The sequence below is a fragment of the Pteropus medius genome, unplaced genomic scaffold (genome assembly GCF_902729225.1).
Source record: "Pteropus medius unplaced genomic scaffold, Ma_sr-lr_union100, whole genome shotgun sequence".
Taxonomy (NCBI): domain Eukaryota; kingdom Metazoa; phylum Chordata; class Mammalia; order Chiroptera; family Pteropodidae; genus Pteropus; species Pteropus medius.
In genome coordinates, this window is record NW_024346667.1 from 13,570,504 (window position 1) to 13,714,682 (window position 144,179).

The window sequence follows — 144,179 nt, forward strand, 5'->3', positions numbered from 1 at the left end:
CGTGGAGTAAAGTAACCAACTCCAGGCTTCTTCTCAGTGAACACTTGCTGCTAAGCCTCCCTCATGGGGAGACTGTGGTTTTTAAGTTCCTTCAAAGGGAAAACTGTACTTTATTATTCTGCCAGCCACCTAACAACAACTTGGCCATTCAGAGGCACCATTGCATTTCTTCCAAACAAGATCACATGGAGCTCTCTGGAGAAAAGTTGCCTTTTTTTTTTTAATGTCCATCTTAATGAATTAAATACGAGGAATGGGGGAGAGCTATATTTTAGTAAAAGAGGTCATCAAACATCAGAGTGCAAACCCTGAGAGGTAGCGACAATAAAAAGAGTTGCCTTCGCTCAATTCCTTCTCTTCACCCACACAGTGTTCCTTTACCTGACAAAGGAAATCAGATAAATAAATAAATAAATAAATAGATGAATGAATGAATGAATGAATGAATGAATCAGAGAGGGAATTGAAATAGCTGTACCTAAAACAATAGAATTTTTGAACATTAGAAATCGCCTGGGAAATATTATATCTTTATGTCAGAATCTTGGAGTCACATAGGAAGTTGTATGAAGTGGCCCACTGGGACACGTAGATAAATAGAAATAACATATGGTAAAAGCATGAGAGAAACTGGTCTACCTCTCAAGTAATTACTGTCATTTTATGTACATAGGTGAACAAAAGAGCAATAGGAATTGATTATGCCAATATGTAATAAAGACCTTTATTAAGTTGTAATGATTGCCAAGCTTCTTGATTACTATTATGGTGCTGAGTAGAAATACTTCATTTCAAAAATTCTTTCAAACTGTCTTAATCCTATGTGTTAAGAAGGAGCCAAAAAAGAAAGGAAAAATGGAAAACAGCAAGAGCTCAGCCATTAGGCAGACATAGATGAATATAGTCTATGTACTTAGGGAATTTGCAGTCTCTGGAGGAAAACATTATATAGAGAGGTGAATTAAAATGTAACATGGTAAATGATATTACAGAAATGTGAACAAAATGCTGATGGAGGAGAGGGCAAGTATGTTTCCTGAGGGAAATCACAGTTCTCACAGTACTTGAGATGGATATTGAAGAAAAAAACAGCAATTTGCTTAAAAAAAAAAAAAAAAAAAAAAAAAGAAAAGAAAAATGCAAGTGTGGTATCCACACCAGGGGGAAGAATAGCCCTAAGGTCTGGCATTTGCAGGAGAAGAAGGTCCGTGAGGAAGGAGCCTAAAATGCGTGAGGAAGGCAAACACAGGAGAGGCTACAAAATCCAGTAGAAGCCAGAACAGAAAGGTTCTTCTAACCAGTGAGGAAGCGGTTCTCCAGCTTTAATATAAATCAGAATCACCTGGAGGAGGGTTTGTTAAAATCAAGATCACTGGACCAAAGAGTTATGCTTTCAGTGGGTCTAGGGTGGAGCCCAAGACTTCACTTTGCCAGCAGGTTTCCAGGAATGCTACCTCTGCTGATCCAGGAACCGCCCAGTGAGATACCCTGACATGAGGTGTGCTGATTTCATCTTGAGGGCAATAAGTGACAATAGTGAGAGACAACAGAGAACTTTATGGGAGAGATATGAATATTTGGCTTTGGTTTATAGTGTGAGCTATCACTGGAGTATGGAAATCTGGTAACAGGAAAATCAATTAGAGATTATTAAATATTCTAATTGTGATAGAAATGAGAGCTTCCAATCCTAGTAGAACCTGGGAGGAAGAGAGTTAAACTAAAAAATATTTCTTAAGTAGAAGCAAAAGGTTTTGGCATCCTCTTGGATTTGAGAATTGAGAAAAAGAAAGAAATGAAGAATGACAGAGTAAGTCTTAGCCCGGGAGAATAGAATAATAAGGGAATTAACTGAATAGTAGAAGATAAAATATTGAAGTGAGTTTCAAGAAAGAGGGGTAGTGTGAGTTCTTTTTCCAGCAATATTGCTTTATAGTTTTAAAAACACCCTTGTACAATATTGGATTGGAAAATAAATATTTTTTAGAGCAGTGAAAATACTTTGTATGATATTATAATGATAGATATATGTCACTATACATTTGTCCAACACATAGAATGTACACCACCAAGAGTGGACCCTAAGGTAAACTATGGACTTTAGGTGATTACGATGAGTCAATGTAAGTTCACCCTTGGTTAAAAAAAAAAAAAAGGCACTATTCTGGTGGAGGATGTTAGCCGTGGGGGAGGCTATGCTTGTGTAGGGGCAAAGGATATATGGGAAATCTCTGTATTTCTCTCTCAATTTTGTCATAAGTCTCAAGAAAAATCAAGTCTTAAAACAAATCTTTTTGACTCATAGGAGTGGCGGGCATACAGCATCAAATGCTACTTGGAGGTTGTACAGGTTGCAGAACAACAACGAAAGGTGTTTGGATTTGGCCTACCAGAGGCCATCATCTTCCTAGCACAAATAGTGTCCCTCGATGGAGAGAAAAGAAGCCGAACTATAATCAGTTGGAGAGTGCGGGGAGCTAAGGAAGTGGGCACATCAGATGTGACCACACTCTTAAGAAATGTGATCGTCAATAAGAGAATACAGGAACCTGATAGATGGTTGGATCAAGAGACATTGGTGGTTGTTGTGTGAGGATAAGAGGGATTTTTAGCATATTTGAAGGCAAACACCAATGAAAAGAAAAAAACCCAAATTCTTGAAATTAAATATAACTGATCTAATGGGAAGGCCCATAAAATGGCAGGAAGTAGTAAGAGATGCCAGACAGAGAATGCTCCTTTTTTCTACTATCTTCCATTGCAATAATAGCTAAATCATTGTCATTAAGGACACTTTTTGAGTGAATGTGGGATGTGAATCTTGGTTTAGAAGTTAAGTTGCACCTCACCTCTACTTAAAAAAAAAAATCGTCCTAATTTCAGTTTCCAACCCCTTTGCCATTGGGCTGCTGTGACTTATCAGTCCTATGAGAGTCTGTCCCTGCCTCAGAGTTATGCTTTGGTTCTGGGATCACATGCAATGCCACCAGAGTCTTCTGGCCATCTGCAACCTTCTTTGCAATTATCAGAGTTATCCCTTGACCCTATCAGTACGATTCCTTCGGCTTTGGCAGATCTTTGCTGCTCTTACACCTCCTCAGGAATCTCCTGTAACACTACCTAAGGCCCCCTGTCGGAAGCTCTGCGGTGGCCCTCCTTTGGGAGTCCTTCCAGCTTTACAAACACTGCCACTAAGCAGGCAGATCTTTCTGCTTCGGGGTCCGCGAGCTCCCTCCTCCTCTCCCTCAGCTTTGGGGACCCCCTGTGTACTCCAGAGGAGCATTCGTTCCTTTGTTTTTCCAAGACATTCACTCTATCTCTGTCTTCGAATTACACCCCACCCTTCCCCCAAACTTAAGTCCTCTGAAGGTTTGAGGCTTTGAAGAAATAAAAGAATGATTTTCAAGTCAGTTTCACTTTCTGTCTTGCCTCTAAATTGAAATGTTGGGGCTGGGGAACAGAAAGGAAGTGGAAAGTACGGAAGGAGGGATGGGAACACTCATACACATGCGCACACGTACAAATACATCATGTACCACATGTATACCACACATTTCACGTGTCTTGACTCATTTAATCCTCATGTAACCACACGAAAGATATATTTCTCATTTATAAGTGAGAAAAAGGAGGCTTAAGGATATTTATTTGTCCGGGTTTTAAAAAATAGTACATAGTTGAAAATCACATGATATCACTTATATGTGGGATACAAACCTAAAAGCAACAAAAGAACAGGACAAACAAACAGAGACTCATGAACATGGACTATAGACTAGTGGTTACTAGAGGGTATGGGGTTGGGGAGGAGGGAGGTAGACAGGGTAAAGGGGGTTGAATATAGGAGGGTAGAGGGAAGGTAAAGTGGGTAAAGGGGATCAAATATATGGTAGCTGAAGGAAACTGGACTTTGGGTGGTAAACACACAATAGAATATACAGATGTCAAATTATAATGTACGCCTGAAAATTATAATTGCATTAACCAATGTTACCCCAATAAACTTAATTTCTAAAAAGTTTAAAAAAATAGTAATAGTACTAAGAATTCAACTAAAAAAAAAATCTTATCTCTAAATTTATCCAATTGGTCACTCTATTAACATTTGCCTAATGATAAGTTTTCTAAAGATAAAATAATATGGACCTCTGCATACATCTACTGAAACAAGAAACTTCCCAAAGATCTGACATTTATATATAGCTGGTAGATTTTAAAGACTTGATTTAGCTCTTTTTCCTAGAGAAAGATATAAAAATGAGATTTACCTGATAGATATAACATCAGGTATTTATTTAAAAATTACTGTATTGACTTCAAGCTTTTTGAGGACAAGGTTAATACTTCTATCTTCCCCCCAAATACCTATTTTTTTTATAAAAAAAATTCCTATAAAGAGTAAATAATAAATAGAAATTTATATCCACACCTCTAAATAGATGGTGGCAGTTACTCAGTGAGGCTCATACAGTGCTTAGGGGTGGTGGGGCGGGGCATGAGAAGGCAGACTAGAGTGTCCTGAGAAAACAGGGTCCTTAAAAACTTACTGCCAGGAAATATGCTTATTTTGAGACATTAGTACTTTTTTTTTTTTTTTAATTTTAGGGTCACTCTCAACTGTGTTAGTGATCCATAACATAGTAGGGTAGGCAGTCGGGTACCTACCCCAAGGAAAGCAGAGACAATTGTGATGACCCTCTAGAAAAGGAATTTGAATACATGTTTCAGATGTTTTTCAATTCATTCTCTTTGACTCAGTAATTCTACTTCTGAAAACCCCAATGATCTTTTGGTGTGCCCACTTGGCTAAACTAGAGTTTCCAGCTATTCACCATAGGTAAAGGAGATTATCCTATTGAATTATCTTATTCAATCAACAAAGGGCTGAAATGCAGCTTAGCCTTTCCAGGAAAAGAAATTCTGTTTGTGAACAGCTGTTTCAGCTCATTCTGAAGAGTTCCAGCCTGCCCTCTGTCAGTCTTCCCAACAGATTCCACACTTGCCTAGCTGGCCTCCAGAATTAGATGAGCCAGTTCCTTGCAATGAATCTCTTAATGCATATCTCCTATGAGTTCTGCTTCGCTGATTGAACACTGACTGATACTCTAAATAAAAGAAATAATATGAAATTCGTGAAAGTTTCCTGTAGTAAGGTGATCCTGAGAGCATTTTTATACAAGCAAACTTAAATGTTTGGGCCATTTTATGGGATTAACTAGAGTAATAAATGATGTAGTCACTTGGAGTTTTAAATTAACAAGCATGAAATTTTGGTAATATTGTAGGAAAAAACTATGATTTTAAGTTTAAAATGCAGGATATAAACTATGGAGTATGGTTACAGTTGTATAAAGATGCATCAAAAAAAAGCCTAGAAGGGAACTTGTATTTAAAAAGGTTGTCATTGAGAGGTAGAACTATTTATTATATTTTTAACTAGGAAAAAAAATTAAGTAAATTTTAATCTTAAAAAAAACCTAGCCATTTATGTTAATTCCATCAGAACTAAGAAAATCTCCAAATATATGTTATTTTTAAATTACTGCTTTTAAATTAATTGTTGACTTTTCAAAGAGATCTTGTGCTTTAAGATTTTATGTGATGAAAATATATTTCTTCCTTATACATAACTATATTGCAAACCTAGTGAGTTCCTTGATTCTAGAACGAATAACATAAATGAGATGAAGCCAGAAATCATTGCAAAGGAAGAAATGAGCACTTAGAATTTCAAATACTTTTAGTACTGAACCCTAACAACTTGCCTTTGTTTTAGTCACACGTTGTGATACATTATATAGAGTGCTGGCAAATGCTTCATGTAACCAGCACAATCAGTCAAAAAAATAAATACATAAAAAGCACAGATAAGATAATTATTATGATCGTTTGGTGAACAGTTGCCCGAAAACAGATTTTGAGCTGGATGTTTTTCTAGCAAAATTTAGCCATAATTTTAGCAGTTGTTATAACAGGAATATATTTTAACACTTATATATCTGATTCTACGCAAAAAATTAATAATAATTAGTGGTGCTTCTCATAACCCCACCCCTCCTTCAACATCACCACTCCCCTCACACCCTGCCATATGTGCGTGTTCTGGCAGTTCTATGCATATGTATCTGAGTATATCTTCCCTCTCTTAAGCTGTCTCTGAAAATCAACAGTTTTTGTCAGAAAAAGGTCAGAAAAAAAGAAATTGATGGAATCAGAGCTGTAGACCCATGAGATTATTTAAATAGTTAAAACAATCTGATGTGTGTACAGAAATAAGGTATGAAATAAATTTTGTATCTTCAAGAATTTGTTCAGTGAAGATAAAAACTCAGTACTATAATTTAGTCCCAGCTGCCACATTCAGTTATTTACCATCTAACCTATTATCATTTCTCAAACATTTTATACATTTTTTAACAACATTAAATTGAAAGCAAATACCTCTAGAGTAGAAACCATTGTTTTATGTTATTTTATGTTTTATGTTGTATAAGAACCTCCCTTTCCTTCTATATCATGAATATTTTTATTGTGCAAGTACGAGTGTATATTCACAGAAATACTGATATTGCAATAGGTCAAAAATTTAAAAATGTATCTTAAAGGCACAAGAATGTAGATACCAAACACAGGGTCAGCGGGTATCCTTTTCTGCTTGCCTTGTGTCTCTGGATCATGGAGAGACTCTAGGTTCTCAGATTTGAAAGGAGTCAAACTTTGGAAGATTCTGAGATCACAAAGCAGGGGTTAGGCTAATAATGTCCTCAAATGTATGTGTGCCTCCCTTCCCCAGCACTCCTAGGGTTACCAGCTCCTTTCAAAAAAACATCTTGGTGATTCGTGCTCCTTAGTCAGTAATCCTGAACTCTATGAGATCATAATCATAATTTCATACAGAAATTTTGGAAGGAGTCAATAAACTTTGGCAATGTGCTGTGGGCATATGTGCTTGTTAGAGAAAACATGTAGTGATTGTGAAGAGTTGATGACAATTCTGGATCCTCTTCTCTGAAGCATCTGTTTTCATTTATCTTCAGTCGTTCATCTGCTATTCATTCAGGAAGGTTTATTAGTAGCTTGGACATATTTAAGCAGTTGAATAGTTGAATCTACATAGAAAGTTAATAATATAGTCGACAGTCAAAAAAGATTAAGGCAGACTTTATTTTATATATATATATTTTCTATATATTATATATAGAAATAACTACAATAGAAATTCCTCCTTTAATTGTAACCTTATTGCTTTTATTTGTGCTGGACTCATGTGAATAATAATGATGTTAGTTTCTAAGGCAAGTGCCCTATGATTCTCAACCTAGAGTTTTTATGTTCTGAAGGTGTACAGTCCTGTGCCATGATATAAATGTGGGCTTTTATCCTGGAGCATCAGAAGAACTCACTCATATGTAAAGCATTATTTTTCATATAAAGGCAAGTAAGGTTTATTTTATTAAATAGAATGCAAAATTTGTTTTTAAACAAAACACTTGGACCACTTCAGGCTATACCATTAGACCACTAGAGCTACCCTTTGACTTTTCTCAACTACTTCTCATTCACTCATTCAATCTTAAACAGAACACCAAAGGCAAGAGACATGAAAGAAAATAATTGGTAAATTGGACTTCATTAAAATGAAAAACGTTTATTCTTTTTTAAAAAAAAAGCCATTAAGAAAATGAAAATGCAAGCCAAGAACTGAGAGAAATATGCACAACACATATGTCAGACAAAAAACTTGCATCCAGAATATATGAAGAACTCTTAAAATTTAATAATAAAAAGACAAACAACTCAAAAAATCCCAAACTCTTTCCCAAGGTGGCTGTACAATTTCTACTAGCTGTGTATGAGAGTCTAGTGACTTATTAACCGCATGATCTTTGGCAAGTCAGGATACCTCTCTCCAACTCAGAAACAATGGTAGAATGCAAAAATAGTCACAATAAAAGTCTTTCCAAGAAGCTATTTCCCTACCCTTTGAAACCTGGCAGGCCCTGTGACTTGCTTGACCCATAGAATGCACTAGGAATGAGATTGCTGTGGTAGTTCCAAGCCTGGGCCTCAAGAGGTCTTGCAGGTTCCACTCTGGAGCTTTTGGAACCCAAGACGACCACATGAACAAGCCTGGGCTGGTAGGCTGGAGAACGAGAAACTTTGTAGAGAGGCCCTATTGTCTCAGCTAAAGCCTTTATAGACCAATAAGGCCCAGCTGACTCACCAGCTGATCGTGAGTTCACAGAGCTCAGCCACATCACCTAGCCCTCGTCAAGCCTAAGAACCAGCCAGTGAAGCCCTGTTCAAATCACTCTCCACAGAATCGTGAGTTCAATTTAGGTTTGATATTTTAAGCTAGTAATTTTGGAGATAGTTTGTTCACTATAATAGGTAATTGATTTAGAAATCTCATCAGTAACATGGGATAACACAAATATCTACCTAATGGGATTGTCGGGAGATTTAAATGAGATAACATATGTAATCCACTCTGCCCAGTCAGAGTAAGGACTCAAATATGTTAACAATGATTGATTGGTGTTATTGTTGTTATTGATAAAAATTATCCTGTCTCCACAAAAAGGGACTTTTTCAAAAGTCTGGCACTTCGTGTGGCTAATGCATTATCTCATAGCCTATAAAACTTCTCACTTTGAATAAATATTTACATCACCAGCTACAGTGCTGCACTCCTACTATACTGCCAAAATTACTCTTCTTGACAAGAAAGATTGAGGCACTTCTCTAGATGATGGGTATCAAATGTAAATATGTTGCTGGTAAAGAAAAGAAGAAACTTTATTGTTCTTCCCCCTAGTCATCTATCAGCTCATATTTTTCTATTAAATGAAGTAAGCCTTTTGTCTGTGTGGCATCAAATTGGACCAAATAGATGTAAGGGAGGAGAGTGTGGAAATAATATTCAGGAAATAGAGGTTCCAAGAAGACCACACAGAGCAAGCTTGAATGCAATATCTTATAGCTTATTGTTTTCACATTAGCTGGGACCCTTTATAACATTCTATTAAATCTTACTACAAATAGTGATGTCCATTTTAATATAATACTTAAAATTTTATTCCAATACATCTTCTCTTCATGCTCCTGAGCTCCAAAGTATAAGATATATTTCTAAAAATATATTCTAAAAAATATATTCCTAAACCTATAAAGGCTGATCAAACATGAACCCTTTTTAAATTTCCCTATATTTTTTGCATAATTTAAAAATGTTTTACAAAGTCTTTCTCAGCAGTACATTAACTGCTATACTAACAAGTGTTAATGTAGTTCCTGTCTTTCCCGAAAGGACTATAAAACTGCAAGGCTTTTAGGATTTAATGCATGGATATAAATATTCAGCCCAGGTGTTTCTAAATCACCTTGCACAGTCTCAAACGATGCTACACTTGAATAGCTCTGGCAAAAAGTCTTAGAGTGTCGTCTGTGTTTGTATCAAGTTATGTTACATCCAGAATAAATGCGTAAAATAAAGCAAAGCCTGCTGACATATTTATTTTCAGGATAGTTCTGTCATATGAACTTTATAATCATATTTGAAAATCCAGCTGTGGAAAGGTATGCATACTAGATTAATGGCTATTGGGCTTTTGCCAGACCACAAAATTGAACTATAGATAGTAAAGAAAAATTCTAAACCAATGTTAGAGCAATTCATCCTTTTAAGTTAAAATCATCAATTAACCATCTAATTTCTGTCAATATCAATATAACAATCCTTTTTATGCCTATTAAAAATAAAAAAAGATTACAACATTTTTCTGAAATCTCCCTAAAAGTTATTCCTGGCTTTTAAAAATCTTGTCTTATCTAAAGTGTTTCTATAAATATCAATGTCCTCTGTACTCAATGTAATCAATTTTCCATTTTCAGTAAATTCCGAAGAACTCTGCCCTTCAGAAGAAGTGTTGGCTCAATATCCTGGTGGATCGTTTCTATTAGCAAATGCGTTTGTTAGAGAGGCACATTTCCATGTGTTCTAGACTTCAATTCCAGTAAGACAACAGGTTCCATTCGGAGCATCATTTTCCTGCAATTAGGACAAAATCGTGTTTATGACTCCAAAAATACATTGCTTGGGCCACAATGTAAGGATATACTCAACTTGAATAATTTTCTCTTTAGGCTAAGGGCCTATATATTGAGCAAACATCTGAACCCGAACAATAAATGGTTGTGATTAGTGCATACATTGCCTGAGATCTTTGGCAGTTCACACGTGAACCATTTAAAACCTCTGCCACTTGGAGACCCAGACCATTTGGAGAGATACGTTTTATTTTAAATATAGTCATAAAAATTAAAGTGAAGTTTATCTGATGAAAATGATATGAAAAATATTATATGTTACCAATTTGAGGAGTCGATAAATGCAGTGAATAGAGCCAAGGCCTGTCACATACAGCCTATGGAAATGTGTTCATAAGATGTGGTTGATGCAATTAATAGAATGGATCTAGAGTGTTGCCAATGTTGCATGTTCAAAGAATAAGCAAATGCTATCCCATTGTTTGCCTTTTTTTCCATTGCCATTGCTTTCTCCTACTCCACTGAAATGAAGGACATGGTTCAGCTTAGAATGTAGGGATCTATTTCCTCTTTATTATCCCAGCTTACTCCTGACACACAGTGCCAACAGGCTTCTCAAACCTACACACACACACACACACACACACACACACACACACACACACACACACACACACAATAACTATCTTATTTGCCCTGCCCACCTCTTTCTCTGCTGCTTTTACTGTTGAGCTGTGTCTTCATTCCTACCTTCCTCTGTCAATGTGTGTCCCCTTCACTACGCTAGATATACAGTACTTAACCTATATGTGGACTTAATAGACAGTGAGAAGAAAGCAAGAATGGGTTACTTTGATACTTCAGCAATGTTTGAATTTCTCTCTAGTGATTTTAACTGACTATTTTTTTTTCTAAAGTCAATTAAAATATTTAAAGAAGCAAGTTTTCTATTTCAAGAAAGCATGTATTTTCCTATCCTCCCTAGGCCCCATTTATCATGGCAATAAAGGAATACAAAAGCTATAAACCCACATGAAGAGTCTAAGTGAGTAGCAGAAGTTTGAACAAATTTCTCAAAAATGGAAATCAGATAGACAAGTGTTGCCTAAGCAGCAGGAAAGAAAAAACCATAGGTTGGGATGTATCACAGAAAGAGCTAGAGCTGAGGAGGGCGCCAGCTTTCCAGGCAGAAAGCTAGAGCCCCTCTGGACCGCGCAAATGAGCTCCACTGAAATATCAGGGCACAGCAAGAAAAGAAAGACATGGGATCCAAGAAAGAAAAGACTAAACACAGGATAGAGGCCCAGGAAAGTTCCATGATGAATGGTATGAAGTAGGCCTAGATTGGAACAAGAGGATGGGCAGATTCTAGGAAGAAAATATAAAATGATAGACTAAAATATGGTATAAACATATTGGTAGGATGGGTAGATAGGAATTTGTGTGCTATTTCTGCCATTTCCATAATAGGTAGTCCAAAGATAATGCCTAAAGTAGACCAAACAAACAAAAACTCTAACCACATTCTTAAGAAATACAGACGCCAGATGAAACAGTTAAAAAGGTCAAAGTTTTTTCCTCTGGAGAGTAGGGCTCAGGTGAAGAACTATGGCGATTAAAAAACAAAAACAAAAAAAAAACAAACCAAACCTCTGCAATTGTCTTTCTTTAATGAAAAAAATAGTAAAAATATGATAATGCTATAATTTATAAACTAATCTGTAAATTGTAAAAACGAAAATATTTAATTGTGGTGAGTGTGTATTTAAACAAAACCTCCTTTTATGGACATAAAGTCACATATACCCACTGCATACCCTTAAAACACATCCTCAGGAAATGATAATAGCATCATCGAAACTTTATATGTAGAAATGTTTTCTATCATGGCATTGTTTATATTTATGAACTTTATAAACCAGCAAAAAATCACAGTAAAGAAATTATTTAAAAGATTATGGTGTTGATACCTGGCACCTGGAAGGTCAAATGTCGGTTAAACTTCTAGGAAAGAGTATTTTATAGATATTTAAACCTAGATTTTGCATTTGAAAATATTTAATGACATGAAAAATGCTCATGAGTTCTGTGAAAAAAATATAAATTATATCTAAAATAGAAACACCGTTTTTAAATGACACACACAAGCCACGTAAATACACACATAGAAAAAAGTTAAAAAGTAGATACATCAAAATATTAACAAAGGTTATTTCTGTCTGCAATTTGCTCTTTGTATTTTTTAAAAATTTTGAAGAAAATAAAATGAACATGTGTTACTTTGAATATGTTCAAAAATGAATGTATTATATATTCAGAATAAAAACAGGAAGATTGTATATACTTGCATAGTTATTTTATTAGGAAATATGAAAACTGAAACTATAATAGGTTTTCTTATCTAAAAAATTTGAGTTTACATATTCTTTTTGACCTAAGGGTAGAGGATGTTATTTGTAACTCATCCAAACTCATGTTTAAAAATTTAACAAGACAGTTCAGTAGTCTATTTTTACCACAAATCTATCTTGAGCAAGAATGTTGATAACCTGAGGTTAACTTATATTCATTAGCATTTTTTTTACTAAATCAGAGAACAACATAATCTAAACAGTCTCATCCGTTTGCTAAACCCCATCCCAAAAGCCATGGACTACCTTTTGAATTTTTTTCCTTCAGTTTCTCATAGCATAAAATTTTTAATTCCCATGAGTAAAGTACATTCTTAAAGCTATAAAGTGTGAGAACATTATCCTGGAAGCAAAATGTTACTGTTAAACTACCAAATATATTTTAACATTGACTACTTTATAACTTTTATAACCGAAGATATATCAAAACAATTTAAAAACACATGTCTCTTTTAACTTTAGCTTTTACAACTTAAAATCACTAAAACTGTGCTAAGGGGAAGAGCTAACAACATTTCAAAAATTCTTATGACTTGTTAAAATGTGGAATTTTTTTGTTTGAGGAAAGTGCCTTTTTGTGTATATTCTTACTCATCTTGATTCACCTTCCTAATAAAATGGGAGAATATAATTGTCATTACTTTTTATACTGTAACCTTAAATGCTAATGGTTTGTAGTAAATATTTCTATGTAACTTTATGTACTAGATTTTAAAAGCCATTTTAATTTATATTGTTAAATGATAGTTTAGGCCTGGAAAGTTAAGAGCAGTTGATAACTACTATGTGGAATTTAATTAATTTGAGTTGTAGAATAATATCTTTTACATGTATGAAAGTATTATGGTTTAAAAATCATATTTATTGAATAGTTCTTTGCCATGAGAAAAGATTAAAGAAATCTTTGATTTTTTTCTAAAAAGTACACACAATTTTTTGGATACATCATTATATCCATAAGTCCTCTAACAATAACAGCTATACATTGGTTCATGCAAACGGAAAGCCCATAGGTAATCCTGGCTTTGGAAGAAGCTTTCTCCAGCATTTCAAATGTCTCACCATTATACCTTTAGAGATATTGGCTCCTTCTCTGGGTTCTGTGTGGCAGCTTTTCACTCAGGCACAAAGAACTGTTGTCAACTCCAGGCTCACCTCCTCATGCTACACTGTACAGAGAAAGAGTCTCTTCTGATAAGCTACTGTGGAAAATAAAGGAAATTTCTCTTTCCTGGAAGCCCAAACTCTTAGCTTAAAGTAGCCTACTCATCTGTCGATCAGTGTCTGGGAATAGTAGAATGATTTATAAGGTGAGTGGGCCCACACCTGATCACTTCATTTAAAACTACGTGGCTCAGAAAGGGAAGGCATTGTTGCCCGTTAGGAAATGCAGGTAAATTCCCCAAAGGAAGGGAAGTGCAAGAGCAGACGGCAAATAAGTGTCTACTATATAAATCACAATTGTAGAGATTATTCCATATTAATAATTACTATGCTTCCTCACTTTTCAGAAAAACAATCAAGACAAAAAATCAATTCTAGTCATTAATTCAATGAGCAAAATGAACAATGTAACGTGCTTTCATCTTGAAGACAGGTCCCAGGTTGATGAATTCACAAAGTCTACCTTGTAATATCTTCAAGGGAACAGAGAAGACAGGGGTGGTCCCATGACCCATCAGAGACCATCTTTGGTAGTATTAAGAAACAAGGTTATGTTTGAGCCCCTTAAGGAGAACTTTGTGAAACTACTGCCCCCAAATTATCATTTAAACTAGGCAGAAACTAAATTATTGTTTGGGGGTAGCCATTGTACTAAATTTATATTATAAACATATAAGCTGCCTATCCAACAAGTCAATGTATTTATTTAATTATTTGAAATTATAGGTTAGAGATTATTGTGTTGAACTCATTTGAAGATAGGGTTCCTCAAAAGTGACTTTTCATAGGACCAGTGTCAGAATTCTTTGCTATCATCCATTCAAGACAGGAACATCCTCTCTTTCCTTCCCTGATCCAGTCAGCCAACAGTTCTTTGATTCTATCTCTGTAGTATTTCATTTTAGTGTCAAATTAATTTTTTTCTTTTTATGGCTAGTGCATTTTGTGTTTTAAGTACTATTTTCCCATCTCAATGTTATAAACATAATCTACGCCAGTGCTTCTCCAACTTTAATATGCATATTCTTAAAATGCAGATTTAACTCACAAATGATGTTGATACTACTGTTTACAGACCTCATTTTCATTTCTATTTTCATATTTATGTCTTTAATCTATCTAAAAATGATTGTGAATGATGTCAAATAAGGCTGTAAACTCATTTCCCTCCATATTGATTGTCAGGTATTCTAGAACTAGTTACTGAATAACGCTTCCTTTCCCCACTCATAGATAATGCAGCGTTTGTCATACATCTTACATGCAGAGCCTGTTTGGGGACTCTGCTCTGCTCAGAGAGCCTATTTGCCTGCCCTGCACTACTACAATTGTTTAACAATTCTAATTACTGTTATAATTACTACAGTTTTATACTAACTTTAAATATCTTACAGGATAAATCCTCCTCATGTTTTTCTTCCTTAAAATTGCCTTAGTTATTTTTGGAGATTTTCTCTTGTTTAATCTTTACAGTGTTAGATTCTAAGAGAAAAAACTGTCAAGATTTTGGTTGAAATTAATTGCAATAAAATTAGAAACCAAGTGAAAATGAACAGTCTTTATTGAGTCTTCCTAACATGAAGACAGCATAGCTCTCCATTAATTTGTTTTCTTTAATGTCTTTACATAAGTTTTATAATTTTTTACATGAAATTCACACACATCTGTTATTGTACTTGGTCCTATATGCCATTTATTGTCTGTTCCTTTTGTGTACATCTTTTTTTTAAAAAAAAAAAACAACAAATATCTATTCATGGCTCCTCTGTAGATATAAAATTGATTTTTATTTATTGATGTGACATCAAAAAATCTACCAAATTTGTTATTGTACTTGGTCCTATATGCCATTTATTGTCTGTTCCTTTTGTGTACATCTTTTTTTTAAAAAAAAAAAACAACAAATATCTATTCATGGCTCCTCTGTAGATATAAAATTGATTTTTATTTATTGATGTGACATCAAAAAATCTACCAAATTCTATTAATTCTATGTAGTAATTATATGTAGTTTATTATGTTTTTTTCTCCATAGTACTTCTCCTGGTCACTATGAACATTAAAATACAAGCATTTGAACATACATTTTCACTTCTCTTGGGTAAATCTAGGAGTGGGATGGCTAGGTCACCTGATGAGGTTTGTTTAACTTCATGAGAAACTGCTAAACTCATTGAATTATGCACTTCAGATGGTGAAATTTTATTGTATGTAAATTATTTTGCAATAAGTCTGTTGAAAAAGATAAGGGAAAAAATCTTCAAGGCCTTAGGTTTCTGCTATCAGCACATTACTTCAGGGCAGATGTCTCAAGCAACCTTAATGCTCTGAATTTCTCTTTTTCCTTTTGTCCCTTAGGAATTTCTTCTAATTTTTTATGATAAATATTTATTGTATTGCCTCTAGAATATTTGATGATATGTTGCAGAATTTTCTTTTAATTTTTAATATCTTGTCTGCTGTATCGGTATAAGCAGAAATCTCTTTTTCTCTAAAAATCCACTACCTTTTAGTGCTTTAAATGAGACCTAGGTACTTTTTTGTGTAAACGTTTAAAAACATGGTAGTTCACAAAATTTCCTCATCTTTTTCATTGGGAGAAACTCATTGTATTAAGGTTCAAAAGTATTAATGCTTAAAGTATGACGAATAATTTTTAAAGTTACCAACTTAGAAATTAATGCTACATACTATAGTCCACATTTAAATATATCATCGGATATAGAAATGGAATAGAACATCCAAATAAATTGCTGAAAAAGACTTTGAATTTAGAAATCAATAAAAGTTGCTTTACAAATTTTGAATTATTTAGCATTATGAGGGATTGGAAGGGTCTTAAGTGTTTATCTGTCAAACCAGAAAATGAATTAGAATGTCCTGTGTACCAGACATTGTGCTAAGAATGGAGGAAACAAAACTCAGGATCTCTTCTCATCTGAGGCTTGCAGTAGCAGGGAGGACAGACCTCATACAATTGAAATGAAGAAAAATTACAGAGTCCTTTATTGTATATAACAGGAAGGCTAAACTGTACTAGGGAATTAGGGGGTATTACCTGGAGGAGGTTTCGTTTAATCAGAAACCTATAGGATGAGTAGAAGTTAGCTAGATGTGCAGAGCACAGGAAATGAAGAGTGGAGAGTAAGAATCATTTCAGATAAATGACCCAATGTTTATAAAATCATAGAAAGTCTGTATAGCACATTCAAAAACTGAAAAAGCACAGAATATGAAGAAGGAAAGTGAAAGAGAACAGTGATTCAAAAAAATGTTGCAAACTTGAGAAAAGGATAAATGAAATGTTGACGTCCTTTTAAATTTTAAACATTTTGATTCTTTTAAATGTACATTAAAAAGTCTTCAGCTGTGGTGTTGTTTTTTAGTTTTCCAGTTTGAATGGCAACAGACTAACAATTCCCAGAATTTGAAAACACAAATCAGATTCTAGACTAATACGTGGAGGCTTGGGGGGACACAGCGACCAGGTGGGTAAAGCTGATGAACTCTAGTGCTTTCTGCCTTCCTTTCATCCTTCAGACCCAATCCATCTACTGACACTGTTTCCTAAATATATTTCCTTAATTTTAAGATGCATTTTCTTATTCTGCATTTTCATACTTCTCAAAGTGGTTTGTATTTAAGAAATGTTTTTTTTTTAAGTTAGTAAGACCAATTATTACTGAATTTTAATCTAAATGTAAAATGTGGATCCCTAATAATCACTTTTTATGTATTCAAAAGGTGACTCCGTGACATAATATTGAAAAATTCATATGTATGCAGAAGATTGCACATTACATTTTGGCAGCATAATTAAGGTAAAAAGAAAAACTAGAAAATTTCTCAGCATACACACAGATATTTCAAAGACAGAAGATTCTGGTATGACCTGTGCATGATTAGCGAAAGGTCATTATGGATGAGACGCCAAACATTAATCGTGCAAAGTTCACATCTGATTTTGGAGAAAGGATCTTTTAACTCCTAGTTATGTACAATTTGACGGAATAAAAAAATATAACTTAACTAAATGCATTTAAAACCCTAAAGCTATCCATTTAAAGGGAAAAAAGTCCCAAGATACTGAACATGGATTATAAAAAGTCATATTTAAATGAAAGCAATTCAAAAGAATATGGATTTGAAGGCATAGACTCAAACGTTGATTGCGATAATAAAAAAGTTTGTAAATATAAACTAGTACTCCTCGAATTTAAATTACCTACAAATTACTTTGGACTTTTGGTGCAATGCAGAATCTGACTCAGTAGGTCAGGAGAGGGGCTCAAGATTTTGTATTTTTAATAAGATTTCAGTCCAGGACCAGTTAGGCAAGGTATTAGACTAAACATTAGTATAGTATCTTTCCCATCACCCAATGCAGATACCAAATCAAAGACTGTCCTGAAATTGATCTTATTTAAGAAGATAGTCTTAAATTGAAAGAAATACAGTCTCTTTCAAATCCCATAATTTCCCTCCATCTCTACTGTCATCTTGATGGCAGTGACCTTTGCTATCGCTCCTTAGATTGCTGTGATAGCTTCTTAAATGGTTTTTCTGCATCTAGTCTTGCCACTTCTTATTCTCCATACTAAAGCCCTAAAATAAATCCTTCAAAAATTCAATCTGATTACTCTGTCAGATTGAATTTGTCTAACCAGTGTACTGTTTAGTCTAAACTAATAATAAAATAAAATATAATGCTAAATAATTCAATCTGTTTATGACACTGTGCTGCTTAAATTTTTCAGTGAATAAGATACAAATTGCTTCTGGGGACTATATAAACTGATCTCTAGCCTTTGTGCCCTACACACATATATACACACATATATACACACATATACAGAGTTAAGTTCTTTCAAATGACCTTCCTCTCAAGCCTTTGTTCATGGTAGTCCTTTTGCTTAAAACTTCTTCCCTGTCTATTAATCTTTTAGGATTTAGATTAGCACCACTTCCTCTTAGAAGTCTTCCCTTCATCCCTGATTAATAAGATGTATCATATTCCTTTAGTATTTACTAGACATTGTTATTGCTTGTTTAACTGTCTTTCCTGCTCAGCTATTAGTTCAGTGACAACAGAAACCATGTTTATCTTGTTCCTTGCCTATGGCCAATACCTGGCACACTGACTGGCACCTATAGACACTTCAATCAACTTTCATTCTAAATACATTCATTCACATATTGCCAAAGTATGACTCTTTTCTAGAATGCATGGTTGATTATATCTTTTTTTTTTGTCAATACATTCCTTCCATAGAAAACATATAGTGTGATTGGCCAGATCGCAGCTTTCAGCTTGATAATATCTTATCTGGAAACCTTGATATAATTTATAATTTGATTATAATTTGATATTCTTTCAGCCAACAAGTAATTAGGTACCACTTAGTTTGTAATGAATGAATAAATAAACAAATGCTAGGCACTAGGGGAAATAAACATTGGAAGAAAGATTAAAGACCGAAAGACAGAATTAATGGCGATTAAAGTCATATAAACAAATAATAGCTATGAAATCGGTGTAAAAATCAACAAAATATAAACAAGGCACTAAAGCGGCAGAGACGAAAGCATATAATTTGGCTTCTGTAGTTGAGAAAAGCCTTTCTAAGGAAAGTACATTGTCTTAAAGGATAAGCAAATATTTGCCAGATGGAAGGGAAAGTCATTTTCAGCACAAGAAATAGTGAGCAAAACCATGATTTAAGAGAGTACTATGATACGGACTTTATAGAATATTGTAGATGATGAGACTGAGAAGGTAGATGAGACTTCAGAGAAGGCCTTTGTTGTCCAAGGTAAGAAGTCTGCACTTTGCTCAGCAGGAACAAGAGAAACTAAAGATACACTCTAAGCAGCAGCGTAGCGTAATCAAAGGAACATTTCAAAAAACACGCTTTCTTAGTAGTGTGGATACTTTGAAGGAGGCAAGACTATAAGGCAGGGAGATTGGTGAATGGAGCAAGCAGTGAGAGGAGGTAATGCAGTACAACAGGAAAGGAGGGAAATAGATGAAATAGTATCAAGGAAAGGACTTGGGGTCAGGGGATATTAGTAGTCATTATCTTTAGCTGAGTGACATTGATAGCAAAGGTCACTAAAACAAACAAAAAAACCCGCCCAATTTAAGACTTAGAGAAAGTAATGCATCATCATCAAGGTCGGTATGAGGAAAATGGAAAGTCAATCAGTAATGGGTCTAAAAATGACCCCGGCTCCATTCTAATTCAAATAGTTTTATATTTATAACTACCAGTAACTAGTCCATGGCAATTGAAACAAATTTTTTTCCATAAATATTCTAACAGTGATACATTCTCAGAGAATCGGAAGTTTCAGAGACAGCAAAATAATAAAAGTAGAAACACAGTTTACTGAGGACCGAGAAAGAAGGAATCTACTCGGTAAATTTGACTGGTAAATTACAAAAAAAAAATGAGAAGTAAGAAGTGGGAGTAGATAAGAGAATTTATGGTCTGATCCATAGAGACAATCAAAAGGCATTTAAGAAACGAGTATAGAATAATTCTGGTGTATAACAAGAAGTGTCTTTCAGGATTTCAACACCGAAAGAATTGAAGAGCTATACCCAATGATTTAATAAGTTCATATCAACTTAAGTGAACTGAAAGATTGGCTCTACAAATTAGGATTTATTCCAAAATAGTCATTGCCCTAATTCCTACTGTTGAACATCCCTGGATATTTAATACTGATTCCTTCTTAACACCCATTCATAATGTAAAATTCAAATAATTTATACATTTGGGATACTTACTAAACAAGTCTTCTAGATTTTAAAATGTAGAGTTGACTATTTTGCATTAAAATTTTCTAAATCAAATTAAAATTTTCTATTAATTTAGTAAACTTCGGAGAGAAAAATAAGACATATACACTATATAGTCTCCATTCCTATAAGTATTAGATATAAATAAAATTCATGATAAAATGAACATGGACTTAAAAAAATTCCACCCCCTTCCCAAAATAAAGTTGCATGTTCTCAGTGCTATTACTGCTATTAGCACTGGTTTCCCAGCTTTTTTTACTCTTTGAGTAATATAAGAAACCTGCCATTTTCATGAGAAACATTAAAGCCCAAGTTAACACAATAATTAAAGTTTTGATTTTATAGTTTAACTTTAAAGTTTCACACTACCCCCACCTCTTCACCCTCTCTACATCCTTCAGCTTGAAAGAGGACAAACTTGGGGATTGTTAAAAAATAAAAATTAAGTCTAAAATGTTATTTGAGCTCAAAAAGTGTTGTAGTTTGTAAAATTGACAAGGTTCTTTTACTTTTTAATACTTCCCCAAGTGCCCGTCAATTATATAATGTTGTCAGTAATGAACAGCATAAAACAGTTTCCAAAGTTTTTAAGTCTTTATTTTTTAGGGGATATATTACATGTTAAAACATTACATGCTAGAGTAAAACAAGCAAGAAAATATGGAACTACTTTTTCCCACTTACTAGTCCTTAGTGGGAACATTGGAGATCTTGCTCCCTGGCATATGTCGTTAGTTTGGCTCAAATAAACTTATAAAAATTCCAAAAAAAAAAAAAAAAGGTCCTTAGATTTGCCTAGAATTTCCATACAGTTGCTGTCCTCTTTTTAATCTGTTCTGACCAGTTTCTTACCTTATGCATTCTTTATGGAGTTCCTGTACGACCTCTATCCTGACCTACTCAAGAGAATAGGACAGATAGCAGAGCACAGCTGCCGCCGCCTTTGTTGTAGGTATAAATACCTTTCATCAGCTTATGAGAGGGGATAGTTAGTGAAAATGCTAGTTAACTAAGGGCTTAATTATCTAGCTCCAAATAATCTCTCTAGGACTCTCCTCCCACTTTCTCAAATCCTTCAAGTTAATCAAAAGGGCCGGTTTACGGTTATAAGCTACTTATCAAATGCTTAAGAGAGAAAACTTAATGTTTTCTATAATTCCTTTAAAAACTTAGAATAATCTGACTACCTCTTCAATAACCTCAACCAAGTCAAATTTGCTTTCTTTATGTTGTCAAAGATTATGTTGTCAAAGTAGTAGTGAGATTCTTTGTAAGTGTAAATGTATTGTTACCATGAACTGATTTCATTGGTTCTGGTTTAAGTTGTTAGATAAGAGTATAACAAAACTTGGATTCCAAATTTCCACTTGATAATCTAAGACATCTTTTACTATATTTTCAAATGATATTTATAATTTAATATAATAAATTAGGAAATTAAAAATTTCCTAATTAGATGTTTCAAATCATCTAATTGGGTGTATACGAACACTATATAAAGAAAAAAGATAACAGTGAATGGCAACTATTATTGAAAAAATAACAATTTTTAAAAAGATAAAAGGAGAGGGAAGAGACAAAAAGTAGACTTTTTCTTTGGTCTTGCACAAGAAAACTTCAAAAATGTTTCTTTTTAAAAGAAAATGAGTTCAATTTGGAATTGAATTTTTTAAAAGGGAAAATATGATCCTATGTTTTATGGAAAAGCACTTGTTTTAATGAGAGAAAAGTTTTTGTGGCATATGAACCACAAGGTGGTGCTACAATTCCATGCTGGTACTAATATTTTTAGAAGTTAATTGATAGTTGTTTTTTCTTTTATAATTCTAAGCTCTTGATTTTTATAAATTTAGTGTAATTGAAAATACAAAGCTAACTGAATTTGTTCTAGAGATATTTACTGAAACTCTACTAAATGCAAGATTGTATTTCATAATTTCATAATTTTCAAGTCTAAGGACTAAGCATAATTAGAATACTAAAAATGCTTTGTTATTTCTGCTTAGAATTTTAACTTAATGTTAATGTTTCATGTGATAAATTTCAAATTATACATATATAATATAAACAGATTAATAAATTATATCAGAATAACTAAATAATAAAAAAAATACTTTCTTTTCTTTCCTCCCAAAAAACAGAATCAACTTTCTTAATGACTACCCAGGATGATTCTACATTTTTTTTTTTTATTATAAAGTTTAAAAAGATAACTTACTTAGTAATTTAAAATGATTTCATTTTTCTCTTGATTTAACTTTATCTAAGACTTTTTCTGTCTCCAGAAAAATATATTACTTCCCATCACTTAAAAAAAAAAACACCAAACCTCACTGTGTATCTTGTAATAGTTGACGGCCACCATTTGTGTCTGTGCTGCCGGTCTTAAAATGTGTTACAGAATAGAGCACTAAAATACTCAACACATTTTTCTCAGTGAACTTTCTGACCTGCTTCTAAATACCAAAGGAGAATCATACACTTACTTTCTCAATGTTAACTGAAAATGTGTTGCTGCTTTTTGACTAAGCATGAAATCATTGTGTTTTTGTTTTATTTTATTTTCAATGAGCATTCTTAACTTTTCATTACAACGTATTCATCAGTACAGACGGCATGATGGTATGTACGACGGCCTCCGGGGTACAATATGCAAGTCCCAGTTGGAGTATTTCCAACAGGATGTAAACTATGGTCCTGAAGCCTGTACTTTAGAAAACATATTACTTAGCACACTGCCAACAAATGTCAACACAAAAAATACAGCGCTGGAATGACTTCACTCTGTAAAAGAAATGTACTGGCACATAAGTTTTCCTAAGAAAAGTAAAACAGAGTAAAGCAGTATAATTGTAGTGTAAAAATATTTAAGTATTTATTCAATATTGAATGAAAGAGCTCAGATACCAAATGGAACTAAAATTTTTAATAAAAGATTGCGGTATATTAAAATTTATAGAGAATTCCTAAAATATACAACATGTACAGTAGCCAAAGTCCTAGAGAAGTTCATGTAGAAAATTCTGTAATTAGTGATTTGGACCTTTCAGTAACTCTGCAGTTTCTTCAAACCTGAAAAATAATAAATAAATAATAAATTAAGTATATAAATATCATAATGAGGCATAGGATTTAAGTTGTTGAAATTATGCTTTTGAGTCTAAAATATCAATATTTTTATTATTTACAGGTATAGTTACTGTTAATAAATTAAGTATACTATGGCCAGAGAGAAAGAATAAAAACTAGAGTCAATTAGGAGTCTTTAATTTCTTGGAGCGTATGTTATTTCAGCGCTTCTCAAATTTCAAAAAATATTATAGTTTTTTAAAGTAGTAGGCTGCATAATAATTTAAATGCAATTCCATAGTTCCTTTCAACTGCTCTCTAGATATAACTATCATTTTTCGTATAATCTGACCAATAACTTTCTGAAAAAGATTAGCAATACTTTCGCCATGCTTAAAATGTCTCCAAAACCATCCACCTACATATATTATTTGATAATATATGTAAATCAGTTATCAAAAAGAGATAACACTCTTTCTTAACTATCAACCAAAAATATCTCTGCACTCTTTAATCTGTAATTAATTCCATTAACAATGTTTTACATCGCTTGCTGGAAACCAAAACAGTGACTCATCTCACAAACACATAACTGTAGGTAGATTTATTATCCACTTGAGTCCTGAAGGAAATTCCACACCTGACTGAGAGACCTTTAAGGTTTGAAATAACATATGCACATTCTATATATACTGTAACCCAATACAGTTCCCTATAGAGAAATGAATTTCTGTTGCCCCTTTCTGTTACTTACATTTTTTTCATCCTTTCCATTTTCTGGATTGTCGTTTCCTTTAATTTAAAAAGCAACAAATTTAGGCATTTTCTCATATTAAACCATCATCAAAGATGGACTTCGAACATATAAAACATGGTCTAAAACATTGTGGTAGGTACTGTTTACTTATCAAAAGAATTTTTATGAGAGATTAAGATTTGCAGTTTCACTATTCTTGCCAATGACCTCTACAACTAAATCTAATGCATGCTTGTTCTCCTGACCTTAGAAAGGATATCGCCTAGGCAGTTGTCAGTTTTTCTTACCTCTGAAATATCTTTCAAACCACAGTAATGAATAGTTGAGGTTCTGGGGGTTGAATCCGCTAACAATGTACTATAACCAGGGGACAGAGGAATACTTGCTTCTTTCTCTTTGCTTTTTCTGTCTGTGGAGAAGTTAATTTTTAGGTTATCTTTTTTCACAGTAGAGTTATATATCTAAAAATTTTATGCATATATTAAAGAAAACAAACAATATTCTAATACAAAGTGATTACTAGTATAGATAGATGCAGGTGAGTTTTTAATATTCTTCTAAGATAACCTACATATAAAGATCTACGTTAAAATTGGCCAATAATAATTATAAAAGGCAAAACTATCTTTATCATGATAGCAATTAATTGAATAGTCAAGTTATTAATTTATTTTAAAATATTTAAACTATTTTAAATATAAGCTGACTCATGTATACACTTTTCTTAAAATGCTGGCAACTAATACTAAAACTATATAAACTTTTTAAAAATCAGGAAACATTCTATCCTGGGTTGATGTGTGCAGAAAAAATAATGGTTAACATTCAAGGTTCCTAGATTTCCTAAAGAATTTAACAACTTTCCACTTCCAGTATCATTTATTCAACAAAATGATGGCAAACTTTCCTACGACTAAATGAATTACAGAATTTCACAGATAAGACATGTTCCTGTCAAATCAATCAACAGGCTTGGGGACCATCTGGCTGCAAAAATAAGGCCCAGAAAAAAAAAATCAGACAATCATTTCAACTGGTTTACATAAAGACAGTTTTATTATAATCCTACACAGACAACCTCAATTAGGGAACAAAGTATTACCACATGAGGACTGAAACAACTAGAAACTTTTACTTTCATCTCTCATAGAGCCAGCCTCTTTTGTCTACTTCTCTTGCCTATTTGCTCCATTCCTCTGCTTTCTCATACCACAAACTTGGACAAAATGGCCAGCCCAGCCCAAGCTCAACATCCTTTGATTGACTTATGCTTGGTGTCCTAATTCCGAGTTCCTAAGTAAGACAAAATGATTCGACTTGATACCTTTCGTATTGCTATTCTCTGGATTAGGTGTCTACTCTTGATCTAATTGTCTGAGCTCATGGATCAAGATCACATGGAACAACTTTGAAGACTAGCTCTTTGAGCAGGCCATCGGCTGTTTACAGGTTACTGACAAATACACTTTCTTCTCTTACATACGTGAAAGCTACTCTTTAAGTTTAAATTAGAAACTTTGGAGGTCTATTTTTATTATTCTACAGCACTTAGCAATTCCAAGGGTAAAACATCTCTAAAAGTTTGCAATTTTGTACACTAGAATTCACTCAGCCACTATGTCCTGTTAGATATGTAAGCTGGCTTCTTTAGCAATCCGTGGCTTCAGCAGTCTGTAAATTCAATATTTTCTTTGTTCCCAGGAGCTTTGCAGTTTCTAAACTATAGGCTTGGGATTACGAAATACCCATAAAAATCATTTTTCTAAACTCGTAACGACACTACCAATACTAATACTACAAGAACTTACCAGGTTTTAGAATATCGATGTCACTACTAGAAGCATAGTCTTCATTCATTTCATTCAACTCTATAAATTCATCATTCTAGAATAATATAGTTTAGTATTTAGAATGAAAAGAAAAATGTTCTCATTTTATATTCTTACTGCTAAGCATGAAATATAAAGACAACATGATGTTTGAATATTTTTAAGTATTTTATATGGAAAGCAATAAATATCCCTGCATATTAGAAATTATCTTTTAAATGTAGAATCAGATAGTAACCTTCTTGAATCTACTAACTTTACTTTTTAGGAAGAAAAGATACAGTAGGACCAGAAATTGAAATCCTGAGTAAATAAAGAGACGAACTTCTCATTAACTGTCTCTATAAAATGTACAATTGAAGTAAATGAGAACAGGTAATTCTAATTTTAATTTTTCCTCTCCTGCCAACTTTTTCTTCAGTCTGTAAAAAAACACGCCATTTTTACTATTAGAGGATATAAAATAATTTCAAGCTTTTCATAAACAAAATCAAATGTTATTTTACCTCATTTTAAATACCTGAAGTATTAACAGCTCTAAAAGCTCAATTTATTCAATACTGAACAGTCAGATTATCTTATTTGATGAGGAGAGAAACAATAGCTACAAGAGCAGCAAAACAGACTGCGTCTAAACAGGACTTCATTCCCACTAAACATTTTCCCATTACCTAAATATTCTCTTTCTTAGCATTTCCAAAAAAAATATACACACAACAATGAATAGAAACTTCATTGTATCTGAGGTATCCTATAAATGTTAAGGGAAGAAAATACCTTTTTGGACAAAAGTAATTCTGTTTCAAGAAGAGTGACACGACTTAGAAGATTAGTCCAGGATTTTTCATTTACCATCACTTTTCCTTTCATTTTTTCTTCCAAAGAGTCTAATCTACTCTCTATCTGAGTCAGTTTCTTAAGCTTTTCTTGGCATTCGGCAAGCATAGTCTGTAGTGTGGTAATCTCAGGATTAACTTTTATATCCTAAAATGATTAGAAAGATAAAAAAATAATATTACGCGAACTGAAATTCCTTTCAAAGTCAAGTAATCCCATTTCCATTGTGTTATTTCAAGTTACAAGAGGCAGTACAGCATGACCAAGAGGCAGACCGCTTAGATGAACACATATATAAGCTCGTCTCAGATGCGTGACCTTGATGCCTCAATTTCCTCATTTAAAAAAGAACAACAGTACCTACTTCATATGGTTCTTGTGAAGATTAAATAAATTAATCTGCATATGGCTCTTAGAACAACACTAGGTAGGGTAGTATAATAAAACTGTCACTAACTTGCTTCTTGTAACAACACCTAGCCCAAAGCTAAGAGGAAATGACCAAGAAATGACAGTGCATTGAAACTGTTCAGTTTGCTAAAACAGGAAATAAGCCTAATGGCCATCTGGTAGTTTTTATACATGCCAACTGTATACTAAGACATACAGCAGTCACAAGACACAGAGGAAAGAAAAAGGAGTTTTAGTAGAAGCAGTAAAGGTTAGACAGTATAACAGGATCTGTGGCAATAAAGTAACAGAAAAGGTACTCTAAGAGAGGAGGGAAAAAAACAGCAAGAGCCCAAAAAGGAACAGGGAAAAGCAGTAGTGTACCAATTTTTCCATTCATCAATACAGAGAACAGGTGATAGAGAACCTTCTCTGTACAAAGTAGTATCTCACTGTCTCACTAAACCATAAATTCCCGTAACATCTAGCATTACCCCTAGCATCTACTCCAGTATCCAAAACGTAAGCAGCAAATAATATCTGCTGAACTATATTCAGCAAGACTTACTGATCCTTAAGTAATGGTAATAATGGTAATGTGTCATGATTCATAATTCCGAATCTAGAGATATTCTAAAGTTTATGTGCTTTAAATATGTGCTATAATATGCTTTAGATATATACATTAAAGTAAGAAATATGGGCATCTGTCAAAGAAGTATAACATTCTTACTTGTTGCTCAGACTTGATTTCAGGGACCTTTTCTTCATGAATCTTTATTTCAGTATCCTTTAAGTCACACGCATCGAATGCTTCATTAACATCTGTTACTGTACTTAACGTATCCTCAGGAATGTTAGCACCATCTTCATTATACAGGTGACGGATCACTACAGCTTTCTTCTGCATAGAGAAAAATATGTCGGAGTTGCTTCACATAATTATTTCCTCACATAACTATTTGAAACACACACATAGTATTTTTGCAAAAGAATATCCTATGTTCCCTTTAAGATTTACGAAAGTTTAAATTACCACATATAATGTACATACTAAACATTATTCATTAAGCTATTAATATTATTTTATGTGTGATAATATAATTGTGGTCTTGATTTTTTCTCATTCTTCTTGTCAGACACGTAATGTGCTGATGTCATAACAAGGTTTGAGGGAGGCACATCTCAACAAGAGCGTGAACCTAATCATCGCACTTAAGAATTACAAAAGGATTGGATTAAGATTTTTTAAAGCATTCTTATATATTAGAAAAATATTGAAATATCTCTTCAATGATGTCTGGGATTTGTTTCAAATTGTTTCTGATTTGGGAGGAAAGATGTTGGGAAAAGTGGTTATAATAAAGATGAAACAAGATTAGCAAAAAGTTGACCAATTGCTGAAATGGAACGAGTACATTTATAAATATTTGAAACGTTCCATAATACAAAGTTATTTAAACAGGTTACCATATAAGTAATCAAGAAATTGCTCTGTAAAAAGGACTCATTACAATTTTTGTTTCTATTAAATGAACCACAACATATCAGACCTTTAGCTAACAATTCAAACTGGATAATGGCAAAAGGCAAGTCCTGAAAATAAGGCATTGGGCCCAACTGTGCATTCACACCGGACTCATTTAGCCGCGGGTACTTGAAGCAGTTGAGGGCAGAGAAGTTATCTATTGACGAAGAGAAAATATTCAAAACACTAACCGAAAATGAGATTATAGGTTTAGGAACTATATCAAGCATTGGTCACTTCATACTCCTGGTAGAGAAATATGAACACAGGTAAGTGACTCATCATAACCTATAACTAATGGTATGCTCTTCACATTTTCCCATGTTTTAGGAAGACCAGATACATAATTAAGAGTAAATGTTCTTGACCACATAATATAACCTTCCTAAATCATAGCTCTTCTATCTAGGAAACAAGGCAGAAACAGGAATTAGAAATATAAAGAGAAATCTTATTCAATTCTACATTTCTACCTTCTTATAATTTTAGGAACGTTCCCCAGATAATATGATATGCATTGTTAAAAACCTTATAGTGTAATACCCGACTAGACTGTTTCACCAGTTGCTAGTTAGAAAATTGAACCTTGTACATTGGATTAATTAGGTAGGTGACTCTTAATACTATGACACACTTTCTTTGTTATTTTCCTACCTTTCCTGAAGTCATAAACCTGCCAGTGATGTCAATGCCAACAGGTTCTATCGATGTCTTCTCAATGCTTGAAGAAGCTTCTGACTTAACAGAACTGATTTTCTTTCTTTGTTGTGATGGAATCTAAAAGAAAAAGTATTAAGATGTAAAAAATTCTGTGCAAAAGCATGACGCATATTTAAATTCTGTTATCATTTAAATCTTCATATGAAATATGACTACCAAATAATGAGAGTTAAGGAAACTATATGTCTTTTGAAAACTAAGAAGTGATGAAAATGTACTATTTGAACTGTTAGTTTAGGACTTGTAGCTCCAAGTCATAAATGTGTGAAAACAAGTGACTAGTATTTAAAGCAAACATCAGGTATTATAAAGTTACCCAAACCTGAGAATAATGCAGTAATTGTATCATGTATTAATTTACTGTCTAGGGTATTAATTTTATACATTAAAATACTGGTCACTTAGCGTAAGTTAAAATCTATTAAGAAAATTACCTTCTCAAGACTACTCAACTCCTTATGCTTTTTCATCACACAATTTAAAATATCACAAACAATTTGGATTTTCCACTCTGCAAATCCACATTGGAGAAACTGCTTTTTTGTCAAGATTGGTTTATAATTAAATTGATCACGAAGAAGCTGTAAAGAGGGAATAGACCAACATAAAATTGGGAGCAATTTCTTTAGAAAATCCAACATAATAAATGGCCACCTGGTCAGGGATGTAATGCCATTTTTGAGAGGAGAAGGAGGACCAAGCCACAAAATAAAGAGTACTAAAGAGATTTATAGGGACGGTAGGAGAGACACCCACATAGAAAACAGGTGGCTAGGGATGCACCAGAGAATAGATGGCTGTCCGGAGAGGTGACAAAACAGCCAACGATCAAAAAGTTCAAATATCCTCATAGGTACTAGACATACTCTTTAGCTCACATAGAATAAAAAATACCATACAGATGTCAGAAAACCATAGTTTTATCTGTTCATAATTCTTCTACTACACAATTTTTTAGACAAGTCAGTAGGCCTCTGAGTTTCATTTCTCATTTGTAAAATGAGAGAAATAGACTAGACCAGTAATTTTTAAAACCTACTCTGGAACCCTAGGAGTTCTTAGAAATATGTCTTAGGCTTCTGCAGGCAGAGAAAAGGAAGATTAAACAGAGAATCTGCACATAAAAGCTCCCATTTCATCAAATGCAACTTTCTCCTCAAAAAACAAAAATATTTGATTTGATAAATGGGTTTTATCATTTTTTAAAAAGTTTAAGAAAACTATAAGATTTGAACAAAAAATAATAAGAAATCAAATGTGAAATTAAGTTTAAAAATCAAATCAAATATGAAGTTAAGTTCAGTATACATGTTAAATACTCAGGTAGATATAAGACAAGGCCCCAGACCACAGGGAACATAAAATCTCAGTCAAGGCTGTAGTTCCTTCTTACAAACAACTAAATTATAATTCTATGAACCACAAACTTTACTCAATAAAACCATATTTCTCTCTAACTTCCACCAGCATACCAAATTTTACTAAAATTTGATATGAAAAGAGCAAATGAAAACCAAAGACAAATGTTTACCAGTTGTCATATTTAGTGGAGTATAAAACATAAGGCAAACTTGAATTACATCTTGATTGTAATGGGAACTGCATTTAAGTGAGATAAACGCATATGAAAATACTGTCATCTATACATGCTGCATATATTTAAGGAGTTATAAAAACAATCTTAAAAAACCATCAATGACTTCTAAAACAATTATTGGTTTCATAAACTCAACAATACCTTATAGACAGTATCTATAAAGCGCAAATCATTCTTTGCTATGAGCTCTATATTGGATTCCACCAGAAGTTCTGCTACATAAGGTGAATATGAAGTTAGGGAATAGCTGATGATGGGCAAAGATGCTGCTGTATCTCCCTTTATCAAACTGTTGGGAAAAAAAGAAAAAGATTTTTAATGAGCATAATTCCCTAAACTTGGATAATCAGGTAAATATAAGAATTGTTGTCAATAATTTGTAACAACACTAGAACCATAATAATCAAGTGATGCACAAGACCCTTTAGATTCCATCCCCTACTCTAAACCGGTCTAGCAAAATTACTATGAAATTCTACTGTTCATTTGTTCAAACACTTACAAAAGTTCTACCAAGTCTATTTATAATAGTATGCGCTAATTTTTCCAAAGTTTAGCCTTACTCAATCTAATCCATTTTCTAATAAAACAACTGTATCCTCTTACTGTGCTCAAGCACACTTTATGCTTTCGCAAACAGTTGTTACCTCATTTGCCTTTTACCACAAACCTGCAAAGGCAAAAAATTACAAATTCTAAGTTGCAGATGAGGAAAACAGGGCTGGGAAAGGCATGATATCAGTTGTCATGAGAAATCTCTTAACTATTACTATTTATTATCTTTCAAATCAAAAAGAAATATCACCCAACTGAATGTGAGAGGGTGGTATATTATATAACTAATCCAATTCATTATATTTCTACGAGTTTAAAAGTCGTACAGAGATCATACTTTATAATGATGTATATTGTGCTTCTACTTCTAAAAGGTGTTTACAATCTCTTAAGTTGGACTTTTTTCATTAATTCATACTTAGAAACAAACTCCTGTAATTCTAATACCCTGCTTTCTAAAATATTTTAATCATTTCAAGAAAAATTTTAAAAGAACCCACATAAAATCTATCTCTAAATACTTCCCCCATGTCAACTATTATCTCAAATCATTACCAAAAAGAATACAAATAAGTATGATATTACAGCATACCCTACACAATCCACCTCTTGAGGATAATTTAGTGAGCGAAGAACTTGTTCTAGGTTCCGTAAGCTTCTCTTTAAGTCACCTGTTGCCATTATTTAACATTACATTCAGTTCCAGCTTTTGAAATAATCTAATTTTCACCTAAAAGTAAAAATCCATAAAAATCTGGTTAAGTCTGTGAATATTTGAAGCTTCTCTATTCTATTTTGTTCCTATTTCCTACAGGCATTTACAATATTTATGTTATCTTCTTATTTTCCCTACTGGTCTAGTACTATCTAGTAACATTTGGGAAGATCCATTAACCTGAAAATAATCTCATCCATGACTATTTTAGATGCTTATAAAGGATATATAATAAAATCAGTAAAAAATGAAGACAAATGTAATACAGATCTAGCCATTATACCCAGGGCTCTGACCTCACACAGTTGCCAGTCAGATACTTTGCTTATAAATAAAAATAGATGAATTAAAATATATATATTCAGGGTTTAGCTGGTAAAATATAGCAGATTAAATGTATGTTATCTTCATTTCCCTTTTTTAGGCATCACTAAAATGAAAGTAAATGATTCAAAACCACATATGCTCACCAAGGCAAACAGAACTAGAGGGGATTTTACATGACAGAAGAGGTAGCAACAAAATTTTGGAAGATGGAGAGCAAATGGATGAGTGATAACAAATCCGGCAAAGCAGAGACAGGCCAATCCCAGCTGCCTATTCAGGAGGAAACCAACAGCAGCAAGATAGGTTCAGAAATGAGGGGCCTCTTAGAGTTCTGGGAGGCTGAGGGGTAAGACCAGGGGGATTGAAATAAGGATGATTATGCGAAAGTACATATAAGGAACTGCTAAACCCTAGGTATCTACTTTCACTCCCCGCTCCCAGATATAACTAAGCTGCGAAACTATCTCTCTTCTCCCCTGGGTTTAACAATGAGTTTTTAGATAATATCAGAGCATAATCCATGAATTAAAAAGCTGATGTTGTACTTTATTAAAATTAAAAACTTCTGTTCCACAAAAGACACTGTTAAGAGAATGAAAAGACAGGGAAAGAATATTTAAATTCTCTACTGAATGAATAAAAGACTTGTTTCCAAAATATATAAAGAACTCTTAAATTTAAGAGTAAGAAAACAAACCACCCAATTAAAAAATGGGCAAAATATCTCAACATACATCTCACCAAAGAAAGTATATAGGTGGTAAATAAACATATAAGAAAAGATGCTCTACATCAAGTATCATTAGGTAACGGTAAATTAAAAAAAAAAAAAAACAATGATACCACTACACACCTATTATAATGGCTAGAATCCAAAAAACTGACAATACTAAATGCTTATGAGGATTTAGAGCAACAGGAACTCTCATTTATTGCTGGTAGGAATGCAAATGGCATATCCATTTTGGAAGACAGTTAGGCAGAGGCGAAATTATTCTGTGTGGTACTGTAATGGTAGGCACATGACATTATGCACTTGTCAAACTTAAAAACTGTACAGCACAAAAAGTGTATGCAAAATTTTAAAAAGCCATTTAGGAAGCTGGGAAATCCCAGGAAGAAATGCAGAGTGTGATGAGAGAATCTAACTGCACTAGTAATATATGAAACAACTTCATAGAAGGGACGAGTGGAAAAGGTGCTAAGTAACTTTAGAAATCAGTGGATCCTGTGAGACTAAAGGCAAAATAACTGCACGTAAACACGGTTTGCCATATGTGTGTGAGTAAAGTAAACAGATGGCTAAATAATAGGATCCAGGTTTCTCACTGCTGGAGTGGGAATTTACAGATAAGTAAGGGGAGGAGACTAGAATGAGTCATGCCTAACAGATCAGAGTTAGAGACATCAGTATGAATTCTTGGTTAGCTTAGTACAGATAGTTTCATATTGAAATATTTATAGATGTGTCTGTAGATGGCTTAGTATACACTATGTATTTCCTTTTTCTGCCAGCCGAAAATGACTAAAAGCGATGGCACTTCAGTAGCAAAGAGCACAACTGGCATCCAGGTCTTGGTATGTAATTCTATTCTCCAATAAAAGGAACCAGGGCTCCCTGGAGAAATGACCAAATTTATGCCTGGGCACGAAATATACAAGATGAACGTGAAACATTACGTAGTTCCAGAAAGTAAGAAAGTACACATAAAACAAACAAACCAATCCTACACTGATGGGGACATCAGAAGGGCACCGGGGATATCAAAAGGGCACCGGGGCCAAATGATGCTCTACACAGTCAAAGTTAAAACAATTTGAACGACAAAATTCATCGAACAGTATTAAATTATAATCCAAAACATAAAATAAAACATAAAAATCAGTATAATTCAATATATTAAAAAAGGAAAAAAGTCTTATAATCATTTCAGTACATGCAGGCAGGCTTATCCTGTTATCATTTCTATCCAACATTGTACTAGAGGTGGCAGACAGTACAAAAAAATGCAAGAAAAAGAAATATAAGGAATAAAGACTAAAAAGGAATAAATAAAAATGTCATTATTCACAAAATTGTATATGAAAAAATCCAAAAGAAATAAGTGCATTTAGAAGGGTTGTTGGATAGAGGCCAATATACAAAAATTAATTGTTTTTCTCTGTATTCCCCAATTAGAAAATGTTTAAAAAATTATATATGTATAAGTAATTCACTATAGCCTCAATAAATATCATAAACATGTAAATAAATCTAGAAAAGATGTATAAGACCTCAAAACAAAAAAATCATAAAACTTTATTGAGATATGTTAAAGGAGCCCTAAATGGAAGAGGTATATATACCTTGACCCAGGATTGGAAGACTCAGTATCGATTCATAGATTTGATGCATTCCCTCCTCACCCCCCACACCTCTCCCGTAAAAAAATCCCTGCACTTTTTCTTAGGTGGAAATTAACAAGTTGAGACTCAAATTTATATAGAAATACAAAAGATAAAAAATACCTAAAAAGATTAAAACTGGAGGGCTTAACCACTGGATATCAAGACTCATAAAATTAAATTTGGAATTAGTGAAAAGATGTACAAACAGAAAAACAGAACAGAATAGAGTTCAGAAACAGACCATGCAAATACTGACACTAGATTTATGACAAAGTTGATGCTGAGTAGCCTTGGAGAAAGGATGATCTTTTTCCGTAAATGGTACTGTGTCAACTGGATATCCAGATGGAATAAATAAATCTTGAACCCCTAATGAAAAAGGTACCTCATATCCTTCGCAAAATTAATTCCAGATTTGCTAATAATCTAAATGCAAAATGTAAAACAACCAGGTTTTCTGGAGAATAATATTCTCTTCGGAAGAGAATAATCTTTGAGTTTCAGATACAGAAAGATTTCTTATGACTGATAAAATTAAACACATAAAAATTAGTAACTTCTGTTAATCAAAAGACACCTTTAAGGGAATGAAAAGATAAGCAAAATGATGCTGTCAATATATAGAACCAACAAAAAGATTCATATCTAAAGTATGTAAATAAATGCCCACAAAGTAATAAGAAAAAGACAACTAAATAGAAAAATGGGAAAGAGACCTGAACAGGAACTTTAAAGACGAGAGAACATGTGAAAACACACTTAATCTCACTAATTATTAAGAAATTACAAAGTAAATGGAAAATGTGAGGCTATAAAAGATCTGAAACTCACAATGCTATGAAAGGGTAAATTAGTACAATTACTTTGGCAAATTTATTGGTGGTATCTACTAAAGCTGACATACATAGGGCCTGAGACAGAAATACAATTCCAAAGAATATACATAACAAAATATGTGTATATATATATATGTGTTTGTGTACCAAAAGACATAAAAAAATACTTGAGATTTTTAAATAAAATGGTTCATTTTTTTTTAAATCCCAAAGAAAATACCATGGATTATATTTCTAAATGACTCTTTTTATTATATGGGATAAGGCTTTCATTAGGTTCTCAAAAAAGTTTATTTCCTGAGGAGGTTCATAAAATAAATAAATAGATAAAGAATTAAGAACCTGTGCTAGAAAGAGACAAAGGCTTCTAAACTATGTCTGGTTAACCAGTAAAGCAAAGTTCAATAACATACTTAAAAATATCTATTTGTAATTGTCTATGGACACTTTATAAAAGAAAAATTATATATGACAATACCTTGGGTAATGAATCCTTTGGGAATGAAGCTCCTTTAAAATGAAATCACTGACATTAAAAACAAAACAGAACAATTCATAAATCAGGTGAAGTAGAGTTAGTAAAATCTCTACCCTATAGTCAACTTTCCAGCAATTTCCCAGGATACAAATCATTTCCTTACACACCTTCTCTGTATCTGTACATAACTAGAGGTAATAAGGCTAGCAATTTGAAAAATCCTAAACTTAGTAAGCTTTCTAGTTTAAGCCCCTAGACACCCAATTCTGTACGCTTCCCCCATCTTTGGGAAAAGGGTATCTTCCTGTTCCAAGTCTCCTCTCCTTTATCAACATAGTAAAGAGCAGGGTACTAAATATACTTTTACGCACCCATGCAGCACGGGTTTTAGTATTTTTCAGCCTATCAATTACTTCAACTCAACATACAGTTTTAGGCAGAAGGAATTTAGGTATTGGGAAATAGGAAATAACTAGAAAAAAAAGAAGTGATCCTAAAATTACATTTTACAAAATACTATCCATTATTTAACACCTTTAGAATGCCTAAGGGATAGATGGACACATGGAAACAGTAAGAGAAATGACTTCCCATGACCAGCCTTTACTTTCCCGGGAAAGATAAAGTAGAAACTCATCTGGCCATAACTGTAAAAAATATATATTCTTAGGTATTGTCATTGGCCAATATAGTAGGTCTAAGCTTGTTTATAGTTCCGGACCCATCTATCTTAAAATAATTCTTCAAGGGTACCTTTTTCCCCTAGATATTCTATAACTTTCATATAAATTGTATCTCTTCCCACAGACCTCCTTTAATCCTTCTAGTTGTATATTCCATCTTTCTGGGACATGTAATCTTGTTTTATTTACAATATCTTTCCATCTTTCCTTTCTCTGAAGTCCTGGAACATATATCAATGTCTCATATTATTCTACCTCTGGTAATGGAATTTCTGACAACAAAGTATATCCCTGGAACACATCCTCTTCAGAACCAGCAGAATAAATATTTTGAAGAGTAATATACAAGTACAGCTTGGATCTGTAGGTGAAGGAGATAAGCGATAAAACAGGATAGAACAAATAAAGGGATTAAAAAATGTGAGTATTATAGAAAAAGCTTAAAGCTACTGTTCTACATTTTCATGAAAGGCTTTACTAAGTCTATTATAAAATTGAAAAACACTAAAATTTAGATATTAAAAGAAGCCAATCTATGACATATGCACATTGTAACATGAAAAACAACTTATTACATTAAAAAAAACTAACATTTTCACTTTATAACTCTTATCAAAGAAAATTAAAAGGAGACATTACTCAGCTTGTAGAATAATAGATTTAACCATAAAGATGGTCTCAATACTGCTACCTCTAGAGAGCTCTCTCTACAAGTCAGATCTGCTCAACTGAATTCATTATGCGACATGTCGTAAAAACGACATACAACAGCAGTTTAAGATTTTTAATCTAGCTCAATTCCATTGCTGTTAGAGGTTATTAAATGATGCCTCCCAAAGGAATGCCACTGAACTCGGTGATTTTTGTTCAGAATGAAGCAACCGCACTGTAACGATTATGATCAATGACTAAGAGTTTGTGACAAGGCTCATAACTCTAGATATTATCTAAAAATCGTGTTTATTAAAAATAAAGAGAGTAGAGGTAAGGAAAAATTAAGTTTATGAAAGTTTTCGCTATAGATATTTGAGAAGTACTGCTCTAAGAGATAGGGAGAAAGGTCTGGGAAAGGAAAAATATCGATAAAATTGGGAAAAAACAAAGGTTGTAAGGGATAAGTATAGATTTCAGTAGGATTGCTGTGTTCACATATACAACTGCTACAAGATTTGTGGATAATTTTGGAAAGATTCTTATATAGCCATAATTCCGGAGCCAAAATGTCGATTTATTTTTTTTTTTTTCTATAGTGAGGGAAAAATCAATAGTCGTCTAGGTAAGTGGAGAAAAACTGCACCAGGGAAATGCGAGCAAGAAAACATTCACTTTCATCTCTTCCTTCTTAGTCACTATTTCCGAGGAGCCAAATCGCTTCACAGATCAGAAGATGCAACAGGAGGAAATCAGCCAGTCTAGAACTACCCAACCATAAATCACAACCTAATCTCAGAGGATGAGCTGCCACCATTCTTCCTGCATCGTTGTTAAAAATGGATGTACAAGTTGGGTATACGGGCAAGCCATATCTAGGGCTCCCCTCCCTCCACTTAATTTAAAAGGATGAAAAGGCAGACCTGGTCATTCGCTCCCGCCCTGGACCTCGGCAAGGGCAGCGGAGAGAGGAGACCCCAGCCCAGTCTAAGGTGCAGCCTCGCCAGCTCCCCGAGCTCACCCAGCAGCCGCCGAGCAAAGCAGCGGACTCCGAAGGCCTCTGGCCCCGTACAACGGGGAGAGGGGGAGGTAGCATATGCAACAAGAGAGAGCCACGGGAGCCTGGCCTCCAGCAGCGAGTCCCTGCGGCCTGACCCCTGCGCCGGATTCTCGCGCCGACCGTTTGTATTTGGAACCGCGGGTGGAAGCCCGCCACGCACCGCGGCGAGACCTTCAAAGCCGCCGGCTGTCCGGAGCTCCACGATTCCTCGCTGCAGATTCCACACTGCGTTCGTCCAGACCCCCGAGGAGACTGACTCTACTGAGAGCCTTCTCCAAGGCCAGTCCGATTCCAAGCTGCAGATTAGAAGTCTGCCTAGTTTTGATGCTCAGAGTGGCTACGGCTGCGAAGTAAGAAACAGGGAATCTATAGCGAATCGTCAACAACAAGGATAAAAGTGCTTTTTCTTTAAGGCTCAGACACCCGAACGTCACTTCCGGCAACAATAGGAAACGTCAAAACTCGGACAGTCGGCAGCTTTGGCTGCTGCAGCTTGAGGTGCGCTGAGTTCGTGGGGATTCAGTGCTGTTTCTGGGCTTATCGCCGCCGTCACCTCCATTGGCGTGAACAAGTAAAGTTTGAACCGACTTCTCCATGGCCTGGGCGCCAGTTCCAGGCTGAGCCATTTTCTTTTTGGCGAAAAGCCCCCGTCCAGAGGCCGATTCGTCGCGGCGGCGGTGGGATCGCAGGTCGTTCAGGTACAGGCGTCTGCCTAGATATTTCAGAGCTCTTGCTTCTTTTCCCTGTACACTCCTACTTTTCTACTCGGCAATAAAGACAGCCAGTGCTTGCCAGTTGGCAGAAACTTGCCGACCAGCAAGACTTTGGGGCCAATGACAGTGCAAAGCATCCTGAGTGACAGCGATGATGGCTTATTAAAATGGGGACTCGGTGTCAAGAGGCGGGAGTAGGTGTGTTCCTAGTGTTTCTAGGCCATTGGGGTAAGGGTCAGCTTGGGACCCCACGTAGCGACCCAGCTTCATTCGGGGGAAGGGGGTACGAGAAACGGCAATGATTACTCAAAGCCCAACTGTTGCTCTTCTATTAAAGTAGAGTGTTTGGTTTTTCTTTTTCTTTTCTTTTTTCTTTTTCTTTTTTTCTTTTTCTTTTTTTTTGGTGCATAGGCACAGTTTTCGATTCTTTACATACTTTTCAGTAATATGAATGTAAACACTACAGTTGTCACAATGGATTACCAGTTGCTTCAGTCTTCAGACTGGTTATAAATTTGGCAAATTCTTAATTTGTCCTCTCTTCTTTGTTTCTCTGTGACTGGGCTCCAGTTTTTTACATGGTGGGTACTCGGTTAAATATTACCAATTGGAAGAAATTATATAAATGAATCCTAATCCTCAGTCATTTAATTTTTTTGTTTTATTTTTAGGTTCTTTGTGTATAGTTTTTATTAAATTACTAAATACATAATTTGATTCCAATTGTTTTGATAAGTGAAATATTTATTTTTAAGAATCCTAGGTTTCTTTACAAATAATGAATTTTATTGCTGCATGGAGAAGCTAATTTATGTTTACCATTTCAGCTTTTCTTCTTTTAATGTTTGGAGTTTGGTAACCATATTTCTGAAGTAGAAGGGTCCCCCCCTTCACTCCTGAAAAAGGTTTACAGAATTGAGCAGAATGAAGAATAAATTTTATTGTTTTTAAGACTGAGTAGATAACTTCTCATTTACCGCGTTAACTTGACAATTTGTCTGATGAGATACTGTTTTAGTTATCCATTGCCGAGTACTACTATATTGCCCCCAAATTTAGCAGCATAAAATAACAAACATTTATTATCTCGAAGTTTCTGTGGGTCAGAAATTCGGGTACAGCTTAGCAGAGCACCTCTGATTCATGGTCAAGCTGTGTGCATTTGGGGGCTGAGATCTCACCTGAAGACTCCAATAAAGGGTAGAAAGACCCACTTCCAAGTTGTTGGCAGGCCTAGGTTCTCCACTACACGGGTTTCCCCATAGGGCTGCTTCACAGTTTAGCAGCTGGCTTCCCCAAGGATGAGTGAGAGCACCCAAGACTGTATAGTGTTTTATAACTTGCACTCAGAAGTGGTATCCTGTCACTACTGTCATACTATATTTGTTAGAAGTGAGTCACTAAGTCCAACCCAAAATCATTGTCGAGAGGATTACACAAAGGCATAAATCCCAGGGTGCAAGGATCTTTGGGGGCCATCTTAGAAGCTAACACAGATACCCTTGCTGATAACTTTTATGAGTTAACAGGTGGAAATAACTGAGTGAGAGGGTAGTCAAGAGAAATGTGGTCTGTCAAGATCTTTACAATGCCAGATTGTAAAGAAATAAACTTGTACAAACCTTATCTTTCTTGGGAAAGTTTTAGGGGGAGAGGGAGTTCTTTTTCTTTTTTCCTACTAATTATCTGAAGAAGGCTTATTATTTTGCTTGGAAAAAACTTTGCCTGAGGGATATATGTGAGAGGAATGTTTATGTTTTTAGGGTCTACGTGAGCTAAAACATGCATTATAATTTATTATGTATGACCAGTTTAATAGGGAATGTTTTGTAAGTTTATTTTGCTTTTGTGTTGATCAAAACATTGTATTACCAAGAGATGATCTTTTCTTTGATCACAGTACATTGAAATTAGTCATTCAAATTTATGATTTTGTAGTTTATTACTTAACCAGCTGCTATGTACAACTATCTATTGTTTTTCTACAGTTTGATTCAAATTTGGAAACTGAAGCCAATCCCTTGCTGGCCTGTGATAGTGCATCAAATTATTAATACTGAAAGTCTATGAAATATACATCTAACATGACATTTTTCACTAAATTATTTTACTTAATATTTTAACACAACTTTAATGACATCTGCTTCTAGAAATTTATGTTTCTTGTTTATTTTTTCTCATTATTTTGTTTTTCTGACAAATTTGTTGACATAGATTCTACAATAATTAGAACATCCTGACTTGAATACGTTTACATCATAATTGGGGCAAGTACTTTTGTGGTATACAGATGAGAAGAGATATATGTGGTTTCAAGTTGAGGCAGCAGTTTTAGGGAGTTTATCTCTGTTGATCAGCAGTTTGTGTTCTTCAAGAATAGATTGCACAAGATTTCATAAGCTATTGGAAAGAAAGAACAAGATTTTAGCAAGTGCATCATGCTTGCAGTGCTTCCGTCTATTCATACTGAGTAGTGATTTGTAGAGGTCATGAACATGGAGGAAAAGAGATGGAAAGGAACAGATGCTAAATACACACACCCATACACACCTCTCTCCATCACCTCTTCATTTCACTTTTTTTAAAGAATTTTTTTCTCATTTTATTTTTATAAAATCATAGAATTTTATAGCTAAAAGAGACCTTAGAGATCAAGTTCAAAATCCTTGTGTTATTACAGGTGAGGAAACCGAGACTTCAGAATTTAAGTGACTTAACCAATACTCACAAGTAGTTAAAGAAGGAGCGTGAATCAAATCCATGTTTTCTGTCAGTCTCTTTTCATTATTAAATGTTTTCTCATCTCATTTATGATTTTCCTATTTTGGGCTGTAGTGAATATTTATTTTATTTTAATACCTTGTTTTATTTGTATAAAAGCAATTCACTGAGAATTCCAGTTTTGTTTTGTTTTTAGTTCCACAGCTCTCATAGTATTGGCTATTGTGGTTAGTGGGCAGGGAGTGTGGTATGTCCTGAGAAGGTGAGTTGGGATAGGCCGCTGTGGCAGCTGCTGATTATAATTAGGCTGAGTAAATAGTGTAGTTAAGTAAGAACCAGTGTAATTAAAAATAATGCTGGTGAGAAGTATGATAAATTTATTTTATTTAAAAGTTAAAACGGACAGTAGAATGTTTCTTGCAAAAGAAGCTGAAGAAATTAAATAACTGAAATTAAATAGGCATAAAATTCCTGAGCTCTTTGGTTACATTTAAATGACACATCTTAATTATTACATTTGTTTAGATGTTATTTGGTAACCCTCATTATAGAATCAAAGAACAGGAAAAAACCTTCAGAACACAAAGTAATATTGTAAATCTTTTTGAATTAAAAAAAATAAGTACAAATGGTATGCCTTTTAGTAACAAAAACTGCTCTTGCAGGACCAGATCTTTAAATTTAATGAGTGAGTTTTTTTTTTTTTTTATGTGTTTAATGTACCCTGTGACCTCTTAGTACTTTAGCTATTTCCTTTTCTCCTTAGGAAAGACCTTGTGGACTTATTCTTTTCCTTCATTTCTACAATTTGTTGCCTTTCAATTTTAGAGGTGTGATTGGTTTCAGGTTTTTTTTTTTTTTTTTTTTTTTTTTTTTTTTTTTTTAATTCCCTACTCAGTTTCTTTTAAACTACTTTGGTGGTCTCTTCTTTTGGAAATAGAGAAATAAATGCTGGGCTGCCAGATTGATTCTAAATGTCTCATAGAAAATATTTTCTCACAGAATCGCCCATGTTCTTATGCTATTGAGTAATATCACATAATATTACTTAAAGATTTTTAAAACTTAACTAGCAATCTAGTTGTAACTTTCTACTAGGAAGAAATTGAGAATTTCCTAAAAGATATAAATAAGTGACTATTCTCATCTTTAAGTCTCAATAGAAATTGCATTTTAGAAATAACTCTTTTGGTACACATTTTAGATCTTTACCTGAAATAGGAAATTTCTTATTTATAAATTCTACTATTTAGACGCTTAAGATTTATTGAAGAAAATCAACCATTTATAATGAGTATTTAAATAGAATTATTCATGTTAATCATCACAAACCAGTGATTTAACCTTGTTTGCTCAGGAAGAGAATTGTGGAGTCTGTTTGCTTCAAACAAAAGTATTCTTTTAAAACGGAAGACTTTTTTGAGACCTCCAGACTCCTTTGTATTCTTCCCATCTTCCACTGTGTATTCTCTGCCTGAATAGTTTATAAACCATTCTTTATTACTTATAGTTGTCTCCACAGCATATGCTATTTGAATGCTCAGTGTCACGGAATTACTATAAGCATTAGTACACATACTTTTTTCTTATAGGATAGTGCTTTATTTGATGTTTAAGAGTTACAAAGAAATGTTTTGATTAAAGTTGCTTAATATTTTAAAGATAGGCTTTATATTAAATATACCAACACCTATTAATAAAATAATATATATCTTATTCTTTTGTAGAAATACTCTTTTGAAAAATGACATTACAAATATGATCAGGTGAAAACACATCCCTTTTAGAAATACAGCCATCTACTGGAAGTAAATAGAAAAATAGTTATTCTTAAAAACTTTAATAAATTAGTAACTGATATAGTTGTCGGTAATTAATTTAATTTATACTGCCTTCTAAGTGGAAATTCCTTTATGCCGTTACAGCAGATTCATTTAGACTAAAACTTTAAAAAAAAAAATGAAAAAACAACATTCAAAAACGTATCTGTTTTGCAGTAGAAAAAAGCTAGTGAAGCAGGACCTGCATACTGCTTTACCAATTAAAAAATGCTTTTATATATGTTATCTTGTTCTTTTATACATGTTATATATGTACATCTTGGTTAAGGCTCATATCAATCCTATAAAGTAGTGAATTCCCCCATTTTACAGGAAACAAGTTCAGAAACCTTGCTTGAAGTATTTAAGGTCACACAGCACATGGCATAATTGGAGCTCCAGTTTTAAATTTATCTTCCAGAGTAAGTGTGGAGAAAAACCTCTACACATTTCTCTCAGTCAGACGTTAACATATCCATAGCGATTGAAGATGCTGGTAGTACTTAACACTGAAAACGGATCTCTGTTATCACTGACTGTTGACAAAATACTTGACCTTATTTGCCAAACTCTGTTTTTATACATAATGTATCAAACTGAGCAAAGTTAGCTTCTACTTACTTTATATATTTACTAGTTATTTTTTTCTCCTAGCAAAGGTAAATGGCATCTCTTCAAATTTCAAAGATCCTAAATTAATGAAATTTAGAACCAAGATTATGACTACTCAGGTAAATAAATTGAAAATAATCAGGTATACTCTGAAAATGGGAGGACCAAATTAAAGTTATCATTTAAACAGGGTTGAGGGGTGCCTACAAAACTACTTCTTATTGTAAACTACCTACTATGGGTTAAGTTCTCGAACTCCCATTGGATAAGAGTTATCCATCATTTTACTGATGAAGAAAATGAGGACTGTAGACTATAGGCTCATCAGATTCTGTGTTGGAGTTTGTACCAGATCTTTTTTTCACATCAAAGCGTATGTGAAAAACATACAAGAACAGTAGCCTGAAAGAGAAGCTGCGGCTGGGAACAAAAATGGAGGTAATAAGCAGTGACAGAGGTAAAAGAAGCGATTCAGTGATGAAGAAACAGATGGTAGATTGCGTTTGCCATCTGTGGGCTCTAACACCTTTGGGCATGTGGTTTGGACTCACATAGACTTGAATTTGAATCCTAAATCTTCCATTTACCAGCTCTGAGATCTCAAGCAAAGTTTCTTAACTTCTCTGGGTCACTATTTCCTCAGCTATAAAATTAGAATAATAATATTTACCTCTTAGAGTTTTGGGAAGATTAAAATGAGATATATATAAAAATTTTCACAGAGTTCTTGGCATAGAGTAAAAAAATAAATGGTTTATAGTACAAAACCAATATCGTTTAATATTTCTATTATTAGATATTATATAAATATTATGTAGATAATATTATTTACAGAAGGAGGGAACACAGCCAGAAATTCTAAGCCTTAGATCTCTACACATGCAACAAGTTAAAGGAGTGTTTTTTCGTAGTTTTTTAAAAAAATTTTCTCTAGCCTTTGAAATAAAAATTTCTATCAAAAATGTTGAAAATAATTTTTACTGGCTGTTTTTATGTTTTCCTTGACAGAGGTCTCTTACTCCTAAGCCATAAGGCTGAGCATTTATCTCCGTAGTAATGGTTTTCAGTCTGTGTGACACTAAGCCCTTGGGCAGTAATTCCTAAACTGAATGCTCATCATACTAGAGTTTTTTCAAGTTCATTTGCCTAGATTCCACAACCAGGAGATTTCTGTTAACAGAAACATTATAAGATTAGTAATAGTTAATTAGTATATACCTTTTACCAAGATTCACCAATTAAAAAATTTTGCAACATTGCTTTATCATTTTCTCTATATAGAGATAGATGTTACTGTTTTTCTAAACCATTGAGACTAGTTTGAATGCATTATGCCTTAGCACTTAGTGTGATTCCTAAAAACAAGAGTATATCCTTACAGTTATCAAATTCAGGAAATTTAACACTGTTGCAATATTTTTATCCAATATTCAGCCCACATGTCTCTAGAGTCATTCAATTTTTTGAGCGGGCATTGAAGTAGACGCCTAAGCCTTCTAGACACCTCTGTGTTGGAGAATAGGCTTTGGTCTATTTTGTTCCATATAGACATATTTAAATTAGTCCTCACAAAAATTGTAAAGGGGGATTTTTTTCATTATTGTATGAGGAAGAAACAGTTACACAGAGACATTAAGTCCCCTGCTTTTTGTTCCTCGTTTTCTCTGAATTACTCCCATACTTCTACTGTGCTTTGGACCCCCAAAAGCCTCATGAGGGTTCTGCCGTATAGATAAGCTTCTGCTTCTCTCTCTGCACTTTTCCAGACTGTTCTCCTTCCTCTTCATGGCTTCATTAGCAACCACTCCTTCCACTTTTATGCTACAGAAATCTGTTGAAATCTCATGTCCACTCAGCATTGCTTTTCTTCTCTTATAGGCTTAGTTTCTATTTTTTTTTTTTTTACTCATTTTCTCTCATTTTAATACGATGGAAGGTGATAAATATATGTGTTCAATCTTACATCTTTAACAAGAAGCCAAGAGTTGACCATAAAAATTTTTTGCCAAAGTGAGTTAAAACATCCTTTCTTCTGTGTACTGTCCAAGTGATATCTTATGTCACAAATCATGTTAATAAGATGGTAGCCCATCATTTATATTTATTTTGGTCTTGGCTTAAAACCTATTCCTAAAATTATGTTAGCATGAATTAAAATAATTTTAGAGTTCAGAATATTAAAATTAAGCTATTTAATACCAAAAGACCTTTTTTTGGAAGGAAAAACATCAATGATGCATAATAACTCTACATGATACATGCCTAACAAGAAAAAAATAAAGCTTAGAATAGTCAAATAAATGCCTAGGGTCTTGTGAGTAATCATCAGTGGAATGAGGGTTTAAACTAAAGTCTGTTCAGCTTCAGAGTCCACAACACTGTTCCCTCCATGACTTGCATCACAATGTCTGCCATGGATATCATGTCCTTTTGAGAGTTTTATCACTTTTCTGACAGTCCCACCCACATTCCACATCCCTAAGGAATATTGAGAGTGGGGTTGGAACACTATAGACACCCTTTCCTTTCTCCAAAGGATAAACTTATGATATTAATCTTCCTCAAGTGGTTTATTGTACTATGTTCTTGCCCAGTATCAACAACTGCTTTAAAGAGAAAATGAAGTCTCAAGGGGCCAATTTGCACTATTATTTAACAGTAGGAGGATAGAAAATGCAGTTTTCTTTGTCTGAATGATTGTATAGATTGTGTACATGAGCCAGGACTTCCACACCTTCCCCATCAATTTTTTTTTTTTTTTTTTTTAAAGAACCAACTGCTGGTTTTACCTCTTTCTACCTGCCGGATGCTTTCTGCATCACATTCAGCGCTCAATTTAAGTGATTCCCACTAAAGTCCGGAGCCTAGGGAAATCTCCATGAATCTGCGTTCCCTAGCAACATCCCTGAGAGCAACAACAGCTGCTTAACCATATGCCACTAGAAAGATGCTGTAGGGGAAATACAAAGTAATTGATATTAAATGCCTTAAATCTTGAGACTCCAAATACCATAGTTACCATGTTTGATTATTAACTTTTAGTGGTGTTACAGCAAAAGAGAAGAATAAGTGTAAGTATCTAAAATGACAAGAATAAGTGTAAGTATCTAAAAATGACAACAGATAGGATAGATGAGCTTAGCAATCAAGGCGATTTTTAGATATTTTCTTGTTAAGATAAACACAGAAATAGCCACGGTGAAAACAAAATACGTTTCTTTATGATCGTATGTCTTAAAATGTTAAATTTGTATCAAAATTAAATTGCACATGTTGTAATATATGGCATATTTAAACATTAAGCAAACTTAAAACTCCTTACAAATTTTTGTTGATAGTCTATTTTTTCTTAGTTGTATTATTCTCACTGTTGTTTCGTCTTTTCTAGAATGCCGTATAGTTAGTCACATTATGTAGCCTTTCAGATGGACTTCTTTCTCTTAGTAATACGCATTTAAGTTTCCTGAATGTCTTTTTATGGCTTAATAGCTTATTTATTTTTAGTGCTAAATATTCCAATGTATGCATATACCACCATTTATCCCTTCACCCACTGAAGGACATCCTGGTTGCTTACAAGTTTTGGTAATTATGGCTAAAGCTGCCATGAACATTCATGTGCAGGTTTTTGTGTGGATAAAGTTTTAAGCTTATTTGGGTAAAAACCAAGGAGCATGAATGCAAGATCATATGGCAAAAGCATGTTTAGTTTTGTAAGAAACTGCCAAACTGTCTTCCAAAATGACCGTGCCATTTTGCATTCCCACATCCTTGCCAGTATTTGGTGTTGTCAGTGTTTTGGACTTCAACCATTCTAATAGTAATATCTCATCGTTGTTTTGATTTGTAATTGCCTAATATCATGTGATGTTGAGCATCTTTTTTTTCATATGAGTATTTGCTATCTGTGTATCTTTTTTGGTGAGTCATCTTTTGAGATCTTTTGCTCATTTTTAAGTGGGTTATTTATTTTTTTTACTGTTGAGTTTTGAGCTCTTTATTTATTTTGGATACCAGTCCTTTATCAGATAAGTGCTTTGCAAAGGTTTTCTACCAGTGTATGGCTTGTCTTTTTATTATCTTCAGATTCTACGTTAAAACTAAGAATTTCATTATTATAGCTTAACCACTTATTTAGAAACTGCTACCATTATTGTGCTATGTGTTGCAGGGAGGAAAGGTTATCTTTCATGGTTTCTTTGCAAAAAAAAATCCCCACATTTAAAAATCATTAATGTGTTTCTTTTCCTTATACTGGAGTTCTAAGCAGTTCACTGTAAGGAGGAAGAGTGAACAATTATCTTGGACTCTTTTTTCTGTTTTGATCAACAAGTGACCTGTGATAGTAGCCATTATCCAAATAATAGCCAGTAGCTCAGTAAATATACATGTGGATCATGCCTTTATAGATATTGAAAATAATAACTATCTTTGATATTTTTTGAAATTTTACTCAATTTTAAAATTGTTCCTAATAATTTTCAAAATTTCTGTTCACCAGTGGGTTTTGTTTCTTGTTTTCATTTTTATTAGTCCTAATTGTAAACAGCTATTTAAATAAACTATATTTTAAGGTCAAATTATGCTATGAAATTTATGAAATTGAGTTTAATGATTTTATACAAAAATCGATTTTCCCCCAAAATTTTTTGAAATACACACGTATTAGTAGTCAACTTGGGTTATAGAACATGAGTATTTTGTTTGGAAAAGAGATCATGAGAGCCATTATTTATATTAGTTAAAAGCTCTTTCTGATTTCTTTTTTCTCAACAAATGATTTGCCCAGGAAACATTACTTATTCTAAGACCAAGATCAAATAGAAAGTCTAGGCCAATAGTTTTCTATATATTTGTATACGAGGAAGTCCAACGTTTGTAAGATAAGTGTAGCGCCACCCTGGTTGGAGGCCAGGTGGATGGAGGTGGAGGAGACTGGAGCATGCTTTCTCCTGTCTTTCCCCAGATATCTCTGAGGAATCCATAGGACTGTATGGAGAAGAACTGGAAAATTAGTCTAAATTATGATTTTTCTTAAAGCAATAACAAAACCACATAGTCATTACTGAGCTATTTATCATGGAGTTCTAGGTGTCTAATTTATAAGGTTTTTGAATTAGACTTCAGGGCCTATGTTACATTTTATTACAGTCTACAGCGTAAGTGTAGGCTGGCAAGAATTAAACTAAAAGCCTGTTTCACAGCTGTTATGCATCTGGGAGTTTGGTTAAAAGGGGCTAGCTTAGCTTAGCCTGAGTTGTGATAAAAAGCAGGGTTAGAGGCCTTTTAACTCAAGTCCTGGGCTCTGATCAGAGCTCTATTTAATACTAGCCCGTAAGTCCACATAATTATAATTTGTAAGAGTCTTTAGGACATCAGTAACTTTTAAATCTCACCATATGAAAAATGATTATGTCACCTGTGGACTTTTAAAGTAGTCAGCAAACTGGGATAAGGGCGATAAACCAAATATTTCTGAAACTTTCTCCATCCAAGTTTTGTACTTACGATGTTCCAGCTATTCTTTGTAATATATTATCCTTTTAATATGCTTTAATGAGGAATGTTAATTCTGATGAATGAACGCTTCATGTCGGAGTTGTTGCACCACTGGGAAAGGAAGGTTCGTTTTTCTAATATAACCTTACATTCTGGCTTGCTCCCAGGCTTGCAGATGGGTCAGGGGCTGTGGAGAGTGGCCAGAAACCAGCAGCTACAGCAGGAAGGCTATAGCGAACAAGGCTACCTCAGCAGAGAGCAGAGCAGGAGAATGGCTGCCAGTAACATTGCTAACACCAGTCATCGTAAACAAGTCCAAGGAGGCATTGACATATATCATCTATTGAAGGCAAGGAAATCTAAAGAACAAGAAGGATTCATTAATTTGGAAATGTTGCCTCCCGAACTAAGCTTCACCATCTTGTCCTACTTGAATGCAACTGACCTCTGCTTAGCTTCATGCGTTTGGCAGGACCTTGCTAACGATGAACTTCTCTGGCAAGGGTAAGTTCAACCCACCATGTTTGAGTCAGTATCTCTACACGTAGTCACTTAAGTGTTCTTTTTATAATAGATATATGTATTATGAAATATTTCTTTTTACCCTGGGCTTGTATTTTGAGTTGCTCTTTATTAAAACCTGAAAAGATAAAGATACAACTATCAATATGTTAAACTTGATATTGGGAAAAGAAGGGCAGTATAAAAGAAATAATGGCTTTGTAGTTAGAAGAGAGGTTACCAATTGAGATTTGTCTGTTTACTATTAATCAGAAATTGTCAGTTTATTCTAAAAATACAAGTTGTTAAGTGAGAATTTAGAATATAAAACTTAGATTGTTCACACCCGAGGTGTAGTTTGTGCTATGAAAAATAAGCGTTCTTAAAAGCAATAAATATTTCTCAAATCTTATTTCTCAGTTGGAATATAGGAGTGTTTGTTCACTTATTGATATATTTCTTTTTATCAGAAGTGTTTGTTAGCATAAACTTTAACTGGTGAATAGTTCATCTACTCTTTTTTTTTTTTCCTAACCATTTCATCAACGATGTAAGTAAATGTTAGAAAGCAAGGAAATAATCTATTTGTTGAACCGAATGCAGGTTATAGAAGTTTTAGCAGCTATTATTATACCAGCTTAAATTTAAGCTATAAATCTAAAAATGTTTGGTGGAATAGAATCTATTTTATGGATCATAAATTAATCCTTAAATAGTGTCAAATACTTGAGTTGTGAAAATGTTACCAAACATAGTAGAATTTTTGGTTTTCTAGCATTCTTTACCAAAGTTTATCTCATTATTTTAAAAAGGAACTTCATAATGATATAAAATATACCTAAAATCAAGTCTTTTTGAGACTTTAAATAATTTTTAAATGAAAATCTGTTTGAGAGAATTAATAAATTATCTAAATAGCCAGTCTTTAGTGAAAATGTGTTACCATCAATACATTCCTCACTCAGGCTTCTTGATGTTACAGTTTTTATTATAAAGTTCATTTCTCAACCTCTAAATAGGTAAAAATCATCAGTATCATCTTGTCGATCTCATCATCTTGTCATAGTGAAGGTATTATGGCAGTGAGAGGAAATTCTATTAGTAATGCTTAAAATAGTTAATAATTTTTTAATAATTTAATATAAGAGGAAATGAAAATACTTTAACTGGCTCATTTTATTTATAATCTCTTTTCTAATTTTAGTATTCTCAACAAACTTATATTCTTATATTTGAACTTTTAAAAAAAAGTTTATATCTGAGCTCATCTCGATGAACTCAACCAGAGTTCATTGGGATTTAAATGTGGATTGTTCATTTCTGAAAGAAATGCTTCCTTTTTGTTTACCACATAATTATACCTATTTTTATGATACTTTGCTTTTTTTCTTAGTGATAAGGTGCTTCTATTTTAAATTAAAGACTGGCTTAGTTTTTATTTTAACTTTGGATGTGTTGAATACTTACTAATGTTGGGAGGTTCTGTTGCTTAGTAATAAAAGGCAAAAACTACGGGACTAGGTTAAAGAGGCTACTAAAATATTGATAATTTTCTAAACAAGTTACTAAATTTACTGTTTTTTTTTTAATTTTTCAATTTTTCAAATACAATTGATATTCAATATCATATTAGTTTCAGGTGTACAGCATAGTGTTAGACATTTATATAACTTAAAATCATCCCCCAGATAGTACCCACCCGACAACATACATAGTTATTACAGTATTATTGTAATATGTTCTTTATGCTGTACTGAACTGGTTTAGAATCGATATTTCATTTGGTAATTATAATACAAGGATATAATTACCTATTAAGAAGATATTCTCAAATTAAATATTTTATCCACTGTCATCACAATTTTTTATGTTATAAGCTGAGACAGTAACTTTTTCTTTTTTTTCTATGTATAGTATGTGTGAAAAGAAGGAAGTTTGAGCCAAAAATCAATAATGAATATTAGAAAGTGAAACTGCTTTCATGTTTATCTCTATAAGTAGATATTTTACGTTTATGTTTCTGGAGTGATACATTTATATTTTATGATCTGTGGTATATATCCAGAATTTCTAGGCATTGTAATAAGATAAAACATTAGCTTTCAAATAATAACCAGTAGCTAATGGCTCTGTACAGAATTGGAAATAACTATTCCTGTCTGCAGAAATAATGTATTTTGAGATATGAACTGTTAGCATTTTAGGTTTCTTAGAATTTTTAAACAATCATGTATCACTGTGATAGTAAAGAGCCAATGCTTTGAACAGTACTTAGAAACTGCTATGCTTAATGTCACAGCTTTTGATGTATGTATTGAGTTATACATTACAAACAATTTCTGTGTTTAGTTTGCCTGTTGTTAATATATACAGTTAAAAAAAAAGTTGTCCCCTTGCCCAGCAATCTTTGCCCCCTCCCATTCAGTTTTATGTCACAATAGAGCACATAGTTTCCTTAATCTTTGGTTTAGCTTCTCAGTTAAGATTGCAAGCTCTAGAGTTAGACTCCTTGGGTTCAAATCCTGCCTCTACACAAATTTGCTGCGCAACCTTGGGCAGCTTTTTTATCATGTCTGTGTTTGTTGACTTGAAGCACCAACATCATAGGATTGCTGTAAAGATTAAACGAGTTAATGCTGTTTCAATGCTGCAGATAGTATCTGGCATTTAGTAAGCACCCAGTAAATGTTAGCTATCATCATTATTATTATCAGTTATTATTATTATTATTATTATTATCATCATTATCATCAATTATCATCATTATTATTATCATTATTTTATATTTAATTTCAGATAGTACTCACAAATATTATTAATCTTTGTAACTCACATTTATTAAGTGCTGGCAAAATTGCTAAATTGAAGGCATTTGTCATACTCTAGTTCTAAACAAATTTAAAATATAAAATTAAACATTTTAAACTTTAGAGCTATAGAATCTAATTTTATATCATTTCATGTTATTATTTTATTGTGTATTCACGTTTAATTTGGGAAATGGTAATGTTTTCTTGTCGGATTGTATCTTGTTTTTCTAGATTGTGTAAATCCACTTGGGGTCACTGTTCCATATACAATAAGAACCCACCTATAGGGTTTTCTTTTAGAAAATTGTATATGCAGCTGGATGAAGGCAGCCTCACCTTTAATGCTAACCCAGATGAGGTAAGTGAAGAACTTGAATATTTTTAACAGTTGAACTTTAATACTATCTTGCTGCAGCTTTCCAATATATGAAACTCGCAAGTAAAATAACAAGTCACTAAATATGCCTATTCAATCACTGCAAAGCCCAGTATTTGAATTATTGCTATATGACAGTTATTCCCTTTTACTTTGTCATGTCATGTCCTGATCTTTCTACCTGCTTACTTTGTATGGCAGCTTACATGACACATGTGCAGTCCTCTGCTGGACCTGATGGAGATATTACTACAGTATAATAGCATTACCTATGTTCATCAAATTTTATCTGCAGCATTTTCTTCCCTTATTATTGTTTATATTTAGTAGTGATGTTTATCAGATAATCATTGCAAAAGACATTGTTCTTGTTTGCGACACATCAGAACGTAGCCTTCAAATAATGCCTTTAATAATCTAGTTCCATGTTGACATAGAAACTGCTTTTAGATTCTGTTATAAATTAAATAATTTTCTATTCATTATTTAATTCTCTTTATTAAAGACAATAAACAGACACAAACAGAAAAAAGGGAGAGTGGGAGAAGAAAGAATAACTGCTATAATTAATTTGTTAATTTTTTCTTAATATATATGAATGATCAAAATGTGAAGACAGTTATTTCCACTGTTCTCATTTTAATATATCTTGGAAAGGTTCAGATTTTCAAGTAGATGTTAAATATCTACTAGGTTTATTCTTAGAAATGTAGTGAAAATTCTACATCAGAACTACTACTTCTGGGTGTATTATTTTCTGTGGAAAAATTTAACTGGCAGTTATTTTAATTTACATAATTTTCAAAACCCAATTCTTTTTCCATTTGTTGCGGAGGTGTTAAGGACTATTTAAATCATGCAGTAAAATATTTTTTAAAATATCTTAACTTTTGCTATGTTATAATTAGAGAAATGTTTCTCCCATATAAAATATTTGAATATTAAACAGAAATACTGATTTTAAAAATATGGACATAATAATACAAGTGACATCATATTTTTAAAGTTAAATTCATTTTTCCTCGTTATACATGATTTCTTTCTTTGTTAATTTTTTTTTTTGTACATGAATGAAAAATAAAATAGTCTCCTGCAAATGTTTACTGATAACATACAAATTATCAGTTAAGTCTTAGCCCCACAAATAAAACAAAGTATATATATTTTAAAGCCTGGTATAAATATTTAAATTAAGATATTTGTTCTCTCCTATCCCTACTGTTTAAAGAGTTTTTACTTTCAATGAATAAAAGACTGATATTTTCAGTAAAAGTAGAATGATTTATAATGTTAAATTTCACATTATATATTTGAAACATATGATTCTGATTTTTTTAGAAATTAATAACTTTAGAAGGCAAATGAATGGGTAAACTATTATTAATTTAGGTTTTGTAACTTGTTACTTTATTGCAAATTTTTCCAGATGCCTTTATCATAAAATATAGTTGTTTTTACTTTATTTTTTTTTTTATCAAATCTGAGTTCTTTTCTAAATATATAGGAACTGTAAGCATGTCACCTTTTAGAGCTTGCACTATGGCATGTCTACCCTGTACAAGAGATTCAGCTACACTTATCTGTTTGAAGAATGGCATGGTTACAGAGACTTTATTGTTCTTGTTTATTAGAATTAGACATTACTTGTTGCTAATAAGTTCATAGGACAGACTTTATAATAAGATATATATTTTGCATCCATCTGTTGAGTTAATTGAATGATGATTACCAGAGAAGAACCGAAGCAGAATAATACAGTGTTTTACTCAAGAGCATAAGAATCAGGAAAAGCAGCTCTTACAAACCCCCGTCTTATTATGTTTAGCTTATCAAGGCATACTGGCTCCTGTCATGAATTATACTGATGTTGAGTAAACTGTCATCTTCAATTCATATCACTTGCAAATGTTACATTCTAAGGAAAATTTAACTTGGTAAGTACTGAGCTGTAGATTTACCAAGTCAGAAAAGTTGGATATAACTGCTGAGATTGATTATGGTAAGTGGTCATTTCTTGCTAAAGGAGTACCAATTATTTAAACAAATTATAAAACCATTCATTTTATGCAAAGATGAAAATACAGATAAGCCCTCATATACTAGAATATGATATGGCTAGTTTGAAATGTCTAAATTAGAAAAGCTGGATGTGAAAATATGTTTCTATCTTTGCATCTACATATGTCAGACTATAGAATTCTTGTTATACCTCCTCTAGAATATTTAGAGAGGGGGCAGAGAAAAGAGGTAAAATTAAAGTCCTCTTTTTATCTAGAAAAATTTAAAAAATTTTTAAGTCAAATGTTTGCTAAGCTAGGGGATTAAAGTTATTAAAATAAGATTTTTAGATCTTCAGAATTACATATCCATCCTACCTCCCATTGTTATTGAGAGTTGGCTGTATTTTCTTTTTCTTCACTTGCTGGCCTGATTTAAAGATATCCTGGAGCTTCCCAAAAGTATTGAATTCACTGTTCTGAAAGGGGCACATGGTGCTGCCAAGAGGCATAGAGCTGAACCATTCACAGAATTCTGAGTCTGTGCTTTTATGAACATCGCTAACTTAGCAGGTGTCGCCTAACAGCGGGATAAAATACTGCCTTTACCAAATGCACTTAGGATATACTTAGGATATTGAAATACATTTATAGATGCAGAGAAATGAGGGGAAATACTTTAATAACTATATTCTATACTTTCTTTCACTGACTAATATAAATAATCGATGTCAACTTGGTTGTTTATCCAAGTTAAGCCTTCAAAGTTGAAAATGTGTAATTTAAAGAGATAGCCTAATAGATGTTTTTATGTAGAACTTCTCTATATGGGTCATACTTTAGCCATAGACTGACTCTTGCCATGGTTTTTGAGTGCTAGAAATCAGTAAGTACTTTTTGGGGATTGATTTGGTTTTTTTCTCCTCACTGGAGCACTGTCATCAGATGTGTTATTTTGGGTTAACTTAAGCCTGAGAAGTAAATTAGTTTTGATGACATGTTTAACTATAAGTGGTGTTTATTCTAAGTACCTGAGATGTATATAATTGTTCAGTATTGTAAAAAGTCTACTTTTCCATAATTTCTAGTTCTGTACTTAACATTTTGATAGCAAGCATCATTAAAATATTATAAAAATAAGAATACTTACAGCCACAGGGAACAAGATTCTCCAAAGGACATCGTTCATGTCACGGATATGGGTAACCAAACTTCACAGCAACTGCTGGCAGTGGCTCATGGGGTGGGGGAGAACATCTGCACAGTTTGTGGTACGATTATCTAGCACGCTGTTGTTATATGCATGACATTGTGATTTCAGCTGTATGTAAAGTCTTGATCTTGTGCATGAGCTTGTGTACTTTGTGGCAGGTGACCACATTCTAGTAAAGGAATGTGCTAAAAACCATCCGTTTACATTAGGCTGTATTTCCCCTGCATGTACAAGTTACGTGTGTTAATTTTATTCCAGTAGCAGTATTATAATAAAGTAATTTTACTTATCCAGTAAACTATGTTCTTTGTGCTCCATTTAGTATTAAAAATTTTCTTGACATAGTTATTTTTAAATTTAGTCTGGAAAATTGATAGCGAACATGGTTTAACTTTATTATAGGTTTATTTTTGTGTAAATATATATTTTTTAAGTTTTTAAAAATAATCTTGAGGTCAGGTAAAATAAGTCTTTATTTTTAACTTCATCAGCACATTTTTCCTTTGTTCTTACAAAAAGACCCACATGCATACAATTTTGTGTATTTTGTTAGGTTGATCTGGGATAGATTCTATTATGATAAATAATTTAAATTTGACCTGTGTACATGTTTTAGGTGAAAATGCATAAAGCAAATTATTTTCAAGATAACATATTCTTTTTGTTGTTAGACCAGCTAAAATAATAAACAGGAAAATTGTAGTTCTCCATTATAGAAAGGAACTCGGGAGTTTATACTCAATTCTTATGAATAATATCTCAGATATTAAAGCTTACTGACTTTTTGCTCTAACATATAGCAGCAAAATGTTCATTACCATTACTTCATAGCATAGCAACATTGATGAAAAGTAACTTTTATTTTTATTGCTAGAGATAGAAAACTCTGGTATCATCAGAATTTACAGATAAGCATTTCCCAAATGTATTCTTTGAAATAATTATTCCATAGTATAATGAACATAGTGAAAGCAGTTCCCAAGTCTAATAAATTCGATCACAATAGATATGATTGTTGGCTTATTTACAGAAGAACTTTTTAAACCCTTTAATACACTAATGCACATTGTGGGTATCTAAGAGGGTGTTGTTGCAGGATATTCCAAGTTTATATCACATAGTGTCTTTTTGGGGGGCAGGGCGGAGGAGTTTAAAATAATAGTCCGGGAAACATATTCTCAAATGTGCTGTTACAGATTATCTGTAATCTTACTATGTGTAAATAATATGTGTTCCTAAATAGAAAGACACCTAGATTGAATGATTGAAATATCATGTAGTTCAATGACAGCTATCTGAAGTTTATTTTGTCTGTAGTCTTATTTCTTATTGAAAGTCTATGGATCTATAATTATGTGTTCTTTTTCCTTTGGTCTGATAGTTTTTTGTTTTTGTTTTTGTAATTAATACTGATAGTTGAGTCTTGACAAACTGAGAGGTTTATTTGTGGTCTATATTTTGATTGTCATCTAAAATGTTAAGGAAAGTGTTAGTTTGGAAAATAAGGGTAGAACAACAAATCTGATGGCAATATTGAATTCAAATAACTGCCTATAGATGTCAGTATACATATCAATGTCAACTAATTTGGAACAGACTAGTCATCATCATGTCCGTGGTATTTCATTCCCTACATGAACTTTATTAAATCTTAGCATCTCCTGAACAACTCAGGGGTATTTCCAGTGAAGGTTGACAGGCCACCAAAATAGTTTTAGTTTGGCAGATGTACTGCCTTTCAAGGTTTTATCCTTAGTTCTCTAGGTCTAGAAATTTGACTTTATATTTCCATGGAAAGTAGATCAGTCTCTCTCGAATAAACTTATTTTATAGATGTAGATCCTAAGTCACGTTGACAGTAGATGGGTATACTCTGAACAGTGCCTGATAACATAAAGAAAGGTGAACTAAAATTCCTAAATTCTTAGCTTATGTTGCAAACTGAAATATATCTAGGAATAATTAGGTCCTCAGTGCCCTTCACTCAGTACGCGGGCACCTGGTGCTGGGGCAGCAGCTGGCAGCCTCTGTTGACGTGGCCGAGGACCTTTTGCTTGAGCTGCGCCACCTGCTCGCGCAGCAGGCTCGCTCTGGACGCCAGTTCCGTGTTCTGGCTCTTAAGCGTCTTCACTTTCTCCTCGAGGAGAAAGTACCACATTTTATGATCTGCCACCAACAGTCCCCACTCATCCTTGTATGTATCAGTGAGGGTTTTTTGGCTTGAAGGAACAAAGAACCTAACTAATAATGGCTTAAACTATACACCTTTATTTACTTCAAATGGCACTTAGAGGTGAGTATTTCAGAGTTATTTCAGTGATACAGTGATCTCTTCATGGACCTTCACTGTGTTGACTTTCGCCCTGTCTTGATAACAAGATGGCCACTACTGCTCATAATATTACATTCTTATGTGAAAATACCCTCAGCACAAAGAGGGCAAAGAAAAACTCAAATTCCTCATGCTTATTATGGAGACAGTTCTTTTTCAGGGCCTTCAATTCACTTGTGCTCATTTCTTATGAACATAACTAAATTAAGTGAACAACCCTAGACCAGTAGAGAACAGAATAAAAAAGATTACATGAATCAGTAAACTTAACATGATTTAGTAACTGTGGCGGGGATGCTAGAAACAATGAAAACAGCGAAATGGCCTTTGTGTAGGCATTCAGGCATCTACAACACTTTTTACTAGTGAGCCGCCACTTATAATATTTGTGATTCTGCTCCCTTTATTTCTGGGCTCTGCTGGTTTAGAGGCCTTAATACCCAAAGGGGGAATATTGACAGCAGAGGCACAATGATTTAAAATGGTTGCTAAGACCACCTTCTTGCTATTTTAGGTCCTCCTGCCACAGAACAAACAGACTAAAATGAAACCAAACAAAAAAGAGAATATGAGGATAGGTAATTATGCTGTTGCTGAGGTGATTAAACCTAATTACCAGAAGGAAATTGTTATTGCCAGAAAGTGGGGAAAAACAGAAGGATATATGTAGAACTGAGAAGACACCTTAAGAGTTCCTTCTAATACCACTGTATCCTATGATAAAAGTAATTTCTAAAAAAAAATCACAGAAGCCCTATATAGGCAGCATTTAAATCCCATTCCTGAGACTCCTCACTATAAACCAGCGGAGAGACTGGTTCCATTGCCAGCCTCAAGAGTTGAATATAGATTATTCTAAGCTAATCATGTTAATTCTATTCCCCTTGGCTTCCATGACATCCATGTTATCCTATTCTGATCTGTGAGATTGGAGGAGATTGTGTAGAGAACGATTCTTTAGGTTTTAAAATGAAACAAAAGGAAGTAGTATTGTGTGTGTGTGTGTGTGTGTGCATGTGTGTGTGTACATGTGTGTGTGTACACACACACACACACTTCTGGGAATTGGTTTATTAGGATGTAATGACAGGAACACCTGCAGCCATGAGGGTGTTAACAACATACTGAGAATAGCACATTGGAAAGAAAGAATTGGGTCCATGGTGTCATGTGTAAGCCTAACAACCCATATTAGTTTGGAACTTCTTTTTATACAGGTAATAAATCTCTTTACCTTTTTTTGAATTGAAGTTCCTGTCGTTTGCAGTCAAAAATATCCTCATGCTGCTGCTACTACTTCATCATCATCATCATCATCATCATCATTACTTCTATTACTCAAACTCTTAGTTTGATATGTAACCCTGAACACATTATTTTTATAAAAATAAACATTGCTGTTTCTCATTAGCAAATTAATTTTATCTCCAGATTTGCTGACAAGAATTTAATCAGCGCAAAAGGAACTAGTTGACAATGAGAGGAGTCTCTCACAAAATATAGCTTCCCCTTTATAAGAATTATTTACTCAAAAGAGCTACAATGTTCAAGGTCATTGGCAAAGTACTTTTTCCTGGATCAGCATTAGAGTCAAAGTGCAAAACTATGCCTCTCAGACACTAAATACTATGCTCTGTCTAGACAAGTTAATACCTTCAACCTGGATATAGCTGGTTAAATCATACTAAACTGGAGGCCATTTACTTGTTTGAGGGCAACATGATGTGCGTGTGGGTGTGTATGTGTGTATCCATCTGTCTACTTTTTAATCTGATCCATCATGTGTTGATTTTATGGTTAAGAAGACAACTTTATCCTGTGTCTATTAAGATAAAGATTTATCTATTTAATTTTTATTTAACTTTATTTTACATTCTGCCCTTACCATACTATATCATGGCCACCCTCTTTCCCCCTATACTCTCCAAGAGTCGTTCTAGCATATAGTTTAGAATCAGTCCACAGAAGGATGTTTGTAGGCTCAGAGTAAACCATTCGGAAGTTTCAATTAGAATCAATTTCTCAGGCCCTTTTCTAATCTTAGTCTAATTTAAAGAGATTCAGGCCTAGAGTATTTCATAGCTTATTCATCAGTCAAACCACCTGTTGGGTTTTGCATTTGTTTTCCTCAGTATGCTATGGGAAATACTAATTTGTTACCTCATTTAGTGTGAACTGTCTGGGGTAAAAATAAACTGAAATTAGCGGACAATGTATTGATCTAGGACTTTGAACTAGAGGAAAGAATAAAATTAGAATATTTTAATTAAAATATTTTAGCACTATAACATTCAAACTATAGATTTAAAACTATGAAATGCTAAAATGAGCAAGATTTTTTTCCTTTGTTTGAATTTTGTTGCCAATTTAGATTAATGTACTTAGAAACTTTGTAATATTGTATTAATAATATTTTAAGTACATTTCAAGGAAAAATCTATTTACCTTTTATTTCATTATCATACCCTATCTGACCACCTTGATACCTCTAAAATGTTCTTCCTTATCTGATGTGATCACAGTTTCAGTGAAACTTGGCATTACTTTCTAGACTTAAGTTTTCAGCTTTTATGTCCAAGGTAGTTGTCTCTCCTACATGTCTTTCCTGAACTTTGCAGTTGCTACTACCAGCATCACAGTAGATGTCACTCCAAAATGTATTTTATCAGAAATTCAAAAGACAGTATTTTCTCAGTTCTTATATATCATCAATTGTATAGCACCCATCAATTTAATTGCAGCTTTTATATATGGGAGTATGCAGAAAATTACATTAAATGCAAATTGTTTAACCATTTATCCATAAGATATATAATTTTCCTCTTATCATGAAGTTTAAAGATGCCTTCTTTATAATCAGTCTTAAGATCTTTGTGAACCAATTTTAGCCATTTAGTTGTTAAATCTGTCGTCATGATGCCATGTTGGTTTTTATTATTTGGACTAGTGACTCCAGCCTTTGAGAGTTTATAATTTATTTCTTAGTGTACTGGAGTTTTGGTTCAACTCATAGATTTTTGTTGTTGTTAAGTTGTTATATTTTTTTCCCCCGTAGTTGAATTATATAATTCTTAAAAGTTTACAGCTTCTCTGGAAAGTCAGCTAGAAGCTCTATACAGAAAACTCTTCAACAAATACTTATTAAGTATCTCTTCACTTACTAGTTATATGACTTTGACCTTGGGCAAATTATTTAAACTCTCTGTCCTTCGGTTTCCCCATCTGTAAAATGGAGAAATAATATTAACATATCATTATAATGTTCCAAAGATTAAATTAAATAGTATATGTTTAGTGCTTCTAAGTGCTTAGTGCTTCTAAGTACTCACCAAAATGTAGCTTTAAATTTATGCTAGAGGTACAATTACAACAATTTGTAGTACCAAGAGCCAGGCACGGCTCTAGGTTCGGGGGTTCTTCTCCTGGAACTTTTGGGTTCTAGTAGATAAATATTTGACACCCGAGTAGTGATTCTTCATGAAGTAGATATTGTCACAACAACATCTCCTAGGTTTAGATGGTGATGTTCTTTGCCTTTCATTTCATTTCCAGGCATGCAATGAGCAATCTTTTGCATATACAGTAACTTTTGGTTTCAGTGGTGCTTAGTTTAATCTTTTTGAGGACATTTTAAGCAATAATTAGAGGTCCAAAATTATGTCTCAATTACACATGTGTCTTGGCTGAAATGGTGGTAGGATGGACAGATACTTTAATTACATGACTAAGTATACACATGTGCTGGCAGTGAAATTACCATTTAAATCTAAATTTGCTTCTCTGTTTATTATTAAGATTTGGGTTTCTTTTAAGTATTTATTTTTAAATTGTTTTAGAGCTGTTAAAATATGTTTATGAGTGTACATATTAGAATCTGGGTAATATGATAAAACTTTATCCAAGTGGAGTTAGTTATTTAAATAGTTATACACACGCACACATATTGCAAATGCAGTGTTCGTGTGTGATTTTTACAAAGTAGTAATTCTGACATTGATGTTCAAATGTGTCGTTTTCTCATAAATTTGAGTTGTTATTAATAATACCTTAACCTAATAGAGTATTATCTCCATATTTTGATTCAAATGGTTTCTTTTTATAATTTACAGACATATTAGAGAAAAAAGGGATTCTTTCAAGAAGCTTACCCCAGCTACCAGCAACTTTGTCAATAATAATTACAATAATGATTGCTATATTTAATTATTAGTAGTAATTTGTCAGTTAGGAAGTAATTTTATATTCATCATTGCTCTATCCCAGTTATGGGTGTGCCTCTTTTAGGGACTATTAAAACTTACAGATGTGGCTCTTTTTCTGTTTGAGACTATTAGAACTAATTAATAGGCACTTTTTATTGTTATGTAAAACCTTAGATACTATGGTTCATGTTATTTTGTCTAATGTCATTGCTTTCTCTCCCATGAAAAATAAGTAGAAAGATCTGTTCTACAACTCTCTTCCATTTTCCCTAAACTCTGTTAAAGGGGATTTTCCACTTTTATTTTTGCTTTGAGCTATCCCTCTTTTATGTGAGATTTCCTATTGACATCTAGTTACAAATAATTTAGGGTTTATGTGACTGTTCTCAGCAACTTCTGAGCATCGTACATTTAATGTACTGAAATATCCTTCGTAAATTGTTCTTGGAAGCTGGAATCTTTGTCACTTCAAACAAGATACATAAACAAACTGATATTATTCCATATTTCATACTCAAAACTGAACAGTATGACTCTTCACTGTCCTCCAGATAATATGTGGTGTTCTGACCAATATCAGTAACTGTATCAGAGAGAACTGGATATAAGATATTGGCATCCTCTCTTCTCTCTTTTTTAAATTATTTTATTTTTGAATTATTAGGGTGACAGTGGTTAATAAAATCATATCATTTTCAAGTGTACAATTCAATAATACATATGTATATTGCATTATGTGTTCACCACCCAAAGTTAAATTTCCTTCCATCAGCATATGTTTGATCCTCTTTACCCTTATCTACCTCCCCTCATTTTCTCTCCCACATAAGTATGGACAATAGGTACTCTCCATTCTTCCTAGGGAAGAGAGAAGACCTAAACCTGTAGTTCACATTTCAGAATGACATCAAAATTATCTTCACATTTCTTCCCCAATTTTCATAGTCCCCTTTCCTCCGGGTTATGAGTTACACAGAACCTTCCAGTGAATAGCCTAGTTATGGGCACCTCAATAAGAGGAAAACATTACTTATTACTCTTATAAAATAATCTTTCTACATAGGACAACTTTAAAAACTTGGGCATAGTTTTTACTGTCATCTTTGAATCTAGTGACTAGATTGGGATTAACAATTATAGTATGTATGATTAGCTTAAATTACCACGAATAAAAGCATTGTGTGACATTGCTGAAGTATGGGCTAAGATCAGTGTTGCACTACGAGAATGCATGGAATCTTAAGGAAGAAAACATCGTAAAAGCTAGTGGGTGGAATGAAATAAGATGACAGGATAAAAAAATAGATACCTAGTCTTATACTTGCCCATTTTTAAATCTGCATTTATTTCACTTCAGCTTAAAAGCAAGGTATTAATTTTCATTTGCAGAATACATGTCTCTAGATGAATTTTACCTATTCAAATTCTATGCATTTTTTTCCCTTACCTAGGGAGCACATGTTCTATGATTAAATAGAGAGAATGAGAATTGCTGGGCTGAATAAAAATTAATAGGTCTTACATTTTTCTTAGCAGTTCTGAAAGCACTATAAAAAAGAAGAAATCGTATCAAAGTTATGTTAACAATTGATACTGTTATTTCCAAACAAGACAATGGATGGCAGTACTTTCAGATGACCTGTAGAAAGCTGTCCTCTGATGCGTTAATTGTTTTTTAGAAATAATTAAGAAAGTAAAAGTTTTTACAACATTTTATCTCCTAATTTTTACATTACTTTTAGTATGAAAATGTTACATTTCAGTTGTTCATTTCACTGTAGTTAAAATATCATATCTATTGAAAGAAAAATTAGAAATCTAAATTGAACTGCTTTGTTTTATAAATATTATTAAAGTTTAAGGATTGTTATTTTGAAAGTCTTCAAATTTTCTTTTAAAGAGAAAATTATATACAGTGTCCAGTTTGCTTTCTATTATACAGTGCTCTAAGGACAGGTTTATTGCCTGAAAGTAGTAGGCACAGTACTGGCTTTTTACATTGTATGCAAAGGCAAATTTGAACAAAACTACGTAGATCAAAATGTTTATTAAATTTCTTTTCTAAGCTGTTCTTTAGGAAAAAAAATTAAGGGTACAGTTTTGTTTTATTAGTGATTTTGTATGTATGTCACAGTTTTGTTTTATTAATGATTTCTTCTTTTGACCAACTGTTACACAATGTTTCTGCCAAGTGCCTGTGCCAATAGCCAGTACTTTGAGTACCAACAGTCAGTACTTTTTTTTAAAATTGATACTTTAATTTTTTTTTTTTTAGAGTAGTTTTAGGTTCACAGTGAAAATCAGTACTTTTTCATTTGGCTTTGCATGCCTAGTTTTCTAGAGTTCACTCTGTTCCCAAATTTATGTATTTTTGGTTCTGATCATATATATGGCAGATTTTGCTTTTGAAACACACTGTGAGTAATAGTGATTTGATTTTTTAAAACTAGGTTTTGTTAAAAGAGGAGAGAAAACACGGGTATTTATGTAATAGAAGAAAACAAAGTAGCTATATCTTAAACATGAATTATGTGGAAAGTGCCATTCTTACAGTAATGAGTAAATGGAGAGATACATTATATATAGGTGACTAAGGTCATCTTTTTCTTCATTCTAAATTTCTTCTTAATATTGGTTTTAGCTATTTATTTATGTTTTCTTGAATTATTTGTGTTTGCAACCACAACAAATTGCATCAAAACAGCTCACCACTCTTAATTTGATCATATGAAGTCTCGATGCTATCATCTGCATAACAAATTTTGTGGCATACTCTATGGACACTGCACTACAAAATTTCTTGATTTTTTTCTTTCTTGACTTACTGAAAACATCTGATGTATTAAAGAAAAACCTAACGTGAAATGGGATGAATTCATTGAGAGCTGCTTGGGTCTCCTTTTATTATTTATCATGGATTCCTTGTTCTCTCCTGCAATGTTGTCGATAGAAATCTTTACCATTTTGCTTGAGGATTCAAATCAGGTATTTTCCAACTCTCTCTAGATGGTTTGTCCTCTCTAAAAAGAAAACCAACATGCACTCTTTCTACTTTTATCAGTTTCCTAATACACCCGTCTCTGAACGAGTAGCGCTATCCTGTCCTCCAGCCTTAGAAAGCACTATAAACTCACCTGTATTTTCAGTCCTTTTCCTTGCCCCGCTTTATCTTGCGCTCCCATTATCTCCTCTTTCTCTCTTTTTCTCTCTCCAGTGATGCTCTTTTGTTTTCTGACATGACACAGGTCAAAATTATCTTGGAAAAATTTTATTTTACCTTTTGCCCTTTAATTTTGCCATTATTTTTCCTCTTCGGTACTAATACATATTTCAGTGGAGTGGTCTAGACTGTGTCCTTACCTTGAGCTCCTTCCTTTCTCCTTGGAATCCCCACTACTCCCCACTGCTTCTTGAAAGTCCCTATTTTCTTTTCTCTCAATTATCAGATTCAGTGCCCTCTTTTCCCATCTTTTCGTCTCCTCGAGCTATCTAAAAGATAAAGGAAACTAGCCAGGTTATATGCTAGGCACTTCATGTCTTCACAATAGCCTTCTAAAATTTTTACTGGTTAGGAAACCAAGGCTTAAAAGGTTGGATAAGTTGTTCGTGTTCAGATAATTGTTAGGTGGCAGAGCCATGATTTGCTCCCTTTTCTGAAAATTATGTTCCTTCAACTATAATATGCAATTGCATTGTATACTTTTTTATAAATTTCAAAGGCTCTTAGCCTCTGGGAGCTTCTGTTTCTGTCCTCTTCATTACCTGCTCCCTCACTGATTTCTTATTCAAGGTCCTTAATCTGTACCTTCAACCCTCACTTTTTTCTCGATATCTTATTACATTGCCAACTGCCTGCTTTTCCTTTCTGGTTGTATCTATCATCACCTGAAATTAAACATTTGTAAGGTCAACACACTACTGTTTCCTTCAAATCAACGCCCCCTATAACCTGTGTTTTTTTTCTATCAATCATTTTTTTCTGTCATTTCTTTCTTTCTGCTTCTAAGCTAGAAGCCTCAACTATCTTTGTCTTTCACTTGGACTATCCCTTGGCTTGATAGCCAGCATATTAACAACTGCTCTTCTCACTTTCATAAATGTAGCGTATGAGGGTTTTTTCATGTGTTTAGAATAGATTATTTCCTTTGCATCTCTACTGCTTTTCCATATGTCAATCCTGGACAAGTTAGGTTAGATATTAAATTCTCAAAATATGTATTCCATAAAAAAGGGAATGACCAACAGTATACTTTTATGATGCTTACATGAGGCAAATACCAATGTTAATTTATAACTAAGGGGCATCAAATGATATTAACATGGCATATATCGTATAATTAGAGATTTACATATTAATTTATGGATCATAGTAGTGGTTTACATTTTATATAATTTTTAAAAGTAGATTAGAATTAGTTTTATATCTTAAATATTGATTTATAAGTAGGTATGAATAATGAACTTATTAAATAATATTTAATTGACACTCCTTTGTTTTTGATTCACCTGGATTAAAATTAAGCACTGGAAATACTTCTGATATACGATTATTCTTTTAAATGCAGGAATTTTAGAAAAAATCAAACCCAACTTAATTTTTGCTGAGTAGATCAATTAAATATACAGTCAACTCTCGATTTTTCAAACTAATGGAGGAAAGGATGGAACAAGCATTCCTATATCTCTAGTTCCTGCCCCCTCAGACAATTGCTGAGAGCCTCATTCCAAACAAATTCTTTGGCTTTCCATCTTGATCATGTTACATTCTCTAGCCTTGTATCCAGGATGCAAGGCTTACAGTTGAGTTGACAAGAAAGTTTCATGATATCACATTCTATTCTTCTTTATATATATTTTTTTTAAAAACAGTGCTTTAGGATTGTTTTTATACTATTAAAATTCACATGAGAATTTGATAGCATTGCTAATAGGATGTTATCTTGATGGCTCATCCAATTAGTTTTATATAAAAAATCTTATCTTTGAGTTACAATTTACAGATAATTATAACCTTTCAAAAGCTTTACCTCATGGTACCAAATTACTTTATGCCTTTTTAATATAAAAATTTTATGAAAGAGATTTAAGGGTCTTTTATAAAAATTCTTACAACTTTTGGTATTCTTAATGTGTGCAATATTTCCGAGTACTATGTAAGTGTTTGTAAAGGGAAGAAATGCTGAAGGAATTTATGTGTGAAAACAGTATGCCGGGTGTATATAATACGTCATTTTCTCTACCAATTAACTGCACACAGTGTGCTATTATCCAGACATAAGCATTTGTAGGAATGCATTTATCTGGATAACTGTGAGTTGAAATAAACACACCTGCCTTTTATTTCAATAAAAGCACATTCAAATCCACATAAGGCAGTTATTTGAATGTGCCCTCTATATACTTGAAAGAACATTGGTTTCAGCGTTTGATTTTTTTGTTGATGTTTTGTTGTTGTTGATTTAAATCTAAAGTAGGTACACACTAATGCTTCTCTGGAAAACTTTGCATGCAGAGAAAAGGAAATTCAAAGATAAATCCTATGAAGAACATTGAAATTGTTTTGTCTTATGTTTTGCCTAAGTGTGTATTGGAGCTAAATTTTTGTAGAATATGGCAGTGCTTAAAGCCAAAGGGTGTACAGCCCATAAACTGGCCTGGAATTGTGCCCACTTTAAGTTAAATAATTATTTTTCTTTTCAGAATAAAGTTCTTAGTCTTTCACTTGAAGAATCTTATTTTCTCAAGAACATAATTCCTTGAAAAGTGTATTAGATTGTGTATCTGAACTTTAAGAAATCATATTTTCTGTCAAGCAGCAGAAGTATTTGTTATAAAGCTTATTTTAAAGTCTATGTGGTAGTTTCTCCCTCCCCTCTTCACCTCTCCCCTTCCCCACCACCACTCCCCGCCGTTCTTCCATTAGGTTATATTTCTGTATAGTTAGTTTTAACTGACATGAGCCAGTAAATTGAATTATGATTTCTTTAGGAGTCTTAACTTTGAATTTCCTACTTTTCATTGCATGTAAACTATCAACCACAAATAATAGTTTCAGTTTGAGTTCTAGCTTGTATTTTGCATGTTAAAGCTATAAAAAGTCTATTAATGCTGGAAAGAATATATGGCTATTGTTCTGCTATTGCCTAATTGTTAATTTTATAAATAAAGACTAATTTGATTTATGAGATTTGTCTTTCTGCTTTAGGGAGTGAACTACTTTATGTCCAAGGGTATCCTAGATGATTCACCAAAGGAAATAGCAAAGTTTATCTTCTGTACAAGAACACTAAATTGGAAAAAATTAAGAATCTATCTTGATGAAAGGTAAAAAAATTAAAATTTTCATCAGAAATGAGTTAAGTAATGCTTTTAATGAATTAAGTTTTACTTTAAAAACTATACTACATAGCACTTATCTAATTGCAAAATTAAATAAAGATAGGGAAAGGAGTCCTGTATTTTACAAGTCATTTCTTTTGGTAGCTTTAACTTGCTGATAAGGAAGTTCCCATAATAAAAGTAAAAAAAGGTCACACACACACACAATGGAAGCCCAACATCTTTGTAATAGCAAATCAAAACCAAATCTTTCTGAGGAGGTCGAAGCCCTTAAAAGAAATGATGTTAAATCTATGTGTAAAGACATAGAAAGCTGTTCACAATATACTATATAAAATAAACAAAAGAAAATTCTAGAACATTATATAGTGTATGTAGACATTTTTAAAAGTCTGCATAAACAGTTACCTCTGGTGATGTGGATTGGTTTGGAAGTTGAAGATTCTCCTTATTTTCATAATTTAAAAAAAATAAAGAATTCTGTTGCTTATTAGGATTTAGCTAAGACATTTAAAAAGAAGCTGTCCTTTTTAATACTGAAAATTTCATTTTTTCATTTTATAATTAGAATTACTAGTTTCACCTTGTTTTGTTAATCATGAAATATTTTTGAATTATTTAATTTCTTAATCATATTTAGATTTTTTTAATTTTAAGAATTATATATATTTTATAGGATTAACTGATCTGGTAATCAATAATAAAGTATTTTCATCCAAAACCATGACAGTTAATAGAGAAAAGTTAACTAAAGCTGTGTCTTTTTCTTTTTCTAATAGGAGAGATGTCTTGGATGACCTCGTAACACTGCATAATTTTAGAAATCAATTCTTGCCCAATGCACTGAGAGAATTTTTTCGTCATATCCACGCTCCCGAAGAGCGTGGGGAATATCTTGAAACTCTTATAACAAAGTTCTCACATAGATTCTGTGCTTGTAACCCTGACTTAATGAGAGAACTTGGCCTTAGTCCTGGTAAGAACATATATAGACAGTGAATTCCTTCCTTCCTTCTCTCACTCTCACCTCCAGGTAGTAGTTTATGAGGCATTTTTCTCACCATGGGGAAAAATTACAAATACCTGTTTTACTGCTCGTAGTGGTGACTACTTTAGTTTGTCATAACTATCATTTAGATATAGTAAATGCACTGTTTAAGAAGAAAGATAGCTATAAAAATTCTTTAAAATTATTGTTCGAGCATTGGATATTTTTACTAGTCTAACTAAAAACTTGAGAAATTATTTTTAAAGCTTTTAATAATTCACATATTACATAGGTAACACCTAGAATTTTTCTAAAATGTGTTTTTAATGTAACTAGTGTTCATTGTTTGTGTATGTCTTTATGTATATGTGTAATATAGCCTGTTACATATTTTTTCACGATATAGCTTTATCTCTTCATATCAAAAATTTTATTGTGCTTATCTTACTAAGCAGAGATTACAAAACATTTACCTATCATTCGAAATTTGTTGAACATGCCTTTGCAAGACATAATGTTTAATTAGCTTTATCAAGACTGCAGGATTCTGAAATATAAACACCATAGTAGTAGCAAGCCCTTGTAGTAAGTAGTAGTAGCAAGTATCATGAGGTTTGTTACTATTTTAATAGTTAACATTGATTATTGCCCTGAGTATATATATAAAGAAGAAATCTTTTTGTTGCATAGTACTCAACTTTAGCAATCTTTTCCCAAAAGATTTACTTTGGAGATTAATATATAAATCTCATAGATCTTTAAAATACATATCTCAAATAATATTAATTTAATAATTTGATGAGTTGTTTACATTTTATTTTCTAGTACCAAGTTAATACATTTTCTTGTCATTAAAGATGCTTTCCAATTAAATTAGGGTTTTTTAAAATTATATGTAAATAAATGTGTCTTTTTAATGGGAAGATAAGTATATTGACAGTACAAATGTATTTTATGGGTAGTTGAATGGGAATATCACATTTAAAGCAAGATGAAAATAAAGCCAATTATGAAATTTTAAAATCTAGAGTGAGTTTTCACTATAAACTCCTGAACTATTCTAAAGTTCTTTCGAAATGCTCGCTGAATTGGTGTTCAGTTAGGATGATCAACCATCCCGTTTGCCTAGAACTAAGTTTCCCACAACACAGGACTTGCAGTGCTAAAACTGGGAAAAGCCCAGGCAAACTGGGATGACTTGGTCATCCTGTGTTTAATTATGATTTAATCTTGATCTCTTAAAATTACAAACACTTTTACATTGTATAATGCATTTGGACCACATTTTGAAGTGTTTCTTTTCCCTTCCAGATGCTGTCTATGTACTGTGCTACTCTTTGATTCTACTTTCCATTGACCTCACTAGCCCTCATGTGAAGAATAAAATGTCAAAACGAGAATTTATTCGAAATACCCGTCGTGCTGCTCAAAACATTAGTGAAGATTTTGTAGGGCACCTTTATGACAACATCTACCTTATCGGCCATGTGGCTGCATAAAAGCACAATTGTTAGGACTTCAACTTTTAACTTCAAACTAAAGCTACCCAAGGACCTATTTAGCAGATATGGGGGTGACATTAGTGCTGGTCATTCTAGCCTCTGTATACAATCAAGCTTGAGTGTACAACCTTGTTTTCTTTTACTATTTTCTTTTTTTAGTAATTTCCTTGGGGAACTAAAGAATTTTGCAGAATTTTTCTTAATTTTGCTTATCATGTTTTGCACAAACACAGAGCCATTGTCTGACACAGCTGTCTAAGAATGTTAAACTGACATACTCTAAAAGATGGTATATTTGTGCATTAGATTTGCCTGAAAAACCTTATTCATTTCCATTCTTTTTTAAAATACCATGTAACATGTACATATTTAACTAAAGAGATTTATAATCATAATTATTTTATTGTAAAGATTTTAACTAAAGCCTTTCCTTTTTCTCTCAAACCGAGTTCTGAAATTTATTTGATCCTGATCTGAGATTATTAGTGTCTTTGTAAAAGTTGGATATGACTTTGACAGAAAGCAATACCAGCTTCTCTTTCTTTTGAACTTCAAAAAGAGTATTGATTTGTTACTATGCAAAATAGGTGCTTATTTTTATAATATAAATTAATCACTTGACTTCATTTTTAGAACTGGGTTAGTCAAGTCTCAATTAGTCTTTTAAACCATTTAGGAGAGCAAAATATATTAAAATCTAAGATTTATACACATAAGAACAAAACGTTATTAGAACATATCTGAAGTGATTAATTAGTCAAACCTTACTATTCTAATCTTGGTGATTTCTGTTCGGAATCCATTGAGAAAGGGATATTGTGAATGATAGCGAACATTCTTTATTTATTCATTCAGTATTTATCTAGGATTTTCCATGTGCTAAGCTCCGTGCTAGGTACTAGTGATACCTAAATATGGGCTCTGCCTTCCCAGATGTTACAAGATTGGGTAGTGAGGGGTAAAGTACTGCTTAATGGAGAGCAAACGTATTAAGACTATTTTAATTAACAGTTACTTCATAATTATAACATTTAACTTTGGAATGATATAGAACAGTAAGTATACTTATGGGGTAAGTCAGAAGTTCCCTGGAATTGTCTCTAAGTGAAAAGCATTAGCTGCTAGTTTATAGGGAGGGAATGGGAAGAATAGAAACTGCTACTAGAGCTATGAAATCCTGCCTTTCTTCCAGATCTGGCCCTAAGTATAACTGAAAGATGTACTGCAGAATTTTCAAGGACAAAACACAAGATAAACAACTTTTGAAAGTCAAAGAGACTTTTAGACTGATAGTAAACAATTTTTAAGATTCCGAAGTAAATATCTTAATTTTCACAGGTATATAATTTTGAATTCCATGACAAAATAATTCTAATTTTTAACTTCAAAACTAATTTATTAGTTTCAAAACTATCATATGAAACTTTCAAAAGACAAAGAGTAGTGATAAATGTATTATATCTATTTTCCAGTGAATGGAACCTTCTATCTTCCTTTGTTTTCTCCATTCCTGTCTCTTACTTACCATTTGGTTTTCTCAGCCTCCCTGTTTTAGCTTGACTATCTGTCCTTTTTTGTATCTTTCTTTTCCCAATTTCTTTTCCTTGTTCCTTTTTTTGTTTTTCCACCCTGACCTGATTATAAATATAGATTGGCAGTATTACTTTGCAACATTTTCTCCTGAAAAATTTCAAACATATAAAAGTTAAAATATTTTAGAGAATGCCTATATGCTCCCACCTAGGTTCTATAATTAAAATTCTACTGCATTCACTTTACCACATATTTACCCCTCTCTCTATTCATATTTACCCCTCTCTCTATTCATTTTGGTATAAGTCAAACTAAATTTCAGACATCAGTACACTTTATCCCTAAAGACTTCAACTTGCATATCATAAGCTAGCAATCTTTTTTTTAGTTTTTTTTCTTTTTAGGTAAAATTTATATTTAATAAAATGCATAAATCTTAAGTGTACTAATTAATGTCTTCACAAATGCATACACCTGTGTAAAACAAATCCATATCAAGATATGCAACCCTGCAAAGCCTATTTACAGTTAATATTGTACCACTACACATAAAATATAAAAACTTTGTATCCTTATAGGCATGTTTACCCCATTCCCTATCCGTTATCTTATAGTTGTCACAGGTCTTACATATTGCATATGTTATAAACTCCACAATAAAATGGAGTTTTATCAATTTTTTTAATCTATTTTATATCTATTTTAAATAAATTAAGAAAAAAAATACTCATATTTATCCATGCTATCATTTCTAAGGCTCTTATTCCTTCCTGAGGATTCAAGTTTCCTTGTAGTATCATTCATTTCAGCCTGAAAAACTTTGATATCTATTACAGTTCAGGTCTTCTGGCAATTAGTTTCCTTTTATATAAAAATGTCTTTGTTTTTCTTCTTAAAGAATATATTTCGTGAATACATAATTCTGTGTTGACAGTTTTTCCCCCTTTGGCACTTTAAAGACATTCTTCCACTGTTTCTGGTCTCTGTTGTTTCCAATGAGAAATCAGTAGTAGTCAAATTGTTTTCCCCCTGTGTATAATAATGTCATTTTCCCTCTGATTGCTTTATTTTATCAAATAGTATTTCAGCCTAATTTTCTCTTTCCTTCTCTATACATATACTAGACCTTTTGATGTTGGGTTCGTGAGGCTCTTTTTTCTTTTATTAATTGGATTTTTTCTCTTGATCTATATTCTAGTTCACTGACTCTAGTAATCCATTTAGCCCATTCAATGAACTTTTTTCTTTCAATTACTATGTTTTGTGGTTCTAGAAATTTTATTTAGTTTTTATCATTTATACGTCTGTGCCGAGACTTCCTGTCTTTTTCTTCATTACAAGCACATTTTCTCTTACAATCTTAAACATAGTTATAAAGCTTCTTTAAAATCTTTTTCTGCTCATATCAATATCTAGAGCATCTCAGTGACAGTCTTCTCTGATGTGTTTTCTTTTGTGATTAGATTATATTTTTTGTTTTCTATATGATGTTAGTAATTTAGATTTTTCCTGCACATGGTGAAAAAATTACAGAAACCCTGGGTTCTTATATGTTTCTCTGAAGAACTTTTTTCATCCTGTTGGCTGTTAATTTGGCTGAACTCCCGTTGCAAGCTCTTGCTCCCCTGCAATTGGTGACAGCTCAAATCTCAGTTCATTTCTTTAACCTGGCTGCTCTACTTGGGATCTTTCCTGTGCATTCATGCTTCAGAGACCAACCAACAGTTTGGGGCAGAGTTTATACATAGAATTTAGGGCTTTTCTCCGGTTCTTTCTTTGCCATTATTTATCTCTTCATTTTTCAGCAGCTGCCATGGCCCCAAACTCTGTCCTACGGTTCAAGTTGGTAAAACTATACGCTCCTGTGATGCAGAATGAGGATTGCCCTCAGGCTGAGAGCTATAAAAATGAGAAACTCACCCACTGCTATTTTCTTTTTCTAAGTATTCTTTCTCTGCATCAGCCTATTTGGGGTTGCCGTCCATTACTTTCAGGTAGTTGATTTTTACATTTTGCCCAAAATTTGTGATTTTATCTGTTGGAGGGCTTGTCTGAAAGAGCTATCTGGCCATCACTTGAAGTAGAACCCTCTCAAATTAGACAAATTTCTTTTTATCACTTCCTATGCTTACTGAATAAGAATTTGTTCCTGTTTATATTTAAAACTAGGTGCGTAAATATTTTAAATGTTCAGTCTTTGAAAAACCTTAATAATAAATGTTTACTATATTAACAATTTATTGTTTCCCAATGGAGATCTCATTGGCTTTGGGGGAAGGATATTCTTCATTATGGGAGACTGCTCCATGCACATAGGACATAAACGTGCCTGAATTTACTCGATACCAGTAGCACTCCTCAGTTATTGTGACATACAAATAATGTCCTCAAAGTTTCCAGGTGCCTGCTGGGGAGGCACACCCCCTAAAGTTGGAAACTTCAAACTCCTTTGAGATATAACAAACTTATATTTCTAAAAGGCAAACTCCTGATGATACATCTGTTTAAAGTCTTTCAAAGCCTCCCTTCTCTCTCCAAAATTAAGTACAGCCTCCTTAGCATGGCATATAAGACCCTTCATAATCTGGCCTTAGATTTTCTTTTTTTTTTTTTACTAAAATTATTAGAGCGAAATTGGTTAATAAAATCAAATAGGTTTCAAGTGTGCGATTTAGTAATACATCATATGTACATTGCATTGTGTGTTCACTTGTGTGTTTCCTTCTGTCGCTAAATATTTGAGCCTCTTTATCCCTATCTACCACACCTCCCCCCTTTTTTCCTCTGGTAATCACTAATCCACTGTCTGTGTTTATGACTCTCTGTTTATTTGTCACATTTGTTTGTTGCTTTCAGTTTTATATCCCACATATGAGTGAAACCATGGTTCTCTCTCTTATTTCGCTTAGCATGGTAATCTCAAGATCCTCATCTCTAATGACATTCCTCAAATGTAGTCTGGTCTGTCTTTGCCTTTTATAAGCTGTACTTTTTGTGATATCCTTATCTCCCTTCTGTATCTAAAGTTCCCCTATTCATCATCTAAGATCCACCCCGAATATAATTTCATCAAAGCTATCAAAGACTATGTCTCATACATACCACTGGTGGTAATTACTTCTTCCTTTGTGAACTCCAGCACTTTGTAAATATTTTTGTTATATAATCGTACTGTAATTTTCTACACATCCAACTCCTTTATCAGAATGTGATCTTACTAAAGTCAAGGACTGCTCCCAGTCTGTCAGATTTTATTAAAAGGACTGAATTAGGCAAGTGGCAGAGGATTTAGAGAGGAAGAACGCAATTTAAAAATTTAAATAACACTGGAAATTTATAGGATTTAGGGATTTGGAACACAGTTTTCTAACATGAGGATCTGGTTGTCATATTATCAAGGATTGCTACTAGGAGAAGCAACCAGTGGAAAGAAATGGAAAACGACCCCAATTTTTGGATATTTTGAATTTGAAAGTATCAATAGAACATTGACTGCAAGTGGAGAATAAGACTAGAACTGAAAACCAGTTGGGGCTGGGTATGTAAGTTCGGGGGTCATATTAGTATTTAAAGTATGTTATGTGAGGTTAAGCATGGGGAAAGACAACCCCTCTAGACAGTGTGTTGAGTAAAAAGAAATACTTAGGAAATAGCCTGGTAACTGATAGAAAAGGAAGAAGTCAGAAAAAGAGGGTTTATTAAAACTGGAAAAGGACCAGAGAAGAATGATATCTCAAGAGCTAGGGAAGGAGAGTTTCAAGAAGGATGTCAAGTTTTCCATGTGATGCGGCCCAAGTAGATAGTTTTTCCCCATCTTCACTCAAGCCATTTTGAGCCTACCTTTTCCACTTGGGGCTGAGTTCTTTGAAGCTAGAAAGTTACAAGAGTGCTAATGGCTTTTACATTGTCTCTGACCAAAAACTGCCATACTCAATATGTAATCTGAGCTGTGCTTAAACCCACAAGTGTACTTGTGGTCCACTGCAACTCGGGCTTGTCTACGCCTTTCCCTACTAAGGGCTGTGCTGTTCCAAGCCCAGAACACACCATAGGACCTGGACACTGCGGGTGCCTCATTCCTTCCCATACATAATGACCACTTATGTTTTCTAAGGTATAGATTATATTTTTTTAAGAAAAAGAAAGTGGGAAAACGCTGAAAAACTTTTAGAGTCCTCCAAACTTATCAACAGAACTTTTTCTATTACATTCTGTTAAAATTAACACTCTAATCACATTTGTTCTGCTTTCTCTTCTGGAAATCTTGTAACCCCTCCCACAGGTTTCCCTGTTGAAATGTTATCTGTCCTTCAAATTCTCAGACTCTTTTCCTTCCAGGGCAAATTTCTCAATTCCTGCAGGTGGAAATTTGTTCTTTTATTTCCCTCAGTACCTAACGCAATACTTGGCCCAGAGCAGTTTCTCAGTAAATCCAATTGAATTTTCTTAGCCCTGGTTCAGTTTCTCCATAAGCATATAGAAAGATGGCTTTACTATTTGTACCTTTCAGGTGTACAAAAGTTGTAAATTAGAGCATATTAATGTTAATTTTTTAAATATGAATGTAGATTCAACCTATGTATTATTCTAGATATAAATTCATCCCTCTAGGACTTTCTAATTTTAAATATTTGGTTAAATCACTGCTACTTTAAGATTGCCTTTTTTTTAATTTCAGGAATTTAAATCATTGATCTTGTTACTTCTCTAAGTTGATTTTTTATGTTTTTGACAATATTAATGCAGTGCTCAATGAGAGTAAGCTTGTTCAGAAGTCTTAATATTTAAAATAATAACCTGTTTATTCTAATTGGAGTCTGTTTTTCTACTTAAAGTAAACTTTTTCTTAAAGATCACTATAATAACACAACGGCCTACAGTTCCTTTTAAGCATTTATAAATGAATAATGTCCACTTTGGGAAGCCATGCTATGGAAATAATCCAAAATAGAGGAAAAGCAGTAAGTGCACTTTAATCACATCATTGTTTTTAATTAAAGAGGGAAAAAAATAGAAACAACTGGAAAGCCCAGAACTTGAGTCTTTTCTAACAAATAACTAACCAACATTTGAGTATGTACTATGTACCAGACACTATGCTAAGCACTGGTGAAGAGGACTAAAATATATCCTCGAGATGTATTGCTATGAAGCCATGATGTTTATAAATAATATGAGAAAAATTATTTAAAAAGTGATAAATAGTAAAAAGAATATTAAATTATACATATACACATACATACAATTACTATGTAAAACAAAGCAAAAAATTATGAATGGAAAGAAGAGACTAGAATAAAATATACCAAAATATTATGGATAATGGATTTTTTCTTCTTTCTTATTTTAAATATTATTAAGGATTATATATTTTAGGTAGAACAAAATAAATTCATTGAACTAATCAGAAAATAAAGATAAATGGTATCCTTAATTTAAGTAGTATAGTTTCCCCTCAGAATGTTTCCATGATTTTTATTCAAAATTTATTTTATTTTTAAAAGACATTTGGTTGATCTGTGAAATCATATCTGGACAAATGATTTGTTTGCAAGCTTAGAAAAGTGGATTGTTTTATTTTATTTTTGTCTAATTGAATTAAAGACCAACAAGAGAAAGATACCAAATCTTTACTGAGGAAATTTTCATTTGTGAAAAGAAAAAAATGGCTTTCTCTTTGGCCTGGTTGGACAGGAAGGTTGGATTTAATTTAGAATGATTAATGAGATTTCGTCAGGCTCCTTGACTTCACCACCACTGCAGTTCGTCAGTGCAACAACCTGGGAAACCCGGACGCCACTCTGTCGCCCAAAACCACTCTCTAGGGAAAAAATTAGCTGGCAGGACCAGTGCCAGGTACTTGTCAATGGCATTGTCTCTCGGGTATTGACAGTTTAAAAGTCTGAATCAGAGATATGTATGTTTGGGGGACACACATACCTAGCATGTTGTTTTCAGTCTCTTTACAAGTGGTTAACCACTTTGAAATATTTAAGTTGTTGATGTTTTTCCAAAGGGAACTATTTAAAGAAAATCTTTCCACAGCCCCTCCTCCCTAACTTATTTCAAAAATTGAACAAACAACTCTAGGATCTCGTTACTTTCTATTTTTTTTATTACTTAAAGAATTAAGATGAAGTTTTTCTTAAATGAAATCATTTTTCACTTTTGAAAACAATTTTTTAACTATTAGCATGACCTGATTTGAAAATCAGGTTTTTAAATTAAGCTATAAGGTTGTGATCTGACTGAATATATCCTTTTTTACTTGCTTGTGCACTCATGCTTAAAAATAAAAATCAATGATACGATTAGCAAAATCGAAATTACTGAATATGGCTAGTTATCAGGCAGTAAATATAATATATATTTTTTTGCTTTGCTGTTTAACTGTAAAAAATGACATTTATCATCTTATTTAAAAACTTGTCCGAATGAGTTTGGGCTAAAGGAATTTCTTCCAACGAACACATAGAGAAGGTCTGAAGGGTGTGGTAGACATCGAGAACTACCTTTGTAGACATTTAGCATAATGTATCTTTGCCAATTTGTATTTTTTTAAAAAAAGTACTTTCATATTAAACAATTACTGGATAGTTGTCTCTTCTGAGCTGGGTGAATATGCACAACCTGAGGAGAGAGACCCTCTGCCAGAGCCAGACTCCCAATGAATAGCCACTTGTGCTCCTGCGGTTGGCAGTCTGAAAAACGGACAGGGAAGTGAAGAGGCCCAGGAAAGCTACCCAAGGCTGCTTCTCTTATTGAGAGGACAATAAAAGGAGCAAAATAAAGTAGCTGTGTGTGTATACCAGCATAACTGTTGCCCAGCACATTGTCCTGCAGTGTTTCTTCCAAAGCGAATGTCATTTTCGATTCTGAGGCCATCAAATAGTTTATTGTATTTCTCAAATTCTGAGAAATGATAGATTATTTTCAATGCGTGTGAATGTTAGTGTGATTGCATTGTAGGTGCTGTTTTATTTTTTCCCTAAAAATGGACTATAAAATCAAATGTAGGGAACTGTGTTTATGAAGGAATTCAGTTGTTCATTTTATTTCGCTTTAGAGATTTTAGTTTTTAAATGCATACATAAAAAACCATATATTTCTCTCTTTCCCTTAATCTGGGAACAAAAAAAATAATACGTAGTATTTTCCAAAGTGCCATCCAAAACAAGATTATGGCCATTGTCAATAATAAGCCGGAGAAACGAAAAGCTCTTGAATGAGGCCGCGGCTCACCTTGGATTAGCTGGAATCCCAGGCCCTGTAACAGCTCTCCCAGGGTGGTATTTATTACCATGATGAAGTTGCGTTAGTTCTGGGTCTGGTTATCAGCCTCAGAAATCTGGTTTTGTCAACTCACCTCAAGCAAATGTATTTTTTATAACATCAATTTTTTTTTTTTAAACCCAGAGCTAAAGGAAATACTACAGCTATAACTTACAAATATGATCAGTATATTCTCTCTTTCCCAGCCTACAGAAAGTTGACCACTTATGGAATCAGAGCCAGGGAACTTACCTGAATCAAATGATTTGTGTTTTGTATCGGACTGAAAGAGCCCAATGCAGCTCCCTCTCAATAGAGATGATTTTACACAATTAGAATTTGATAGCTAAGGTCATATTCTAATAGATATTGCCTATATTTGCTTACGTGTTTCTCTTTATTTTATACTGTTAAGTTGAACAATGTTTTGCCCTTCCCCTCCCCAGTTTCCATTTCATTGACTCAGAATATTTTTAATATTTTCAATTATTATATCGATTTATTTAAAAATTTAATATCGCCAATCACATTACAGGCATGGCCTGCTCTCCAAGTCACTCTGATGAATTTCATGTTTTTCTTACTATTGAAAGAAAATCTTATTTCTCACATTTCCAAGTTCACTATAGCTCCTAAGTATCTATAATATGCCATAAATTTAGGGCATTATTTTACATTACAGTCAAGTTTTAATTTAAATATACAAACAAGCATTTAAAGATGGCTCATTTTGTGCAAGGAAGAAATTAACGAGGCACTTTGAAAGAGACAGAAATGAAGATAACTGTTCCCTGTCATCAAGGGCATCAGTGGGAGGAAGGCATCCGCAATCACATGCACTTCTATGATGCTTTGTATATACCACTACGACTTTGCAGAGGTCTGGCAAAGTTATGTGACTTTGTAATCCCATTTATACGGATTAAGAGAGGCAGGCTCCCATTTCATATATCACTAATATTAGTGAATAGTAGAAGAAAATGTGTTAAAAGTTCTTTTTTAAAAAATGTTTTAGAAAGAAAAGAATGAGCAATTAATATTGACTAATTGAGTGTTAAAGGATAAACGTTATTTCAATAGGCGTATTCCTTAGTGGGAGAAGAGCATGATCGAAGGCATGGAAACAAAATTGTATGAAGGTTATGGAATAGTGAATAATCTGCCTGAATTCAAGGGTAAGGTATGAGCAATGATTTAATGCTAGAAAATATAGGTTAGAGAAAGAGTATGCTAAAATAGAGAGATGGTACTTAATTTTTGTAGGCAATTGGAGACTTTCATGAAGAAAGGGGTCATTTCTGATCTGGGATTTAGGAAGGTTTTTCTAAAGCCAATTTAGAATATGAAATAGAAATGCAACAGAATATAGTATATGAAGATCAGAGAAAGGGCTACTGTAATTATGCAAGTGAAATATGAACTTAGAATTGTTATTGGGAGTGAATGTAATAGAGAAAAGATTTGAGAGACATTTTGGAAGTAAACTATCTTGGTGAATTCCTGGCTGTTGGACGTAAAGAATAAAGAGTTAAAAATTACTCCAAATAGTCTAAAGAAGGTGTTGCTGTTATAGACGAAGGGAACACAAGTGAAGGTCAAGTTTGCTTTGGCTGGGAGTAAAGTAACAAGAGAGGATGTGAATGGAAGAGAATGAATTCCCCTTTGGTCCATTAGATTTAAAGTACAGATAGGACAATCATGTGAAGATATTCAGCAGTTAGTTTGGAAATGTAACATAGTGAAGAGATCGGAGATAAAAGCTAAGATCACATTTTGGAAGATCCTCACCATAAAAATGATAGAATAAACCACAGGAATAGATATGTATGTTGACAATGTCATGATCTCTTATCACAGTACATGTCAAACAACAGCCTTGGATATAGAAATATACTATCCCGTTTCAATTTAAAGAATCTTTCACAATACAATTTTAAAACTAAATAACCAAGGTACTCTCTGTTCAGAAAAGTATCCTCTTGCCAGTCCCATGTCCTTGCCAGGACATGAGGTGTCCTACTTATCAAATATTCTTTTTTTAATGAATAGACTGTAATCGACTCTATAATTGGAGCACGTAAAACTAAAATTATACTAAATTAAATTAAATCTTGCATTAATGATTAAAATATATGCAAATCTGCCCCTATCTCCCACCTGAATATTTCTCAGAGTCTTTAGGAACTCAGGTTTAGTTGTTTTCACTCCTCACTGAGGTTTAGGATTACAAAGCATCTTCTGGGTTAGATCTCATTGCCCTCGATTCCTTGACCAGGATGATGCTGTCCCCTAACATACTTATTACAATGAAAGCTCTAAAAGAGCCACAATGGTGCTGTTCTCTGCAGTTCTTACTGTCGTAGAATGTAAAGTGTTCTTAGCAGAAGTGGTAACAGGAACCCTTTCTTACAAGGCCTAGCTGTAGTCTTTGAGGCCCTCCTGATTTTCCTCCACTAATTCTGCCTTTAGCCTTCGGCGCCTAAGTTTCCCCTCAAAGCCCTTCTCTGCATGCAAATCAGCCAGACAGCTCTGGGTCACCAGACTCACTAATTTCTCACACAGACCCACACGGCTTAGGACCACCCCAGTGCTCCTCAGCCTCTCCAGCCAGGCACCTGCCTCATAACCTGGGGAACTATAGAGTTTATTGTCTAAACCAGGACACTTTCGAGAGTGCTAAAATGCTAAACCAGATGGTACTTCAAGACAACAGGCATAAACTAGGAAGTATGGTCACCCTACCCGCGACTATAATACAATGTGATAAATGCAATAATAAAAGTTTAAACACTTTGCAGTGGAAACGTTTTGAATGTAATGCACCAAAGGGTCAAAATTTGTTTCCAATCAAAAACATCTCTAAACTATTTTCCAATTGGCATCGTGATAAAAACCACACCGTTGAACCGGGGATATTTGTACCAAGCCACACAGCAGAGCCCTGGATCTGGAAGGAAATAACCTTTCGACGTCTTGGAAACGGATTTTGTAACTTAGGATTCCTTAGGACAAGCTCATTTTGTGGTTTGGTCAACACCTTAAGGAACTGAGTCTCAAAAATCTCTGGAAAGATTGTGAGGATATTTAATTGACAATAATGATAATAAAATAAAAATTATAGATGACATTTATCTTATTTTTCTTTACATTTACTCTGTTCAGGGCTTTATGTTTCTTAACTCATTTAGTCTTCACAATTATTTAGAGGTCACAGGCTAGTGAGTCCTAGATATACTGGCCACAGTGATACATATATACAGATAAATAAATATATATATATTTATCTAAATATGTTCATCCCTAAGAAGACCTGGATAAGAGTGTCCCAAAGCAGGCAAAGGCCATAAGGCAAAAACAAGGTTGATCCATGTACAATAGAATACAAGCTCCATGAAGGAAGACACTGTTTTATTCACTTCTGTATTTCTTAAGAGTCACTGAAACAAGAAAAAAATTAGTAAATACTTGAAGAATGTGTGAATGAATGAATGAACGAATGGTGAAACCCATAGAAAGAGGTGGGCTTAGAGAAGAAGGCAGTTATTATATCTTGTAGACTCTAATGGTGGTGGTAAGGAATTTGGAAAAATCTCAAACTCTATGTTTAAATCATACCACAAGTATTTCTACGTTCTGTATAAATCATTTTCTAAAAAGGGAAGGTATTTTTTTATCTCTTTGGGAGATCTAAAGATGAATAAAGGTCTAATTTTATTTGTGAATAATATCTTCTATTCCAAAGAAGAAATCTGAAATGGTATAATTTTATTTTTCAATGTAAGTGTAAGGTCTCACTTAAGAGATCTCTGAAACAAACTATATGCATGATCGCATGTATGTATATGTTGACGTGTGTTTGACTACTTGTCAGCATGGATGCTATTCTAAAATGTAAACGTTTTGGACAATATGAGCAATTCACAGTGTGATATCCAAGTTTATGTAAATTCGAATACAATTGACCCAAGGCTTTGTGGGACCCTATGCAAAACAAGATATTCAGACCTTTAGGCACATTTCTATATTCCACACACCTGAGGGCACGGAGAAATATGGGGAGGAAAGAGGCGACATTTTTTAAGATCACCTTGGGTTTTTGTAGACTGACCCCTGGGGGATGCAGCTGATTCTCTTCTTTCCTTGAAGAGATGAGCCCCTAGCAAGGAAAGCTTTATAAAACTGAACACAAGACACATTATGACCGTTAGCTATTAATTGTAATGCTCGAAAAGAGACATTTTAAATAAAATGTGGTGAAAATTTTTATAGAATTATGCTTCTTTGCAGCAAATTTTGTTCCATATTAATCCATCAGTTTTGCAGACTTTGCCACCTGGTGGATAACCTGAAAACTACAGGATTTTTTTCCCCCCTAATGATGAATTTCCATGCTCTACAGAAAGAATTGCCTAGGGCAAGGATTTTGTTTTGTTCTTTGGTGCTCCTAGAACAGTGCCTGACACTCAGTAGATAATCAATAAATAGCTGTTAAATGAATGATGATATCATTGGAGGTGTACTCCTTTTGAAGACTTATTAAGGAGAATGTAATTGAAAATATAATTACAGTGTGGTGTTAGGCAAATGTCTATATTATTGGGTTAGAAATATATCTACAAGTTTACTAGGAACAGGAGATGTCATCATTGCTCTATGTAAACAGATAATGCAGATAGTTTAGTTAGTGAGAGCCTAACTTTTTCACTCCAACTGTTCTAATTAAAACTGAATGTACCTTGGAAAATGCCCTTTCTCCTTTCTCTAAAAATAAGCTTTATTCTTGCTTTGCGCTGTGATGCTTACTATTCTCTTTTTCTGAGGCCAAAAATTATGGAGACTTGTTAGCCCTCTTTAAAAGAGTACATATACCTGAAACTAATACAAAATAATACTGAATGTCAACTTTAATTGAAAAATAAAAATCAAAAACAGAAAAAAGAAAAAGAAACGAATATGTATGCATATGTATAAATATGTTATTCTTTTTCAAAATGACATTCCATTCTTCTACTTCAATGAGCCTAAAGTGTTAGTGACTCTGAAACATAGTTCTCCTGGCGTAAAGATTGATGATTTTAAAAAACAGAACAATGATCATAATTTTAAAATAGAGTATTTCTCTGATGTCTTTTTGATTTTAGAAACTTTCTTTTGGGCATATTTTAAGAAGCAAAACATATGTTTATGTTTTAGCACCTTAAAATTTGGACTGGAAAAATTCTTTAGGTAATCTACCTCAAATTTCTTTCTTTTTTTTTTGAAGATTATTTTCCATTCTAAAATCAGCAAAATATGTAAACGTATAACATACAACAACGCATTAGTAGTTCATTAAAATAACTTAATCATTTTGTTTTCAAATCAAGCAGATTTTAGACTGGCAATGACCTAACTCATTTTAATAATATATTGTTGATTACAATCTTGTTTTATTTTTAAGCCAAAATTGTATGTATTCATTACAGAAAACTCATTTATGTCGCATAGAATTAAAACTCTTCAGAGTTCCTAGTTTTAAACAAATATACATACATCTAAATAATTATTAAATCCGAAGCAAACAATGACCTTATTTTGACAGAGTCTATAGGAAATGCAGCCTTACATACATAACCTACCAAACAACAGAAAATTTAAACATGCCAGCTTTGAAGTAGTCAAAAATTTTTCAGGATGAGAAAGCTACATTAAGAATGAAAATATCCACATTTCAAACACTTTGAAAGTGGAAGTTGCTTCTAAGGTGATTTTTGCTGCTTTGAAAAAAAAAGAGGTTTAAATACAGTTTTATAATCATTTCTTACATATCTGTTGATTAAGCATAACATTCACATGAACATACAAAATAACATACACAAGAAAAACAAAATTTAGAATAACATTTTGTATTGTAGTATATGTGAAATAATTTGTTTTTTTTCCACTATATCCCTGGGTCAAAGTTTATAGCATTTACTTTAACCAGCTATCTTTCTCATTTTCATAAGGGTCCCACGAGGCAATAGTCATACATTGTTACTTCAGCCTTCACAAAGACAAAACAGTACAGATCCCTGTACTGTAGTAGACAACACAGAACAGTCCCAATTTCAGTTCCTGTTACATTGACAAGACTCCTTCAGGTAAGGGATTAAAACATTCTTTTATCATTATAAGGTTAGTGACCATTTTAATGGAATAAAAGGATTATTTCTGCTGCATTGGGGATAGGAAGTTTGGGATGTGAATATGTGTGGAAGATGTCTTTTCCCTTTTATGCTTGTTCAGAAGTTCCCTTTAACTGGAATAAAACTAGCTCTATAATCTCAGATTAATATTTATGATAAATGTTATTGAGGACACAGATTGTATAGCACCTGATCAAAGAAATTTTTTCAACGTACTTTTTTTTTTTTTAATCAAGAGAAGATAGGTAGGTGATTTTCACAGGCTAAAGTTTTTGCCTTTTAACATCAACCATATAGTGCTACTTATATTTGTTCTATCAGTGTGACTTAAAAAAATTCTAAATTTACTAACCTCACACGATGTGTAACATTTTAAAAATAAATAAGAGTTTCAAAATTAATTCTTCCTGACTTATGTGGGAAAAGATAGTGCAGGTCACACAAATACATATTCAGACATGAAAATTATAGAAATTAGAGAGAAAAAAACAATAAATATAATCTCTAAAGTTGTCAAAAGGCTTTCAAATATCTAATTACTTCAGATTTTACATTTTGATATAATTTATTGTTTAAACGAAAAGATCCCTCATTTGAGAGAGGGGCTTTTAAAAGATAAAAGTAAATCAAGGTAAGTGATATTACAATATGAAAGTTAAACAATAAGGCTTCCATTTTGCTACAAAATAAAGTGAATTATGTTTCATAAAAGTGTAAAATTTATAAATGACATTTCATATGGTCAGATATAAAATATAAGTTATTTTAGGAAGATTAAACAGCATTTTAATTTTGATTTTTTAATGATTTCTTGCAAATATTCATTTATTACTTTCCAATCCACATCTAGAAACGAAGAAGAAAAAATTATTTAACCCATAAGTTAGTTGTTCTTTCTTGGTTTATGTGGGGTAAATTCTAATTTCATAGAGGGGAATGTATTATGATAATTTCTAAAATATAACTGTGTTTTTAGTGTTTTGCGTACATGCCAGATAGTTAAAAACATTTCGTTTCAAAATAACTGCATATGTATAAAAGCCAAATATACCGTTTGTTGCCGTGGCGTTATAATTTGATAGGGGAGCAATAATTTTTTCTGTAAAGTTAAGTTTTACAACCAAATGTCATCAATTAACAGCTGAGCCAACGACTAAAAGAACTAAATTTCATTAAACTGGAGATGTGATCTCTTCACTGTAATTGTTCTCATAAAAATTATGTGAGCGTTTTGTATGTGGTTATCCTAAATGTTATGTATGTTCTTTTAAAAACTCTTCGTTCCTTTTTTCCTTTCACTTTAACAGTGTTCTGCCACGTGACTAGCACAAACCATACCGACCCTGTTTCGGCATCTTAGGTGTACCACCGGAGATTCCAAAAGGAATAAAAATTACTAGAAGTAATTTTTATATTTATGAATAAGGGAGGGTTGTGTCCTTTTGAGCTCTGTTGCACCGGACCGTTGATACGTTTTCTCATTAATATCTTCTGTGACTTCCACTAGAACTAAACAAATCGCATGGCTTTAAAAGATTCTGATCGCCTGGGGGTTGGAGAGGATGGAGTGTCTTCTCTGTCTCCCGCGTCCACTTCCTCTCCCTCCAGGTGTGTATTGGGAGGGGACTATGGGGGGAGTTGTGGGGGGCGGGACGGTGTGATATAAACAGAGGCAAAGTAGGGAAGCGGGGCTAAATCCCTCCAAGATTCCAGGACCTTATCTCCGCGGAGCACTTAAGGCCCCACTATCGCATCCTTTATCTCATGGTCTCCCTACTGCAGGGCCTGGTGCGCAGATTGGCGGCTCTGCCTCCGAGGTGGGACTGGGGGTGGTGATGGGGTTCGGCGGTGCGGGTCTTCTCACTGCAGAGAGGGAGCGGGTAAGCGCGTTCCGTCCCATTCTGTTTCAAGACCTTGTCCGCCTCGCTTTCTGGAACCAAGTCGACCACAAAGTTGGAAGAAATAACGTGAATTGTAAAGGGGGAGAACCCCCACCCTCCCCCAGTCTCGAGAGAAAATCTTTCCAAAACATTGGTGCCTGATTTTACTTAAATTCTTTGCAATCTTTCTTAGCTGCCTGTTTTTGTCTGGAGATGGTTATAAAATGAATTTTCGAACTGTTGGGTTGAGAAAGAAACTAAGAAGGAACCTGGAAGGCTCAAATCAGCACCCACCGACGTGTTAGGAGTCCCGCGGGCCGCATCCGAGGCGGGCCCGGCGTGTGCTTCGCGAAGTCCGGCGAGGCTGCCGCAGGCGTGGATGAGACAGCCTGCCGAGAGCTTTGAATTGCTAGAGCAGCGCTTCAGGATCTGTTTGCATTAAAAAAGGGCGCGGGGTGGGGGGTGAGGGGGGAGAATATTTGTAACCGGATGAAACCAGTCTCGCTCCTTCATAGAGAGCACAGTTTGGCCGCTTGCCTGGCGCTGGGGCACGGCCACAGCAGCTGCTGGGTTCTGGAGGAATTCAAGTCTTAAAATAAATGATCAAGGATAATTCATTCCCGAGGCAAACGGCCCGTCCCTCCGCCCCCACCCTCAAGGAGATTCTAGTTGAACTTGAGGGCAGATCGTTCCCATCGTCGGCTCCCGGGGCCTGGGCGCGCGGTGGCCTCGCAGCCGCCTGCACCCCAAACGCTGCGGGGCACACGGCCACCAGGACCCGCACCATACTCAGCTTAGACCTAAGCTCCCGCAGGCCAGACGCATCCTGGAATGGACAAGCTTTCAGTTAACCAAGGGGCTTGAAATGGAATCCAACGAAGCAGGAAAAGCTGGAATCTCCGCGTCCTGGGCTGTGGAGCAGCGGGTGGAGAGGCTGGGGAAAGGCGTGCGGGATGGAGGATCGGTCCGCTGGGCTGAGCAGTGCTGCGTTAACTCTGCCGCAGCTCCCAAATACACTCTAACAATTCAGGTTTACGGTCGACTCGTGTCACCAGCACATAAATCACTGTCAGCCGGGACAGCGGGGGCAGAGCGATCCCGCGCGCCCTGGCCACTTCGGCTCTATGCGGGATAACAGCCCCGGCTGGGCGCGAAATTTACCGACCCGGGACTTTTGCCCCGAATCTTTCCACCCGAGTTTCCTCTGTACTTTAGCAGACAAGCAAAGGGTGCTGGGGGAGAAGTTTATAGCGAGCCACCGCGACCGCGTCTGCTTGCGATTGTTTTCCAACAGTCAGAGAAGGCAAGAGCACAGCAAATCTCATCATGTGCATGGGTAACCCTGAGCCCATCAAGGTTAAAGTGCCATTCTCAAGGTCACAGAAAGCTCTAGGAAAGCTGCTGTTTGATCCTAGTCTCTTGATTCCCGCTCCTTCCATCGTCCCGAGAATAAGTATACCTGTAAAGGATTCACTATTTACTGTCATAGCAATTTGTCAGTATAATTTTCAATGTGATATTTTCAGTTATCGGCCAAAGAATGTACTTCAGATCTTCTTTCTCATCCTACCTCACCAATTCAGATGAAAGGAATCTCAGGCAACCTCAGACAGATGTCAGGGTACTGGACAACCAGTTCACCTTCCAGCGGGTAACCCACCGCCCATCCAAGTCAAGCAAAGGAATTCTGTACAGAGCCAGGGACTGGGGCAGATGGAGGACGAGGGGGTTGGGCACGGGCTTAGAGAAATGCCACAGCGAGGCAAGTGGTCAGGCAATCAACTTTCACCTTCTCATACACTGCTATTAGAAAAGGGACTGGTTTTCGTCCAGCAAACTCTCCCCTCAGGCGCTCAGGGCTTGACGTTATCGTGATTATTTCTCACTATTCACACCCATTATTTTAGGAAAACACACACACACACACACACCTCCACATTTTCAGTAAAGGTGAACTCAAGCCATTTAGGGTTCTCTTTGTCCCTATAGTTTATTTATTTTTTGAAATCTGGGTTGGAAAGTTGGTAGCCCCCCAGAGCATTTATTTTTAAAAAGACCACAAAGCATTGATCTGTTCCCTTTTCTTCTCATTCAAATGATCTCTCTCCCTACCTCCTCTCTCTCTCTCTCTCTCTCCATCCCTCTCTCTCTCTCTCCCACCCCACTCCCTCCCTCCCTCTCTCTCTCCCTGTTTTAGTCTAAGGGTGGAAAAGACAGAAACCCCAACCTTCAACTGTCAACTGTTTTCCAAACACCAGATTAATGTTCCCCAGGACTCGTAGTAACGTGACCTTTCTGTTTTCAGATGTGTTTTTTAACATGTAATCGTTTGTTTGTTATGTCTCTCAGTATGGAATAAGGAAAGCAGGGGGAAGGGGTGCCCGTTGCCGGAGGGAGTGAAAAAAATGGTTTGGAGCCCGTTTTTTTCCCTCCTCAGCACAGGAAAGCTCAAAGCATTCATTTTTGTGTTCAAGAAGATAATCCTTTGGGGTGGAAAAATTCACGATACTGGTATTGAAAAGAAGTGTGAGCAATTGATGAACAACTATTTAAAAACAACATAGCTCAAAACAAAAATCTAATAAATGGATTTTTTTTTTTAATGACTAAGAGTCCTGGAGCACGGTTAATGCTATTTTCTTGATCTAGGTATCTACATGAGAAGTATTATTTTAAATTATTTATCAAGCTTTCACTTATGATTTGTGTTTCTATTTGAACTGTTATATTTCAATAAAGTTTTAAAAATCTAAGAAACAAGAACCTCTGATGTGTGTGTATCTCACTAGATTTTCTAAAATTTATTCATAATAAATGTCCATACCAATACATTTGTTTAGCTGTATTTAAGAAATTTACCAATAATTTGATTTCTAAGTAATAGGTTCTGAATCCAATTGACAATATACTTGAATTAGTTATAGGAAACCAGCATAAATATTGGATAACCGTTTCCAATAAGCAATGAGAGTTTAAAGCTTGCCTTAAGAAATACTTAAAGAAACAAAAACAGTTATTTGGTTAAAAAATAATGACCCAGGGAACATTTGAGATCTTGCTCCCTGTCTTATGTCGTCAGTTTGGCTCAAATATACTCTTATAAAAATTTAAACAAAAAACTAAACTTCATGCTTTAAAATAGTGTAATTGTTTGAAACTAACTCCTATTAGAAAATGTTTTATCTCAAATGAGAATTTTAGAAAGAATCTGACCCATACTCAAAAGTGACTTTCCGCTAGCAGAAAGATGCCAGTTTTAAACTTGTTTTTCCTTTATAAAATATTATTAGGCTGCTTTGACAGTGACTAAGTATTTCACCAAGAACCAAAGACTAAATTGCTCTCTCTGTTTAATCAATAGCTTTTACTGCTGGTATCAGCCTCACTAATGACCCATTGCTATCCTACACTCCATATTTCTTCCTTTCTCTCATCAACCCCTTCCAACTCACTCCAATTTTTCTCCTACCCCGTTCGATTTAGAGAAATTATGATTCCTAATCTAGGAAATTATTTTCCAACAAATGGCTTTGTTGTCGACTCTCACCTCTATCCCTTTCTCTGTGTAATGTGCCCTTTATCACCGAGAACAATTGCTGAACTCTCACTTCCCACATGGAGGCTTCGCTGCCTCTTTGTTTTATAGGCCCTTCCGCGATTTTATGATTGGTTGCTGTGGTTGGAATGTTTATAGATAATAAACAACTAATCCATTTCTTGCCTAATGAATTGCCCCACCCGCGTACCAGTTTAACACCCATAACTAGCTCCAGGATCGATCTGAGCCAGTGAGTAGGGGGCACCGAAACCACCCAACTTCGCTACCGTTTAATATCAAAGCCGAACCACCCAAGGGCAGCAGATAGGTATTTCTCATTTTCCAGGTCGTCTTCCCCACAGGCCCCGACCATCAACTCCTGCACAGCACCCCCGCCCCTCTCCCATCGGTGGAAGGATGAATTCCAGAGGTACTTTCCTTGGCATCTAAAAAAGCTAGAGGGCGGTGCGGAAGCCTAGGCGCGCTGCGCTTGGAGATTGGCTCGCCCACATGGACCCGGCCCTCCTGGGTGACAGGCCAAAGCTGGCGTTTGCAGCTACTTCTAATCTGGCCGGACCAGCCTCTTCAGCCCTCGGCATCACAGATCTAGTAAAAGTTTGAATCGTCCTGGTTCTGAAAGAGGTCCTGCCAGCAGAAGATCCAAAACTTGACATTTGCAAGGGCGCACGCGCCTGCGCCCCAGAGCTGAAAAAGAAGAGCTGGCGGCTGGGAGCAGAAAGTAGTAGAAGCGCACAATCGAGTTACTACTTTGGAATCAGCCTGAAATAAAGAATATGTACGTTCAAACTCCCAAGAGACCTGGAAAACGTGGAGGCTCTGCCGAAAGCATTGAGATAACAGTGGAAAAAACAATGTGTGAGAGAGTTCTTTCATACACGTGATGGCAGCAGCGGCACTTGGCCATCGGCAGTTGCTGGGGCCAGGCGGTGTGGTGACGGTGCCTGGGGGCCGGGAGGCGCAGCCGGGTCTCCAAGGTGTCCGCTGGTGTTTGAGCCACCGAGAGAACGTTGGTGTGCGCCATGGGACAGTCCCTTTCCATAAGGACCTAGAGCAGGGAAGCCTAAAGAGTCTTCAACCTGAAGGTCCCAGATCAACAATTCTATAACTAGAGCCATTTCCCAACCTCATTTAACAGTTAGCTGTATTTTGCGTGAATAGACTTCCTGTACTTAGACAGTCGTTTGAAAGTCACATTTATGGGTTTATAAATTTAATTTTGCAAAGCTAATGTTTATGCCACCTTCCATCTGAGTCTATTCTACGACAGTTCCCAGGGTCTCTTCTCTCCAAGGAGCTGAGAGAGGATCCCTGGGAGCACACACTCTCCTCCCCTACCCCACGGCCCCCAATCTGCGTGCTTTTGCTTCCCTTCATTATGAAGAGTAGTTAAAGATGTTGTTGAGTCAGTCAGAATCAATTTTCTTGGGTGGCCTGTTTACCCCAAAACTGTGGGTAGAGGGCACTTCAGTCCCTGTCTCTCTCTTTCACTGGTCTTGGTTTGCAAATCCCATTGTTTCCTGGTGGTAGCAGTAGAGACTTCCATTGTCCGTCATTCAATTAATAAATATTTATTTAATGCCTACTGGTCCAGAGGTTAGGGCTACAGCAATTAAAAAAGAAAAAAGAAAAGAAAACCTTTCTTAGAACTTCCATGCCAGAGGGGACGATCAGATTGATATTAGGACTTGCACTCGGATGGGCATTGAGAGGATGTGGTTTCTAATAGAAGCATAAAGCACTATTCCAGCTCCCTGGTTGAAACCTCTCTCTTTGTCACCTTAGGGGTTTCTTTGTTATGTGCAGTTTAAATCACACTGTCTTCCTCTTCCTTTCCTGAGTCTTTCCACAATGTGCCTGATGCACTAAATAGCAGGTATCTACACCTTCCACCTCTTTCCCTTCACAGAGCCCATTTGCCTTTGGGTGGCAGTGGGGAGAAGGGTCCTCACTCCATGCCATTCTAATTACTGTTGCTCATTATTCAACTCGTGGAATTGATAAAGCAATATTTTTAGTGTCCTCTAAGGAATTTTGGCCCTCATGGATCTTCAGTGACACGAGGCCAACTTCAAAACAAAACACAGGTCACGTTCCTCAGTGAGAGAGGGTTCTTCTCTCTCCATCAGGGCTGTGCCTGGATATTCCACCTACCTGGGATCCCACCTTCCTTCTGCTCTCAGGGGACATAAGTGTTGCCCTGGGAAGAAGTAGCAGCTCCTCAATGGCAGCCAGGATTGGCCAGGTTTCTCTCAGCATTGACTGATTTTGCTGGAAGATCTGTCAGTCCCTTTCTCTTTCCCAACAGAAAGTGCCCCCTCCTCAGTGGGAAGGGGAGTCGCCCCCTTACACCAGGGCAAGGAAGCCTTCAGGGCCTAAGCAGTTTGCCTTGGCTTCCTTGCCACCGCCAGCACTGGTGCTGTACACAAGGATATGATTTAATCGTCCCTTGATGAAGAAGAGAATTTAAAATATCTGCAAAGGAAAACTCGAATTAAAACAAAGGCGAAAGCCCACCACGGGCTGTTTGATTATTTTCTTTGACTTTGCCATTTGATTTGAACGTGCCTCGTCGGAAATAAAAATAAATAAGAACACAAAACGTTGACTGGTTCTACAGCACTGAATGTGTGCATGATTGATACAAAGACAAAAGAAAATAAATCCTGGTAGCTTACTGAAAGGAAGAAGTAATTCGTGTAAATAGAGCTTTAAAAAAGGGAACACAGAACGCGCAGGAAAAGGATGCGGTGACCATCGGTACCTTGGCAGACGCGTGGGGACTGAGGACCACGGGAGTGAGTTTGTCATCGCGAACGCAGTGGGCTCAGGCAGCGCTAAGAACCTGGATGCGGCCGCACATCAAACAGCGGGCAGCAGGCTTGATTTTATTTGATCATCAAAGGAATGGCTAAATCAGCAAGGCATCTATGTCTGCATCTATGTAGCGCTGAGAACTTTAGAAAGGTGTTTGCGCTTCAGACTGCCTTCTGCTGAACGTGAGGGACAGTAGACTGTGCAGAAGAGAAAGCTCTTACCTGCAGGAAGATGCAGTTGTTCCTTCTGTCTTGGCCATGCTGCATGCACCAGACATCACGTCCTGGACCTGGGGCTGGGGTGAGTGGGGGGAGGGGACGCGGGGGACGGGGCGGGGGGGGTTGCGCCGGCGGGTCCCTTCCTAGAGAGGTGGTGCCTGAAGAGCATTGGGGTCTTCAGCCTGCAATTACAATCTGGATGATTCTCTGATGAGTCGAAGAGAGTTCAAGGATCACAGCCTGCAGAAAAGAGAAAATGCATGTGAAAGAACTTTTTCAGCTATAAAGGATTGGGTGGCAATATTACTCTGTGTATCGAAAAATTTCATAGACAAATGTGGGGACAACTGGTAAGAAAATTCTTGGTAGAGTTCTGGTTTCATTTCATTAAACTTCTCTGTCACCTCCCCTTTAGCTCCCACTCTCATCTGAAGTTGACATTTACTGAAACTTTACATAGTGTTTCTAAAATACAGTCTTATTGCCTTCTCCCTTTGTAAAGTTAAACTGCTGAAAACCTGGCTTTAGAATTAACTCTCAATTCAGAAGCACGAAATCGCTGTGTGTGCAGAGGTATGCTTAAAGGAAACTTCCTCCAGTGCAGGCCTGGAGATGTGGAATAGTAATTTGCACATAGTGAGTCATAGCTATAACTCAATTTTACTTATCGCTTTAATGTAATGTAAAAACTAGACCCAGTTGGCCTTTTCTCCCTTCATTTTACAAATTGTGGAAGTTAAATAAATACTCTGCTCATACCTTGCTGCAGGGAGATTATAATTATGGAATTTATGGTATTACATTTTACTTCCGTACCCCAGATGAGTAACTTCCTATGTAAAAAATAAGGGCACTAGACATCAGTGTGTATAACAAATTTTGTGCATAGATTTGAGAGCTTTCTTGTTTGAATTTGGGAAGGAATGAACATGTATGATGAAAGAGATAAAACTCAGGATGAGTATATATTAAGCATTATTATTGGTATCTGTGACAACAGAGCCTTTTAGACTAAAACTCAATTAAAACAAAAATATTTATAGTTGACATGATCAGAAGAATAACGTATTCATATAAGAAAAGAAAATCTCTGTTGATTTGGAGGTAGGAGCTCTGCTGACCAAGGGGAGGGTCAGATGAGAACTGTCCCCCACCCTTTACTGGGCACGAGCCCTTCACTCTCAATGTTCGACTTTCAGAGCCTAGGTTTCTTCTCATGGCCCTCTACTCCTCAGGATTCCATATCTTTTCTTCTTGTCCCCTCCAATCCCCAACGACAGAATAACATACAGGTTCTTGAAGTGGTGACCTTTCATTTCTCTATCTCCTCCACCACCAAAACTTAAGGATATTCTCCAGGCCCAAGAGTTAGTAGAGAAACTTATTCATATGGAAGTGCTAGTGGATGGCTGAATGTGTTCTCCTGTCTGATCTATTATAGTTCCACTAAAGTTGATGTTTTCAATGCCTTATAAAGAGGTGAGATTGGAAGCGGAAATCCTAGGCAGCTTTGCCACAAGTGCAGATATTTTGGAGAAGGTTGCCAATAAAGGTCCTTCCAGTCATCATAATACCTTCTCTATCTGTGGGCTGCCCTGGCTTGGAGTTCCCTCTAGTAGTGAGTGGATTCGGTTATCCTTAAAATTAGTAACGTAACCTGTATTTCAAGTGGAATTTTACCTGGAAGCCTAAAGTAAAAACATGAATTTAAAAAGAACTGCCCTGGTTGAAAGGAGGGTGATGGACTTAAAACCGGAGAACCAGCAGTAGCAGCGAACTATCCTCATCACTTTGACTTCTTCCCCCCGGGCTCTTCGGCGTACCATTTGAGAATTATGATTTTGCATGAGGTCAATATGGTAGGTATAGATACCATTGTGGGTGTAAGAAACAACTGGTTGCAAGGAGAGAAAAATTATATAATTAGGAGCTTCATCGTGACCATGAATGAGAACAATCATACATGTATGCAATGTGAATGGAGGTAGTAGATATATAAACAATGATTACTGGAAAGGGTTCACTTTTATATCTTCCTTGAATCAAGGGGCTAGTAATGTCACCATCTGTGTTGAGGCATGTACACTAGATGGTCACAACGCGAGGTCTGGGAAGAGAGCCACAGGAATGAAATGTTGTGAAAGTTGTGGAGATTTTTTTTTTTTCTGTTATCCCCATTTGCAACAGGTCAGACTGCACTTATAACAGCTGCAGAATCAATTGGGGACCTTATTCATAAAGTCAAAGGCACAATGCCAGATGGCAGCAAACCAAAGGGATCGAAGATGGAGAGGATTACAAAATGCTGGTGAAACAAGGAACAAGTCTCTTGGGGAATAAGCATCCCTATGTTTTTGTTAAAATGTAGAAATCAGATATTTTTGTGTGCAAAATCACAATTGATACAGTATAAAATAAAAACAATAAGTGTTTGTTAACTGGAAAGTTTATCCATGAAGAAAAACAATTTTCTCAGTAGAAAGGATGATGGGCTGTTCAGGCTGCTCTGTCATTTTTCTTGTCTCTCTTCATAATCTCTATGTAATCCAGAGACAGCCAGTAAAAGGAGAGAATCTCTGACCCTTTAATTACTTCCTGTAAATTTGACAACTACTACCTCAATCTCATTGACTATTCTACTTATAAATAGGCAGCTCTTTCAAAGACAGCATAATTATTTGGGTACACTTACTTCCCTAGCTGTATATCATGCCGATCAAAACTAAGTGCTTCCAACCTGCCTTAATAGTGTCTTAACATCACTACATCACTTGAGCGATATGTTTAATTATTAAATGTTACTTGATTTCTAAGCTGGTAAATATTCAAACCACTGATGATAATACATATCCAAGATCTGAAATAAAACCCCAAACAAAATCGATCAAAACTGAGGATAAAAAAATAAATCCAGTCTTTGCAATGAATCAGAATTATGGAATCCTACCTATTCTCTCTCACACGTGAATATTTTGTAATTTACTATGACTTTTATATTTATGAGACTCTTCTAGGTGAAATAACCTTAGGAACAAAAGTAAACTTGCGAAAATATTGTTTGTGAGTGTGTTTAGCTGAGAAGGAAATATGCCATTAAGAAAAATAGCATAAACCAGAACTATGTTACAATTCTGGTGATTTCAACCTAAAATACTAGTATTTTCCATTGAGTTTTTTTTTAAAAAAATTCTAACTTTTAAAAGTATCAGTGCTGGTATAGATAAAAATAATCTAGATTAACTTTTTGAAACTAGAAGTTAATTTATTTGTTTAAAATACTTTTCCTAAAAAAAAGTTAGCCCTTTACAATTAATATTTAATCTCTGTGCATTGATTTAAATACAAGATTAATTAGAAAAAAAAATCCTAATTCAAGGGTCATGCATGGGATATATATATTAGAGTTCTGTTTTCATAGTATAAAGTTAAGGGAATATCCGGCGCCTATCCAGTAAATTAGATCCATTAAAAACAGCCAATTTGATAGTTAAAGACTCTTTACCTAATGGATTTTGTGGATTTCTAACTTATTGGCTTTGGCTCTCTTAAGACCAAAGAAACCATTTGATTACAAACATGTATTTTACTATGTACTGGGTAATGTTTTAAGTTAGGACTGCTAGGTCCAATGTTTACCTGTGAATGAAGCTGGCTTCGATTCCAATGCTTGACTCCCAGATCTTATTTTATAACTTTAAATAAAAAAATATTTCGGGGCTTTATCATTTCACAGTTTGCTATATACATTTAAAATAATTATAGGAAACTGTAGAGCATTTAGGAAACAGTAACAAGGTGGGTGGGCTCTCATGTCATTTCTAATGTGTGCAAGGTGAAATGGACATGGACATAACTATGAAACAAAAATTTCAGTGCAAACATACATTCAGCAAACTTGGAATGCTGTAGAAATGGGAAATTTCTAAAATGAAACAGAATCATCCATTGCAAATCAGTAATTCTGTTAATCTTCGTATCAGAATGTGTATCAGAACCAAAGAAAATATGGTAATATGTGCTTGTATCTGGAACACATTAAGCTATCGCAGCAAAACAATGCACATCTGCATGTGTGATTAGTCATGCTTTAATTTTCCTTTAATGGCTGTGTATGGGGGAGAAAGTGTTTGAAAAAACCTATTGCTTACTTTTTTATCCTTCTTAATTGAGGAGGAAGGTGGTGGAGACCCAGTCTTACCATTGAATAGTCTATTTCAAATTTGAAAGAAGAAAAGTTACGCAATCAAGGAATATTTGCAACAGACCTTTCTATAAAGATACATAGTTAAATAGCTATAAAGAAGACAGACACATATTTATTTGATAAAAATGCTAAATGCATTAAAAAGCAATACATTTTATCTGCTTCTAATAAAATATCTCTAAAAGGATACATGAGAAGCAGATAACACTGACCACTTCCAAGAAGGAACGTAGTTGGAGTTGGGAGAGAGATATATTTTTGTATCTACTTTTGCGCCTCTTGAATTTTGAACACTGAGAATGTATTACAAAGCTATTTTTAACTAACAAAATGAAAAAATTAAGTCAGTGGTTTGTTTCCAAAATAATGGTTCAAATGGACAGCATTATACTTGGAATTCTTTATTGGGCCTTAATGGAGAAACACTAAGCTGGAGTGAATATTAAAAGATGGATAATTTTTGGATAGACTGAAAAGAAAGGGAAGCCTGATGTTAAGCAAAAGTCCCAAGGAAGAAACTATAAGACATTTGTGGTCTTAGTAAGTAGATCGGGCTGCCTATAAGTAATTTGGGAGGTAAGGCCAGCGAGATTAAGGTACAGATACAAAGGGCCTTGAATGCCAAGACAAGGAATTAAGATTTAATAATACAAGCAGTGAGAAGCTTTGTAAATTTTTGAACAGGGGAAATTAGCCTCCTAATGATGTTCATTGTGGATTGTGATGGAAGAGACTGGCGTCTAATACAACATTCCAGGCAAAGAGGTTAGGTGTAGGTGTTGGGGTTGATTGGTAAAGTTTGGAGGAATGAGACTAAAAAATATTCTCAGTGACTGGACTGTGAGGAGAACCAGTTGGCTGGAGGGCCCCCCCCAAAAGTGTCCTCATCAGCATCAGATTCTTAAGGGTCAAAAAGAGTGAAAGCTGAGAAAAATGTTATTTTATTTATTGATTTGTAAGTAATTGCAAGAAAGTATAAACCATTTATCTTTTTGATGAGCGTACATTTTCATGAGAATGGAGGGTGGAAACCAGATTTTCAAAAGTTATGGGAAGTGGTAAGAAAAAAAGAAGAAGCACTTATAAAAATGAAATAATCCAATATAATCAACATTTTTTTGAATGCTGACTATGTGCCAGATACTGTATTAGGTATTGAGGATATAGCTTGGAACAAGACAACTTAATCTCTTTATGGAGTTTATAGCTCTCTTGAGAAGATAGACATGAAACAGGTAATTAATGATGTGTGAATTGTGTGGCATTGAAGGAGTGTTTGGGAAGTTTATAGCAAGGAAAAGAAGGACAAAAATAGAAAAATAGCTGCAAAAATATGGTAGGGACACACGAAGTAATTTTTTTTCCCCAACTGGATGTGTGTGTCTTTGAAGACATATTGTAAGGAGTCTGCAGCGAGGACCAGAGCAGGTAATTGATGAGGCGAAGTGCTTGAGGAGGCGAGAGGAGGTGGAATTAAGCACACACAGGGAGGTTTACTTGTGGAAGAGAAGGACATCGATTTTGTGAGGCAAGAAGGAAGAAGAGAAAACCATAGGATAGAGATAATGCTGTTTAGTTTGGAAGGAAGAAAGCTGGCAGTAATCAGGCCTCAGGATAAAGTTGGAGCTTCAGAACTATGGGCTGGGAACAGCCATTGGGTGAGTATGTTGAGACTAATTTGCTCCCTTCTGTTTCATAGAGTAGGCGGTGGTGGGGCTAATGCATGGCCTGGTTCTACAGAGCCTGGGGTGGTGAATGAGTTTGTTATACATCAACACCAATCTATCATCATAATTCGAAAACCATCACAAAGAATGCCCTAAGTGGAAACCTTTAAAGTCAGTAGGATCGTATCATAGGGATTTGATTTCTTTTTCATATTATATGAAAATAAGATGTATTATTTGCTTATATGTATGTAAAGCTCTCACATAGTAAACAGTCCTTGTGTGGCTAAAAAAAGAAAATCATTTAAAAAACAAATGACTGAGTACAGATTTTCAGCTGGTTTGGGAATCTCCTTAAACGTGCGTGATAGAATCATCAGATTACAGCGTCCACAGACCTTCTGATGAAAGGGTATGGTTAAGAGTTCATCAAGTGGCTTCGGTCTGAGATCTTTTGGAAGAAGAAATCCGAAGATGGGGCGTAATTTGGGGCGTTAGTCAGGGGACTGAGTCCATAGATTTCTATTCCCAGCCCGTTTCAGATACAAGCACCTGGAAAATAGGAAAAAGCCTTCGCGACTGATGTTCCCTGGTGATAGACTAGACTGACGTATCTACACGGGCTTCGCAGTGTCCAGAGAAGGAGAAGGGCAGAGGAGGCCGTCTGCGGCCCGTGGGCGTCTCCCGCAAGGCTGCTGCCCCTGACTCCGGAGGTCTCTTCCTGCTTACACCAGCCAAGGAAGAGAGCCGGCCTCTCCCCGGGCCTGGGAGGACAAAGGGTACAAAGCCAAAGCTGTGCAGATGATAATCAGCCTTTACACCAGTACATTTAACTCACTTAATAGTTTGGGGAGTGTAATCCAGATCTGAGTATCCAGAGGCTTGACCGTATAAATCAAGCAGTTCACTGGAAACGCAGTGTTGATAGGGCCACTGTAATTCATAAACAGATATTTTAATGAGAAAAAACTACATATTATGTTGTCATGTACTCCCTGCAAAAAATATCTCTTTGCAATTTAGCTGTGAATGCATTTCCATTTTATTAAACCGTGCTGCCTATCATTTTATGTTGTGATAAATTGCAACTAAGTATAAAGAGCTATTGCAATTAAAAAATTGATATAATTCCGTCATTGCTATATTTTACAGGGCATCAGAAGTCAGTCTGTCCTCGTTATTTTTTTTAATTAAATCTATCAGATAACCTAAGCCTTTAAAGCCATATATCCTATTTTAATTTAAAAAAATTCTGGTTGTGATCATTGTATAGAATTAAAATCCCATGTAAAATATGGGAAGAGGGGAGGTAAGGGGAGGTCATATAGTGTTACCTGATAAAAGGAGACAGTAATATTTAAAATGAGGTAAGTGTTGCACCGATTTATGATGTATTTTATCTTCAGGAGAAACCATAGTTTATCGTCATGTCATTTAGCTTGAATCATCAGCTGTATATCTTTGACTTTTTGAATGTAACTGTTGAGAAGGAAAGACTTTCAGAGATGGAAGCTATGAGACAGATCAAAAGCTTAAAGCAATTTTGCTTTGCTAGTTCAAATATATTTTTATTGAAACATATTTTGTTGTCATGCATGCATAAATATATATAGCAATAGTTAAAAGAGGGCGAGGGTCCCAGAGTTGCTGGGTGTTGTTAACAGAAAGGCAAGTAAGAATTAAAATATTCTTATAACTTCTGTGATCTCAAATTCTTTGCTCTCTATATTTTTCTAACATCTAATCTCGCAGTAGCTATTCTTGTCCATAGGTAATTCCTATTGTAGAAAATAGAAGTAAATTCATGATGTGAGAGAGTCACAGACTAAATTTAACAGTAAGTTTAATGAATATAAATCCTTATGAAATAACAGTAAATAGTAATTAAGGTATCTTAGGAAGTTGATTAGAATTCCACATCCTACATGAGCCAATATACGTAATCTGTAGTGTTAGTTTTGGGTTTTCATTTTTTGTCATTATGTTTATATTTCTTTGTTGCTTTCAACTAGTAACACTGTAAATAGTCATGAAACAGTTAAAGCTTGTTAACAGTCAATACTTTGATAATACCTTAATTTTACTAATGTCTCTGTTTTTTACTTGAGCTTCAGATTTTCTCTTGACTTAACATTTCTTTCTCTTTAAGTACTTTTAGAAACCAAGAAGAATATTTTTTCTTTAACTAGTGGAAAAGGTTTTTATCATTTTAACGTGTTTTCAGTGGTCGGTTATAGATTAGAATTAAATAATAAAAATAAGCTTTTAAAAAGTCATTAGAGTTAGTGAAAATTGGGTTGAACTAGCAATAAAATACTACAGCCTAAAGACAGGAAGGAATTTGTTTTTTAAACAGTCTTTGTGGAAATTAATCCCAAAGGATCAAAATTATTTGATTCAAAAATATTTATTAGAAAAGAAAAGAGAGAACAAAAGGAGATATTCTGTTGCTTGTTCTACACTTTTAAAATCTTTGTCTTTTCATTTTAGTTTTTAAAGACTACAGTTAATGAAGTAGGCAGAGGTTAATTGGCTTTTGTGTCTCCTTTACCAATCTTTTTGTTTTCAAGAATGAATGCCTATAACGTGCTCATGTTCATGTCATCTTTGGTACCCTCATAGAGCTAAGGATTTGAGGTTTTAAGAGGAAAAAAAAAAAAGAATTAGCGCCCAGAAATCAAACATACCGACACCTTTCTCCAAAAAGCATGAGTATCTTATAAAATATAGATTTTTCATTGCTATATTCTCACCTCTCTATAAAGTGGAATAATAACACAGGTTTTCTTAAAAGGGTTTTAAAAACAATGAAGCAAAAAAAGAAAAATAAAAGATGAAGCCTAGAGTTTTGAGTTGGTGTAACAACTTATACATGGAAGTTGGAGACTTCCGTATAGTTCTTAGTATTATTTAGAGAACAGCAGCTTGAAGGGTTCTGATGCCTTGTATATCTTATCCAGACTTTATTAGAATGTTTACAAAAGGACTCACTTCATAACTCACATCCTTTCTTAAAGCAGTAACTATAAAGCAGCAAACATATGACAGATGTGTGTCTGTGTGTCTTTTCTGCCTTGTTTAGACTTTATAGAAAGTTTTTTTTTTTTTTTTAAAGAAAATCATTAGTGGAGGATCATTTCACATTAACATGCATTCTTTTGTTTGATTCTCTTTTCAAGCCTGCTTAAAAATTGTATTTTCACTGGGTCCATAAGAGAAAATATTATATAAGTTTTTGTATTTAATTTAGGTCACTCTATGCTAAATTCACATTTACTACAGCTTACGGTAATAAAATACCTTTCAACATTTTCACCATATTTTATACTTGGCTTGTTCAAAGACTTTTTTTTTCAAAGTTTCTTTGCCTTTTTTTTTTTAGTACTTCAGCAAGGTGAACATCTGATTGAATAGAGTTTTTAAAAATCAAAACAATCTTATGAAAACTTTTGAAAAAAGCTTTTGAAAGATTGGATCCCAGAATTTCTTACATTTAAGCAGAGAATTATTATAACTGATGTATACGTCCAACATATATACTGAACAAACACAGTGGATGAGAGTAGAGCGAGAAAACAAATACTGAATACTAGTCTTTGTACACCCAAAAAATCGACTGGATAAGATCAAATTTATTTATTCATGATATTTTATAAATATCTGTTATGTGGCAGATGTTGCATTAAATATTTAAATTTTACAACCTGAACCAAAATTTTTAAATTTTACAACCTGAAATCAAATCTGCTTTGATTTCTTGCTTTTCAGAAAGAGATTGAATGTACCACATATGATAAAACAGCAGATTTATATTCCTCTCATTTATCCAATGATTGTTATTAATTTCACTAATAACGTTATTAGTGAAATTAGTAACAATTCAGAAGAAAATAAGTTTATTAAAGTAATTAAAATAGTAAAAGAAAACCCTTTATTTTGTGAACATGATTGAATCCCTAGTGCAAAGGAAGGAATAGAAACTTTAAAATGAGAGGTTTCTACAGTTGGGATATATATAGCACATGTTCTTTCTCTGTAAAAGCTTTTTTGTTAATTATAACGATTATGTGCTAAATTAGAATGGACTAAAATGTTTCATTATAATTATAATATTTCATAATGTATTTCAATATAGTAATCTACTTATATTTATTAACAATTCTTAACATTGTAAATTTTAATATATCCAGTATTTTGGAATTATAAACAATTATTTCTCAAAACATTATACAATCGACCTAAGACAATTCTACTGGAGATTTTTGCTCTGTCTCCTTCTTCACCAACCCAACTTTCTCCTTTCTATTTCTGCATTCGCCATTTTCTAGGAAAGACATTTTTCATCATTTTTATCATTTTGGTTTTATTTATAAGGCTTTTGCTTCCCATATATGTTTTAAGGTTTTCTCTTAGTAAATTCTTTCTGAGTATTAAATAAACTGTCAGTTTATATTCTGTTTTTGAAACTGCGCGATGGTTTAGAAGGAAGTTTTTCTAAATTTTCTTAACAAGTTCATTAAATACTTTCCAATTAACTGAGGCTTCCAGACTTTTGATAATTCTTTAGCATAAGAAAACAGCATTTCCTTGATAAGGACATTTACAACAAACAACATTTTAAATAGGAAACTTTGTTAATACAAATAATAAGATGATTACAATGATTTTAATGATCACATTAATATATTTTATTACCAATTTATAATTATCTTATGAAGTATTTTCCTTAAAAATTTTAGATGCAGTTATCTGGGACACATAATTTAGTTATAACATACACATTGTTACTGTAATTACTCTGATGGACTTATTTCTGAGGGTTTTTTATAATTAAAGAAAAAAGGCTTCCATCAACAAAAGTGGTTTCTCATTTTCTCCTGATGTATGCTTTCTGAGTAATCAAGAGAAAAAAGAAATAACAGTAATATTAGGAAAGTGAACCAAAAGATGAATCTTCAAAAAATGTTTTTAAGAACATCTGATTCTGGAGACTATCTTCCAATACTTCTGCTTAATAGTTTTAAAGTTTGTGGTCATTGTATTCTAAAACTAAACAACAATGAAATGTTCCTATCTTTACAGCTATCATCTATATCTATCTATTCATTCATCCATATATCACATACCTTGCTGTCTATCAAAATCGATCATTTGCTAATATGAAAAAACTCTTCGAGTCTTCCAAATGTCCTGAAACCTATTTTTTTGCATTTTATTCAGTAATATACATTTGAGAGAAATGTCGCTATGCCCTCATAATTTGAAAACATTAAAAGAAGTGAAGATACTTCTATTTTAAATCATACTGTGCATAAAAATATGTACAGTAACTAAGCATGGTTCTAATTAAATTATCATTAGGTTTATAGTTAGAACTTGACATCAGAGTAAAACTTCAAATTTAAAAGGCACAAAAGGAAAAGTTACCTGAAACTAACCAATTGATTATTATGGGACTTTTTTTCCCCAGAAGCCAAAAGCCATCAAATTGACTGTATTATTTTATTATTATGTGTATTTTTCTGATCCTTAAACAAATACTTTATATAGAATGACATCTTATGAATTGAAAGAAATCGTTGGTAAAAAAGTAAAAGACATTTTCAATTTGTTTACTTAATAGTTAAAAACAATTGTGAAAATGTATTATCATTTTGAATTTTGACCATGTGCCTTTTTATTGCTGTAAAAAGGCTAAGTTTTTCTGCCTGTTACATTGCTACAATTCTTCCGTCAGAAGACAGGACTGTGAAAATCCGCAATAGGTTTCAATGTGACTTGATGAATAGCAAGAGAGCCTAGTGGAAATGTTGAACTCCTTCATGATTAAAAAGCAAACCTTTAATGTAGTTTTTGTTTACCATGTCATAAGTGCAGCGTTGGAAGTTACTGCCAAAGAGTCATTGGAACAGGCATCAGTAAGGCAATGTCAGCCAGCCAATGCTTTGAAAATGATTCAGTTCCTCTAGCCTTATGACTAAAATAATATCCAGTGGCTCCAGCCCCAAGCCTGGTTAATGCATCTGTCCAGAACACATAATTACTCGGTCATAACATTCCCCCGGCCACCAGCCAACAAACCAATCAGCATTTCTTCCTAACTCACCAGAATTTTTGCTGTGTCAAACTGTTTGATCTCTAGGTAGTAAAAATGCAAAAAATGGAAGGACACTGCTCTGAAAGGTTTTAATTTAGAATAGTTTCTTATGGAAATTAAATTTGAAGAGAAACATGTTTTTGTTGTCATGACTGAAGTTGAAATTTTAATTTGGTATCCCTTTGCATATTGTGCAGTTTATTTTGTTTATTGTAAGCTAACATTTTTAGTCATTTCAGTGAGGCAATTTTCTAACAACAAAATAACAGCAAATATGTCTCTAGTTACTATTAAAAATGATTTTGTTTCCCAAACATTAACAAAGATAGTGGCGAAATTTTTTTGGTTAACATAAATATTGTATGTGCCTATATTTATGTATACGTGTGTATACAGAATTCCTCATCCTCAGAGAAAAATTATGAAAGTATGTATGTATTCATATATATAATACATGTGTATAGTCAAAGTTTAACATGAGCTCATTATTTGAATGATTGTTAATAAAATCCTTGAAATTATTCTAATTAACTTACATTCTTATTTTCTCATGTTTCCACAGACTCACCTAAAAAATGTTTTAAAGTGGATTTCAAAATCATTTTTTTATGAAGTGAAGGTTCACTGACTATGTGACATTTGAGCTTAGTTGTGGAGAATAAATAGATTTAAGTAACCAGAGGAAGTGAGGAAGAACACTCCAGAAAGAAGGAAAAGCATTTGGGAAGAAAAGTAAGTGCGAAAGGAAATGGCGTGGTCAGGAAAGTATAAGAAAGTTGGTCTTTCTGGAGTGCGAAGGGTATGAGTGAGAGTAATGTGAGATGAGGTCGTATTGGCTGGCATGAGTCAGGTTATATGTGACCTTAATACACCAAGTGGAAATATAGATATTAGGACTTATCGTTTGAAGAAATTGGGATACTTCAAGAGGTTAATATATGAACAGATGAAAATATTTTCTCAATGATTTATCTCCTTTCAACTTCTTCCTGTACCAGATTCAGATGGCAATGTGCCCATTTGATTATATTCCTGGCTTCATGTTTGGTATGAACAGAAAGAAGTGTAGAACTAGTTTGTTCCCGCAAACAATTGGTAAAATTTCTATGGCAACATTTCTTGTTTCAGGTCCACGCTCACTGCCAAGGGAACAGAACCTGGAATGAAGATATAACATAGTATCATGGAACAAATTTTGCTTTCCAAATACTTGGTTCCTGAGCAGTCTGGGGGAAGAACACAGTAAAAGTTCTTTCGAACTCAACAGGAGAGAATTATGCATATACATAATATACAAACACCTACATATACGCACATAACGCTTTCTGCCTAGCTGCTCTCTGTTCTCTACTGCATCATCATGCATGATGGTGTGTGGACATTCACATTCATATTTGCGGGCTGGGCTTCATGTCTCATTGCATTGCCCATGTGCCATTCGCAGTGCTATTCACAAGTCAAACCTGGAAATGTTTGCCAAGATTCTGTAATAAATAACAAACATGACCTATCTCTAAGACATAATTGTTTTCCTTTCGGTAATGAAATATTTTATAATTTCAAAGGCGACGAGCTTTCACTAGTGTTGACACGATTATCCCTTACAAGGCGGAATGAGTCAGTGACGAGAATGTATGAAGTGCCTAGGCTGCGGCTACAATTGCAAATCTGTATTTTTACATCCAATTATATCGTTACAAGTAGATCTAGTCTGTAAAGGAATCGCGCGTAAAGTGATAAATAAATTTAAGAAATTACTTTATCTCAGGAGAAGATAGTGTTCATGAATTATTACTGTCTCCGCTATTAATAAACTCAATACAATGCTTTCAGAGTGGATATAAATATGGAAATTTCTATTCTGAGGTAATAAAATTCATTCTCTAAGGTAGCACTGCCTAGTAAAAATAGAATAAAAGCCGTATATGTCATTTCGAAATTCGTAGTGGTTTAATAGCCACATTAGAACAGTAAAAAGAAACACTAATAACATTTTACTTAACCCAATATATACATATTATCCCAATATATACATATTATCCCAATATGTACATATTATCCCAATATTTAGTTAATATAAAATATCAATGAGATACTTCTGTATTTTTTAGAAATTAAGTTCTCTAAATCCAGTGTGTATTTGATATTTATAGCATAATCTACATTCAGACTAACCATATGTCGAGTGTTCAATAGCCACATGTGGCTAGTGCCTGCCATATTAGACAGCAGGGCTATAAAGCGAGAGAGCTGAACTTGTGATTGTGGTGTGCTAGCTTGGAGGCACGTTTGAAATTGATGTATACCTTTGTGTTTTAGTCCTTGGAAAATGACATCACAATGACATTTACCACAGATACTTAATTCATTTAGATTTATCCACGCAGCTATCATGTTTTTTATTCTTTATTTCTTCTTGGACTTCTGCATTTCCCCCAGGGATAAATTTTACTCAGCCTGAAAGATTCTAAATGTAACTTTGCTGAAGATGAAATTTTCTGTTTTTGTTTGTCTGAAAAAGCCTTAATAGTCTTTATTTTTGGAGGATATTTTTGCAAAGCATATAATTTGAATTTAGATTGTTATTTTATCTAAATACTTTAAATATAGTATCACTTTGTTCTTTTTTTTTTTTTTTGCGTAGGCTATTTCTGTTGAGCAGTCGGCCATCAGTCTAATTGTTGCTCTTTTAAGGTAATCTGTTCTTTTCTCTTCAATTGCTTTCAAGATTTTTCTTTTTGGATTGGTTATCAGTGTAATTTTTAACATCAATTTTACCATGATCTGAGTAAGGTATTAATTTCTTCTTAGTTTTTTCTACTTGTGCTTTATATGGCTTCTTGAATATGTGGCTTGATTCCATCACTTTGGGGACATTCTCAGCCATTTTCTCTTTAACTATAACTGCTCTTCCATCTCTTTCTGTTCTTCTTCTGGGATTTCCATTATAATTATGTTAGGCTTTTATACTATAGCCTTTTATAATTCTTATTTTCTTTTCCGTATTTTTTATTCTTTAGTTTCTTTATGCTTCATTCTGAAAATTTTCTTCTGACCTATATCTCAGTTCACTAATTCTCTCTTCCATTATCTTTAATTTACTATAAAACCCATTTGTTGAGATTTTAACTTTGGTAATTGTTTTTTAGTAGTTGTTTGGGAATTTCTATTTTAAAAAATTGATTTTAGTTCTCTGCTAAAATCTGAAGCTTTATCTTTTATGTCTTTGAACAGAATAAACAACTCCAAATTTGGAGTTTCTGTAGCTCTGTTTTTATTATTCACTTTTGCTATTTTTTAGCAATGTTGCTTTTCTGGGCCTACTTCTCTCCCCTCAACAATGTGTTTATAGATGCTTTTTATAATATTCTGGATAAGAGGATAATTTTATAATTTCTAGAGAGGATTTACTTTCCCCTCTACCAGGCATCTGGGAGCACTAGCAAGGAGGGATCATCTTAGTCCAATTTCACGTATTGACATGATTTTAAGCTGTAGTTCCTGCAAGTGCTGTACTCTACACTTCACTCTTATCCTTACCCTTCACTGTTATCGTCTGAAGGTACATTCCTTCACAGTTCCAGCTAAAAGTATGGAGCGTCAACTGGGAACTCCCTTTGGCAGGCTCTGGATTGTTTCTGTTCTCTCCATCAAAAGCCTCACTTACTCCCTCACACTTCCTCTCTCAAATTAAGAAAAAAGAAAGGTGAAAAGTGGTTACAGAGCTAGGATCAGTTTTCTGGTTCTCTTTGGTACCTCAAGACCCTGAACCAGTAGTAACTCTCCAGTAAATGTTAGCTCTCCCATTCCTTAAAAGCAGATGTTTTGTCCAGTTTTTTAGCATATAACAGAGGACTATTTCAAATTATCTAGTCTATCACTCTCTTTAATTTATAAAACCGATGTTATTGTTGTCCTTTTCATGATCAAATTATCTCACTATAGTGAGATACAATTTATCTACCTTTGGTTGAAGCTGATCTGACAGACTTAAGCAGAACTCCTGTAGACTAAGTGTCATCTTTTTAAAATTTTCCTATTTTTCTCCCCCCAACTTTTCTTACTATGCATATTAAACCAGAATACACATCAAAAGTTTGTCCATTATTTTACATTTTCTTTGAGATAAAGTAATTTTTTTTCAGTTTTTCGAGATACCCCAAAATAGCTCTGGTTTGCATCTTGAAATCATGGTATCTCAGTAAAATATATGTCAAATATTAATTTGTACAGAAGCCCTAAAGATACTTTTGTTTAAATATTATTCAATATAAGGAATTTTTAGCATAGTTTTTGAAAACAATAATTGACACAGTTTTTCTCTTCATGTATGGCATGTTTCCTAACTGCACTTTAGAAATCGTTACAGCTAATTATTTTTGCATTTGACTTTTGTTATTTTGTTCATTCACATGCCAGAGAATAAAATATTTCAAAAGATTGAAGATCAATTACAATAGTAGATTTCTTGGAGTTTAATGGAGATGCTCAAATAGAATCCATTTGTGAGTGCTTTAGATATTCAGAGAAACTTGCTATATACCCCAGTCTCAGCTAATTTAGAAGATAAAGAGATTTGATTCATATAGGAATTCTGATTCATATTTCCCTTAACTCTGAGCTCCTTTAGCTAACATGTATATGAGAAGCAGCTTATGCACCACTCCAAATCCATGTACTAGTCTGGCTCTCTGACAGGAGGTGTCCCTTCTATAAACGAATGAGCTCACTGTGGCAGCTGCTCCTTATTTCCTCATGTTGGTCATGGGCATGCTTCTAAAGCATCAGCTAACCCTCCTCGCTGAGTACCTCTTGCTCTGCCCTGTGGCTTCTCTGTTACTGAGAAGCAAAATACCAAGGCATACATTGGGAGCCCATGTAGATGCAACCCATGTGTCAATGACCTTGGGACAAATTTTGAACAATGGGAGAGCTGGCAGATAAATTCTACTCTCCTATCATTAAAAGATTGTTTAGAGACTCAGTAGCTTCATAAATGTGCAGTAGAGATCTATATCTTGTAAAAATAAGTAATCAACTCATCACGAAGCTGTGTCCAACATTACTTGTATTTGATCTCCTTCAGCTTTTCTCTCATGCCTACATTTCTGGATTGCACTTTTCAACAAAGTGTTAGCACATTTGCTTTTGCCTGAGGGCTCTGTTTCTGTATCAGGAACAGAATGAATATTTATGACTGTGATATTGCTGCTTCAGGAGAGTCTTGGTAAACAAACACATGTGAAATATTGATTAAAGACTTATAAATTTACCAGAAGGTATTTTGATAAAAATGTTTGGCCAATTAAAGTTTAAAATGATAATAACAGCAAAAATTTTAGTGAGAATTTTCTATCTGCCAGACACTGTGATAATGTTCTAATGTTCTCTCTTTTTAGCCTTCCCAGCAGTCCAATCGGTTGGTACTACTATTGACACAATTTTTATATATGGAGAAACTAAAGCTTTTAACAATTAAATAACTCATCTAGGATCTCGAGTTGATGTCAAAACTGGATCCAAGTTATATAATTCCAGAACTTATGTTCTTGATCACAAACTGTATCGTCTGCTCAGCATTTTATCTTGCTTTTTATATGCCTATTTTATTCAGTTAGGTTGGTCATGCTATTATTTTTTACTTTGATAAGCCCAAGGAAGGGCATCTGGGAAGGCATTCTTTTCAGTGTCTTCATCTACATACTCCTTTCCCGAATGAAGCTTCTTTTTTGGGACACTACAAGTAGGTCCATATCCCCATTTAGTATTATTTTTCTCAAAGTGTTAGCAATGTCATTCTCATACTTGAAGTCAAAGTAAAAAAAAGAGTCTGTAGTTGCTTCTGTGGGTTATGAAGAAACAAAAGGAATAAGTCAGTATTTTTTAAAAAATCACACAGTAGTGAAATTTGAGTCATAAATTCCAAGAAATACCTACTCACTGGCCCTTATACTAAGAAAATATGAAAAGTTTAAAAATTTTGTTTTATTTCATATATTGAATATCTGAGAAGAGGTCAGAAATGATAAACATTGTTACTACAACTAAGAGATAAGACATCTGCTAATTCAGGTTAATTATCAAAATCAATAAACTCATGTTTTCCTGAGAGGAAGTAAAATGTGAGCAAATTAAAAACAATTACTTGTATTTGTCTGAAGCAATGAAAACAACACAGTCATATTGATTTTATTTTATACTCTTTTTCTTTTACTTAGAACATGACTTAAAACATCTTTAGCAAAATGCCTCTAAATGAGGAAATAGATGGTATTTAAATCACAAGTGGGAATTATTTTTGGAATCTATCTGACAAAAATGGATTCTAAGTAAGTAGGGATGCAGCTCAGTAAGAAATTTGACAAATCAAGTATTTCCATAATTAAACAATGACATCCAGCATGTATCTATCTTGTGCCTACTATCTGTAACAATTTGGGGTGCTAAGAATATGGAAGGGAAAAAGACAAAATCTCTGCTTTCATGAAGCCAATATTATACTGAAAAAAATAAACTGTAAGAAACATAAAATATATTTGCTGATCAAGATAAGTACTCTGAGAAATAATAAATCAGTGTAGGATGACAGCCCTTGGTGAGATGGTGGTGGGAACCAGTCATTTTAGCCAAGGGGGTCATTTTAAAGAGTCCAGGTTCTCAAGTATAGAATGTTATTGACGATGAGGATCTGAGAATTTACTCTTAGGTACCATGAACTTCTGCAGGTGTAGATCAACAGGGAATCACAGAGGTGGAAAGTTCTTTATAATGCACTTGTCTGATCCCTTTATATTAGATAACATTGAAAATGAGAATTCCAGTTGAATTCATCCTCGTTTACAAAAATGGTCAGGAGCAAGGCTGGCTCTCTAACCCAGACTTCCCAGTTTTCAGTCAAGTATTCTTTAGCAATCTTTTATTCACTGTTTCTGTATGAATAAAAGAATATGATTCAGCTCCACATATTCACAAAGCTTCTTCTAATCTTATATTCTTCAGGTCTTCATTTCAGCTTTGCAGTCTGTCTCTGTTGCTTTATTTAAAATTGCAACCTTCTCATGTTGGGACATTATTCTCTACAAGTTGCTTTCATTTTGGAACATTGTGCAAGCGAGATGCTGACTGCTTTTTGTTCCAGATTCTTTTTTCAAGGATGTCCTTGAAAGATTAAGACTGTGACACCTCCAGAGTAAAGGGCAGGTTTGCTTAAAGCCTTGGAATGAATATTTATGACCATGGTATTGCTAGCTTAGTAGACTCTTGGTAAACACATGTGGAATATTGATTAAATCTTTACATTTACCAAAAGATATTTGGATAAAGATGTTTATCTTGGAAGATAAAGATAGTGTCATCCTCTGGAGCAAAGGTCGTGTGTTCAGGTCCCTAAGCTCAGGGTTCCTCTCCTGTAACACAACCCAAAGCTAAATATGGAGCAGTGCTAGAGGGATTCTTCTGCTGTTCGTCACCTAGGTGGGTCAGGATTTGGCACGAATGCCTCTACTCACGGATGTCCAGAGCTGTCACTACCCAGATGCTGGCCTATTGGCTGGCAGCGCAGAAGCTTGAATTTCAGTGGCCCAGATTGTGGTGTTATGATAAATCTTGACAAAATTTAAGGTCCTCACCAAGGAAAGCAATCCTTCTTGTTCCTCAGTGGGTGGATTACATGGCTCAGTCCCTCTGGAAGTCAAGAAAACCTGCTATCTCTTCAGCTCCACCTCCACCCCACCTCCCCCACTACCACCACCAAAAAGGAGGCCCAAGATCTTATTAGACTCTGGGTATTGGAGAGAGTGTGTGCCCCACTTGGACATTCTACTGAGTGAATTATTTATTTATTTTAATTTAATTTTAAATTATAGTCGACATACAATAATATAGTAATTTCGAATATACAACATAGTGATTAGACATTTATATACCATACTAAGTGATCACCACAGTAAATCCAGTACACATCTGGCACCATACATAGTTATTACCATATCACTGACTATATTCCCCATGCTATACTCTATTGAGTCTTTTATATTGGCCATCCACAGAACTGCGTACTCTGAATGGGGTTCAGCCATCAGGTTACTTTGCAAGCTGTGCTGCAAGCTGAAAGTCATGTTTTACTTTTGTAGCTCCATATCCCAAATGTCCACTTTAAGCTACAAGTTTCTGTGCCTGATGGTTTTGCTGATTTGCCAAGGGGAGGCAGCTTCTATCAGAAGGCCTTTGTTACTTTGGACTTATTATCTCGACAGGCCTATCTCTGGGTTCTTGTCAAAACAGAATGGAAGCCTGTGACTCTTTAGCCTGGTATTTCCATTTTTACGGTGGGTCAACGAGTTTAATGACTAAAAAGCTAGGAAGAGCTTAATAAGTCTTACTTATCAAATGGAAATGGTATATTTAAAAATGAGTTTGTTTTGGCCCCAGGAGGATCTTGGCTTTAATATGAAAAAATGGCAGCTATTTTTTTGGTAGGACCTTTATCTTCTATTCTACCACCTAAAACAAAGTTGCTGGCTCAATGGGGCGTTGGGTTCACAGAATTCTCCTAAGTGCCTGGGCAACTATTCAGTTTTAGCACCAGCTAAGCGGAAATGAAAGTAGACATAGTCAGTTTGTTCCATGAGCAGAACTCAAGGTTGTTCTCACTGCTCTGGTAAATATGATGATGAAGTTGTATTTTTAATAACCCTTGGGTTGTTGCCACTGGCTTACATGTTTGGTCTGCTGCTCGTAAAACTAGCTGATTAAAATATCTTTCTTTGGGGCCACAAACTCTGGTAACAAATCCTGACTGAACTGTGTGGGCCACTGATATAGTTGGCCACAGTAGAAGCCTGTTCTCTGATGAAACGAACTTGCTTCTCTTACCCTCAATGCTAAGTTGCATCATCAGGGTGATAATAGTGACCTTCAAGGCATTAAAGAAACATCACCAGAAGATTAAATAGTTCTTGGATGATAGTAAAGATCTCTCCAAATGAGACTACTCTTTCTAGGGAGGTATCGTGGAGGGTTAACTGACTATGTGCACCCTGCAGAGAGTTAGTTCTACCTAGGGAATCGTTTCCAAGGTAGTCGTCCACTTAGAAGAGGTAGTATGAAATTGGTGCCTAACTTAAGCTAAAATGATTAATGACACCACCTTGGCCCTGGGAGTCATTCAGGCTAGCCTCAACTTACTTCCAGGGAGGTTATGCATGGCAGAGTTACCCTATATTTTCCCTTTGTACCTGGCAAAAATAGCGAGATCAACAAAGAAACTTTAGGAGAAAGCCACCTGACTTTCTTAGGTAGACCCTGATGGTTTATGGGATTTGTTCATATGGTTGAGTCTTGGGCACCGACTGATATGGTTGGGGTCAAGGTTGGCCTCATCCTGCTTTTTGCCATTTTATTGGTAGAAGCTGTAATAAAATTCTGGATGAGACAAATTAAACACATTTGGTAAAAGGAGGGGTTGATATTACTGGAAGACCATTCTCCATGTGTCTCTCATGTTTCTGCACATCCTGTGAATGAACCACTAATTGGCTTTTGTTCTGGACTAACTTTATAAAGGATGTTTGTATAGCTAACTGCCCTAGAAGATAGTAGTTTTGTCCCGTACGGCAAAGGGAGGCATGGTTACTTCCAATATAAAAAAGGCAATGTTCCCTCTGGAAGAAAGGTCAGACAGGCTCACTGTTTGGTGTGAAAGATTTGTGTTCCCTAAGCTCAGAGTTCTTCTCCTGTAATATAATCCAGTGCATGTATAAAGCATCATCTGGCCTTCTTCTCATCACTCCTATGGGAATTCAGCCTTGAAGAAATGGTACAATCTGATATTCTGGCTGCTGTTTGTTGTGAAGTCCTTTGTCTTTGACCCATGAATCTTGTGTCTTCTTCTAACGATCATGAAACTATTCCAGTTAATTTGTTAGCTTGAAAATAGGGTAAATTCTCAGACTCTTCACAGTTCTTGACAGTACCCTCCTTAACACTTTCTTGTTTTAGTTTTCTTCTTAGCATACATCATCATTTAATATATCTTATATTTGACTTATTTATCCTGTTTATTGTTTTCTTCTCTAGTGGGGAGTTTGGGCTGTTTCGTTCACTGCTGTGGTCCCAGTCAGTGTCTAGAACAAGGTGAGTCCATTGTAGAAAGCTCATAAATACTTTTGAACAAACAGATTTGTTGTATTTCATCTTCAGCATCCATGCAGATTGTAAGTAGCCAAATGAATCATGCTGCAACCCAGCATAATGATTAATAGTGTTGGTAATATGCGTGGGTAGATAGAATAGTGTATACGGACATAGTGTATGTGGATATAACTCCAATTATGCACAGAAAACTGCACTGTGCAGTATGATCTCCTTATTCTCTTCATTCCTCCTAAATAATTTGTCTGTATAGCACTTGCCTTATCTTTTTTATTGCGTTTTAGTGGAAGAAGTTGGCTGACAACTGAGAAAGGTTCATCTTATCTGTGCTCTTGTTATCATCACTGCCTGCCTCTTTTGAGTTTTCCTCCAACATTATTTTACATCTTTAGTCTCTTCATTTTTAGCATTTTTTTCCCCTGCATCCTACTAAATGGCCATTTGTCCCTAGTCTTTTGCTTTAAAAGCATTTACAATTTTCTCATCCCTGTTAACCACCTTGAAATTCTTTTGTATTACTTTTGCTATTTGCCACTAATATCTCAAAAGGATGGTCATTGCTAGATGCCATTTCCTCTCTCAACATTGACTTCATTTTCATCCTTTGCTATCTGATTTCTTCATTCATCATTATAGAAAGGGTTCTGTAATTATCAATGATCTGAATTTACTAAATCCAGAAATCTCATTTAAGATTCCTTCTTCCTAAAACACTTCATAGCTATTTCAATTCCTACTTACCCACTACTTATTAAAATTCTTTTTTACTTTTGTTTCTACCATATAGGTTGATCTTGCAATTAGTTTTTTTAATATAATAATTGCTCTTTTTGGTATTTCTCTTCTTCCTTGTTTAATAACCTAAATATAGATATTCATTAATTCAATAAATATTTATCGAGTGCTTACTATGTCCTAAGAATTTAAGTTGCATTAGTGAACAGAGTAGTCACTAATTTTAACAAGTTATATTTTAACAAGGGGAGCTGGGCAAAATAAGTGGAATAAATAAATAAATAATTACATATTATCTTCAAAGTCAATAGGAAAAAAAAGAAAATTCAAGTAGGATAAAGGACATCCTGAGTGCAGGTGGGGGTGCAGAAGGTTGGAAGTAGAAGGTATATGTATTATTTATAAGATTAGATCTCATTGGAAAGGAAGTCCACCAAGAGTTCATCTCTTTTTCCTCTACCATATAACCTGGAGAACTCATCCATTTTAAATTTTGCAACCAGCATTTCTATGCTGGCGATTTACCAGTCTATACCTCTAATACTATCTCTCCTTTGAGGTGTGGTCCTGTTTAAATCTTAGCATTATTCATTGATTTGGCAACGTTTTGAACACCTACTCTGTGCCAGGATTGCAAAAGTGATGTAAAAGTGAACAAATCAACTCCCATAATCAATGAACTCATGTAGTAGGAGATACTGTGATTTAGCAGCATCATTTTAGAATCACCAGGTAGGACATTAATAAAAATATGGGAATACTAAGAATGGCAATGGAGCTGAGTCTTGGAGAGAGAGCGAAGGAAAGATTCCTGGAGAAGGTTACACCTCACTTAAGACTTAGCAGGAGTGAAACAAGCAGATCCTAAGATCTATCCCAAATGTCACAACTTTTAAAATTCCATACCAGCTGAATAAAATCAGTCCTTTCTTTGACTTTTGTCTCCAACCTAATAGCACTTTACTTATATTTTCTTTGATTGCATAGGAAAGACATCTTATAATACAATATATTATAGTCATCGGCATACAGTACTTATCTCTCTACCAGACTGTAACAGGAAGTCTATGACTTACCATATATGTATCCATCATGTACATGCATAGTGTTTGTTTATGGACTCAAATGCTACGAAGAAGTAGGCTATCGAACCAAATGGAAAATGAAATTACCATGTATTTTTTACTTGTGTGAAGGTTTGAATATGCCAAAGGGAAGGAATCTTATATAATGTAGACAAGGGTATAAGCTTAAATCAGAAATCCCAAGCAAAAATTTTTAAATTTTCTCTTCTTTTGGTTCAGTCTCCTCAGACATTCAATCATCACTTACCCAAGGAAACAACTCTTTTTTGCTGAATCCTTGACTGTTCCAAGGGCCTGCTTCTGGCAACTATAAATTGCGGGTTGAGTTTCTGTAGGCCAGACTAGTATCTAGGATAATTTGCATGGAAATCGCTGTGACTATATAGCTCTATTTCAACTGAGAAATCCCATGTTATGTAATAGTGGTCATTATTCGTAGTAGCTGAACATGAAAGTAATTACATGCTGGCTTTACAAGTAGTAACTGTGACAGAAGTGACTCATCTCAGAAAAAATACTTAGGCATAACTAAGTATCTTGAACGGTATATTTTATTTGCATAAAAAGCTGGGTAGAATGGCAACATTAAAAACAAACAACTAAAACCGTCACCAGCCAGCAGCACTTTATGTATCACCTTGGCCTCACTAGAGCACGCACAATGCTGGGGAGAAGTGTTATGTTTTACTGAAGTGTTAACTCCTGGGACTTCAGTCCGTCCTGGCCAGCCTGATCGATGGCCTGGCCTGGATGTGTGTCAGGGCTGGTTGCAACTCTCTGTACTTTCACAGTACCAATGACCAGAGGTTTTTTTCTTACTTTAGAGCCAGAATTTCAAGAGTCTGTATATTTAAGTCATAAGTTTTGATGAACTTAAGATAATAGGGAAAGAGGTGTATAGTGATTTCTGTAACCACCTTGGTTTTTAGAAATTCGTGTCATCTAGTACCCTAAGTAAAATTCTCATTTCTTGAAGTGAGTGAGTGTTTTCACTTTCTTTGTGTTGTCACCATGAAGTACCAGTCAGTATATTGAAATATTAAAAAATCAAGAAAATTTCTAGAGAGTGAAATTATTTGACATTAGAGAGCCAATGTAATGTTCAGGAGCTCTGACTGATTTCAAACAGAGCTGTATTTGAATCTCTAGTGGGCTGCAGGGTACTTTGGACAAGAAACTTGGCTTCGGCATTCTCATCTCAGAAATGGAGGTATTAATAGGACCAACTTCATAATGTTCTTCTGAGTATTATGTAAAATGATGCTGCTTTAAAATATCCTTATCTTCTAGATGTTATATACAGAAACATTTATGGATGAAATCATAAAGAAGTTAGGATTTACTTCAAAATAGTACAGATGAGAGAAAATGGGTGGAACTATAGAAATAAGTTTGGCCATGAGTTTGTAATAGTAGAGGATAAGTTAGGAAATACATAGAAGTTCATTATACTGTTGTATTTTTATATATTATTGAACATTTCCAAAATAAAAAGTTTAAAGCTATAAAATATAATGCGAGTAAAGCTCTTGGCACAGTGTTTGCGACATATTATCTATTAAATAAATTAATTATTGTAATGGTAATCTTCACAAAGTAATGGTTAGCATCAGGGAAATGGCAAAATAAATATTGATGTAAGTATGTCATCTTTAAAATGAATGGTTCTAACTTTTACAAGATATACTTTTTAACAGGATAACAGTAAAGTATATCTCTGCTATTTATGGTTTTTTCCCCAGTTTCATTTGAATAAGATATGTCTTTCATTTTTTATCATAAACAATACTAGTAATTATTTTTTCATCTTGTCATAACCAAGTCAACTAGAATGGATGAAAAGAAAAAAACTAGGCAGTTCTTAAATGTTATGATGTGATAGTAACAAAATTAAAAACACCCGCTAAATTTTAAATGAATCAAAACTATTTTTTAATTAAATCTATTGGGATGACATTGGTTAATATAATTATATAGATTTCAAGTATACAATTCAATAATACATTATTCATATATTGCATGATATGTTCACCAGCCAAAGTCAAATCTCCTTTCATCAGCATATATTTGACCCCCTTTATCCTTATCCATCTCCTTGCCTATCCCCCTTTCCCTCTTGTACCACTAAACTGTTGTTTCTACAAGTTTTTTCCTTATTCACTTGTTGCTTTCAGTTTTATATTCCACATGTGAGTGAAATCATATGGTTCTCAACCCTTTTCATCTGAGTCATTTCTCTTAGCATGATTATCTCAAGATCCATCGATGTTGTCACAAATGGCAGTATTTCATCTTTTCCTATGGCTGAGTAATATTCCATTGTATATATGTTCCACATCTTCTTTATACAATCATCTATCGAAGGACACTTCAGTTGTGTCCATGTCTTGCCACTATGAATAATGCTGCAATCAACACTGGATGCACATATCTTTATGGATAAGGGTAAACTTTTAGTAGAAGGATTGCTGAGTCATATGGTAATTCTATTCTTAATTTTTTGAGGAACTTTCATACCATTTTCCATAGTGGCTGAACAAATTTACATTCCCACCAGCAGTGTATGAGGATTGCTTTTTCCCCACAACCTCTTCAACACTTTTTATTACTCGTCATGTTAATAATAGCCATTCTTATAGATGTGAGGTGGTATCTCATTGTGGTTTTTATTTGCATTATCTAATAGCTAGTGAAGTTGAGTATCTTTTCATGTATCTGTTGACTGTTTGCATGTCTTCTTGGGAGAAGTGTTTATTCAGGTCCTCTGCTCATTTTTAAATTAAATTGTTCAGTTTTTTTGTTGTTGTTGAGTTGTTTTATTGTTGAGTGATATGAGTTCTTAATATATTTTGGATATTAGCCCCTTATCGGAGGTGTGGTTTACAAATACCTTTTCCCATTCAGAAGGTTGCCTCTCTGTTTTGCTGATGGTTTTTTTGTTGTTGTTTTTTTGCTTACAAAAGCCTTTTAGTTTGATATAGTCTCATTCGTTTATTTTTGCTTTTACTTCCTTTGCCTTTGAGGTCAAATTTATAAAATCCTCTATAGATCCAAGGTCCATGAGTTTAGTTCCTATATTTTCTTCTGTGTAATTTATTGTTTCAGGTGTTATATTTAGGTCTTTGATCCATTTTGAGTTAATTTTGATGTATGGTGACAGATAACAGTCTAGTTTCATTCTTTTGCATGTGGCTTTTCAATTTTCTCAGCAACATTTATTGAAAAGGCTTTCTTTTCTTCATTGTATGTTTTTGGCTCATTTGTCAAAAATTATTTGCCCATATATACAAGGGTTTATTTCTGGCTTCTCAATTCTGTTCCAGTGATCTGTGTGTCTGTTTTTCTGCCAATACGATGCTGTTTTGATTATTGTTACGTTGTAGTATAATTTGAAGTCAGGCAGTGTGATACCTCCAGACTTGTTCTTTTTTCTCAGGATAGCTTTGGCTATTTAGGGTCTTTTATGATTCCATACAAATCTGATGACTTTTTGTTCTATTTTTTTTAAAACATGCTATTGGGATTTTGACGGAGAGTGCATTAAATCTGTATATTGCTTTGGGTTTAATTATGTTGATTTTTCCAACCCATGAACACAGATTATCTTTCCATTTCTTTGTGTCTTCTTCAATTAACCAAGAAGTATTTTTGTTTGCTTAATTAGGAAAAAGAAATTCAATAATTACATAATATGATGAGCAGAATGATATTGAGATCTTAACAGAAATATATCAACTGATATTCGTTTGTTAAAATCCACCTCTTCTTGTTCCTATGGGGCTGTGTGATGCTCCATGTCCAAGCCGGAACCTCATCACCTGTCCAGGCTGTCCAGTGTTGCAGGACAGGCTTTCTTGTCTCTCTCTGAATATCCGCAGAGCTCTTTGAATCCCTGGAGTGACTGCTAAACTGAATGCTTCCTCTGCTCTCATGGGATTTCCTGACTTGTAGATTTCTTGTCCTCTAGGACAGAAAACTGAACTGTAAAACACATACTTCCTGTAGAATCTCACAAATCCTTCTTCTTGGGGATTTTCACTTTTTCTCACTGTCTGAAAGTCAAGCAAATCTCTGACACCCATGTCCTCCAACGGGCCTGCCCCTTTAGTGACTTCTGGAAATAATTATCTCTGCACATCAGAGATGAAAGCTCGGTTAAATATGTGAGAGACCAAGCAGATGTGGCAGAACAGATTATGCTGCACATTGTCTCATGTCACAGCTGTACAGCTGATGAAGAGCTTGTCTGCAATGGCGTCGTTTTGGGACATTAGGAAAGGTGGTTGTTTGGAGGCAGAAAATTAACATCACTGTTAATACATGGTGAAACCTGGGATGCACCCATCCAAATGATGTGGGCCTATTTTTTTCTTTAAAAATTTATATAATTAAAGCATGAATACAAAATAAAGCAAAGTAGAAAATAGCGAGTGTTTAGAAAACTCCTTTTTTAAATACCCATAATCATACATAAATTATTTAATAAGAAACGATCGTGCCATTAGTTTAATGAAGAGTAGTATGTGCCATACTGTGCACCTTTACTTCTTGTTATCAGATTATTTTATTTTTATTATCGAGCCTATGATATAGCTCAATACATATTTTATACTTGTTTTTTTTAGTTCTCTAAAAAAGATATTTTTATTCTTTGAGGAATTCTACCATTCAGGTAGTAAGAACCTACAACTAGATAGTGCTTTACAATATTCGAATAATTTCATGCTGCCTACTATATTCCAAGATAATTTTAAAAATTTTTTCTAAAATGTGATACGGTGAGGAAGCACTCCATATGTGCCCCTCTTGCCACACAGCACACATCAATCCTGCACTCTAATTCATAATTCATGACGGCTGAAATGAAATGAAATGAAGCCTTCGTTTTCTCAAGGCTGCAAGAAAGAACTAAGAAACACAGGTAGTTCTTGATATCCAGATAAGAAGTCTCACTGTGTGGTTTGGAGATCTGATGGCCACTGTTCTGGAGGGCATCGAGACTTTGACTAAATTGGCCAATTCAGAATGCTGGGAGATGTTTGTCTTGGGCCTTCAATGTTCGATGGGAAGATGAAACTACATTTAAATGAGAGATCAATTTGAAAGAAAAGGATCGTGTGTGTGTGTGTGTGTGTGTGTGTGTGTGTGTGTGTGTGTGGAAAACTGAAGAATATAGGCATTATTTTTCAATATGGTGCATAGCATATGTTTATATATAATCTTATTACTGAGTAATACATTTTTGGAAGTGCTTATTTCCTTTTGAATTCCATTTTCTTTACAATCTTGGGATGATAAAGTAGGTGTTAGTTTCTGCGTTTTCTAGGTGAGACCCAGAAAGTCAAGTAATTTACCTCAAGTCACTAAGCAAACAGATGGCAGGATTCATACTTGGATTGTCTACTGACCCGGGTCTGTTTTACTGTGTACACATTAATATAAACATTAATTGCTTCTCGTGCTTGGTAGTTAAGCCAGAAACTTAGAAAAGGTTTATGTTTTATTGGCTTTTATTTTAAATGGTGGGTGCTCACACATTTAATTTGCATTTTTAAAAAGACTTCTCTTGCCCAGGATTTGCAGAACTTACTGGCATTTAAGGGTTTTATGATTGAGGGCATTTTGTGTTTTCTAGATGAATAATTTCATATTTATTCTCCCTTCTTTTCAGTTTTCTATGCCAGAAGTGGCCTGCTTTTCTCCACTTGATCACATCTTAACTGTCCTGGAGGCCCCGCTGAACTGGCACCTTCATTATAAAATTGTCTTGATGCCTCTCAGGCAAAATTTATGTGTTCCACTTTTGAGCTCATGTAAAACTTTATTCAGTATTTTTTTTATTGACCTTTATTAAGTTTCCTTTCTTATAATGGTCATTTGCATCTTATTTTCTTTATCGTTTCTGATGCCTGTACATTGTTATATCCTCCTACAAAATTTATTGTCACTGTAATGGGTGATTGACATGTATTTGTTGCCCAGATATAGTAGAGAGATCATTGCTGATGTACTTTAAAGAACTAACAGAAAGATCTACCTTGTCCCTGCTATTACTGTAAAAAAAAATCATAAAAAGATCAATAATCCATAACAAAAATAATAGCTAAATTATTTGGAAAATTAAAAAAAAACATTTTTGGAAGAAACGTTTGATTATGAGATCAATTTTTATCTTCCTTTAGCAAGTTTAAATGAGAATTAAGCTAGACTTTCCATGGAAGATTTCTATTACATCATAAGTTATATCTGCTCTGGAATATTTCTTAGCACTGAGACATTTAGCATACCCTATGAATAAACAATGGCATTTTTAGTAAACACTTTAATATTCTACTATGATGAACACTGATGGCAACTTTTTTCTTTGGCTCGTGGTCACAGTTTGAAACACTCCTTTCTGGAATCCTAGACCCTATCTCCCCTTCTTTCAAACATGAGGAAAGAAACCTATGGGGAGATGTAGAAGAGAGGGATAAACTTTAAAAATGAAAGATGTGGGAAGGATTCATTTTGATGATTCAACGTATCAGGAACTATATAAAATATTTTTCTTTTTTTCTAATTTCTGTCTTTCCTTTATTCCTTTTGTCATCTTTGCATAGCCATCCCATTTAAAAAATGTAAAACAGTGCATCTAATGAAAGACCCTAAGAGGCAGCATCTAAAGATGAGATTACAAGATAAGACTTAGAACTTGGCATATTATATAACACATTCCTAAAATCTTGTTTTATTCACTGATAGCAAGCTAGGATACTTTACTAAAAAATACATGATTCTATATAAAAGCAAAACACATATATTTTTAAATATTTGAGATTTCAGCGAACTAACATTAATTGAAATGAGTTGATTTTGACCCAATATTTGGTTTGACTGGATTTTTCAATTAACTTTTAAAGCAATTTAATGGATGATTATGACATTTGTAGACACAACCCTGTTAATTATAATAAAACAGGGAAAACCAAAAGATATTATTTATTATTGAAATACATCTGCATGTTCTATTCAGAGATGACTACATATATAATGAAAATTTAGTTTCTTTTAGGGTTTTTAGACTTTCTATGCAAATAAAATTTGGCCCGGTAATTTTTAATTGCTTTGGAGATTCTGAAATATTTTTATTTCTTTCTGAGTAAATCATTAACAAGACATGTATCTTATTTATATAAAGATGTTAAAGTTTAGCTGCACTAATACTCATAAGTCACGATTAGAACAGTAAACAAAATCAAAGAGCCACTTAGAGAAGAAAATTTTCACATTTTTCAATGCTTTAATTATACTTAAGTTATACCTTGTACTCAATCTTCTCTTTTTATATTTATCAATCATGGAAGATGGTCATAGCAGGATAGTAATTCTGAGATATTGACAGATTTTTCCCCTTACATTGACTGAATTCATATGTCTTGGCTCCCCTTTCCCCCCACTCTACTCTACTCCCAAAATAATTAAAGAATTCCACCTTCACTGTTTTTTTTTTGAGTTTTGAAAGAGATTCTTAAAATCCAAGATACACACTCTCTTTGTGTATTTGAAAACCTGAGTTTGGGCATGAAAAACAGAAGCTTTGAGGAAGTTAAACCTGAGCAAGTTTCTCTGTATCTTTATGGGTGCTGGGGCCGGGGGATGGAGGAGAGTTCAGGGAGGCAGTGAGCAAGTCAGGGCAGTGTAGGGCGCCCCACCGTTGGCCCTATGTAGTGAGTCCAGGGAGGAATGTGATAGAATTTCCTTTGAGGTTCAACATCTTGAGAGAAGAAAGGCCTTTTCTCCCACTCTTCAGGTGAAGAAAGGAAGACAGAGAGCCTCTCTGAAAAGGCCCTACACTATTCTGTGACTTGGTGTGTCTTACACATGAGAGGGTAGAGTTGTCTGCTCAGTTTCACACAGCTCCAAAGTAATCTAGGAAAGCATCTGCCTACCCTAGATGAGGGCATAGAAGGAAGTTGTGAAGAATAAGGAAGGGAGGGAGGGATGGTGGGTAAGAATGAGCTCTGGAAATTTTACTGCAGCTGGCAAACAAGCCAGCTGAGGACTAGGAGGAGTCACCTCGCAGGGAATTGGATGGGTCACAAGTGCCAGTATTGAGGGGGACATGTGTGATGGTCAGATGGGCAAGGGACAGAGAGTGTCAGCAGAGAACTGAGAAGTAGGTCACTTCTCTTCACCATAGGGGTGGCATTGGCTTAAACCATCCAGGGTTTAACACAAATCTCAAGAAGAGAAAAGGGGAAGGTGAGTCTGTTCTCAACTCAATACAAACCTGAGATGATTAAAAAAGTAACAAATTGAGTTTCTTAAGAGTGACTACTAGATGGCATTTTCTGCATCAGATAAAATGGGGCCTTGATTAATACAATAGCTGCCTTTTGCACTCTTAACAATGTGGTTGAAATTTATACCAGCTCCATATCTATGTTTTATTTATGAATCAGACCATCTCTTATTTTTTGCTAAGGCACATGAAAGAGAACTGTGATGCTAGCTCACACACAGAAAATAGAAGGACAATAGAAAACCACTGAAACCAAAATAACCTATTTAAAATATATATATACTTTAGCTTGAACTACAGTGTCAGTTTTGGTCCCTAGAAGTTGTTAGGCTAGAAATATTCTTCCTTCTTTGAATTTATTTTTATCAATTTGGAAATTCCTCCAAACACTGAAAAATTTTTTTTATAGAATAAGGATTATAGAGTTTTTCCCAATAGTTATATTAAAATAATGTTGTGTAAAATGGTTTAAATGGGTAATAGCAAAAGTGAAATTTGAGATAAAATTAGTCAAATTTACTTTTCTTCATAAAGATGCATGTTTCTGCTTGCTGTGGTTAATCTATGAATTGCTATAGTTATCCTGATGAATGGTGAGACATGATACCATCAAGACATAAAACCCATTTGGGTGTAAAACCTGTTACTAAGAATGATAGAAACAGAAAGAAGTTATTCAAGAGTTAAAACAAAACAAAGAATGACAAAAACAGAAATAATCTATTCAATAGCTAAAGGTATAATTTACATATATAATATATTGTTACACTTACATTCTATATAAGTATTAGTATAATACATATGTATATATATATACAAATACTTATGTATAATATATATATATACACAAATACTTATATATAATATATATGTCATGTTATACTGATAATGATAGTTATTTAGTATGTGGGAGGCAGATTTTCAATGATGTTAAAACTGAATATTAATGTTATGAAATTAATTCACAACTCTAATTGGTACAACAAATATAAATTTATTAATGGCCTCAAGGTTTTAATCATCAAAGCATAAAAACATAATTTCAGTGGTACTTTGTAGAGAATAGTACATTGAGAGCCTTGCTAATAATGTTTAAAATAATATTCTTTTAAAAATTGAAGCAACCAATAGTTATATTATTGAAAATCACTGATATGATATCTCACCTATATAGATTTAGCTGTGATGATGAAAAATAAAATTCGTATCTTAAATCCTAAAATGTGCAGAAAACTTGTAAGAAAGCTACTTTCTCCTCGATAATTTAACTTAAAATGATTGTGGCTTAAAATTACGTTGCAGAAGAGAGAAGTTATAATAGAAGAAGCTAAAATTCTAGTTTTTAAGCAAATTTCGACTCACGTGCACAATAGCTTTAGTGACGACATTTAACACCTGGATGGGGGATTCCTGCTTTGCCCCCGCCCATTCCCACCCCATGAAAAAAAGAAGAGTATAAAAAAACTTGGATGCGAGTATCTCATTTTTGCTTTTGCCAACTGAAAATATTTGTAGCTGCATCTGGAAGATGTAGGAACAGTTGAGCCATTTGATTTATGAACCCAACAAGTGGAGTGTCTAGGGCAGGGGCTTTTAGTCCCTAGTAAAGTCATAAACATTTTGCAAAATTCTATTCATACACATAGAATGTGTATTTAATCAACATCTGTTTACAGGAAGTGGAGCAGAGCAAAAACATAGTTATTTAATAATTAGGGCTCAAATACTCAGAATTGGGCAATGTTGTGAAGTTCTGATCTACTGCAATTTCTTGTCTGAACTCTCTTTTGTTTGAATTTGCCTTATTTAGTCATAAAAGCAAACATCTAAGTTTGCTGTAGGATTTCTTGAAATCTCGTGGTCCTAATAGCACTTAAGCAAATTCCGAAGCTTAATTGACCATGATTTTTGTGTTTATGAAGGCACATTTTGCCCGATGAAAAGTGCCATTGCCATCAAATGCCTCAGACATGACTAGGTGTGAGCAGGTGAACAAACACATTTGTGTTGGAAGTTGTTCTATGGATGAGGGCACCTGTGTGGTCAGCTGGTGGTTTCTTAGTGGAAATATTCCTAGGACGCATTAAATGCAAAGATGGGTGGTGTGGGACAGCCAAGATTGTAAGAAAGGGAATTATTTAGCAGCTGAGGATCAAATAGAGATGTTTGCGTGTGTGTGGAATCAGACCTAAGTGCTATATTTGAGTGAAGAACAGAAGAAAGATAGGAATGAGTGGTTTGATGGGAGTCAGCTTACCCAATTTCTAGATGATTAAGTTAGGTCTTCAGTGCGTTTCCTCTGACTCTTTCTTCTTTGCATCTTTTTTCTGTCTCCATTCTCTATCCTGGATGAGTAGCCTCCCAGCATAAGTCCTTGGTTCCTCATTTGTATTAGTTAGGAATTTCACTGTCCTTGACTCATCTGCCTTAGGACCTTGGGGTAGAGTATAATGCGAATGCGCCCAGAATCTGGAGGAAAATGGAACAAGGTCCATGTGTGGTTTGACCACTTCTTTTCTGTAAATGGTTGGGCAAGATACCCACCCTCTCTGAACCTCAGTTCCTCATCAGTAAATCGAGGCTAATACTAATACCTATTCCTCAAGCCCGGTCCGGGTGGTTAAATGCCACAAAATGTAAGGACCACAAACTGCATTTGATTTAGCAGTCAGGCACGAGGGGTTGCTCAATTAATGACACTGTTTCTCTTTTTCTCAATCTGGAGCTGAAACACTCTGCCATCTCTCAAGTAACTTATATCCTGTTCTCCTCCTCTGGCCCGGAAGTGATTCTCCTGAGTGAACTCACTAACTGTCACTGCCTCTTGTCCTTCCAGCAGCCTGCCCTTTCTTGACAACTTGGTGGTCCTGCATCACTTCCTGCATCATCTTGGTAACTGGCCTTCATCTGAGTTCAGATACCTGGTAGTCTGTGTGAACCTACTGAGAAGCATTGGCAAAGAACCTTGGATATTTGGGGCAGTAGAGAAGAGAAAGAAAAGGGTAAAACTGAAAAGGTTGGAGCAAAGGAGATTAGATGATAATGGGGATGTATGAGTCAGCTAGAGCTGACACGACGGAGTACCACAGAATGGGTGGCTTAAATAATGAAAATTAATTTCCTCAAGTATTTAGAGGCTAGAAGTCCAAGATCGATGTGTCAGCAAGGATGGAGTTTTCTCTCGTTGGCTTATAGATAGCGGTCTTTTTCCAGTGTCCTTACATGGTGTTTCCTCCATGTCTGTGTCCTAATCTCCTCTTTTTATGAGGACACCAAGCGTATTGGATTACAGGCCACCTAATGACCTCATTTTTCCTTAATTAACTCTTTAAATATCCTGTCTCCAAATATAGTCACCTTCGGAGGTACTCGGGTTAGGCCTTCATTCAACACGTGAATTTGGGGAGGATAAAATTCAGCCTAGAACAGGAGGCATAACACAGGGGAAAAGAATGCATCAGGACCACTTTGGCAGAGGCAAAAGCCTCTCGTGAAAGGCTGGTCGAACAAACTTAACCTAAGGAGAATTTCTGCAGGTGCCTCATCCAGAGAAATCATAGTCCAAGAAACGAATAAGTGAAAGCGAAGTGTCTCAAGAAATTGCCGTAGTAGGTTACATGTACGCAAATAGAACATAGTTTAAACTCTCCTTTCCCACTCCCAACTTCCTGAATGTAAGGTAATTTCCCTCTGTGTTCTCTCGCCTCTTCACAAATTTTCTCAACCCCAACCCAACAGGACCCAAACTATTTTTGTCTTTTTTTCTCACTTTTCTGGAGGATCCTAATGTCGTATTTTCTTCCTTTAGTAACTACCAGCCATTTCCAATATAATCAAAGTGTTCTTCTATCTTCCCCTGTTCATTTTTGATTAGCATAATAAATGAGACCCTGGAGCTAAATATGCAAAGTATGTGAGGAAAGAGATGAGACTTAAATCTCCTGCTCCCTCTCCTCCCACAGCGAGGGGCAGAGCAGATGTCACCCAATATTATTGATAAACAACTGTTTCAACAACTGTTTGTGAATATTTGGATTTGATGCTGACTTGGTTGATAAATCTTCCCTTGGGAGAGTCTGTCTCTGGATATAATCAAACTCATAACTACTGTAAAAGCCATTCCCATGTTCAAAGGAAAAACAGCTGTATTTACTCTTCATTTGACTTCCTAGAAGAGGAAAATCTTAACATTTAAGTGAAAACAATTTAGAGAGAAAAATAATACTTTGCTTTCTTTTAAAAATTTTGTTAAAGCACAAATTATTTTGCTACCAAATATAAATTGGGGACTTGGAAGATTATTTCTTCACCCTACTCTGGCCCCCTCCTCAATTAAAAAAAAAATGAGCTACCCAAATTCTAGATTTACATCAGCGTTTAAAGAGGCTTTAATTGATGTTTTTGCCTGAGTTATTAGGTAATTGTCTAATTTTTATAATGACACATCTCATATTCACTAAAAATACTTTCTGCTAAACTTTGTACTTGAATATGTACTTTATTTAATACTAATTTTACTATCCAGTATAGTTTGGGTCAAAAAATTGAATAGAATTTAAAAAAATCAAAGCCGTTGTTAGGCTTTCAATGGAGAATTTACTTATTGTTCATATTTTGGTACTCACTGAAACCCTTCTGTTATCTTTTAGTGTTTCTAAAAAGTTATACATAGATTTTGTTTTAAAATTAACACATTTTTTGGTGGTTGTTCAAGATTGAAGAAAATAATGGATTTTTAGCAAGATATATATAAACACATTTTACTAGATCAGGCATTATTTTATATGCATTCAGAAAACACAACTAGTAACATTTTATAAAGGGATTTTCCTCTACTTTGGTAGATATCAATATCCTTTAGTTTAACAATATTTTAGTACATTTTTAATGAGCAAATTTATTTAAGACTATAACAGTGTCCATTGAATGCTAATTTTTGTTAATATAGTAATCGTTAAAAATGTAGTGCGAAGATAACATCTCAGGTTTTGATAATGTACCAAATAACATAATTCTAGGATTTTATTTATGTTGACACTGATTATACTGTTTACATGAGCAGTTTGTATGACTTATCTTCTCTTTGACAAAGTGATGCATGAGACTGTCAACGTTAATTTGCTCTTTAAAATTATTATATCTAATTCAATTCAGCTACTTGAGTGGTTGGCATAGTATTGTGATTTCTCATATACACTCTCTCTCAAAGCATAACTTGTTTTATATAGATTTTTGTTTCTTGATAGAAGAATTTATAAAGATGATAAGAGTATATTTTTAGGAAATGAAGGTAACATACTGCTTGGATTCAAGACACACTGTAACTTCAAAATGTTAAGAAGAGTCTTTTTGGTATATATCTAATTGTGCTACAGTGAACAGAGAAGACATTACTCTAGATTTGAGAATATTTGTTGTTTTACTAGTCACTATTCAGTCTTTCATTCTTTGTATGTGATTGGACATACTAAATATTTTTTTATATATACACACACAAATATATAACCAGAATCCTAATAACCATTAGATGTAGCAACATGTCACCATAGGAACGTATTTGTTCATGCTTACAGAAAAAAAAAAAACATAAAATTATGTCGTTCTCATTAATATATATATATTTTTTTGCTGAGATGGCTTTTATTTCTGAAAAAAAAATTGCTTATATGAGAGAAATCATGTCTCGAATTTCTACTGGCAAAGCTTTTGAATATAAGCATTTACACATAAGTAAAAAGAAATCATTAATGCCATTTTTTGCAACCCAATATATGTAAAAGCCATAAGCATTTAAAAATGTAAACATCTCTATAAATCCTTCCCTTCTTGATTAGAACTTTTTTCTTTTTTAAGAATCACTAGTTTGACTTTAATTAGTTTTAAACTTTAAGCTTTTTAAAGTGGAATTAACCGGAAGGCAAGGGTGTAGGGAAATAATTTTCCAACACTTCTCTCTTGTAAACTCATATTTTGGATTCTTCTTTGTAATAAAACAGGCTCTTCATTTCACTGTTCACAAGGTAATTTCTGAGCCACAAAAACTCTCTCAAGTATACAGTACATTGGTTAGACATCTGTATAGTTCATAAAATGATTCCCCCAATTGCTCCCTCCCTCCTCTGGCTCTCCACCTAGCCATCCTACTAATGCTAGCTGCATTCCCTCTGCCGTGCTCCCCATCCCTGTGACCATCTATCAACTACTAACTTGTACTTCTTTAACTCAATCTTAGCTGCCACAATTAGAGGGACAGAGAGAGTGAGGACCCTTTGTTCTTGCACCTGCAGTGGAAACCTTAGCATCGGACAATGACTGCTCCAGGTCGGTCAAATAGATACATTGATTAGAACTTTTGTTTAATGAATAAATGCATTTTCTTCTAAAAGCTTAAGGCTATAAATTCTTTTGACGTGAATATTATTTAAATTACTTTGAATCTTTAAGGTAATTTTAACTTAAAATGTTTCCATTAGACACCTTTAGAACTAGAGCATTCCCCTTTCTGTTTTGGGGAGATTGGTTCCTAACACGCTTTTATCCTTTTACTCTTGGGCAGGGGCAATAAAACGTATAGTATTACTAGCGACTCATCCATCTGTGTGCACCTGTGGGACACTGTGATGGTCTAGCAAGGTCACGCTGGCACGTGCACTAAATTAAGACAGTCTGTCCTTTGATGCCCTTAACTGTCTTTTCCCTAGTTTAACTCTAATTTTCATTTATTCTCTCCTGCTTGTTTGGTATTCTGTGGCCTGAAATATAAAAGGATTCCTGCTGCGCTCTCCTTGCCCCAGTTTGCCAAATTTTGCCCAAGACTTTCTTCCATTTCTCAAAACCATCTCACCAACCATTTTTTTAAATCTCTGCTATTCTTCAGAACTCAGCTCTTTACAACGAATCTTATTTCCTTTATTTTCATATATATGAATTGAGTTACTGATAAAAAGAATGTTAAATTCTTATAAGTTTCTTTCTGTTCATTTTTTCCCTTATTTTAAGACTACCCCACAACTCCCCCCCAAAAATCCCAGGCTTGCATATATTATTTGGTCAAAAAACTATGGCAAACGAAACTTAATTCTCTGCAAGTGTCAATGAATTGCTCTGCTGTCAGATGCTGGGATTCCTCGTTTTCTTACTGCATGTGGAAAATATAACTTTTAAAACTGATTGAAGGTAATAAGATAAAATCTCTAGCTGAAATATCTCCTCTAGATCAATTAGATGGAAGTAATTCACTGCAAGACATTCACTGGACAGGCAATAGTCGTGCAATTCCTACTTCTTGTGTAGCTTAGGAAAACAGGGCAAACTTTATTTTCTACGTATTTTTCATTTTAGACGAGTTTATTTGAGCCAAACTGATAACATACACCAGGAAGCAAGATCTCAAACTCTCCCACAACAAACGCATTTTAAAACGTGAAGGTACAAAATGATTAATATAAATGGAAGCATGCTTCTAGGTGTGTGTGTGTGTGTGTGTGTGTGTGTGTGTGTGTGTGTGTTGTCTAATGCAAAGTTTGACCTATGTGTGCACCTTATTGTAAGACCTTGCAAACGTCAAGATGTTTCACAGAATAAAATCCCCCTTCCTACAGTGCAGTTTTATACAGGACCAGAAATTGTGCAGTCAGACTGCACATTGACTGACTGATTTTTAAAGAGGATCAAAAATCCTTTTGTAGAAAAAGAAAAAAAAGCTCTACCACATTGTAGTGGTTCTTTTAAGACCTCCCACATGGCTACTCTGATTGACAGGTCTGACGTCTCTCTGTATTCCCACAGCATTCTGGCTAATTACTTGGAAAGAGATAAACCCACCGAAAGCCAACCAGTAAGTAGGAACGTATGTGAGAGTGATCTCATCCTGCGTTTCTCGAGGAGACAACACAGACATGGGGAAAAAAAAAAAAAGGTAAAAATAGTAATTGATGGTTTTTATTCCAACCACCTTTCTTCTTCCCTCCCTGCCCCTCTGTTTTGATCTTCGGTATTTCACAAAAACTGCACACTCTATGAAAGATATTAGTGTATATTCACTGTACAGGTATTTGGTTTATAAAAATCACTGAACTTTATAAAAAACTAAAGCGTCAAAACTTTAATAGGCATTATCCTAGAGTGATATTTATATATTGAGAATGTCTCTGGAAAAGTAAAAATTCTTAGTGGTAGGCAGTTGTTTAGACATTTTCAGAAGGCAGTGGATGATGGATTTCAAGACCTTTTAACATAGATGTTTTTTAAAAATTATCAATATTTTTGTGTGCCTTAAGAAATCCTTTCCTATCTATATGTGTTCTAAAGATATTTTATATTCTTAAAGTTTTGAGCTTTGCCTTTTCACATTTATGAATTCCTAATTTAGAATTTATTTTTGTCTGTGGCGTGAGATACTTTTATTTATTTGTTTTTTAGCTGGAAAGAAAATGGTCCATGAGCAGCATTGCTTGAAAGATTTGTTATGCTAAAGCTGTGTGGCATAAGCAGTGCCTCCGCACACACATGCTTCTATTTCTGAGCTTCCCAGATCGTTATTTGTACCCGGAGGCAGGCAACCAGAATTCACGTTCCAGCACCACCACTTACTGGTGGTGTGATCAGCTGGATTGTGGGAATTTTCAGGGTCCTCTAGTGGAGAAAAGTCTGCTAGATTCTTGGGTATTGTGTCTACAAGCTGAGTGCCGCTGGTGGAGCCAAAGGGGCTGATTTGGTGCCCTCTGTGTTCTCCAGGAAAGGTGCACCCTTTGAATATCCGTTAGGGTCTATTCTGACGGTAACCCCTGAGGCGCTGCAAAGCAACCTGAGCTTTGTGAGAAAAGTCTCCCTGGACGCTGCTTCTGGTGTTCTGTCACCTCAGTTACAAAAATATGGTATAATTTTCACATTTTCTTTCTCAAGTTTGTATTTCAATTTCCCCATTTGTTGCCTGAATATTTCCTATAGCTGTTTTTACTTTTATGTTTTGATTATACGTTGTATGTCTCTGTCCTTAAAAATATCAGTCTCCCTCCTTTTTGGAGGTCAAAGTGAATTTGCTATATTCCTACCTGTCAAACCTTACATTTAAAACTACATTTCTCATTTTAAGGTTGTCATCTGCAAATTGAACAAACATGCATTTATACCACTGAAAACAAATACATTTTCATTAAAACAAAACTTCTCTCTATCCTGCCTACAAGCAAAAATAAAATCTGCACGAGTGAGATATAATTCTGCCATTTAAAAAAATTTTTCAGAGTGACAAGTATTCTAATATTTATTAGAATTAATTTTATATCTGCATACTTCAATCAAAGCATGCAAATTCTGGATGCTTTTCAAGATTGTGCAAAAATAAATTTTGTGCCTTGCAGTGGGAAGGGCTAAGTGCCTCATTTGCTAATTATATTTGCAATGTATTCACATATATGCCAGAATATATATAAAAACATCAGAAAATAATAAGTATATAAGTGTAATTATTATTATTTATTACTATTTATATAATAAATATAATTAGTCATTATCTTAGTCATAGTCTTTGGCTAGTTTTGGCCTATTGGTCACCTGATTAAGAGCTTGAGGTAATTACTTATTTTGTGCTGCTTTGGAAATGATTACTTATCTCCTCTGAATATCACTTTTCTTACCTCTAAAATGGTGACAACGGTGACTTTTCAGGGTCCCTGTGAGGATTAAATGAGTTGATATATAAAGAATTTTGCAAACTTGCCATACGATTAATGGTTAAAAATGACAGAATTAAAAAAAAACATTGATTTATACAATGTAAATATGAGCAACTAATTGTCTATTGTATTTCAATAAACCTGGGGGAAAAATGTAAGATAGTAGTAGTAATAGCAGCAGTAGCAGCAATAGTATAGTTTCCAATTTTTTTGTAATTATTAGATTTTGAAACATTTGTGTATTATAGTTTTAGATACTCATACCAGTTGGTTATTTAATGAGAAATATTTATAAATGTCATATGTACATTTCAATATTTTAAATTATTGAACTTTCAGAGTCCAATATCTCTTGTTAGTTATATTTTCTCTACCAAATACATTATTTGAATTTGGTACTAATCATGATATGACTTTTTGAAGAGAACAAGTAAATTGCCTTACAGAGTGGTTGGACATTTTAACAACTGAAATTGACTGAAAAATTTCATACAGTAGGTAAGAATAGAGTGGGGTTGAAAGGAGAAGTTTGGAAAACGAAATTCTCTTCGCTCCTTCTGATTCCAGCCTATTTAATGGATTGATACAACTATATCCCACAAAAATATAATATTGTATTAATGTTGCTAAAATATCCAGGAAGGAATTGATGTATTCTTAAATGCTAATTAAAGAAATAAGTTCACTATGAACCCTCACTCATCTTCAGTGTTTTATAGCTAACACAATAATGTCATGCTTGCTGATCTTGCAGAAGGTGAACAGGAGGCTCTTTCCAAGAATTTACTTTATGCTCTGTGGATTTAGACCTTCTCCTCCAAAACAGAACTCATGTATCATTTTGTAACAGGGTGAAATTGTGTTAAGGTCACACTAAAAGAAGACAGACTTACTCGAGAACAAATGTTTCAATAAGACTAGAAGGCAATCCTGAGATTCTTTAAAGTTTCAAAGAAATGTGATTTTTTGGTAAAAATACGTGGGGAGCATAGAAAGATAGAAGTATATCGAAGCTGTAGAGTGATTCTAGATCCTAGGCCTTGTAAAATTGGAATAATCTTAATTTAGCATGCAATAGTAGCTGTCCTAACTCGTCACTTGCCTTTTTTTTTTTTTTTTTTTTTTTTTTGGCCAAAGAAGTTACCTGTAGCTTTCTGTTACTGTCCTTTTAGCCTCTTCTATGTGGATCTTACATTTCTACTCCCCCATAAGGAGAGGCTGTCAAAGAGGAAGAATGGAGAACAAAGAGAAGCAACTATCTTAAGTAGCAGAGACAAAAATCTTCAAATAAGATTTTACGTTATATTTTCCCGCTCTGAAAGACAAAGAAAATAACTTTAAAGGTCAAATTATTTAAAGGTCAAAATTAAGTCCTCATGAATGCCAAAGCCCAAAGAAACTGAAGATAACTGATATCATGAAGATATGATTGTGCATGTAGCAAAAAAAAAATTGTGGTAAAAAGGGGTGGAGAATTATGAGCAATGTCTGAAGGAAAGGAACAGCTAGATGCCATAAAGAGGTATGATAGAGTTAGCCTGTCCTATCAAATTGGGCAGATTAGCTCATGAAGATGCCACAAAGTCAAATGACCTTTCTTATGTCCAATTTCTTCAGAGCTGTCTTTTGGATAAGCCAGTCTTTTGTCCAATTAACCTGATAGAGATAATACAGCAAGAGGAATAGCATCTTTATGAGGCCATTATCCAAAAACTGGGGCTGTGAATAGGACACTTAGAATTTCATAGATTATCTGGAACAGTGATAGTATTACTCATAGATACTCGCTATCGATTTGAAATAAAAAGACATTCAACGAGGCAACAGTGCTACGTAAAAAAAGTGAAATAGCGTTAGCAGAGCCATCAGAATGAAGCCTGAATTTGATCTGAACTAAGCCGAAGAAAAAGGAGAAAGCTGTGCCGAGGAAAATATTAGATACACTTTCTTCATTTTGTGATATTTTCTTCCAACTTTTTATTAGTGTCATCTAGAAAAAAAATCAGGATATTGGCTTTTTAGTCTGACACAAAAATTTGTAGGAAAATATAATAGTGCCTTTCTTAGGGGAGACACAGTGGAAAGAGAAGCAAGAACTTCTATAGCAAAGACAAGAATATTCAAATAAAATTTTACTTCAATTTTCTCTACTCAGAAAGATAAGAAAGGACGAACTTAAAGGTAAAATTGAGTGGTGAAAATCAAGTCCTCATAAATGCCGTAGGCTGAGGGATTGAGAATAAAAATAACTAGGTTACCACGAACATATGGTTGGAAATGGAGCAAGAGAAAGTTTGGGGAGAAAAAGAGTAGAAGAGTTACGAGCAAAAACTGAAGGAAAGAAATAGCCAGATGTCATTAATTTTAATAAATGCTCACTGTCTTAAGTCCACATCAAATAATTACTAAATATTCTTTTGTTAATAGAAATATAGCAAATTAAAAAAATAATAAGCCCTTTCTTCCAATTTGGACAGCTTCTACTATAGTTATGGGAAAACTTAGCTGAACTTAGTTTTGTGTATTGTCATTGACAATATTTTTCTTAAGAAGACTTTTCAATGCTGACCTCTACAATAGCACTTTTTTTTAAAAAAATGAGAAAAGCCATGTTGTTGGACGTGCACAAGCCACTTTCTAATGCTCTTTAACCTTATGCCATTTGGACTTGCCTCTCCAAAGAGAGATATTTCAGTAAGTGGCCCATTACCATCATACAGAGGAAGAGCCTCATTTTTTTCCATAACCACTGAACCCCTTGTTAGACATCTCTGGAGTTTGTACTGATAGAACAACCATGAAACTCTAGCAAATGGCAGCTCCAAACTAGCACCAGTTCCAGCCCTCAATCATCCAACCCCAGCTCACAGCAGACATTGTTTACACAGTGGTAATCAACAGGGTAAATTTAGAATATCCTAGAATAAATTATGATAAATTCCCTGCTTTAGGATGATAACTTAATGGAGCAGGCAGTGCCTATCTCCTAAAGAGAGAGTGAATTGATGGACATTCTCTTCGGGGAACAATTAGGATAGAACTCTTTGCTATAAAATTCAAATTCGTTTATTTTCAACTAATTTGCACACACGTCTTCTTTTTTAAATTCCGGTTCATGTTTTAAAAGTTAGGAATAATTAAAAGTTAGGAATAATTATGATCTTTCATAGGTCAAGGAATAAACTGTTTACAGCAAGAGAGTAACGACGACGTCTTGCTGGGAAGCTGATTCCTGCCGGTGCTCTTCCCCCTCCTCCTCCCCCTCCCCCCAGTGTGACCTACTGATCTTCAGGAAGAATCCTGAACAGTGTGCCAGATATGCAATTCTTAAACAGCCTTTTTTCCTCTATAGTCAGGGTGACTGGCTAATATCCCTTTGAATCTATCAAAGCAATTTTTGTGTCCTTCTTGGAATTTTATTTCCACATGTGGGACTGAATCAGAGTTCACCTTTGACTTCAAAATCTGCATCAGCAGCCCCGAGTGAACAAAATAGCAGCCTAACAGATAGATCTAGTTCAATTCCATTTCCATCTGTCTCTGACCCTTTTCAATTCCCATCAGTTCAGCTTAACAATTTCATTTTTCACTCTAATGCCTTTCTTTATTTGACCAAAGATTACATTTCCCAAAGTTTTTTTTTTTTTTTGTTTTTTTTTTAGATTGAGATCATGGAACAATGCTTTTCATATGTTCAGTTCTTAGTACCCCAAAGTCTGGTTGTTGAAATGGAAGCTGAAGGAGATAAGATCAATACTAATTAAACACATATCCTATGATAACACATACATTCATCCATTTTGGAAATTACTGCTCCATGAAGTACAGGCATTTCTCATTGTGAGTGGGGTAGCAGTTTAACATAATGGTTAGACAATTCGATTCTAGACTCGAGCAGAACTGAGTGTTCGTTTCTACTGCACCACTACGTGGGCTTGGTTTCTTAACATCTCAAAAACATATCTGTAGATGGGGTTAATAACACTGACCTTGAACAAATGCTTGAAATGTAAATGAGAAAAAATAAATACAACAGATCTGGTGAATGGCCTGTGAGAATGGCCATCATCAAGACAAGAGATAAATTCTGGAGAGGATGTGCACAGAAGGGAACCCTTGTGCAGTCTTGGTGGGATTGTAAACTGGTATAGTCATTATGGAAAACAGTATGGAGATTCTTCGAAATATTAAAGATAGAAATACCATATGATCCAGCAATCCCACTAGGGGTATATATCCAAAGGAAATGAAAACACTATGTTGAAAAGATATCTACACCCCATGTTTATAGCAACATAATTTACAAAAACCAAGACATGGAAACAATGTAAGTGTCCATCAATAGATGAATGGATAAAGCAATTGTGGTATACATTCAATGAAATAGTATTCACCCATAAAAACAAGAGAATCTTGCCATTTGAGACAACACTAATGGAACATGAGGGCATTATGCTAAGCGAAATAAGTCAGACAGAGAAAAACAAACACTGTATGATCTTGCTTTTATGTGGAACCTAAAAACAAACAAAATAAAAACAAAATTTATAAGAAAAGAGATAAGATTTGTGGTTACCAGAGGCATAGGATGAGGGAGATGGGAATTGGAGGAAAGTGGTTAAAGGTGCAAAATTCCAGTTATAAGATGAACAAGGACTAGGTACATAATATACATGATGACTATAGCTAACACTGCTGTATGATATATCTGAAAGTTGTTAATAGAGTAGATCCTGAAAGTTCTCATTACAAAGAAAAAGATTTTTTCTTTTTTTTCTTTTTCCTTTTATTATAGCTATATGAGATGATTGATGGATGCTAATGAAACTTATTACAGTAATTATTTCACAATATATGTAAGTTGAACCATTATGCTGTACACATTAAATTTAAATAGTGATCTATGTCAATTTTATCTCACTCAAACTGGAAAAAAATTAAAATAAAAAAAGAATTTGGTGGTTAATGAGCACTCAACAAGTATTAAAAGTAATGACCACTTTGTTTTTAATCCATGATGACTGTGTTCCTCCAAGTTATTCATGGCCTCTTGAACTGTTTCCAATAGTTGTGAGTTGGTTATAAGAAAAGTTTGGTGTGTAGTTGAGGCAAATGTACAAGATGGCACATGTGAAAGTGCTCTGTAAACCGAAACCGTAAAGCACCATGTAAATATTTTTATAATTACAAGAACGTATATTTTCTTACCAAAAGGTAATGGTAATAGCCCATCTTGAAGTGTCCATGATGATGTGGCACCAATATAGGTGATAGGAGGACTGGCAGTGTCAGAATAGAAGTGACAAAATGATCCCAGAAGAACAATGAACTGTGGCCAATGTATCAGGCTTGGTTTTTGGTTGCAAATGACAGAAATCTGGCTCACACCAACTCTGTCCTGCTCTGATTCACCAGTACTGGGTCAAATACTCACTCTTGGAGTAGGTAGTGAGACCAGAACTACATAGATCAAGATTAGAAAAGTAATGAATTTCCAACTGGGGCATTTTTACTGAAAGAAGGAGGGAGGGAAGCTCCAACAAGGACTCCGACAAGGAAGCCTCCCCTCTCACAGGCCCTTCGTGTCCGCAGTTAAGTGGCTCCAACAGCAAACACGTGCGCAGTTCCAAAGTCTTCTTTATCCTGCGAAACAGTATGGCCCTGCATTCAGATCTTTCAAGCCGTCTTGCCACATTAAGGATGTTTTTATTTATTACAAAGCTGACAATGAGGAAAAAATTTTCAGATACAAAAATCGCTGTTCAAGAACTGAACAAATGCATTAAGAAAATTGGCATGTTAAGAGTTGCTAATGAAGAATATGGGAACTGTATTTCACAATTATATGAAAAGATACAACTTCTAACTGATGAAAAATCATATTGCTAAAATGAGAATTTTTTTCTTTAATATAACTTGTGGGTCAGAAAACTAGTTAAATACAAAGAATTTTATATAGAGAGCTTCTATCGCAGTAGAAACATGATAGGTATTTGTCGACTCTCTTGTTACTATTTACCCAGTACCATCACTTCATCAATTTGTAGGATAATTACCATGTGTATATAAATTGTACTTCTATCATTTACCTTGGTTTCCATATATCCCATATGTATAGAACAATGCATTTTATTTAATTGAATTTAAATTACATATTCACATTGCATTTCAACATAATGCCTTGAATTTACAATTTCCTCATTTTTTTCCCTGAGACCACTTTATTATGTACATTTGATATTTAACTACAACTTTTAAAAACGTTAAAAATAGCATTTCCCTGATCTGGAAGCTATTTCTCTGTACAGGCAAATAAAACATGGCCTCCACTGAAATTTAGAGGTCGTGGTGCTGTTT

At 34.5% G+C, this 144,179-nt stretch overlaps 2 protein-coding genes, 1 long non-coding RNA gene and 1 other non-coding gene across 14 annotated transcripts; 2 read left to right on the plus strand and 2 right to left on the minus strand.

The window, feature by feature from the left end:
- Positions 1–22,976: 22,976 nt before the first annotated feature.
- CEP44 (centrosomal protein 44) lies at positions 22,977–39,140 on the minus strand. 9 transcript variants are annotated; one of them, XM_039876087.1, is made up of 13 exons: positions 38,815–38,952; positions 37,398–37,503; positions 36,460–36,507; positions 32,308–32,445; positions 31,302–31,449; positions 29,998–30,144; positions 29,498–29,620; positions 28,049–28,219; positions 26,866–27,072; positions 26,068–26,143; positions 24,547–24,668; positions 24,257–24,294; positions 23,284–23,505 (listed from the first exon to the last, which is right to left on the minus strand). In XM_039876087.1, the coding sequence occupies exons 4-13, from the start codon at positions 32,394–32,396 to the stop codon at positions 23,463–23,465; spliced, it is 1,164 nt and encodes a 387-aa protein (XP_039732021.1). In that variant the 5' UTR covers positions 32,397–32,445; positions 36,460–36,507; positions 37,398–37,503; positions 38,815–38,952; the 3' UTR covers positions 23,284–23,462. The 9 variants fall into 9 exon arrangements, with proteins under 9 accessions (XP_039732022.1, XP_039732021.1, XP_039732023.1 ...); XM_039876088.1 differs by lacking the exons at positions 37,398–37,503; positions 38,815–38,952 and adding an exon at positions 37,269–37,381 and having other exon boundaries at positions 22,977–23,505; XM_039876089.1 differs by lacking the exons at positions 37,398–37,503; positions 38,815–38,952 and adding an exon at positions 39,014–39,140.
- LOC120613686 (small nucleolar RNA U13) lies at positions 28,449–28,549 on the minus strand. The gene has a single exon (XR_005655758.1). It is a non-coding gene; the product is annotated as a small nucleolar RNA U13 (small nucleolar RNA).
- On the plus strand, positions 38,698–72,922 carry FBXO8 (F-box protein 8). 2 transcript variants are annotated; one of them, XM_039876094.1, is made up of 6 exons: positions 38,698–39,551; positions 50,386–50,722; positions 53,761–53,887; positions 69,855–69,973; positions 70,768–70,964; positions 72,288–72,922. In XM_039876094.1, the coding sequence occupies exons 2-6, from the start codon at positions 50,394–50,396 to the stop codon at positions 72,473–72,475; spliced, it is 960 nt and encodes a 319-aa protein (XP_039732028.1). In that variant the 5' UTR covers positions 38,698–39,551; positions 50,386–50,393; the 3' UTR covers positions 72,476–72,922. The 2 variants fall into 2 exon arrangements, with proteins under 2 accessions (XP_039732028.1, XP_039732029.1); XM_039876095.1 differs by lacking the exon at positions 38,698–39,551 and adding an exon at positions 47,541–47,790.
- A 13,604-nt stretch (positions 72,923–86,526) lies between these two features.
- LOC120613362 (uncharacterized) lies at positions 86,527–91,439 on the plus strand. Of its 2 annotated transcripts, none has more exons than XR_005655679.1 (3): positions 86,527–87,405; positions 88,758–89,058; positions 89,524–91,439. It is a non-coding gene; the product is annotated as an uncharacterized LOC120613362 (long non-coding RNA). The 2 variants fall into 2 exon arrangements; XR_005655680.1 differs by having other exon boundaries at positions 88,958–89,058.
- Positions 91,440–144,179: the final 52,740 nt, after the last annotated feature.

Bases quoted from the DNA above. Each gene is read 5' to 3' on its own strand.
- CEP44 (XM_039876088.1), bottom strand. From the start codon at position 32,396: ATGGCAACAGGTGACTTAAAGAGAAGCTTACGGAACCTAGAACAAGTT. The intron at 31,450-32,307 runs GTATGCTGTAAT...TTTTCCCAACAG, and splicing joins CAAGAGGTGGATTGTGTAGG to TTTGATAAAGGGAGATACAG. The intron at 24,669-26,067 runs GTAAGTTCTTGT...ACTTCTCCACAG, and splicing joins CATCGATATTCTAAAACCTG to ACAGAAAAAGCAAAGAGAAA.
- FBXO8 (XM_039876094.1), top strand. From the start codon at position 50,394: ATGGGTCAGGGGCTGTGGAGAGTGGCCAGAAACCAGCAGCTACAGCAG. The intron at 50,723-53,760 runs GTAAGTTCAACC...TTGTTTTTCTAG, and splicing joins GATGAACTTCTCTGGCAAGG to ATTGTGTAAATCCACTTGGG. The intron at 53,888-69,854 runs GTAAGTGAAGAA...TTTCTGCTTTAG, and splicing joins TTAATGCTAACCCAGATGAG to GGAGTGAACTACTTTATGTC.